At 50.6% G+C, this 144,179-nt stretch overlaps 1 protein-coding gene and 1 non-coding gene across 6 annotated transcripts; both read right to left on the bottom strand.

Annotated features, from left to right (window-relative positions):
• Positions 1 to 24,184: 24,184 nt before the first annotated feature.
• On the bottom strand, positions 24,185 to 133,992 carry UBE3C (ubiquitin protein ligase E3C). Of its 5 annotated transcripts, none has more exons than XM_055421646.2 (23): positions 133,622 to 133,992; positions 109,987 to 110,040; positions 106,508 to 106,582; positions 105,451 to 105,597; positions 100,852 to 100,967; positions 96,028 to 96,185; positions 92,947 to 93,100; positions 92,307 to 92,527; positions 91,667 to 91,824; positions 87,471 to 87,658; positions 79,276 to 79,362; positions 74,915 to 75,072; positions 74,552 to 74,778; positions 63,793 to 63,897; positions 62,632 to 62,719; positions 62,090 to 62,187; positions 61,110 to 61,242; positions 52,607 to 52,854; positions 41,851 to 42,067; positions 35,402 to 35,586; positions 35,240 to 35,306; positions 30,505 to 30,635; positions 24,185 to 25,489 (listed from the first exon to the last, which is right to left on the bottom strand). In XM_055421646.2, exons 1-23 carry the CDS (start codon positions 133,685 to 133,687, stop codon positions 25,319 to 25,321), a joined length of 3,252 nt encoding a protein of 1,083 aa, XP_055277621.2. In that variant the 5' UTR covers positions 133,688 to 133,992; the 3' UTR covers positions 24,185 to 25,318. The 5 variants fall into 5 exon arrangements, with proteins under 5 accessions (XP_055277621.2, XP_055277622.2, XP_055277625.2 ...); XM_055421647.2 differs by having other exon boundaries at positions 62,090 to 62,184; XM_055421650.2 differs by lacking the exon at positions 41,851 to 42,067 and having other exon boundaries at positions 35,402 to 35,590.
• On the bottom strand, positions 90,893 to 90,996 carry LOC129552878 (U6 spliceosomal RNA). Its single transcript, XR_008685359.1, has one exon. It is a non-coding gene; the product is annotated as a U6 spliceosomal RNA (small nuclear RNA).
• Positions 133,993 to 144,179: the final 10,187 nt, after the last annotated feature.

The following is a 144,179-nucleotide window of genomic DNA, read 5'->3' as shown; positions in this document are numbered from 1 at the left end:
GACAGCCTGACCTGCCTCTTGAGAAACCTGTATGCAGGTCAGGAAGCAACAGTTAGAACTGGACATGGAACAACAGACTGGTTCCAGATAGGAAAAGGAGTACGTCACGTTTGTATATTGTCACCCTGCTTATTTAACTTATATGCAGAGTATATCATGAGGAACGCTGGGCTGGAAGAAGCACAAGCTGGAATCAAGATTGCCGGGAGAAATATCAATAACCTCAGATATGCAGATGACACCACCCTTATGGAAGAAAGTGAAGAGGAACTAAAGAGGCTCTTGATGAAAGTGAAAGAGGAGAGTGAAAAGGTTGGCTTGAAGCTCAACATTCAGAAAACTAAGATTATGGCATCAGGTCCCATCACTTCATGGGAAATAGATGGAAAAACAGTGGAAACAGTGGCTGACTTTATTTTTCTGGCTCCAAAATCACTGCAGATGCTGATTGCAGCCATGAAATTAAAAGACGCTTACTCCTTGGAAGGAAAGTTATGATCAACATAGACAGCGTATTAAAAAGCAGAGACATTACTTTGCCAACAAAGGTCCGTCTAGTCAAGGCTATGGTTTTTCCAGTGGTCATGTATAGATGTGAGAGTTGGACTATAAAGAAAGCTGAGCGCTGAAGAATTGATGCTTTTGAACTGTGGTGCTGGAGAAGACTCTTGAGAGTCCCTTGGACTGCAAGGAGATCCAACCAGTCCATCCGAAAGGAGACAAGTCCTGGGTGTTCATTGAAAGGACTGATGTTGAAGCTGAAACGCCAATACTTTGGCCACCAGATGCAAAGAGCTGACTCATTTGAAAAGATCCTGATGCTGGGAAAGATTGAGGGCAGGAGGAGAAGGGGACGACAGAGGATGAGATGGTTGGATGGCATCACTGACTCGATGGACGTGGGTTTGGGTGGACTCTGGGAGTTGGTGATGGACAGGGAGGCCTGGCGTGCTGCGATTCATGGGGTCGCAAAGAGTCGGACACAACTGAGCGCCTGATCTGATCTGAATCCGGGTTTTACTCGACACAGCAGCACCGAAGTGTTAGAATCAGCAGCCCTGCAGTGTGCACTCGCTGCCCAGCCAGGATCAGAGAAGATGAACATGACCTTTGCCCCCAGCTCTGCTAAGAGGACACCGTCGTGCAGGTCAGGTATGTGCTGATGCTGTCGGAGCAGCAAAAATGGGATCAGCCCCGACGTTCATGGCTGGAGCAGAAACCCCCACCTTCGTGTGGTGCAGCCGTGTCCTGGCCTGGTGCAGAAGGTCGTCCATTTTTCATAATGAACGTGCATTTCTGTATTATAGGAAATAAATTAAAATCCAGAAATACAAACCGAATCAGGACTTCCCCGGGGGCCCAGGGGTTAGGGCTCCATGCTTCCACAGAGGTGGCGGGGAACTGAGACCCCGCAAGCTGTGCGTGCAGTGCGGCCAGAAAAAAAAAAGAAAAGAAAAGAAATCAAAGTCAACACGAGAAGACAAAACCCATCAAGCAGGCGAGTCAGGAAACCACTCAGGACATTCACAAGAGCACCAGGCGCCCATGTGGTCAGCGGAGCGGCCCTCCGGGTACCAGGCTTCTGAAAATCCAACCTTGTCATCCCCGTCTCTGGGTGAGCACACCCCAAGCAAACAGAAGTGTGTGGTCTGTCCGCCGTTAGGCTTGAGTTTGTTTGGTTTCCAGAACAGCAGTTCTCTCTCCAGGCTGCGGGGGAGGCTAGTATCCCCGGTGGGGGAGGGGTGGGGGGGCAGGGAAGTTGGGGGTTGGGTAACGGGGATTGGGCTCCCCCGCCCTCTAACCCCCTCCATCCCCGCCCCCCACCAGGGGACCAGCCAGCCCGGCCTCCTCAGATGCAGCCCCATCGGCGCCCACTAAGCTGCTTTCTCCACTTCCCCTTTCCTGGCCGAAAGGGGATCTCCCCAAAGGTCTCCGCACTTTTCCTCAGAGGCCAAGACCGAGCGCTTCCACTGCGGCTCACTGCGTCCCCAAGGCTCACGTGCTGGAGTCCCGACCCCCAGTCCCTCAGGGGACCGTGTCTGGAGACAGGCCTTCACAGGGGGGCCGCTCTGTGTCAGTCGCCGAGTCAAGTCTGGCTCTCTGCACCCCTGTGCGCCTCTGTGCCGGCCAGGCTCCTCTGCCTGTGGGACCCTCCAGCAAGAACACTGGAGGGGGCTGCCACTCCCTCCTCCAGGGGACCTTCCCGACCCGGGGACTGAACCTGTGTCTCCCGCCCTGCAGGCAGGGTCTTTCCTGCGGAGCCCCCAGGGAAGCTCCCCTCAGGTCTTGGGTGACCCTACCCGGCATGGCCGGTGTCCCTTCACAGACAAATTTGAACACAGGCCCAGGGAGGGTGAGGAGGCCGGAGGGAGGAGAGGGCCACATACAGGAGAGGGCGGCCCTTCAAGCCTCGGCTGGAAGCAGCCCTGCTGACGCTGGGACCTGGGCTTTGGGGACAACCGCCCTCCGTGGTGCCGGCGGCCCGGCGCGGGAGGCGCCCCCGGCAGCCCTGTGCCGCCAGCGAAGGGGACAGAGGCCCGCGGCCCGCGGCCCACGGTCCGCCGCGCTCCCCCGGCCGTGCTCCCCCCGGCCCCTCCAGCAGTGAATCACTCACCAGCTGGACTTCTCACTGTTGGCCCTGAGGTTTGGCTCACGCCTCAAGACATCTCCCAGAGCCGGCTTTGTCTCAGATGCACATCCTGGTTCCCGGCTCCCTTTCTAGGATGTGGGCACGGCCCTCCTCAGCTGGTTCCAGCCTCCTCCCGGCGCGGCATCCTCTGTTGGTCCGCGGTCTCAGTGACCACCCTTGTTCCCACGGCAGTGACAGTGTCCTGCCCCCACAAGCAGGAGGCGGGGGTCCACCCCAGGGTGTCCATGAAGGGGGTCCACCCAGTGTCCCAGGAAGGGGATCTAATCCAGAGTGTCCGGGCAGGGCCAGACAGCAGCTCAGACTCCCGGGCCCACATGTGGTCTCCATTCTGTCTGTCCTTTGCTTTGCTACAATCTTTTACGTTGTCATTGCTGTTCAGTCGCTCAGTCGTGTCCGACTCTTTGCGACCCCGTGGACTGCAGCGCGCCAGGCTCCCCTGTCGTTCAGGACCTCCCGGAGTTTGCAACCCTTTATAAAAAGAAAATAGAAAAGCTGCCGCTGGCTCCAGGGCCGTGTGAAATCTGTCTGACTGCATTTGGTTCCGGGGCTGTAGCCACTGTCCCCACGGGAGGCAGGGCCATGGGGTCTCAGTTTCCGAAGGACCCTCAGGGATGACGCTGAGCAAACACAGAGGGGCACCCAGTGGAGGCAGCCTGAGCGACAGGGAGCAGCTGAGGAGTCGGGGTCCCCCACCCGACATCCATCCTAGCGCGGGGAGCCAGGCAGGAGGCAGCCGTTCTCCACAGGTGGCGGTCGGGGGCGCACGGGAGGGCTGTGTGAAGAATGAGTGACATTCTAGCTGTTCCGCCGAGACTCTACCAGGGGGAGCCCTGCGTGGTTTCCCCCTTCCCACTCAGTTTGCTCAGTCCTGTTCTAAGCAGCTCCCGATTCACCCCCAGCAGCCCCAGCCTTTGACAGGGCCAGGGGTCCACCCACACGTCGGCCAAAGCGGAGTAAAGCAGAGAAAGCAGAGGACAGCAGGGCCAATACACGCAGCAGGGCCCGCTGGCACGGCGCCTGTATTTGTAACAGCCCATCATTGGGTGATTTCCTATTTCTCTAAGAAATAAATACTGATGCTCTCGGTTAGGGTTAGGGTTACAAAACCAAGCTGTCCTGGAGTTTGTTTGAGAGAAAGGGCGAAATGTTCACCGGGAAACCTGTACATGGAGGCTCACGGCACCTTGACTCATCAGAAACAAACACGGTGAACTGGAGCAGCCCAGCCCTTGAGCAGGTCACTGGCACACGAGCCCCGGGCACCGCCCAGCAGTAAAAGGAAACAGACCATGATCCCACAGCACCCGGCTGACTGTGGGGAGGTGGGCGCAGAGCCCACAGCTGTGGACCAGCCGCCCACACCATCCACGGCTCCCAAGCCCTTGGAATTTCCTGAGGGATGGGATAATGTCTGTCTCTTGTCCTCAATTCTGGACAACGCACCGGGCTAGGAAACTTTTGGATGCCACCCAGGGGTGGGGGTTGGTTCCCGGGAGAAGCTGCTCTGTGATTAGAGGGTTGGGACTTTCCACCCCGCCCCCGCCACCTGAGCTAAGAGCGGGTGAGGGCGAATCCATCACAGAGGCTGAGGAGCCAGTCAGTCATCCTGGGAGGCAAGGCTCCATAAAACCCAGAAGTCCCGGGCAGGGGCAGGGGCAGGTGGGTTGGCGAGCAAGGGGGCAGGCAGCGTGTGTCTCGGGAGCAGGAAAGCCTGTGCCTGCCCCGTCAGGGGGTCTTCACCTGACTGCATCCTTCATAGTAAGCTGGGAACCCAGGACGTTAAGCAAGTTTTCCTCAGCTCTGTGAGCCGACCGAGCAGATGAATTGAATCCAAGGAGGGCATCTTGGGGACCCTCTGATTTATAGCCAGTTGGACAACCACCATGGAGGTTCCTTAAAAAAAATAAACAGAGCTAAAAATGATCCAGCAATCCCACTCCTGGGCATATATCCAGAGAAAACCATGATTCAAAAAGGTACACGTACCCCAGTGTTCATGGCAGCACTGTTTACAGTAACTAGGATGTGGAAGCCGCCAAGATGTCCATCAACAGAGGGCTGGATAAGGATATGTGGTTCGTGTATCCAGTGGAATATGACTCAGCCATTAAAAGAATGAACTGATACCATTTGCAGCAACATGGATAGACCCAGAGTCTGTCAGCATGGCTGAAGTAAGTTAGACAAAGAAGGAGAAACAGCAGATCACACCCTCACGTGTGGAACCTAAAGAAAGCGACACAAGTGAGCTTGACTTCCCAGATGGTGCCAGGGGTAAAGAACTCACCTGCCAATGCCGGAGACAAAAGACACTTGGGTTGTATCCCTGGGTCGGGAAGATCCCCTGGAGAGGGGCATGGCACCCCACTCCAGGATTCTTGTCTAGGAAATCTGATAGACAGAGGAGCATGGTGGGCTACAGTCCATGGGGTCGAAAAGGGCCAGACACGATTGAAGCATGCGTGCACACGCTCACAAATGAACTTACTTACAAAAGAGAAACTGACTCACAGACTTAGAGAACTACGTTACGGTTGCTGGGGGGAAGGATGGGGAGATGGGATGGTTAGGGAGTTTGGGATGAACAGGTGCACACTGCTGTATTTAAAACAGATAACCAACAAGGACCTACTGTATCGCACAGGAAACTGCTCAGTGCTATGTGGCAGCTGATTTATCTCATATGCAGAGGACAGCATGAGGAACGCTGGGCTGGAAGAGGCACAGGCTGGAATCAAAATGGCCAGGACAGATACAAATAACGTCAGATACTCAGATGACACCACCCTTATGGCAGAAAGTGAAGAAGAACTAAAGAGCCTCTTGATGAAAGTGAAAGAGGAGAGTGAAAAGGTTGGCTTCAAGCTCAACATTCAGAAAACAAAGATCATGGCATCTGGTCCCATCACTTCATGGCAAATAGATGGGGAAACAGTGGCTGACTATTTTTCTGGGCTCCAAAATCACTGCAGATTGTGATTGCAGCCACGAAATGAAAAGACGCTTACTCCTTGGAAGGAAAGTTATGACCAACCTAGACAGCATATTAAAAAACAGAGACATTACTTTCCCAACAAAGGTCCGTCTATTCAAGGCTATGGTTTTTCCAGTGGTCATGTATGGATGTGAGAGTTGGACTATAAAGAAAGCTGATCGCCGAAGCACTGATGCTTTTCGACTGGTGTTAGAGAAGACTCTTGAGAGTCCCTTGGACTGCAAGGAGATCCAACCAGTCCATCCTAAAGGAGATCAGTCCTGGGTGTTCATTGGAAGGACTGATGCTGAAGCTGAAACTCCAGTACTTTGGCCACCTCATGCGAAGAACTGACTCATTTGAAAAGACCCTGATGCTGGGAAAGACTGAAAGCAGGAGGAGAAGGGGACGACAGAGGATGAGATGGCTGGATGGCATCACCGACTGGATGGACATGAGTTTGAGCAAACTCCAGGAGTTGGTGATGGGCAGGAAGGCCTGGCGTGCTGCAGTCCATGGGGTCGCAAAGAGTCGTACATGACTTAGCAGCTAAACAACAATAACATCAACAAATGGGGAAGCCACACACACACACACACACACACACAGACACACACAGACACAGACACACACACACACCACACACAGACACACACACACACAGACTGGAATGGGTCCGGGAACCTAAGGGAAGGAAGAGGTGGCCCCTGCCCTCCTTTGGCTTCTGGATGGCTGGCGATCCTTGCAGGCTCCGCGTCTCCCTGTGGCTCTAAATCCCCCTCCTTACAAGGCCACTCTGTTCCAGTACGACCTCACCTTGATCACGCCTGCCAGGATTCACAAGTCCGGGGCCATCAACACGTCTTTCTGGAGGCACAGTTCAATTCCCCAGAACTCGGAGGCTGCACCTCCCAGGTCGGGGCCCTTCCTGGTGGGCCGCCACCCCAGGCATCGCGCACACAGCAGACCCGGACATCGATGGAAAGCATGGCTGCTAGAAAAGTGAGACAAACACACACGCGCAGCTCTGACTAACAGACTAAAACCCGTGGCAAATGCTCCTGAATTTCCTCCTAGCGATAAATAAGCAATTTATAATTGCTGCTGCTGGAGGGGCCCCGGTCAGGTTTTGGAGTCAAAGGTGGTCCCCACGCTCAGAAAATGGAAGAGCCACACCTGTTGCGTTCAACATCAAAGATAAACACTGTTAAAACACTTACTGTTCGACCCAATACATTTGAAGATCTTTTATTTTTGCAGAGGTGGGGGGTGTCTTCTTTTGAGGGGGGTCTTAGTTCCCTGACCAGGGATGGAGCCTGGGCCCCAGCAGTGGAAGCATGGAATCCTAACCACTGGAGCGCCAGGGAAGTCCTGGAAGTTTCCAGATCTAATGGGCTCTGTGAAGCGCTTCACAGATGGGCCGCATCCCATCTGGTGAAGAGAAGGTTCTGCAGGAGGCCGCACAAAGTGGATCGTTTTCTTAGGCAGAAGGAAGGCAGAGCAAGGAATCTTGAGAGAGAGAAAGGCAGGACCGTTTTCCTCGGGGATGGAGTGGCCTCAGGACAGATGACCCTGCTGGGCCGCCGGGATTACAGGCTGGTGGACGCAGGGACTTCCCTGGGGAGGCCGAGCCTCTGGTGAAGTCAGGTGCCCTGGGCCTGAGCGCAGGTGACAGCTCGGGGCCTGGTTTTCGCTGTGAGCAGACGCTCCCCTGTAATGGCCTTAGCAGGATGACAGTGTTTCGCTGTAGGTCCCAGGGTCCCGAGACGTGACCAAGGGCAGACCCCACATGGCCTTGCTCAGCAGGAGGTGACTCAAGGGGTCAACAGGAAACAAACCCAGGTCATGAAGGAGTCTCTCCCTCCCTGGGTGCTGGCCCAGGAGAAGGACCTCTGGCCCAGGGAAAACAGCCCTAGGGCGTTCTCAGCAGTCTGAACCCCCACAGGGTTTTTGCTACCAGAGCTTCCTTTTCAGCTTTGCTTTCTGCTCTTACAGAAATTTCCTCTGCAATCTCTGGGGAATTCCCACTTTGCCAACAGCGGGGATGGAGCAATAGTGCCCTTAGGTAGGGACTTCCCTGACGGTCCCGTGTTTAAGACTCCACACTCCCAGTACTGGGGGCGCAGGTGGAACCCTAGTCAGGGAGCTAAGAGGCCACATGCAGCCAGAACGAAACAACACTGCCCTCAGAGTGGGTGTCGATGGCTCCCCGCCTCGGGTGACTAGGCAGCTCTATCAGTGGGAACTGCAAGGTGACTGCAGATCCTCTTGTGCTGTCTTGTGCCGAGTGCTTCCACTCGGGTGGAAGGGGCGAGAGAAAGGCAGGCCTGGGGGCAGGGGAGTGGGGCAGGGGGTCACAAGTGTGGGCCCACCTACTGCACACCTGTGCTGCCTGTGAACGCAGAGCGGCGCCCACCTCGCACACCCGGCTCTGGTCAGGGAGGAGCCCATCAAGGACGCTGGGACGCGCCCTTCTGGGATCAAGGGAGTTAAAGGGAGTGAACACCCTTGCAGGCCCTGGGGCCATCGACTGCTTTAAACGGGGGATTTAATGATCTCTCGTGGGGCGGGTGGGCCCGGCTCTCCTCTGAGGGCTTAGCGGGCCGGATGTCACGCTGGGACAGGTCCCAGGGCCTCCCTGTGTGACGTGGACTCTCCCACCCGAGGGGACGGGTCAGCTGGGCCCTGCGTGGGGCTGGGGCTGGGTCAGCACAGCTCAGCACCCAATGCCCAAGTCCACTCTGCCAGTGGGCCCTGCTCACCCCTGGGCTCCCCCAAGGTCGAGGTCCAGCCAGGGTCAGGGGGCGCCGCCCAGCGCCCTCTCCCGGCCTCGCCCCTCCCCAGGTCTGCGGCCATCCTCCCTGCCCCTGGTCCGTCTCCCGCTCCCTGGCCAGGTCCTCACTGCTCGGAGTCCTGCTTGCCAGCACTGCTACAGGCTCCCACGAAGCCAGGACCCCCGAAGCCGAGTTCCTCTGCCACACTCGTAAGTGGCCTCCCACCCTGTGCCCTTCAGGGCTACGGAGCATCAGGGTAAAGCACGCCCTGAAACCAAGCAGGACCCTCTGGGGCCCTCCTGAGTGCAGAAGCCCCTCAGGTCCTGTTTGTCCTGTTTCTTGTTTGTGGAGAAAGGCTTTGGGCTCCGAGGCCCTCCCTGGGTTCCAGAGAGGGGACTCATGCAGTGACTAATCAGGGACGTGAGGGAATGGAACGGGGACAAAGGAAAGACAGTCAAGCAAGGAAAGTCAGGACGGTTCAGCACGGAGTCCCAGCTCCTCCTCAGGGGAGCTGCGTGCCAGCCTGAGGCGCGCCTCTGTGAGGCTTCGGAAACAGGCGAAGGGCTGCGCCCACCGCTGACCGCACGCACGGCCCCGGAAGGTCGATGACCAGGTCCTCGAGCACCAACTTGTCCCCTCACCCCAGCCAGGCAGAAGGAAGTGCGTGGGCTGCAACCCTCTCCCCAAACATCGCCTTCAAAACCCCTCCCCGAGGGCCTTCTGGGAGTCTGGGTCTTTTGAATTCCCCTCTCCTCCGGGGGCCCTGCAACAAACACTGCAGCTTTCCGTACTGCAACCCGGGGTCAGGGGTGGGCTCTGCGGCTCGTCAGGTGAATGGACTCGGGCTCTGTCCAGTACAGCTGGGCTGGGACCGGGGGCCTCCTTCATGGCACTTTTCAGGGCTCTGACTGAAACCCTGCTTGTGGAACGTGGACTCAGGGTCTGCACGTGAGGTCAGGGGCTTCGTCTGCCCCGTACCCTGCAGCCGGTGCGGGGCTGCCCGCACCCAGACGCCCAAGAGGAGGCCTATTAACGGACAGGTGATGAATGAGCCTGCGACGTGAGGATGGAGGCCGGGGGAGGGGAGGGCTGATGGAGTCACGCAGCAGCGGAAACAGTTTTTAGGCTGGTGATCGGGTGGGATAGGGCTTCCCTCGTGGCTCAGACGGTAAAGAATCTGCCTGCCATTCAGGAGACCCGGGTTCGATCGCTGGGTTGGGAAGATCCCCTGGAGAAGGGCATGGCAACCCACTCCAGTATTCTGGCCTGGAGAGTCCCACGGACAGAGAGGCCCGGCAGGCTGTAGTCCATGGGGTCACAAAGAGTCAGACATGACCGAGCGACTTAACAGTTACAGTTTTGGGTGGGATTCTTTCGTTGGGATCTGTGACTCAGCTTTGCTTCTCTGACGTTTCTGCCTTTTGCACCGAAATACCTGCAGACCTGGAGAGGTGACCCTAACAGAGGGGCCTGGACCGACATCCCTCAGGAAATGGACTCCTGTCACTTCTGCGTCCGGGGCGGTGGGGATGAAGGTCCTGCCCGGGAAGGGCTTGCGCACTCTCAGAACCCAGGCAGCAGTGTGCTCACCTGGCCCAGCTCCACCGCGGATCAGAACCTTTCCAGAAGGTTCCAGTGGGCGCTCGGGTGGAGGTCATGGCCAACTGTGCCCAGGTGCTCCTGGGGGCACGTGGCCCGAGACAGGCGCAGGGAAGGCCAGGCCAGGCAAGATAGGCACCCCTTCCTGCCTTCCTTCGGGTTCACTTGCTGATGGCGGGCACGGCCACGCCGTGGGCACGGGTTGACCCTCCCACCCGCGGGGACCTGGGTCACCGTCTGACGCAGACCCAGGGCTTTCTGGGGCTTGCCCTGGGGTTGGCCACCGGGAAGCCCCACCCTGCTGTCCGCACCCAGGGCTGAGCCTGCAGATCCCGGCCTCGCCCAGTGCTCACCGGGGCCGGAGCTGCAGCCGGGCCTCCGATGCTCTGACCACAGGCCTCCCAGCCCCTCCTGCCCGCAGCCTGGTGCCCCTCGGCCAAGGCCCAGCCCCCTGCAGAGCTGGCGTGGGGGTCTGGGCTCTGGTGCCACAGCGAGGGGCAGCTGCCCAGCTCACAGGCGTGTAAGCGCCCCCTGCCCCGCGGATGGCTCTCCAGCCCTGCTGCGGCCAGTGGCGCCACAGGCACACAGAAACACTGGCACACACGTGCACACCCCCATTCCTGCGCACGCATGCTGCCTGCACACACACGCTCCCTCACGCTCACAGTGGGCCACGGTGAGCTCCCATCGCCCTTCATTGAAGGTCTGGGGACAAAGAAGAGGTTTGCCGTGTAACAGCGGGGACCTTAACCTTTGCCCTTAGGTGTGTCTTTGGTTTGAAAGTGAAAGTGGAAGTGTCAGTCGCTCACTCGTGTCCGACTCTGCGACCCCACGGACTGTGGCCCACCAGGCCCCTCCATCCCTGGGATTCTCCAGGCAAGAACACTGGAGTGGGTAGCCATGCCCTCCTCCAGGGGAGCTTCCCGACCCAGGGACTGAACCCAGGTCTCCTGCATTGCAGGCTGATTCTTTACCAGCTGAGCCACCAGGGAAGCCCTTTTTATTTACTTAGCCACATGGAACATGACTTGTTAGCTCCCTGACCAGGGACTAAACCTGCGCCCACTACCTTGGCAGTGTGGTGTCTTAACCTCTGGACTACCTGGGGATGCTTTAAGTCCCTTTAAAACCAATGTTTTAAATCGCGATGTGAACACTGGCCCACAGTAAATACTCAAACAGCACCAATGAGTCCTCCACCCTGAGGCAGTCACTGTCTGTCCCTTCTCTATGGGCCATGCCAACCTCAGACGCCTGCCCACGGAGCCTCCTGGGAGGCCAGCTGGGAGGGGTAGACCTGCTCCAGCAGGCTCCCCGAGTGCTGCTTCCTGCCCCCAGCCCTGCACCTGTCTCCGCTCTTCTCTTCTCTTGTCTGCTGATCTTTTACCTTCACTTTCGGATTTCTTTTCTTTTCTGGACTGTAGTAAAGATACTCACAACATAAAGTTTACCACTGTCACCAGTTTTCAGTGTGCAGGTCAGGGTCACACTGTTTATTTGTACTGGGGCTTAGTTGTGTCATGTGGAATGTAGCTCCCTGACCAGGGATCGAACCCTGGGTACCTGCCCAGGGGGCATGGAGTCTTAGCCACTGGACCCCCAGGGAAGTCCGTGGGTCACGTGGCTGTGCAACCACCATCGCTGCAGAATTTCCGGAACTGTCTGCATCAAACACAACACCCCTGCCCCCGCACCCCCATCCCCGGTCCAGCCTTCTGTCTCTGTCTCTAGAAATCTGACGACCCCAGGACCCCGTAAAAGTGGAGCCAGAAAAAATTTTTCTCCGCTGCTGGCTTCTCTCACTGAGCGTTTGTCCCGAGGGTTCACCTTGAGGCAGAGTCAGGATTCCCTCCCCCGCTGAGGCTGAACCCTGGAAATCTGTTTAGACAGTCCCCCTGGGGCTCTCTCCACCCAGGACAGGCCCTGCCGGCTCCCCTTCTCCTCCAGCCCAGCACTCGGGGCAGAGGCCTCCCCCGGATGCTGCAGAGCTCACACTGCTGGGCTCCAAGCAGGTGCGAGGTGACCGCGACGGACGACACAAAAGGTGACCGTCACTCAGCCACTCTGAGTGCCTGGCAGTGGCACCCACGCGCCTCTCGCAGCCTCGTCCCAGAGCAGACGGACGGGTGGACAGACAGATGGGTGGACTGACAGATGGATGGACGGATGGACAGACGGACGGACTGACAGACGCATGGAAAAACAGTCTGACGGGTGGACGGACGCACAGACGGACGCATGGACATAGGGATGCAGGGTCCTCAGGGCTAAGGCCCTGGTGCCGCGCCCCCAATGCCCACTGGGAGGCCGTAGGTCGGGCCTGGCCTTTCCCGCGCACCTCCTGGGCCGTTCCTCACGCAGGGGCGCCCAAGGCGCTGCTGACCCTATCCTCCGGACGCCTTCCAGGCTGCAGGCGTCCCAGGTGACCGACTGCCCTGGATGCTCGCCCTGGATCTGGGAATATTTGCATTTCCTCCGGGAGCCTTGGAGGCCTCAGGTGGGTGAGGGCTGTGGGCAGGGAGCCCGGTCAAGCCACGGTGGACTCGGAGGCCGGTTCTGCGGGGTGCACGCCCCGAACCTCCCAAGTGTGCCCGGGTGTGCGCCCGCCCGCCTTCTGCCCTGACTCCGGGCCGCCTGAGGCCCCGCCCGGCCCCGCTCCCGCCCCTCGGGCCAGCACCGCCCTCAGCCCCTTCTCGCACGGCCGGCCCGCCCCGCCCTGCCCTCCCGCCACGACCCCTCCCCAGACCCCGCCCACCACCCTCCCCTCCCCAGAAACCGCCCACCACCCAGACCCCGCCCCTCCCAAGACCCTGCCCACCACCCTCCCCCGCCCCTCCCCGATCCCGCCCCGCCCCTCCTCCAGACCCCACCCACCAACCTCCCCAGACCCCGCCCCACGCCCCCAGACCCCGCCCACCACCCGCAGACCCCGCCCCTCCCTCCCCGTCCCCAGCCCACCGTCCTCCCCGACCCCGCCCACCACCCTCCCCCGCCTCTCCCCCAGACCCCGCCCCACCCCAGACCCCGCCCACAACTCTCCCCAGACTCGCCCCGCCCCTCCCCCAGACCCCGCCACGCGCCCCAAGACCCCGCCCACAACTCTCCCCAGACCCCGCCCCGCCGCCGCGGCTGCCGTCGGGGCGCCGACTCAGCCTCAGGGAGAAAGAGCGGCCCTTCAGGGCCGGGGCAGGTCCGGGAGCGGCTGGAGCGGCCCTCCCCCAGCGAGCGGGGCGGGAGGGGCCTGGCAGGAGGCCCCGGGTCCCCAGAGAAAGGCCTGCGTGTGAGGAGCCTCAGGCAGGACGAGCGGGCCGCGCAGGATGCCTTCCCGCGCCCTGCGGCTGGGACGGGCCTGCTTCCTCGGGTGGCATCCGGGGCCGACCCGGGACCGCGTCCTCTCGGGGTCCCCGTGCGGCCGGGGGGCGGCCGGCGCTGACCGCTCCGTGGGCCGGGCTCCCGGCCGTCCCCTCCAGGCGGTGGCCCAGCAAAAATCTACAGTTCTCCTCAGTGAACCGCTTAGCCCCGAGGTGAGTCGGGGGGCGGGCTCCGGCCTGCGGTTTCCGTCTTCTGAGGAGGGACGCGGGTGCTGGGGCAGCCCCAGCCTTGGTGACAGATAGGGACTCGCTGGGGGCAAAGCTCAGACGAGACCTCGGGCCCCACCGCCGGCCCCAGCGCCTGCCCTGCTCACCCGGGTGAGCTCTGTCCTCTCCTACAATGGGCGTGTGGGGGAGGAGGCCGCGAACAAGAAGCCCTTTCTCCGCCTCAGGGAAATGAACTCCCTCTGACGCTGGGTCTCATTGCACGCTTATTTCCTCTTTGTCAGCCCTGCCTGAGCCCCTGCCTGTCTCAGTTGGTGACCCCACTTGGGGAGACAGGGATGGACGGGGAGGCCTGGCGGGCTGCAGTCCACGGGGTTGCCAAGAGTCGGACACGACTGAGTGACTGAACAACAGCAGCCGGGGGACCCCACGCCAGAGCCGGCCAGGGCCAGACACAGGACACCGGGCCCCAGCCCCGGCTCTCTCAGGGACCGTGGGTGACAGGCTCTGCTGCTTCTGGTCTGGCCGGTGGTCTTGAGGCCTCTATGACTGGACACCCTGATGGATAAATGTGTGTGCGTGCTGTGATGTGTGTCTGTAAAACCTCTGCCTCGTGAGGCCCCATCAAGCTTGGAACAGGTCGGCCTCCCTTGCTGTCAACTTTGGAAGTTAAGTGTTGTCCCCAAATTAAGACCTAACATGCTGGACACTCCTGGTCCAGTGGTTGAGAATCTGCCTTCCAGGCAGGGACTCAGGTTTGATCCTTGACCTGGGAACTAGATCCCACATGCAGAGGGGCTCTGGAGCCCTGGTGTCTCAACAAGAGAGAAAAAAAAGACTTAAGGTGCTAAGGATAAGGCCTTACAAATGGCTGAGAAAAGAAGAAAAGCAAAAGGCAAGGGAGAAAGGGAAAAATATACCCAACTGAATGCAGAGTTCGAGAATAAAAAGGAGAGGTAAGAAAGCCTTCCTCAGTGATCAGTGCAAAGAAATAGAGGAAAACAATAAAATGGGAAAGACTAGAGATCTCTTCAAGAAAATTGGAGATACCATGCATGTTTGGGTACAATAAAGGACAGAAATGGCAAGGACTAACAGAAGCAGAAGAGATTAAGAAGAGGTGGCAAGAATACACAGAAAAACTACAAAAGAGGTCTTAATGACCCGGATAACCATGATGGTGTGATCACTCACCTAGAGCCAGACATCCTGGACTGCGAAGTCAAGTGGGACTTAGGAAGCATTACTAAGAACAAAGGTAGTGGAGGTGATGGAATTCCATATGAGCTGTTTCAAATCCTAAAAGATGATGCTGTTAAAGTGCTGCACTCAATACAGCAGCAGATTAGGAAAATTCAGCAGTGGCCACAGGACTGGGAAAGGGCAGCTTTCATTCCAATACCAAAGAAGCACAAGGCCAAAGAATGTTCAAATTATCACACAATTGCACTTATTTCACATGCTAGCTAATGTAAAGTAATGCTCAAATCCTTCAACCTAGGCTTTAACAGTACATGAACTGAGAACTTCCAGATCTACAAGCTGGATTTAGAAAAGGTAGAGGAACCAGAGGTCAAATTCCCAACATCTGTTGGATCATAGAAAAAACAAGAGAATTCCAGAAAAAAATTACTTCTGCTTCATTGACTACACTAAAGCTTTTGACTGTGTGGATCACAACAAACTGTGAAAAATTTTTAAAGAGATGGGAATACCAGACCACCTTACTTGCCTCCTAAGAAATCTGTATGTAGGTCAAGAAGCAACAGAACTTCCATGGTTCAAAACCAGGAAAAGAGTATGTCAAAGCTGTTTATTGTCACCCTGCTTATTTATATGTAGAACACATCATGTGAAATGCTGGGCTGAATCACAAGCTGGCATCAAGATTTCTGGCAGAAATATCAACAACCTCAGATGTGCAAATGATACTACTCTAATGGCAAAAAGTGAAGAGGAGCTAAGTGAAAGTCACTGCAGACGGTGACTGCAGCCATGAAATTAAGACTCTTGCTCCTTGGAATAAAAGCTATGACCAACCTAGACAGCATAATAAAAAGCAGAGATGTCACTTTGCTGACAAAGGTCCATATAGTCAAAGTGAAAGTCACTGCAGACGGTGACTGCAGCCATGAAATTAAGACTCTTGCTCCTTGGAATAAAAGCTATGACCAACCTAGACAGCATAATAAAAAGCAGAGATGTCACTTTGCTGACAAAGGTCCATATAGTCAAAGCTACGGTTTTTCTAGGAGTCATGAACAGATGTGAGAGTTGGACCATAAAGAAAGCTGAGCGCCAAAGAATTGATGCTTTTGAACTGTGGTGTTGGAGAAGACTCTTGAGAGTCCCTTGGACTGCAAGGAGATTCAACCAGTCCATTCTAAAGGAGATCAACCCTGAATATTCATTGGAAAGACTCATGCTGAAGCTGAAGCTCCAATACTTTGGCCACCTGATGCCAAGAGCTGACTCAGTGGAAAAGACCCTGATGCTGGGAAAGATTGAAGGCAGGAGGAGAAGGGGATGACAGAGGATGAGATGGTTGGATGTCATCACCGACTCAATGGACATGAGTTTGAGCGAGCTCTGGGAGATGGTGATGGACAGGGAGGCCTGGCGTGCTGCAACCGATGGGGTCTTAAAGAGTCGGACACGAATGAGAGACTGAGTAACAATGAAAAGCCAAATTTCTTTTCTTAAAGTGGGTCTATATATGAAATATTAATAACGCCTGCATTTTTATATTTTTTAACAAAATTAAGTCTAAATAGAACCTCTCTTTTCTCCGTGTGCCAAATAGATGTCTCAATGCCCACTTGTTTGATTACTCCTGAGAGAAGAACTGTTAGCCCCTGGCCAGGAGGGACCTAAAGGCCAGTCTAGAGTCCTTTGCAGCCCCTGCCCCTCCCCCTGCGGCCCCCGGGCTGTGCCCAAGCTGCTCCGCCCACAGGGTGCTGTCCTCGGAGACCTGCTCACCGACCTGCACTGGCCAGCCAGTGGCCAAGCCTGACTGAGTCCTGTTTCCCCGCAGGACTTCCTTCCAGTTCTCAGGAAATTCATATATATTTTTGAATCCCAAGAGAAATCGGTAAGACGGGAAAACAAATGATCATTCTCCTGGAAGAATTAGAGCTTACTAATCAACACAGAGATGCTGCCAGCTGGGGAAGCCCCTGGAGTCACGTCAGAGCTGGGAAAGGGGACGGCGGTGTGGGCAGGTTCTGGAACCGGGCTGCATCATGTGGGAGAGGTCCACGCAACCTCCCTGTGAGCCACTGGCAGGGTGGAAGATGCCCGCGGGCCCGTGAGTCATTCCTGCCCACAAACTCCAGTGCAGTCAGCACACAGGCCCAGCGCTCCGTTCAAACCCTGAGGGATGTGCTGAGGCGCAGCGTCCTCCCGCGGGGGTGGGGAGGGCCCGGGTCTTCTTTACGTTGTCCCGGACTTAACGTTCCTCCTTAAACAGAACTCTCTAAACATCCCCGGTGATGAAGAGGGTCTGAGAAATGTTGCAAGTATTTTAAGAACAATAAAGGGAGTCTACCACGTTGTGGCCAGAGCTGTTTTAAATCATAGAGAATGGTGCATTTATTATCATATCTTTTTAAAATGCTTTCAGTGCTGGGGACCAGGGTTCAATCCCTGGTTCGGGAACTCAGATTCCACAAGCCACCTAGGGCAGCCAAAACAGCAAATACATAAAGGAAGCAGAAAAGCCACCAAACTTTTTTTGGGGGGGAGCAGGCACTGAGTGGCATGTGGGATCTTAGTCCTCTGACCAGGGATGAACACCGAGCCCCCTCCCTTTGAAGCCCGGAGTCTTAATTAACCACTGGACCACCGGGAAGTCCCAGGCCCTCAAACTTTCAGCACAACCTGTCATAGGAAAATGATTCAGTCATTTTAAGCAATCAACATTAGAGACGTGGAAATTCTCAGGTGTTCTGACTTCCCGCCCTGGACTCTCGGGGATGAAGACCTGTCAGGAATTCGGGACACTGGACGCCCCGCCCAGGTCCTTTCCCTCTGGTCATCGCTCCCCGCCCTCTGCAGCTGTATCAGGCCCTTGTTCATCTGACAATGCTTCGAGAACTCTGACCACACCCGGGGCGAGGCCCTGGGACGCAGAGTGACTGGTCGAGGGCCCTGCCCGCCAGGAGGTCATCAGGGAGACAGGGGCGGCCGTGAACAGGTGGCTCGAACTCCAGGCCCAGAGGGGGCAGGCAGCCAACAGTCTGGGAACAATGGCCCCCACCCGCCGCGCCGGGCGGGGCTCCGATGCCTGCCTGTATGCCCAGCAGACCTGCAGCCACACAATTAGAGACAACGCCATTAGGTCATGGAGTCTGGGGCCCCACCCAGCCGGGCAGCCCTGATTCACGTGGGGCGCGGCCACTGGGAGCCCGAGGGGCACGCTCGGGGAGCGGACCTCCCAGGGTGGCCGCTGTGGGGGCACCCACGCAGGGGGCCGCGACCCCGCGCCCTGAGCGGAAGGCCCGAATGCGGCTCCCCCTGCCCTGGGGCCTGCTCTTCCCTTCGCCCAGTCTCCCTGGAACACGTTTACCCCCCAGATTGCAAGGGCAGCGACCCTGAGCAGGCTTGCTCCCAGTGGACCAGAGCAGACTGGCCCCGCACCCCTCAGGAGGGCCAGGAAAACCGCTCGTGGATGGACGGTGGGTGCTGCCCACAGCGGTCTCCAGTGTTCACGCGGGGTGTATGCAAGTGTGAATTCATGTCACCGAGTCGGGAAGCCTGGGGTGACATTCGAGGAGCGCTCACAGGCTGGGCATCAGGATGCTGGTCAGGGCGGGATGAGGGTCACTCTGGGTGAGTGGCCCCAGACGTCACGGCCACCCCAGAGCAGGCACAGAGTGCTCTGGGGTGGGAAAGGTGCCCAGCCACCCCAAGGCGTCTCAGAGGGCGGTGTTCAGCTCCCACTGGGGTCCCCGGGACAGCGGGGTGCACCACGGCTGGTGGCCCTCATGCTACTGAGGGGTGACGAGCAGCTGACCCTCCCCCTGGGACCACCCCACCCCGGGACCACCCCCATCCTTGCGCGCTGTGTCCACCTGGCTTCTTGCCGGTACACTCTCTGGCCCTTTGCCCCCAGGGCTGGGCTGGGCAGAAGGCAGAGTCCACCTGACCCGAATGCTCTATCCTGACCCCCAACCTTGGGCTCAGGCTGTTCCAACGTTTGGACCTGGATCCAGCTACCCTCTGCCCTCTGCCCCGGCAGGCCCACCTCCTTCCCCCAGGCCTCGGCGTGACGGGAGGAGATGCCTGGTGACCTGGAGGAGCCATCAGTGGAGCTGGTCACCCTGGCTGCACCTCTGCCCACTGTCTGCCCGTGCTGACCTGTGGCCCCACTGTGCTCCCTGGGCAGGCTGCCAGAGCACGCTCGGGAGTCCTGGGAGGGCGGAATTCCACCTGTGCTGCGGGCCACTGTCCACTGTCGGCCCGAGACTCCTTCCCGCTGGACGTCAGCTTGCAGGCCTGGGGATGGCTGTGACCTCCCTGGGGGGCCATGACCTCTGGGGGCGGCTGTGACCTCCCTGGGGGGCCGTGACCTCTCTGAGGTAGCCATGACGTCTCTGGGGGGTCGTGACCTCCCTGGGGGGCTATGACCTCTGGGAGCATCTGTGACTTCCCTGGGGGGCCGTGACCTCTGGGGGCGGCTGTGACCTCTCTGGGGACTGTGACCTCTCTGGGGGGAAATGACCTCTGGAGGTAGCTGTGACCTCTCTGGGGGGTCGTGACCTCCCTGGGGGGCCGTGACCTCCCTGGGGGGCCGTGACCTCTGGAGATAGCTGTGACCTCCCTGGGGGGCCGTGACCTCTGGGGGCGGCTGTGTCCTCCCCATGTGGCTGGTGCCTGGGGACTCGGCACCCAGGTGCCCCCTGCTGCCCGCTCGCCCGTGGTCAGTGTCCTGGTAGCTGACCCTGGAAGGCGGTGCCGGGCACTGCATGGCCTGGAAGCCCCTGCAGAGGGTGAGAAGCCACGTTCTTCCCCAGCCTGTGGGCCGCCTGCGCCTCCATGTGGGGTGGGCGTCTGTACAGGCGGCAGCACCGCGCGTGGCCTACGCTCCTGCCGACGGTGTGAACAATTGAAGCTGTGTCTTCAGTTACTTGAGACTGAACGTGCTCTGCAAGCTCCGCAGCCCAGCCTGGCGCCCCCAGCTCATGGAAACTGAGCGTGGATGCTGCCGGGGAGGCTGTGGGCTGGCGATGAGAGCAGAGACCTGAGATCAGGTGTGCGGGAGCCACGGACTCGCTCGGCTGCCCACTCCTCACAGGGGCCTGGGCCGGGGGCGGGCGGGGCACAGCCATCGGGCCTCCCACCCGCCTCGAGCCAGGGTCTCCCTGCCCCCAGCGGCTGTGACACCCAGGATGTGCCCAGAGGGTGGCTGATGTCCCCTGGGGGCACACAGAGCCGCAGGTGTAGTGGAGAGACAGGCGAGGGGGCAGCAGGCTGTGACACAAGCCGCCCAGTGCCCAAGACGGCGGAGACCCTGTGGCTCGCGGGGGTCTGGGAGGCCCCTTCGGCAGGGCCTTGAAGGAGCGCTGCCTCCAGGCGCCACCCCCGGGGGCAGCCGGGCTGGAAACGTGTTCTTCGAGCCCCTCAGCACTGAGGAGGCCAGGTCACCAGGCTGGCACAGGTGTTGCCCGAGTGACATGGGCACCCTCTCGCGACCAGGGTCGGCAGCCGTGCTGACCTCGGTGTCCCTGCCCAACACGTCACCAAACGGCTCCGCGCCCCAGGGAGACCCTGGACGGCCAGTGGCCGCTCTCCCTGCCGGGCCTTGCCCCTGCCCCGCAGACGTGTGGCACACTCAGTACAGCTGACCCCAGACGCCCCTGCCCCCCGGCGGTCTCTGCACAGTCGCCTCCTGGCCCTCGGGTTTCACGCTTCAGCCTAACAGACCTCGGGGAAGCTTCCTGACCCGAGAGGGGCCCGGGTCTCCTGCCCCCTCCGCACCCGCCCCGCGGTCCTGCAGGGGACCCGCCCGCCACGATGACGGCGGGATGCAGATGCCCCAGGAGTCCAGGAGCGGCTCGGGAAGAAGGCCCCAGCTGAGACGGCGGCTGCCCAGGCCGCCCGGAGCCCCAGACGGGCGACAAGGCCTTCCGGGCCGGCGTGCCCTGCAGTCGCGAACGGCACTTGTCCTTCCAGCTGCTCAGCTGGCGTCAGACCTAAGCGAGTCCTGCGCGTCCACCTCTGTGCCAGGCGCGCGCAGAGCGGGGTTCAGGCGGGTGGGGTCGGCCGTTCTCTTTGTATTTTTATAAAATTACAGAATCAACGGACTCTTCGTACCGCGTGCATGTGCAACTCGGATCGAACAAAAGCAGCAGCTCAAATCGCCACGGACGACGAGGGAGGGCCCGTGACCCGGAAAACACGCCCAGCAGAGGGAGGGGCTGAGAAAAGCCTTAAACCCGAAAACCAGCGGCAGGCAGAGCAGGCGCGGACGCCACAGTACACAGGGCAGGGCTTCCCTGGGGCCAGGGCGGACACTCCGCACTCCCGCTGCGGGGCGCGGGGTTCCACCCCCGGGTGGGGAGCGAAGACCCCACGCGCTCAGGGCTGCCTGCGGTGGGCTGGGCGGCCCCGAGGGCATCGCGGCCCGAGTGTGGCGAAGTGGCGGCCGGGGGCAGGGGCGCGTCCACAGGACAGGGAGGCGTGGTGCGGGAGGCCAGACGCTGCCCGGGTCTGTCCCCCGGTCTGTCCCGTAAGTCCTGCGTGCTTCCGCGCTGGGCTGAGGCCCCTCCCCTCAGGAGCCTTCCCCGTGTGTGCGCGTGTGTGCGCGCGTGTGCGTGCGCGTGTGCGTCTGTGTGCGCGCGCGCGGGTGCAGGGCGCACATCCACAGGTCTGGTCTGGCTGTGCTGTGTGCAGCCCCAGCGCCCCCTGCCGGCCGCACGGTGAGAGGGCTCAGCGGGTGTGCGGTCCCAGGGAGAGGGCCGAGGGGTGGAGAGGCAGCCGGCAGGCCTCTGTCCGCCAGGCACCACAGCAGCAGTGCCGCCTGCGCGTCCTGGGTGCCCGGCATCACCCCCAAAGCGCGGCACGTGTGTGGGGCTTCTACCCTGGCACTCAGCTGCCCCAGCTCTGGCCCAGCCCTGCCCACACCGTGGGCTCCGCTCTCCAGGGGCACACAGGTGCAATGTAGAGACACGTCTGTGCACGCGTGCCAGGTCGCTCAGCCGTGTCCGACTCTGTGACCCCATGGACTGTAGCCCCCCGGATTCTCCAGACAAGAAGACTGGAGTGTGCAGCCATCTCCTCCTCCAGGGGATCTTCCCGACCCAGGGATCAAACACATCTCTCGTCTCCTGCACTAGGAGGTGGGTTCTTTACCACCGGTGCCACTTGGGAAGCCCATAGGATGCCCCCCAAACCCTGGGCACTGGGCCTCGGTGAGCTTCCCCAGGCAGCATGCCCAAGCCGCAGAGCCCCTGGCAGGTACCCTGAAAGGACCCCATCCTGCCGCACGCCGCCCCCCACCCCTGGCCCTAACCTGCACCCTTCCCACGATGGCCCAGCCCCATGAGGGTTTGGGGGGTCAGGCCTGGGGGGCCCTGGGTGGTGGGTGGGCACGGGGGAGGGGCCCACAAGGTCTGTCAGGAAGTGGGGCCTCAGACACTCAGGTCGGGACAGGCCAGCCTCTTCTCCAGGTGACTTCACAACGAAGGATTTTCCATCTGACCCATGGAAGGTAATGAAGCACCAACGTCTCAGCACACTCGTTTCACGGGTGCCAGCACCTGTGTCCCCGCCTCCTGCCCCTCGCCTTGCCTGCCTGCCTGCACAGTGCCCAGGGCTGGGGCCCAGCTACCCGCCGTCCCAAGGGCGCTGGTGGGGCACAGAGGCCAGCCCCACACGCTCCCAGAGGTGGGGTCACCCGGGGAAACAAGGTGCTGGAGGCTGGCTTTTCCGGTCGTCGCCGCAGAGGAAAAGGGATGGTGGTGCCTAAGGGCGACAACATTACAGTCAAGGTACAAACGTCAAAATGTGACGTCTCTACCTGTGAAAGCAAACTGCTTAAGGCCCTCATCAAACCTGTGTAACCCTCCTGTGACGACAAAGCCCAGGGCCCCCCGCTTTCCCACACAGACCCTTCCAGAGTCACAGAGGCCTAAAGGGAAGCAGCAGTCAGCAGAGGAGCCGTCTTGCTCACGGACACACAAGATAAACCGATGAAGCCCAGATGCTCACGGACACAGTTCACACTGTGGCGGCTCAACGCTGAGATGCAGCGTGTGGCCCCAGGGAGGAAGGAGCTGGGCGGGGCCGCTCCCTGTGGGGTGGATGCCGCCTCTGAATTGCTCCCTGCAAGACAGGCTGAGCGAACTCAATCTTCACCTTTCACCCTTTTTTCTTGGTAAAAGCGCAAATCCTTGTTGAATTTCTTTGGGTTACCAAAAACAGGTGCTGAAGTGGATCTTAGTCGGGGGAAACTGGTATTTAATTGTCCCCGTTTCACAGATAGGTAAGCTGAGGTGCAAAGTACTCAGGCCTAAGAACACACCGAGTTTTCTGGAAGCAGAGGCCTCCGGGCGGTCCGCGGCTCTCCGGGGTGCCAGGGCTCCTGGCCGGCCCCACCTCCTTCCTCTCTGCCCTCTCCCGACTGCCCACCTGCGCCCTGCGCCCGAGGTCACCGGCCTTGGTCGTCCGCTCTGGCCACCACCGCAACACCGGGAAGGAGCCTTTGGAAGCCCAGAGTGGGCTCAGCGACTCACCCTGTTTGGGGAGTGGATGTTAACTCCTCCCCGGACAAACTCCAGGGATGTCTGCTGTTCTGTGTGGCACATGAGGCTGTGTGATCCGGGACACCCTTCACTTCGCTACTGAAAGCCTTTCAGACCTGAAGCAGAGGACCTTGGGATAGCTAACTAAGACACCAGTGGAATACTAGTGTGGCTCTAGTTCCAAGCCTTCAGCTTATTTTTCTGCATTACAGTCTGCCTCAGCAGTTCTCCCTGGCACGAGCATGGACACACCAGCACGAGGCAGGAAGCCAGGACGGACCAGGAAATGGCAGACGGGATGATGGAGAAGGGCGAACCTTACTTGAGCGCTTCTTCTCAGTAATGTAACGCTAAGCCCTCGGGGACCCAGCAAGGTGGCAGCTGTCCCTGGCGAGCCTGGCTCTCCCCAGGGCCTAAGCTGGAGGGGCTGATGCAGGTCAGCCTTCTCAAAGCCTCACCTGGGCATTTCAGATGCCAGGCGTCACTGTCTGGTGTATCAGATTCTGAACCATAGCCTGTTATTACCCTGTCTCAACTGATGACATTTTAACAACATGATAAACTGATGTTTAGAAGCTGTGGCTTTACTATGGCACAACGGAACCAATCACAATAATTTGGGGTATGACTCCAACACAAAATTGGGAAAAAATTTAATGCAAATATTTAGCCGTTGGAACATACAAATAAATAAATAAGCTCAGAACAGCCGAGAAAGAAAATCCAAGTAAGAGTAACTGCCCATTTCTCTTCAGGCCCAGATATTCCATTTCTGAAATACTGATAATATACAAATCAATTAATAAGTAAAGAAGATATAGAACATCCAACATAAAACGACCTAAAATAAAAAAATAAAACCAAGGACAAACCCTAATTATTTTATTTCTGTATATCAAGACTACAAATAGCATTTAAACACTTAATTTATTCTCCAAATTAAGAAATTATACATTTTGTTTTGATAATGGTCATTGTCTTAAAAGTGTCATTCGGCTCCCCCACATTTAAAAGGATATTGCTAATTGTGGCCCGTCCCCCACGCCAGCCCAGAGCTCCAGTGACAGCGAACACCGGCCAGCACCTGCGTCCTCCGGCGACGCTCTCAGACGCTCCTCTCGCCAGGTCCTGATAAAGTGCCGAATCCCGAGAGGGAATCCCGAGAGGACCGCCCCGCCGGGCGCCCGCCCCCCGCGCGGCAGCACACGGAAGCGAGGGGGCGGGGCCCGGGCCGCAGTGCAAAGGCGCAGCGCACTTTGGTTCAAGTGACTCGGGAGGGGCTGCGGGCCTCCTCCCCGAGCATCGCTCACGCGGGTCGCACACGCGCAGGGGCAGGACGGAGCTCCCCCCCCACCCCGAAGGCTCTCCAGGCACGAGGTGGAGACAGAAAGGAAGAGAGTGAAGGACCCGCCTCACACACACCCACACACAGGAATGTCCAAACCATCACGATGCAGGTCAGCGGCAGACTGGAAACAAGCATGCTAGTCCCGTTCTGGGGAGATGGCTTAAAAAACACAAATAAAATATTACCATTGTTAGCTATTTTCCAACCTAACCACTTTGGGAAAAGGCAGCAGGAAAAAAAAAAGCCTTTAGTTTTAACAATGAGGCTTGTAAACAATTCAACCACACGAGAAGCAGTGGCCCATGTCTCCCCAGACGCCCGTGTCTCTGCAGATGGGAGCCGGGTCGGAGCAGCGCCCCCCCAGGCGCCGGGTCGCCAGCTTGTGGGGCTTCTCCGCAGCAGAGCCAAAGCTTCATCTTTGGTTAATTTCACTGAGTTGCCACCAGTCTTAAAACTGTGCTCTTCTTGGCAAAATTACTATGTTAGCCACGTGGCATGTAACATTTGTTATTTAAAGTTATTTGAAAAGCAACGTCCATCTAAATACGTGAGCACAACTTAATAAATCACTTAAAAATGCAGGAAGGGGTGGCGGGGAGGGACCCGGGAGAGCTGGGAGTCCAGCGCGAGCGCCCTGCTGGCGGGGGCGCACGGAGCTCCGCCCTCTCCGCAGAGCGTGGGCCGCTGCCACCGCTCAGCTCAGCTCGAAGCCCGCGGCGCACTCGATGGCGTACAGTAGCTTGCTCCGCAGCAGCGCCTCGTCCTGGAACTCGGGGAGCTTCAGCAGGTTCATGCAGGTGCTGGCTGTGGGCAGCCGCTCCAGGTCGGAGCCCCCGTTGTGGATGCAGAACGCGGGGTACAGCTCCTGCAAGACAGCGGGCGCACGGCGTGGTCACCAAGCGCGGCCTGCAGGGAGCCTTTCAGACTCGCGCAGGAAGTGGCGCTGCTCTCGCCTGCCACCCCCCCACCCCGTGGGGACACCTGCTGTTTCACTGCCCTCAAACTTGGCTGCAACTTTCTACCCGATAGTGTGTATGGGCTTCAGGCATAAAGAGGGGCAGAGAACAGCGTGAACAGACGGGACACAGAGTCCCTCTGGTGAAAAGGCCTCTGAAGCTCTTATTTTCTGGCCCTTTGAAAATTAGTTTAAAATTTTAAAAGGTGCAGGGTAGAGCTGAATGTATAAATAAACCTCTTGCTGAAACATGGGAAGGGCAGAGGTGCCGCTTCTCCAGGTGAACTGCAAAGGGGCCCCGGAGCAGGGCGCGGTGGCGGTCTGGGTCAGGGAGAAAAGGCGGCCCCACTGGACACAGGACGCTGGCGGCGCGCTCACAGAGGGCAGCATTTCGGGGTCTGAGAAGCCCAGGGACCTTCCCGGTGGGCCAGTGGTTAAGGCATAAGCTCCCAGCGAAGGGGATGGGAGTTCAATCTCTGGTTGGGGAACCACGATCCCACTCGCCATGTGGCGTGGCCAAAAAAAAAAAGGCGGGAGAAATCCTAAATGGTCTTCAGAAATGTCCCCTAAATCACTGGCACTGCTGCTCTAAAATCACTGCAGTGTTACATAACTATCACGTGAGAATTACATACAACTTATTGTAGGATCCTAGAATTTACCAGAGCAAGCAAGTGAACTATTAATAATAGGAGCCAAGATTAATCACTAGTAAAGAGAGATCCAAATATACGATCAAAACTGACCACGTTTCACCTGGACTCTGGCACCTACACGTTGAATGCAGCACACACTTTTTACCATGTGGGCAAAACTGAACGTGAGCACAGCCCACACACTGCTCCGCTCCATCTCTGCGGGCTTCTCCACTGGGAAACAGAAACCTCATCTCAGCCATCTCTGTGGCAGGCGACGTGCTAAACCACTGTCTTTCCCTAATTACCATTCATGTGCCACTTTAAATGCTGCTTAAGAGGTTTCAATAGAAACCAAAAGAGGAGCAGAAAGAACACTTGTTACATTTATCACCCAGCACTCTGAAGATGCTGAGGGACACAATTTTCTCAAATGCTTGAATGTATTAAAAACACCACATTTGTGAAACAGGAGGATCGCTGTACACACAGTCAGTGCTCAATGGAAAGTCTGAAATACATTTTGCAGATATATGCCACATTTTGGAGAAGGAAATGGCAACCCACTCCAGTATTCTTGCCTGGAGAATCCCAGGGACGGGGGAGCCTGGTGGGCTTCCATCTGTGGGGTCACACAGAGTCAGACATGACTGAAGTGACTTAGCAGCAGCAGCAGCATGCCACATTTTACTGTTTCTTTCATAATGCTAATTCAATTTCCTACTTGGAGTCTCAAAACTTAAAAAAATGAAGTTCTTTGTTGAAATCTGAGTCAAGGGCACCATTCTGTGCATAATTAAGCAGAGTACAACGGGAATTTGCATTAATTCAGAGTGAGAAAAATCATCAATTTATTATGAGGCCTGATGGCAACTGAACAATTTTCTACAGCACTTTAATGATTTCTGTGTCTGTAACAGTCACATTCATTAAGCATATTAAGCTTTAATTAGCTTCAGCAGAAGCTCCTCTTCTCGGCAAACTGGCCACGAGCAGAGGCCTAACTTCCAGATTACGTGCAGCCACCCTGGCTGCCGAGAGCGCTTCAGCCAAGAGCTGCTCTCTGCTTTCAAGTCTGAGTCTGCCACCCCGCCAGCAGGCACCCTGAGCGAACTGGGGAGCACACACATCACAGTGGTTTCCCCAAATCTGGAGTCTAAGGATGACGTCAAAAGCACCAGAAAATGCTTAATTAACCTCACATTTAATATGATTTCAATCACTGAAAAAAAACCCTGAAATAGGATGACTATTTCATGGCTTCCAAAAGATTATTTCTCACGGTACAACGATAACTCAGTTATGATCATACAGGACCATCAACAGGCGACCAAAGAATTTTAACTGCAATTCTACTCAGGACTTGAAACGCTAATACAAGTCCCTCAGCTTTCCCACCCCCAAACCTGTGACATGCCAACTGGCTCCTCCACCGGCCAGAGCATCCAGACTCCTCAAGCCAGACTCCCCATTTCTACCCAAGTGAATGCCTTCCACTCAACTCTCTGATGGAGCAGGTCCTCCAAACTTCCCTTCTTGAAACCACACACTCAGTTTTCTTCCAGGTTTAGTGTGGTTTTTGAAACTGGAAGACACTATAAGCTTTGTCTCTCATTATAAATGTTACTAACAAAATTTCCTAATCATAATGAAATCTTAACATATAAGGATTTAACTCCTGTGACTGTTTATATCACTAGACAATAAAAACTTATTATTGGTGGAAAGCCTTTTGTATTAACTCCATTTATATGAGCCACTGGGCACGTTTCATCTGCATTCTTCCTGCTCTTTAAATGTTCCTACACAGCAGGATTTCCAGACTTCACTACAAGCCTAAGACGAACCAAAAAGCAGAGATGTGCTTCTTTCAGACTGCTGCCCGATTTTTACATCTGGTTTTGCAGATCAGGGCTTAAACCCATCAAGTCCATCCATCCATTTCTTTTGGGAAGAGGAGGGCTTATATCCCAAGCCAGAAGCATCACTAAGTCTCCCTGCAATTCTACATGAGACTTCAAATGCTAATACAGGTCCCCCAGCTTTCCCATCCCCCAAACCTGTGACCCCTGTCTGGTGCCTGGCTTGTACACAGTTCTGCTCCAACTCAGGCTGCGTGTTTTCCTTCCAGTACCTGCGCGTGCTCTTTGCGCGTTCACTGCCCTGACACTCAGCCCGCTCTCATTTCTGTGCCTTCTGCTTTGTGACTGTCGACATTAACCGTGTGTTCTATTATCTGGTAAACACAGGTGGTTCTGGCTGTCCTGTTCTGCAGGCTTTATTTTCTCCCTCTGAGAATTTGGAAGACAGAGAAGGGATTTCAGTTCTGCTGGTATCACTGAGCAATATTACTCACTAATTGCTTCCACTCATATCTTTATTATGCACTGCCCCCCCACCTCCTGTGAAAACAGAGCCGCTGCACCTCTGCCTCAGCCGGCACCCAGGCCTCTGCTTCACCGTTGCAGTTCTTTATCTTACTTGGCTTCGGTGGGTCTGAAGTCCTGGCAGCACGGGAGCCTCTGCTGCGGCGCACGGGCTCAGCTGCCTTCCGGCACGTGGCGTCTCAGTGCTCCAGCCAGGGAGCGAGCCCTCGGCCCCTGCAAGGACGACTCTCAACCACTGGACGGCCAGGGGCGCTCCCACGGCTTTAGTTCTGGGACACTTTTTGGGACACTGGATTAAGCTATTAATGTCAATTAAAAATTTTTTTTAAGTGTAACATACTATTTACTCCTTTAAATGTAGTTTAAATTCAACTTCAGAATGCTGCCATTTCTCCCCCAAAGTTCTGCATTCCCCCCCTTTAAAGGCATTTTGCGTGAAAGGAGCCACACGGTCTCCTGTGCCCCACTCCCTTCACTGACCACAACGTTCTCAATGTTCACACACAGGGCGTCTGCATCGGCACCCCGTTCCGTTTAATTTCTGAGTGTGCCCCACGCCTGGACAGACCACACTCTCTTTCTCCAAGGCCGGCTGTGGGCTGCTGCAGTTCTGTGAGCGCTGTGTGAACACGTGAGGGTGTCTGTCTTGAGTACACGTGTCCTGAGGGTGGAACTGCTCCACTGCACTGAGGGACATTCTCAGATAACGTGACTGGACCACTGAAGACAGCACAGACTGGAGGGAACCGGCCACTAAACACAATGTGCGGCCTCAGAGTGGACTCCAGACCAGGGAGCACGAGGTCCATGGAGGACCCCGTGGGGCTGGAGCCACTGCAGGTGCCCTTGACGCCTGAGGGCAGGTGGAAACAGGCGGCTGGCCCCCTCACTGAGCCGACTCGGGGGGGTCTGGGTGAGCCCTGACCAGTTCTCAGGTGATGCTGAAGCTGATGGTCTCAGGATCATACTTGTGAACCAGGGATTAGATAATCTCAATCTCACTGCACACTCCTTATCTTTGACAGTTTAATTGTGGTTATTAAGAGAGGTTGGTGTTGCAAGAAAAATGTGTGAGAAACATGGTATTTTCAACTTACTTCCAAATGATTCCAAAAGGAAGCACATGAATACGCAATGACAAACCAAATGTCACACAATGTCAACAACTGGTCCCTGAGGGCTGATAAGTTCTCTGTTCAATTGTTACAACTTTTGTATATATTGTGAGTGATTTCAAAGTGAAATAACTGACACATACTCATCAACGAAAGGTTACTGGAAGGCGAACGTCAATCTGTGAGCTTCACAAGCACACCCAATGTACATGCTCCCCTAACTCAGCAATACTTCATGTTATAAGAACCACTGTCTGTCTCTATTAGACCTAGCTTCATTTCTTTTACTGTAAGGAAAACTTCCAAAGCTGTCCCATGACCAGTTTCAACTGATAAAATATTCAGCCAATTTGTGAGATCACCATGAACTACCAGAAACGACACAGTAAGGCCGAGTATCGTGAAATGAGGCCACAGAGAAGCCCTAGAAAAGATCACTCCCGGCGACAGGCACACACTCTGCAGCTGGGAGGGAGGCCAGCCTGAGCGGCGCAGACCCCAGGACGGGTGACGGATGCCGGTGTCAGCCCGCCCCGCTGCAGCGTCTGCTCATGCCTAAGCCTCGTCACAGCGACACCCCAGCAATGGTCAGGACTGTGAACACGGGAAAAAACCCAAACAAAACCGGGTCCAGGTACACTGACAACAGCCAATCCTTCAGTGAAAAGTGACAGCCTGGGCGCTGTGACCGCTGCAGTAAACACTGTTCTCTGAACAAGCCATGTGCGCACTGGCTCACTTGGCCCTCACTGCTCACCCCCCGCACTGCTGGGCCCCGAGCCTTGTACCTTAAATCCCAAGAGGGGGGGCCGGGAACAGCTGGTCACAAACTTGAGCAGTTTGCGCTTCTCCTCGTCCGTGAAGCCCTCCACGACCCTCCAGAAGACCTTGATCACGGGGTGCTCAGCAGAGTAGCCTCCTAGGACAAAGAGGAAGACATCTTCAGGAAAAACAAGGTGAGTGCAGAATTGGGGTTCTCCCAAAGGCACTGGAGTGGCTCCTCTCCGTCTTGCAGGCCAGGGAGGGGCAGCGGCTTGTGGCTCAAAGCCGACCCTATCCTGGGGGATGGTGGGCGAGGATGCAGGGGACAGAAGGATAAAGCGCCGGAGGCCAGACTGAGGGACAAACAAGACGGACTCTGGCAGTAAAACGTGCTGCCAAGGGTCTGAGCCTCCAGAGCTCTGCGAGGAGCTGAGCTTTGGCTTCGGCTGGGGAGCAACCCCTACATAACACAGGACTCGCATGACAGCCACACACCTAGAAACGGCAGACACACGGGGATTTTTAAGAGCGAGTTATTTCACCAACACATCTTAGTATGTCAATTTATCACCCATCCTTCTGACAACAAGGTACAGACCACGGATAACAACCAACCCCAGCACTCGATTGGACCAATGCTCTGAAGAGTAATATCTGCTACTTACAACTTTTAATCTAGTTAAGTGCTTCCTAAAACTAAAATAATTGCTATATATTGTTCCTTCACTGTTAATATACTACAGAAATATCATCAATAAAGTATCTTAAGTGTATTAATTGGCACCAAAATGAATATGGTAATATTTTAAACCTATTTACTGGAATAGGAACAGTTAAGATCGTTAAAGGTAAATGCTATCAGTGCAGACAGGATAATGCAAACAGGCCAAGACCACTTCTGGGCAAGGAAAGGCTGGACTGATGGGGAGGACAATGTGACCTTAGGTATTATCTCCCTGGACACAAACATCAGAGGTCCAATTTAGAGAAATACAAATGAGTAATTACCGAAAGGGGAGATGCAAGCACACGTTTCCATACATATCCGTCTCCAAAGCCTTCTCCCAAGTGACCCTGGAGGAAAGGTGGGGTAACAGCACTCAGCAGAGCGGAGGGCTCTGGGCAGGTGAGTCTGGATGGATGTTTCAGTTGTGGTAAAAGACACATCATAACACCTGCCATTTAAGCCACTGTCAGGCGCGTGACCCCACGCTCACTGCCGTGCAGCCGCCACTGTCCTTTCCAGCCCAACACGCCCATCATCCCAGGCAGATACGCCTGCGACCATGAAGCAGGACTGCCTGTGCTCTTCCCAGCCTCTGGTGACTCTAGTCCAGTGTCCAGGAACCTGCCCCTTCTAGGTATCTCATGTAAGGTGAGTCCGACAATATACATCCTCTGTGTCTGTCATTATTTCACTGATCACCACGCTTTCAAGAGCTCATCCACACTGAAGCGTGTACTTGAACGTCATTCCTTTAAGACTTAATGACAGTCCCACGTTACGTCTAAGGCACACTTCCTTATCATCATCTCAGTGGCTACTGGGGTTATTTCCAGTTTCTGGCTCTTGAACGATGTCTCGTGAACACAGGTGATTTGGCCCCTGCCTCCATCCCCTTGGGTACAGGACCTAGGAGCAGAGTTGCTGGTTACAGAGTGACTCCACACTGAGCTTTCTGGGAACCGCCACTTTGCACAGCTGCCACTTCGCGCTCCCACCAGCAATGAGTGAGGGCTCCAGCTTCGCCACACACTCACCAGCACTCGGCCTCTGTGTGCGCCTCCCCTAGGGCGCTGGTCTTCACTCCCTCGTGGTTAGTGACGCTGAACATCTGGAGCGCACTGGCCTTCGGTCGGATCTTCTTGGCAAAGGTCTACTCAAGTCCTTTGCCCGCTGTTGAACCAGCCTGTCTGCCTATTGAGCTGTAAGGGCTATTAACGCATTCTGGGTTCCAGACCTTCACCAGATACATCATTTCCAAGTGCTTTCTCCCATTCTGAAGGCTGTCTTTTCACTTTCTTAGTAATGCTCTCTGATGCATAAATCTAATTTTGATGAAGTTCCATTTACTTACCTTTCCCTTTTCTGGTCGTGCTTTCGGTGTCATATCTAAGAACTTACTGCCAAATCCAAGGTCATGAGGAGTTATCCCTGTATTCTCCTAAGACTTTTATGGTTTTAGGTACTAAGGTTCTTGAGCCATTTTGAGATAATTTTTGTATATGGTGTGACTTGTGGGTACAGCTTCATTCTTATGCAAAAATCTAGTTGTTCTACAATTTTTATATAACCTGTAAACTTGTCCAAAGAAGTTCTACATTTTACATTGCTACCAGTCAAGAGGGTTCACATTTCTTCACATATTAGCACTGAGTATTGCTGTCTTTCTGATAAGTCATTCCAGTGGGTATGTAGTAGCATCGCACTACAATTCAATTTGCATTTCTTTAATGATTAATAGTGTTCATGTGCTTATTTGCTTACCAGATATTTGTATATATCTTAAGGGAAACACTTTTTTGTTTTTTTTCCCATGTTTTAAAAACTGACTGCTTATCTTGTGTTCCAGAAGTTCTTGATACAACATAATGTGTACAAAAGAACAGAAACCATTATTAGATACATTACTTGAAAATATTTTCTCTTAACCTGTGGCTTGTTTTTTCACTTTTTTGATGGTATTCTTTGAAGCACAAAGTCTTTAATTTTGAGGATGTCCAAATTTCTATCCATTTCTTTTTTCTAGACCACGCTTTTGGTGTACAACTAAACACTCTGCCTAGTCCAAAAGTCATGAAAACTTTCTCCTCTGTTCTTTCAGAAGTTTTACGGTTCTGGCTTTTCACTATGGGCCTCTGACCCTGCTGAGCTCGCGTCTGCGCACTGTGTGAGGTCAAGATCTAAGCACTTCCTTTCCAAGTGCACACCATTCCAGCACCACTGAACTGCTTAAAGTCACTGGCTGTAAACCTAAGGATTTGTTTCTGCTTCCCCATTACTTCCCACCAACCAGTATGCCTACCCTTGTGACAATTCCATGATGTCCTTTTTCTAAAAATACTTTTATATATTTTTGTTTGCGCTGGGTCTTTGCTGCTGCACATAGGCTTTCCCTTATCCCAGCAATCTTGATTCCAGCTTGTGCTTCATCCAGCCCAGCATTTCACATGATGTACTCTGCATATAAGCTAAATAAGCAGGGTGACAATATATAGCCTTGATGTACTCCTTTCCTGATTTGGAACCCATCTGTTTTTCCATGTCCAAATCTAACTGTTGCTTCCTGACCTGCATAGTTTCCTCAGGAGGCAGGCAAGGTGGTCTGGCATTGCCATCTCTTTAAGAATTTTCCACAGTGTGTTGTGATCCACACAGTCAAAGGCTTTGGTGTAGTGACTTAAGCAGAAATAGATGCTTTTCTGGAACTCTCTCGCTTTTTCTATGATCCAACGGATGTTGGCAATTTGATCTCTTCTTTTCTAAATCCAGCTTGAACATCTGGAAGTTCATGGTTCACGTACTGTTGAAGCTTGGCTGGGAGAATTTTGAGCATTACTTTGCTAGTGTGTGAGATGAGTGCAGTTGTGCGGTAGTTTGAACCTTCTTTGGAAGCCCCTACAGTAAGTTTTAAATCAGTGTCAGTTCTTCAACTTTGTTCCTACAAAATGTTTTGACTATTTTATGTCCTTAACGTTTTCACATAAATTTAAAAATCAGTCTGTTGACTTTTACCAAAAAAACCCTGAAAATACTAGAATAACAGACTATGATTAAGGAATAGACACCAAAATAACAGTAGTTGTTTGAAGCAGATTTTTTTTTCTTTTTCACGGCCCTCAAATCTGTAACGTGCAGTTAACGGGCCGACCCTGGTGGTCCCATGCTTCAGACTGCAGGCGACCTTCTCCGTGTTCGCCTCTGGCCAGCGAGGGCTGCTCTCCTCTGTGCTGCATGGGCTCCCACTTCTGGGGCTTCTCTTGTTGTGACGCAGGGACTTCGCAGCTGGGGAGCAAGGGCTAAGCTGCTCCACAGCACGTGGGACCTTCCCAGCTCAGGGACTGAACCCATGTCCCCTGCAATGGCAGGCAGATTCTTATCCACCTCACCACCAGTGAAGTCAAACTTTTGTTAGTGGTCTCTTTTTTTTGAGGGGGGAAGCGGGGTTTAGCACTGTTTTTCAAAGCAGAAGACTGGACACAACCCAATGGCCCTAAGTAGAGGCGTAAGAGGGCTTCGCAGGTGGCACTAGTGGTAAAGAACCTGCCTGCCAATGCAGGAGACGTTAAGAAAATGCGGTTCTATCCCTGGGTCAAGCAGCTCTCCTAGAGGAGGAAATGGCAGCCTACTCCACTGTTCCTGCCTGGAGAATCCCAAGGACAGAGGCGTCTTGTGGAGCCCACGCTGTCACAAAGAGATAAGACTGAGCACAGCACGCGGTGGCTGAAGAGGATGAGCTCTGAAGAGAAAGAGCGGGGTGCGGAACAGCACTCACAGACCAGGAAACAAGAAGGGAGTCTGCGCGTGCGCGCGCACAGGCAAAGACGCCAAGCACAGCGGCTGCTCAGAGCGGCACAGGCCGCGGAGGAGTGGACAGCGGACGAGACAGGGACAGGAGTGGCCTTCACTGTGACCTCATGCTGCCTGGGAGTTAAACCATGTGAACAGACTGTCCACATAAAGAAGCACATTAGAATTACCTTGGAAATGTGACCATGGATAACACATTCAGCAATAATAAACAAGTAGTGATAACATACCTGAATAGTTTGTAAAGGATTTTAGATCCTCCAGACTTATGGGAACTTGTGCACCAGAAATCAATACCTAAAAAAAAAGTTCACGTTATAAAACTTGAGGTGGACTTTAAGAAAGACTTTCATGTCAGGAAACAACTGTGTCCCCAAACACAAGAAGCGGACCTGGATCTCCTGCTGGTCGAACATCCGCAGCCACTCCAGGCTCACCACGTTGGCCAGGCCCTGCCGGAACGCCAGGCAGTGTGGGCGGATCTGCCGGTTCAGCCGGTAGTCAGCCACCAGGTGGATGTACGCAATGCGATTGGCACTGGTCACCGGGATGTCCTTCCCACCAGATTTCAGTTCAACTACCTGTGGATTTAAAACAAGAGTTGGAAACGTCTCCGAGTATGGCCACAGGGCAAAACAAGAGCAAGAAACGCTGATTTCAAGGGAATTTGACTGTGTTGCTCCGCACATGAACATTTTCGTGAAAAGTATGTAAGCAGCACACGTGGCCTCACAGACAGGGAGAGTCCTTTGACGAGGATCTCCAGAGCTTGGCACCGACTCTGTGTCTCAGCTCACTAACCACCCCTGCCTTCTGCAAAGTCCCGAGGGCCGCTGTTACAATGCAATCACGGCATCTCGTTACAAAAGAAATTAGAGGTCACAAACGGCAAAGATATGAACCAAACGATCAGCAAAGGTCAGAAGGGCTTCATTGTGGAGAAAAGGCAATGTAAGGAATTAATGCTGTAGAGATGGGGACTCGTGTGTGCACAAGCAGCATATACCCCCTCTGGATTTCTATGACTACTGTTCAGTCCAGTCGCTCAGTCGTGTCCAACTCTTTGCGACCCCCTGAACCACAGCACAACAGGTCTCCCTGTCCATCACCAACTCCCGGAGTTCACCCAAACTCATGGCCTTTAAGAGTCGGTGATACCATCCAACCATCTCATCCTGTCACCCCCTTCTCCTGCCCTCAATCTTTCCCAGCATCAGGGTCTTTTCAACTAAGTCAGCTCTTCAAATGAGGTGGCTGTACAGCACTGCAGATATGACACAGAGGGCAGAGGTCATCGTCAGGCGCAACTGGTTAGTCCATTTCTGATGCACCTGCAGGCATCTGACAGAACTTCTGCATCGCTGCACAGGGACACACATTCTCGGGTCGAGTGCAGGGTCAGGACCCCGCGGGCCGTCCCTGGGGTACAGTGGGGAGGAGGAGCCGGACTCGGGCGCCCTGCCCCCATTTCAGTACGTGCCACCGAGGAGTCCCTCGGCCCCCAAAGCCCGCTGTCATCAATAAGGTGGTGACATGTACCTTGCCCATCTTGGGGCTGGGACTACGTGAACTCACACAAGTAAAGCTGCCTGACGAAACTCCACAGACGACTACAGACACGGCCACCTGACTTACAACAGTAGACCTGTAGAACCCTGGTCTGCCGGTGCTCACTCTCGGGGACAGGGACGAGGCAGTCTCCACCAAGCATAAAGAAACACAGGCACACCTGAAACCCTGAACACTGCCACAGCGCAGACGGGGCATGGGAGCCGCTGCTAGCAGTGCTACCGAGCGGGGCTCAGACGCCTGGCAAGCGGGGGGCGCCTGGGGTGAGAGCGAGGAGCGCTCAACACCTGCCCGCACCACGGTTTCCTTCTCCGCCTGGGGCCTAGGAGCAGCGCAAACACGACCACCCCTCTTTTAAAAAAATCATCGCTTTACAGAAAAGGTGCTTTAGAACCTGCTGAAAGCTCTACCTAAATGCTCCTGTGGGAACGTTACACAGCCATGAGTGGTCAAAGCCGCCCGCTGGGTCTGACGACACTTCACCGCTCCAGATTCGGGCTCAGAGGTCTGACAAGCCGCCGAGTGGGGTGGGGGGCCGCCTCCGACAGCCCGCTGTCACCCGAGCCGCGACCCTGGCTGCTCTGGGTCACAGCTGAGACAGCCTGGATCACAGGCAGGCAGGTACTAAAGGGGGTGGTGTCCGTGGTCTGGAACACAGACGCCCCACCAGCCCCGTTACCAACAGCATTTCCGGCAACTTTAAAGTGGTGGCTCTGTGGTTCAAGCGTGCCTCTCATGCCACACCAGAAAGGCATCACGTTACAGCTATCCTCGGGAGGTGGTTCTCAGGAGGACCCGCAGCCTGGGATGCCTGCACACCGCTTCCTCCAAGACGCGCAGGCGCAGTCACGCACGCGCAGGGAACATCGCGTACGCACCGTCGCCGTCACGCACACGTCCTCACGCACGCGCCGTCGGCGTCGCCGTCACGCTTGCCCCACCCTCCCGGCAGCCCATCCCCTGCTGGAGGAGTTCCGGTCAACGACTCGCCCAAGGGCACAGAGCAAAGCAGTAAAACCCTGGCTTTAACCAAGGTCTCATGACTCAAGCTCGATGCTTTTCTACAGATGATTATTTATGGATCCATCTTAAACCCTGAGCATTCTCCTCAAAGGAGATATGTGTATAAATCAGTGATCTGAAATATCATGTTCGTTTTTAAGTAGGCGAACAAGCAGCCATATTGATTAAAGAAAAAAAATTTGAGAGCAATATCATTATTCTAAAAGGGAAGATTCATTAACATAAGCTGCTAACATAATGAAGTATTTGCATACTACCAATCTTTAAATCACATTTTATAAACCTAAACCTCTATCAGAGAACTAGATTTTTATATATGTTTCTACAGAAATCCATATGATCTCTCCCCAAATTAGGTACTTTACCAGTGACTCTAATTTTTCCAATTAGACTCTTTAGTATAATTATTCTTATGCATTATCATCTATAATCTCTACTCAGTGGGAATTTCTATGAATAATTGGAACATCTTCACACTTTCACTTTTAACAGATTACAGTATTATCAGTGGCACTTTAATGGAACACTTACATATGCGCCATTCCACCATTCCCATCTATTTCAGAAGGGAAATGGGAAACACCCCATTAGCAAAGGCCTCAGACAGGTTCTTACACAGCCCAGGGCCCAGAGCTTTCATTTCGTGCCCAAGACACCACTAGGTGGGGCCGGGGGGCAGCAACACTGCGCACTGACATTTCCTTCTGACCATGATCAGCCCTGTCTTCAACACCTTTCCCTCTGCAGTGCTGAGGAAGCATTACTTCCTTGTCACTGGTTAGGATTCAGTCCCACCTATTTCTAAAACAGAGAGCTTTACAGACTAAGAGAGATAGAAAACTCAAAAACCACAAAGACAGTCATTTAAAAAATACCAAGAAGGTTTAGACAGAAGGATGTATGACTCCTTGTGTACACTTTCTGCTTCGCTTTTTAGAAGACATCATGATGATGCATAAGCTACAGAACACTTCTGAGTCTAGAGAGTTAGAAATAAAAGGACACGAACCCTCTCCCGTTCTTCGAGGGACTCCTGGTGCCGCACCCAGCACTGTGCAGTGTGTGTGACCCTCAGTGAGATGCCACTGCATACCTGCTGCGAGGGCTGCAGTGTAAGGAACAGAGGGAAAGGGAGCAGGAAACAACAGTGCAGCAGAGCACGTGGAAAAGTCAGACCCTTCCTATGACCCGACGATTCCACTGTAAGGCACACACCTGAAATACCTGAGAACAGGGCCACCTAAGATATTTACCCAGCAATGGTCATGTCCATCAACAGCTGGATAAACAAACGTAATGAGTCCAACAACGGCAGATTCATCAGCTTGAGAAGGAGCTCTGACACCTGCTGTGCATCACGGTGACCCCGGAGGGCACTGTGCTCAGTGAGGTCAGCCAGTCACTGAGGGACAAGCGCTGCCTGCCTCCACTCACGGGGGGGCCTGAGGCCGTCAGCCCTAGAGGCAGACAGCAGAGAGGTGGGGGCCAGCAGCTGGTGGAGGGCAGTTTAGTATCAGAATGTCCCACCCAGCGTACTCCTTCTCCGACTCAAATAAAATCTTAGTTCCAGACACTGATCTACAGAATGTAATTCGAAAGATGAACATTACAGTTCAACTCCTCTCATCAGAACTTTCACTGCCTAACCAAATCATAGTTTCTCTGAATTCTGGAGCTGCCTGACCCAGAGATACCGGCTGACAGAACCAGAACCCCCGCTTCTGCTGACAGCAGACCCAGATGCTTTCTCATCTTTCCCTTTCCTGAAAGTGAAAGTGTCAGCCACTCAGTCATGTCTGACTCTTTGGGGCCCCACAGACTGTAGCCCACCAGCCTCCTCTGTCTGTGGGATTCTCCAGGCAAGTATACTGGAGTGGCTTGCCATTTCATTCTCCAGGGGATCTTCCCGACCTAGGGACTGAACCCGGGTCTCCCGCACTGCAGATGGATTCTTTTCCATCTGAGTCCCAGGGAAGCCCTATCCTAGTAGCTCTGAACAGGTGTAGGTCCAGCGTTCCTGAAGCCTGAGGCCTCGAAAGGTTCTCCACAGCATCTCTACCTACTCTCCTCCGTGACTGCTCAACTTCAGCCTCGTCCAAATGTGTTCACTGACCTGGTGACCCCTTATCATCCATAACGGGGCTCCTTCAGGCAGCCCTCTAGGAGCACTCCTTCTGAGCTTCTATTGTGCTAAACAGCACACATCTCACAACACAGACCGTATCTACCTCTTGTGAGAATGAGTGTGTTCTTACAGTTAAAATACACCTCCTCTGCCAAGCTCAAGACCAGTGCAGTCACCAGTATCTCCTGAGTGACGAAGGAAGAAAGAGCAGCGTGGAGGTAAGCAGGGAAGGAGAGAAAAACATCCAAATGGGCCCAGTGTACGTGTTTGCCAAAATCAACGGTCAGCACTGCGCTGGGGGTCAGGCACCGTGGGGGTGAACTTATGTTCCGTGCCGCCTGGACTGAACACTAGGACCTACTTAATATGCAGTTACTTTTAGGCTGGCAAAGCTGGTAACTTTTGAAAGCCTGGACTAGAAATCAAGTAATAACAAAAAGAGAAGCAATTATGAAGTCTAAAGCTAACACTATTTTCACAGTTAAAATCCAACCATGAGTTGCAAAAAAGACTATCAGTCTAATCAATCTGTGTAAGGACAACAGGAAAGACGCACTTTCCCTGCAAAGGAGACGCATTTGTCGGGAGCCAAGTGTGAATGAGAAAAACAGCTGGTTACTTTAGAAGAGCTAGAATTCTTCTAATCTGACTGAAAATATATTACAAGTATAAACATACTAAGATAATTCTGGAATTCCAAACAGACACCAAGTCACAGCTACTCTTAAACATTTGATTTTTATTCTGTCATTTCTCCTAGTATGTTATTGTATAGTTAAATTCATCACAATCCATTCTCATTAGAATGTTAACTGAAACTATAATATAGTTATGTTTTATGTACAAAGTTTGCTTCAGCTCTTGCCAAATAAAGTGTTAATATTAAATGGAAGAATGGAGAAAACATTTCTGAAAATGAGAATACTGGTGATGGAGTATAACCCAGGAAAAGAGAAACTGATACTGAGAAAATGCGAAATGGAATTATTTTGATCAGGGAGAAAAAAGCATGTTTTATACTACAGTTAGTCAAATTTGCTCTGTAGTCTTAAATTTGAAGTGAATAACACTTCTTCTCCAGAGTCACTCGTTTATCTTCCTTATTCTCTCCAGAATTAACTGCATACTGCACAGGGAAGCAAGAGGCACTTATCTGATTTGCCTGTATGCACTTTGAGAAGTTCTGCAAATCGCAGGAACAGGAGGGAACACCACGACAAGCCCCTGTCCCGCCCCCACCTTCTGCAAGCGTCTCCACATGGCCAGCCCAGGCCCCCTGTGCCTCTACCCACTGCCCCTGCTCTCATGGGCCTAGAATAGTTCAGTATGTATGCAGCACATGAGTGTACATGGCAGTATTATTCATAAGAGCCAAACAAGTGGAAATAACTCAAACGTCCAACAACTGGGAAAGGAAACGTTGTCTATCCATACACCATTTCTGGACGTCACTAGGCCGAAAAAGGGAGGGGAGTGCCAGCACTTGTAACTCCCAGTAAGCGAAGTGCCACAGGCCACATGCCCTGAGACTCCAGGCGTGAAAACTGTGCAGAGGGTAGGGAGGAGCAGGGGCAGGTGTGACCCGCTCACAGGCACACGGTCTCCTCTGTGTGGCCAAAGTGTCCTAAAATTTGGATGTTGGGGCTGGCTGCACTAACCCTCGTTGCACACGGTACAGGGTGGAATTTATGGTACATGGCTTATACCTCAGTAAGGCAGCTATTCCAAAACTGAGTTTGAATCTCTAGTATGTTTTTTTTAGGATAAAAACAGTGAGAGCACCCAGATGGACAGGTTCAGCAGCCAAGAGCCACTCTGCAGGGCGAGGAACCGAGAAGCACCTCCAAGCCCGAGGCTCCAGAAACGAGGCAGAAAGGCAGGGTGCCTCCCAGCCGCACGCAGGAGGGGTAGCTGAGGCGGCACTCGGCCCGCTCGCTGAGCTCTGGCTCTGCTCTGCGGTTCTCTAACTGAAATGTGCACAAGCTCCCAGAGCATGAAGCCCGCGTGTGCACGCAGAAGGGGACGCCCAGGTGTGCCGGCTCCTCCTGCCTGCGCCTCTCCGAGGACGTCGTGTCAGCGTGCGCGCGCAGCAGGACACGAGCGCGTGCGCAGCCCCGGCCCCACTTGCCTGCGCCTCTCCGAGGTCATTGTTCACCACAGTGAAGTTCAGCCCCAGCTCCTCCACGTCCCCCTCGTAGCTCTTGAGGAAAAGCAGGTTCCTGTACACCTCGGGGTCTAAGGACGCCAGGTGGTGGATGTCCACATCCGCGCTGGTCCCCAGCAGCTTGGACAGGAAGAAACCGGCAAAGGGCAGCTCCACCAGCATGTTCTCATAGAGAGCCTTTGAACGAGAGCAGGGACCGCTGGTTAGCATTTCACAGGGCCGCCTCTCATCCTTCCTACAAGAGACCGTATGTTCAGCCTGGTCTCCACCCCTGAGACAGCCGACTCCTCCCCCTACGTGGCCGAGGATGGCAAGTTTCGCCACGTGCCAGCCCGCAGTGCAGGCGTTCTCACACACGCACCATGCAGAGAGCCCGACGCCAGACGGCAGAGGGCTCGAGGGCTCACGTATGGTGGGTGGGGTTCTTCAAGGGCCACCTCTTCATGCGACAAGACCCTGCCAAGTTTTTTCTATGAAGTGCTCTGCAGGTGGATCAGTCTCCCAGGGCTGCTGTAATAAGTGTGCCGACCAGTGGCTTCAAACAACACAGTCTGGAAAGGTCTGAACCCAGGTGTCAGCAGGCCAGGCTCTCTGGGAAGGTCCTGCCAGCTGCAGGGCTGCTGGCCCCCCGGCCTCTGTGGGGCTGCTCCCTCGATCTGCTCTGTCCCTCACCCTGCCCTTCTGTCTTTGAGGCAGACACCAGTCACTGGATCCTGGGACCCATTCCACTGAGGATGACCTCCGCTGAAATTGCTTACATATGCAAAGACGTCTTTCCAAGTAAGGTCACACTCACAGGGACAGGGCTTCCCTGGTGGGTCAGCAGTCTTTAAAGAATCTGCCTGCAATGCAGGAGACCTGGGTTCAATCCCTTGGCTGGGAAGATCCCCGGGAGAAGGCAACAGCTGCCCACGACAGTACCCCTCCCAGGAGAAGTCCACGGACAGAGAAGCCAGGCGGGCTACGGTCCAGGGGGTCACAGAGAGTGACTGAGCGACGGTCACTTTCTCTCACAAGTACAGGGTATCAGGATCTGAGTGAGTCTTCCTGGGGGTCACAATTCCACCCACAGTGGCAGGCAGGCCAGAGCGCCGCGGTGACCAGCCCTCCCCTCCGGATGGAGCACCGTGAGCGCAGGCGTGGGCATCACGTGCCAACGTCGGGTGTCCTGTAATTTTCGGCGTCAAGGAAGACGACTATTGTTTAGATTTTTTCCCAACCATCAAATGGGGAGAAAGCAGCATTCTTAGCTCAGCCAGCCGCTCTTCCCGCAGAGAGGTCGCCGCCTGGCCACACCGACACCCACCAAATGCTAACACAGGGTTCATGAGATGGACGTGTGTGACGTCACTTCCGCCCTGCCCACCTCCCTACATGGGATGGCAGGCTTGTGCCAAGGCCCACCTGGGAGGGGCCCTTCCGTGCGGACGCGGCCAGCACTGCTGCACCCTGGACACCATCTCACACGTGGGGCAGTCTACAATCATGACCCTTACACGCACCAACCTTACACCTTCGCGTGAGGCTCAGATACCCTCTGAGACCCACAGATTAACTTTCACTCACTGATGTGACTAGAGAAGACTACAAAATAGCCATGGAACGTCTCCCAGAAGAGAAAGTCCTCCCAGAGGCGAACATCCAGAGGGCACTGCGTGGGCTCCGGGACACCACCTCCCCAAGGGCGGTCACCGCACTTGGGATTCAGGCTCGCCCTCTGCCCTCCAGCTATGTCCCCGCACTTCTCTTTCTGATTTGAAGACTGACGATTACTCAGTTCTGAAGAGAAGGCAAGAAAGGCTTTCTTAGTGAGAGAACGAGTAATAAAGCGGTAACTGGCACTTGGGCCCTCTCCTGACGATGTAAAGAAGGGCTGTTTCGAGAAGCCAGGCTTTGCCTCAAGTTAAGGACGGCCAACACTATTAACCTGGCCCACTTAAGAACCCCATCACTTCTAACGAATGATGCCGTCAAAGCTAAGGAGCATTCTGCAGAGGCGACAAGACTGATCCCAGGTGTCGAGAAAAGCCTCATTTGTACGGTGGTCTGTGAGTAAACTCAGAGAGTAAATCATTGGGTGTTGAGTATGGAAGGTCATTGTTTGCCATTCCTGCATTAGTAACAATAAACTTGTGAGGTCCACTCAATCCATCAGAGCTACCTGAATTTTAAACAGAAACTCCACTGTGACTCATAAAATGTAAATGCACAGGTATAATTTTTTACACGAGGCAGGTTTAAACCTTTAGAGCATTTAATATACAAGCACTAATAAATGATAGCACTAAAAACTGTGACTGCATCAGCTAAATGGATTATAAATTAAATTTCCATAATGTATGCAACTGAGATACAGATGTAAGCATAAATCAAGGTATTTCCTAAACACAGGTTAATTATACAACTTCAAAAACTGCCAATTTTTTATGCAAAATAATCCACTTAGCATTTTTCACGTTGGCCTCAATCCCCAGTCTGCTGCACGCTTGTTCCTAGAAGCGTATCAATAACGCCTGTCATGAAAACACAGCAATAGGTATATGGAGAAAACCTGTAACGTATTTTTCAACTGTCTGTCTTTTATGAGTGTTTATAGCTAGAAATTGTGCCAAAATGATCTGAAATAAAAAGGATTAATTACAGTAGAAGCCTTTTAATATAAGTGAGTGCAGTCGCCATGCAATTAATGCAAACCGGGGCCCTGCCTGGACGGGTGGTGTGAGCCGCATCTCAGGCTGGATCTGTTTGCTGCCAAATAACTTCAGTAATTTACTACATTAAGAATCAATAAAAAAAATAATGCTTTTCAAATGCATCTCTATCAATCTTCAGGTAGTTCTAAAGTGAACATTTATAACTTAATCTAAAAATTATATCAGAGATGTCCTGTTTTAAGGCCACTCTAATTGAACAAGGAGATAATGATTTTAATTATTTCAGACCATGCTAACCTTGGAGTCTACAGAATTAAAGGTATGTAAAATAAGGATGTGAGCTGACACTAATCTGCTGTGTAATTAGCAGCTGCGTCTCAGAAGTAACGGCGAGCTGCAGGCGTGCTCTCTGACTGGGCTCCTGCGGACTCAGGGTGCGGCTCCTGCGGGCGGGGGCGCTCCTGGCCGTGTGCGAGTGCACCGATGGTGCCCAGTCACAGAGCACAGCGTGAGTGCCCACTGCGTGCAGGGCCTCCATCAGCAGGATGGAGTTCTGCATTCACAGGCTGGTTTGCAGAAACCACTGACTCTCTTCCGAGACATTTCAGGTTGTCAGAATTACTCACATGGAGATTCGCCTCAAGTCCTAACTGCTTCCTCCTTGAGCTCTGCCCACATGGCTGCCTGACCCTCAGTGGGCTGTGCATGCTGTGTGTCGGCTCTGACCTGCCCCTCACCATCTAGGGGGACGAGGCGTCCCACCAGCCCTGGAAGCAAAGGAGAGACTTACTCGATCACTGCAACCGGTAATCTGCACCGAGGGTTTGACAGCTTTCTTTCTGAAAACAGCCTGTTCCCTTCTGAAAACCTCTGAGGATGCCGGGTGGGTGGGAGGTGAGACGTCACGCCTCCAAGCCGGTTCTCCCCACTGGGCATCGGGAAACCCAGCCGGGCACACAGCCCCTGCCCAGCAAGGGCCCACTCCCGGCCGCTCCCCCAGCTCAGGCTCCTCCAAGGCTGCTCTGCCCACCAGCTGATAGAAGTCACATCCCATTTCTACCCACGATAAGTCAGTACTGGTATATTCAGAGCTGTGCGGCCATCACCCTCCAAATGAGTTTTAAACATTTCACCCCCCCCAGCAGAAACCTTGAGCCCTGGGCTGTCACTCCCTCACTCCTGCACCCCCAGCCCAGAACTCCTGGAAGCCTTTTCTGTAGCCACACGAACTTCTGGGTGAGGCACCCAGCCCCGGGGCAGCTCTGACAGTGCCCTGCCTGAGTTCCTGCCGCCCGTGGCCATCTACACCAGCAGAGGCCAGGAGGCCTGCTACCCTCGTCTCTCTGACCTCCAGGGGTGGCACCAGGAGTCCCTGCCTGGTCTGTCTCACTCACAGAGGAGCTCATCAGCCCCCAGCCACCTCCCAGAGAAGTTACCCCGATGTGAGGAACAAGAGCAGCAATACACATCTTCACCTGGCTCGCTTTTCACAATGACTATTCATTTATCTTTAAAATGTATTTATTTGGCTGGATCTTCACGGTGGCACATGGGGTCTCTAGTTCCCTGACCAGGGATCGATCCCAGGCCCCCTGCACTGGGAACAAGGAGTCTTAACACACTGGACCACCAGGGAAGTCCAAAAAGTGACTATTTAAATGTGTAGAGGGACTTAAATGGGCTTATTTTATTTTTTAGACAATTACTGTGCTTACTGCACAAATAAAGGCCAAGGAAAGACACACAGTACACTTTAAGCAGCACCAGCAAAAGTCTGTGTTCCTAATATTCCCGGTGAGAATCTAACATGGCTTAGAAAAAGAGAAACATGACCCATGTTAAACTAGTGTGTGGGAGGGCTTAAACATGTGAGAAGGGAGTCCACGCACAGAAGCCACTGAGCCTGTGCTCTGGAGCCAGGATACGGAAGCCCTGGAGCCTGTGTCTACAGCCAGAGAAGCCCCCACAGGAAGAAGCCCGCACACCGCAACCGGAGAGCAGCCCTGCTCGTCGCAACCGGAAAAGTCCCTGCAGTCCAGCACAGCCAAAAAAAAATTGTTTTAAATAAAGAAAAACATTTTAAAATGTGACAAGGGATATCTCAATGGAAAGCAAGATCTACTTATGCAGGGGCAGAAAGAATTCTGGTGAGTATCTCAGAATAGCTAAAACTTCAATAATACTTTTAGGTATGTAAATCAACTGAATTCTGGCATACACTTGCCATTTTTACTGTACAATAAGACCATTTTAACTTCATGTTTAATTTTGAAGAAACAAACTTACATAGAAAACTATGACCTTAACGAGGAAGAAGAAGAATCTCCAGATTTGGGAACGTATTGCTTTTAATGGAAAAGAATATAAATTGTGATTAGAATGCTATAAAAGCAGTACAATTCTCCAAAGGGATAAGGGTCAAATAAGTAATCACTTATAAATTATAAGTTTTACGTATTTGTTAATTATGATCTTTGATTTTTCTGTTTCTCAAAAAAGTTGAAGGTCAACAAGAAGAAACGCAAGGTGAATCATCCCTGTGGTTAATTAACTGGGAGATTCAGAGAAAGCCTGCTTCCGAAATCCGCTGACCTCTAAATAAAAAGAGTCTTAACATTAGAGAGTCTCAACATGCAAGTCTTGATTGGAAGACTTGTGCTTAACACAGAATGATCAACTATTTGCTGAATGAAGTGTTTTAAAAAACCTAAGGGAAAGATACATTAAGTTCAGAGCTCAACCAGATGGAGCAGCTCAACTATGCTGACCCTGAATGAGTTGGAGAGTTCGAAACAAGATGTTATAAAACAGAAGCTTTGTCATTTAAGGACCAAAGTAACTTAAAATCCTAGTATTCACCTCAGTCGACAGTTTCAAAGCCTCAGCAAATTCAGTGAGCATTCTGTAAAAGGATTCTAATGAATACAAAAATAAATTTTCCCAGCTCTCAAAAATCTCAGGATAACCTGTTAACTGCCAATACTACACTCTGATTCATTAAGTGTAGACCGAATTCCACTCAAATATAAAATTATAAAGTATGCTGAAGTTTTACCATCTGTTAATTAAACCTTTGAAATATATGACCAAGATATTATCAAACAACCTGATTTATAGGCATTCTGTTCCAATTAAATCAATATTCCAAAGCAAGGAAAAAAAAATTTCCAAGTAGAATTCAAATATGATAAAAGATTTCCTCCAATAAATATTCTGAACTTAATTGGCTTAAATGGACATAGGTGCTTCTATTTGTTTAAAAAAAAGTTCAAGATGACATTACCACATCCTTGAACTGTTTATTTATTCCCTGTCCAGAGTCTGATTTACAGGCGATAAAATGCAATCACAACCCACAGCAGAGCAGGAATCATGTGCTAATGGAACTTTTAGCGAGAAGTGACCAGTGACATGAGGTAATCCTTCCTGTGCAGGAGTGCTCCTGAGGACCTCACTGCACTTCATCACAGTAAACAATCACTAACGTATGCATTACAGAAAGTTTAAATACATTATGACCCAATAAATATCATAATCAATCGACAGACAGTTTTCTTCTCTTAAACATTCAGTGTTCAGACACCACACTATCAGCGCTATACTGCTATACTCACTCAGATCGCGACAATTCTTAACATGCTGGTGCAAAGTTTAACCATTTATAGTCAGATATGCTTTCGAAACTAGTTGCTCCCTTAGGAGTTCCCTTGCAGACAATTACACAAGTAAAATCTTTACAATGAGGAACTAAATCAAGTACCGTTCTCAGACAACTATAGTCGCTTTTGTCTAAACTTTATTATTTCAAAATCTTTATTAAGACGGAATTTACACACACTTCAATTTTAGGACCTGGAATCTGGTTTACAGAGCTGATACCTTCCGGAACGGAGGAGTAAGAGGGTCTGCTCCCCTCTGGATCTGCAGCTTCACAGCAGATGTGTCCTCAGGGCGGCTCCCACGCAAGCAGCGTCACTATGCACACACACACGTGCACACGCACTGTCACTATACAGACACACACACACGTCAGCAGCATCACTATACAGACACACACACACGTCAGCAGTGTCACTATACACACACACACGTCAGCAGCGTCACTATACAGACACACACACGCCAGCAGTGTCACTACACACACACACACACGTCAGCAGCGTCACTATACAGACACACACACACGCGCAGTGTCACTATACACACACACACGTCAGCAGTGTCACTATACAGACACACACACGCGCGCAGTGTCACTATACAGACACACACGTCAGCAGTGTCACTATACAGACACACACACACGCGTAGTGTCACTATACAGACACACACACACACGTCAGCAGTGTCACTATACACACACACACACGCGCGCAGTGTCACTATACAGACACACACACACACACGCGCGCAGTGTCACTATACAGACACACACACACGCGCGCGCGCAGTGTCACTATACAGACACACACACACACACACGCGCAGTGTCACTATACAGACACACACACACACGTCAGCAGTGTCACTATATATACACACACACACGTCAGCAGCGTCACTATACAGACACACACACACGTGCAGTGTTACTATACACACACACACGCGCACGCAGTGTCACTATACAGACACACACACGTCAGCAGTGTCACTATACAGACACACACACACACGCACAACCACAACAGGTCACGCTGGCAGAAGGCTGGACACAGAGAGGAATGGAACAGAGGAGAAACCAACCCTCACATGTGTGGCCAACTAATTCTCAGCAAGAGTGCCAGGACGGTCAGACATCCACACACAACAGAACATACAAACACACCGTCCACACAAAACCTTGTACATGAATGTTCACAGCAGAATCACTCATAAGAGCCAAACCTGGACCTCCATGAAATAATGAACTGATAAACTGTGGTATTTACTCACACGGCGACACACTATTCAGACAAGAAAGGAATGAAGTATGCATGATATGCTACCCCGTGGAGGAACCCTGGCAACGTTACGCCAAGGCAAAGAAGTCAGTCACGAATGGCCACGTGTTCACATGGAAGGTCTGGAACAGGCAAACTGCAGAGACGGAAAGTAGGCTAGCGGTGGCACAGGACTTGCCGGACTGGGGCAGAGAGGGAATAACTGTTAATGAACATGACTTCCTGTTTCACTGTCTCCTCCTGAGATCTCAGCGGTGATGGCTGCACAACTCAGGGCACATACTAGCCACCTGTGCCCTTAAAGAGGCAGGGTTCCACGGGATGAGAATCGCACTGCAAAAACAGGCACTTCAAATAAGTCACAACAGCACTGTCTGCTCTGCAGGCCCCCATGTTTAATTAGGGTGCTTTTCTAACGGGCCACTCCGTCCACGGAGCTCCAGGGGGAGGACGGAGGTCTGCTGAAGACAACATGGACCACACGGAACAGACCACAAATGCACTCCATAAAGGAATTCGATGATAAGGTTGAAATTTACTACAGTTTTGACTTTTATAGAAAATCACTTCGCAACACTAGTTCCTAAAGTACTTAAGGATGACAAAGCTACTGGGTTGCCACCCTTGGACATGGAGCCTTGCGCACGGCTCCCGTCCAGTCTGTCCCCCAGGCAGTGTGTCCTGCCAACAGGAGAACCGTGTCCTCCCTGCGCCCACCTCCCTGACCCCACAGCTGCCTTGCACGCACTGCTCAGCCTGCTCCAGGCTACGCTCTCCTCCCGATGGAGACCCCTCCTCTGTGGACCTCCCCGCTGTGCTCAGTCAGGACGCCCCAGTGTGCCCCGCCGTGCTGCTGGAACGGCCCCACGGGGCAGAGCCCGGCCCAGCCCAGGGCAGCTCACCGCATGTCCCCGGAGGGCGCAGCACTTGCTCATCAGCTCTCTGCAGCAACTCCCAGGATCCCAAACCAGCCCCCGTCTGGTTTTGCATCCGCGGCCACTTCACCAAAGACGGCCACGCAACCTGGGAACACCAACCCACCCATCCACCGTCCTCCTCCAGAACCTCTCTCGTTCCCTGGGGGCCAGGCCTGCTGAGAGGCCGACACGATCCACCTGTAACTCTCCCACCCCCTCCCCCGTAAGCACCCGAAGAACTCATTTCTATCATGCTGCCCCCTAAAAACATCACCCAGAACAACCCTGAGGCCCACAACTGAGGGACGGTTACATAACGCGGTTGTCACAGGACCGAGGACCACTTGGCAGTAACAGGAACACAGGACTGACACCTCACAGCCTGAACGGCCCTTGAAAATGGGCTGAGGGCTAGCAGCCAATCACAGAGGCAACGCTCCAGAGGATACGTGCAGAAGAGCACCGACAGGAGACGAGTGGCACGCTGACTGAGGGCAGAAAAGCGGCAGGACGTCGGCCGCGGCGGCCCCGCTTCTTTTCTGGGGGAGAGGAGTTAATGTGGGTGAGGAACACGTCCTGAACTCGCGGCGGTGACCGTGCCACTCTGTGAGCACTGAGGCCGCTCCTCTGTGCTGTTTAATTGGGGTGAGCTACATGACTGGCAAATTCTCTCTCAGTAAAACCAGGACAGGAAAACAAACACACATCTAGGACACAAACACGTGCTCAGGAGTCCAGTGCCGCCACCTGTCCTCACGCGTCTCCAGGGGCCCGGGCGCCAGCGCTGCGGCTGGGCTGCTCCCGCCTCTGGGGGCCGCTGTCCTCACGCTTACACAGGCCCCTAAAACCAGCACACCTGCCACCTCAGCACAGCTGAGAACAGAGGCTGCACGGCCAGGGCACGGGGAGCCAGCTTCCCACCACGGAGGCCCCGGCCTCTGTGTCCAGGCTGCAGGCTGCCCCCACTGCACGGCTGACAGACCGCTGAGGGAAAGGGCCCAAGAGCACAGACCCCAGCTCTGCCCACCTGCTCCCACCACGGGGAAAGCAGCCGGTTCCGCCACATCGTAGGCGAGTCTTGTTCGTTTCTTAAACAATGGAACGGGTAGACTGGGTCGGGGCTGTGGTCTGCTGCCCCGAGTTTCCGAGTTGCCTCCGGTCAGTCCTTCGACCTTCGGAAGATGAGCCGATTCCTGAGCCTGTGGTACAATCCAGTCGTGTCTCTAACAATGCGGTGGATGGCCATTAAACACCAGGCGTTCCTCTCCACCATCTCAAACAGGGGAGATGAAAGAACCAGAGAGAAACTGCGCACCTGTGCGCTACGCCTGGCACATCCACAGGCCACAGATTGAGAAGTCAATCTGTGAGGGGTATAGGCTGCCCGGACTGCGGCACCCTGTTACAGCAGCCTGGACAGACTGAGGCCAGGGCTGGTCTAGTTCAGAGGTAATGACTGTCCAGCTCCTGACTTCAATGGGAACGTGTGCTTTCAAAGCGGCATCGCGAAACAGGCGGTCTCCACTGGGTTATGTAATTAAATTTTCCTTTCACCCACAACAAAGGGTTAGCCGCGTTTGCCAAGACGGTGCACAGCGTCAGGCGTCACGTTCTGGTCACTGCAGCGTCAGTGCAGCCTCCTCAAGGGGCCGGATGTCAAAAGAGATGGCACGCAGCAAAAATGCCCAGCGTGCGCTGAGTAACTGTGGCCCTCTGCCTCACAGCACCTTGAACACTTCACAGACCCTTAAAAGAACAGGAGCGACTGTGAAAAGACAAAATATCGACACCGCCTATGCAAGCAGGTGTTGGAGTTTCAGCTTGAGGCCTGGTGTGCTGTGGTTCATGGGGTCGCACAGAGTCGGACACAACTGAGCGACTGGACTGAACTGATGCAAGCAGGCAGCAACTGTAAACCTGTGTAAACAGAATTTTACAACCGTGTTCTCTGTTTCCTACACATGAAAATTTTTTTTTAAAATTTTTCGCCGCTGCCACTGTAGCTGCCCGGGTTAACCTCCTCCAGTCCCCTCCCCTTTCTCCTACACCAATAATTTTTAATCTATGTATGCACATAATGTAGTTACAAAGAAAACACTACTCAGGGGTTCGTCAAAATTACGTAAGCAACTCTGAATAAAGATCCTCAAGGAAGCAGGCAGCACCCACAGGAGACCCACGGTCACGGTGAGTTTACGTTACCTTTCCGAGCATCCTGCCCAGGAAGTAGTAATGTCTGGCAAAGGCATCGCCCACAAGCATCTGAGCAGCTGGGTTGGGGTACAGAAGCCCTTCGTTAGTGGTCTTAAAAAACCCCTGGTTGGGGTTGAAGCCTGACTTCAGCAGCTCGTTCAGAAACTCTCTGAAAATGCCACCACCATCGATGCCGGCCTCGTCCAGGCCGTGCGCATTCAGCAAGTGCACACGGATCCGCTGTTTCACGTCAGGCTCTGTTAGCACAGGGGGTGGGGAGAGGAGAAACATCTGTTTAAACAAGCTGGTATCACAGGAAGTTAGGGAAGGCGAGCAAGAATATTAAAACTATTTTAACACAAGGCTTAAAAAACCAACGTTAAGAGGAGACAATGAGCTAGGCTGACCAGGGCTTCCCTGGGACGCCTCCACTCTGATCAAGAATGGAGTGGGCAGGGCAGGAGGCGGGTGTTCAGGAGAAAACGTGCGCCCCCGACGCTGAAACGAGCTCAGACACGGCGGGGAGCGGGCAGAGCGAGGACCCAAGGATGACACGGGCACAGAGAGTCACCAGGGAGGGCAGAGTCCGAGACCGAGAGGCCACTGATTTACCGCCACACAGGCGTTCCGAGAGAAGTGAGAGACAGGAGTCAGAACGCCAGGGCCACATCATCATTTAAAACAGCATTTGGCTAAAAAATGGGGGAAATTTTTGGTTATACAATGTGCCACAAGATTAGATTTTTTAAAAAACACAGAAGCTGCAGTCTGCCTGACACGTGAGGCACACCCGCACACAGTCCCCGTAAGGACAGCTCCAAGCAGCAGAAGCACCAGGCCCCCGGCTCCCTGGCAACGAATGCAGCAGTTTCCAGGAAGGGCTTCAGGACACAGGCCGTGAAAGACAGCTGCGCAAGTCAGAGAGGCCCCGCCGGCTCAGTCCCCGAGCAGGCGGTCTGACCGCTAACGGAGGCGTCCTGCATAGTTTCCCGCTGGCGTCCTTCGGGCACCCGGCACAGAAGGGGTGGGCGCGGAAGCCAGGCTGCAGGTCTGCTCCGTGGCCGCCTCTCAGACCATGTGCAGTCGCTCACACGTGTCCCACCCAAAGCATCTCAAGGCACCAGGGGACCTCCAGGAAATAGCCTGGAAAGGGGTTTCGCCAGCGCAGGTTCCACTGAACCCCAACACCGCAATGTGCAAGTGTCAGTGTTAAGGTCCCAGGAACTGGGGTGTGAGCCTGTGCCCCCTGACCACGCCTGCACGGAGGGCCACCCACCCCACCAGGCAGGACAAACACTGCGCCTGGCAAGCACACAGCAACACCACGCCTGCACCCAGCCAGGGGCAGCGTCCTCTTGTGCTCCGTAAAGGAGCAGCCACCTCTGACTCCCACCCCAGGCAGGAACCCATGCCAGGAACCACACACACACACTAACCACTTCCAACGCTCCAACAATCTCCGGGTGAGAACAGCCCATTCCCTTGTGATGAAACCAAGGACACGGACGGTGAATTACTTATCCAAGGACATGGAGCAAACAGTGTAAGGGCAGGGCTGTAATTTAACACACACTATTTAAAATCTAACTACACTTAAATGAAGAATGTTTCAGTGATGACTGAATTCCACAGACATGCTATTTGCACCTATTTTGATCAATTACCAAACACACTCATTCTCAGAGAGAATTCTAAGCAGGTAACTATGGATGCAACACAACCTTTACATCTGTCCTCTCAATACTCAGCTTTAAGGATGAACTATTCATCATATACAATATTTCTCACACTGAATGTCAGCAGTTAGCAGCATTATATTTTGAAAGTTCTAAGCGTAAATAAACGTTTTTTAACTGGGAAACACTCAACCAAGGCTCAAATCTTGGCACTGACATTCCAGGCAGGGGAGGAGGGGTCTATCTCAGAGACTTCACAGAAGCCACCTCTCAGTTGTGGCTAGAACTGAAGGTCTATGGCTCCCTGAAGCTCATTTCTGTAAACAACAAGACACAACAACACAGTATTTTTAGTATCAAATCTGGTCTTCCTGCCACTTGATTCAAAATACAAATTAAAAGCACCCACTTATGCAGTTAAGACTGGGGGGCCCTAAGTAAATTGACCCTTGAACAATTCAGGAGTCGGGGTCCACACAGCTGAGAATCCACATGTAACTTCTGCCTCTCTTACTGATAACACAAACGGTCAACTAGCACGTTTCATATGGTATGCAAGTTACATACTGTACTCTTACGATGAAGTAAGCGAGAAAAAGGAAACAAGTTATTACAAAGGTCAACCACATGAGAGAACGCACTCACGGGGCTGCGCTGAGTTACTGCCAGCTCAAGTGCACGTCATCTGCGGTCCAGAAGCACCACCGCTGTCAGCACCTGCGACATCGGCTGACATGGTGCACGAGGCTGAAGGCGCCGGGCGCATCACCAACACCTGACAGCAAACAACGGGAAGCGTGGACGAGCGCAGGTTGCTCAGTTGTGTCCGACTCTCTGCGACCCTACGGGCTGTCACGCCCTCGGCTCCTCGTCCACGGGACTCTCCAGCCAAGGGCTGGAGTGGGCTGCCCTCCTCCAGGGGATCGGCCCGACCCAGGCATCAGATCCTGGGTAAAAAACCACTGCAAGCAGACAGATTCTTCATCATCTGAGCCACCAGGGAACAGCAAATTCTAGGAGAGAATGAGGGACAGGGAAGCCTGGCGTGCTGCAGTCCACGGAGTCACCAAGAGTCAGACAGGACTGAGCGACTGAACAACGACGTGGAAAAGAAATGCCTGTTTGTTTAGGGGCATGACGACTCAGGCACTGAGGATGAAGCGCCAGGAACACGCTGTACAGTGGTCTAGCCTGCACACTGCGGAACGAATGCCAAGGAATGTTTACAGAGTACACAGTTACAGTCCTGCTCATCATGCAGGGCTGGCACCGCTGTTCCATGTTTTCAAAACCCCTTACCTGTGAGGATAAGGTGATTAGCAGCTTCCTCAATAATGAGAGAGCGCTAGGCAGAGTGTTTGGTAATATGGCTCTTTGAAGACCAAGTCATAAGAAAGCTGCTGCTGCTGCTAAGTCGCTTCAGTCGTGTCCGACTCTGTGTGACCCCACAGACGGCAGCTCACCAGGCTCCCCCGTCCCTGCGATTCTCCAGGCAAGAACACTGGAGTGGGTTGCCATTGCCTTCTCCAATGCGTGAAAGTGAAAAGCAAAAGTGAAGTCGCTCAGTCGTGTCCGACTCTTCGCGACCCCATGGACTGCAGCCTACCAGGCTCCTCCATCCATGGATTTTCCAGGCAAGAGTACTGGAGTGGGGTGCCATTGCCTTCTCTGGGGAGAAAGCTAACACGGCATTAATTCTACGGTCAGCATCACTCACTCTGTGCTTCTGAAAGCACAGGCTGTCCACTCTGGTGGACAGACAACGGGTTTTCACAGGAAGACGCTCACACACAGAGCCGCTAACGTGGTACTGGGCGGCGTGACAATTCTTTACCATGAAGTGGAAGTTCCCGGCTTCAGGCTCATCAGGCAGAGGCAGGTGGTGGAGGGGGCAGGAGGGGCAGGCCCATCTGGCCTGACTTGACAGAGACACATCGCAGCTTCTGCCCCGACGTTCTCGCTCTTCTCTGAACCCGTCTGCACAGCCTGAGCCCGCTCCCACTGCTCGCTGATGCCGCGGCGCCCGTATCCCAGAAGACCCAGTGTGTGACACGAGCCAGAAGCCGTCCTCCGGGGGCAGAACGCCCTGCCTGGGGGTCTGCTGTGCGTCTCCCGGCTCCGCCGCCTCTCTAGCGTCTCTTCCTCACCGTCAGGCCTGGGTTGGAGGCAGTCGTCGCCTGGTAGCTCCCCTCACGTGGCGTCCTCTGGCTGCCTGGGGCCTGCTCCGAGGCCCCCCACGCCTGTCACCACCCCGCTCCCTCTCATGCCTTCCCTGACTGGCTCAGCCGGAAGTCCTGTGAAGTCACATGACGCATCCAGATGCCTCCCCAGCAGGAATGTGTCGCCCCAGCTTGGGAGCGTTCTCAGCTCTCTCTCCAGCAAGGATGGCCTCTTCAAGGGTGTGATCCTCCCAAGCTCACATGATGCTCTCTGCCGGGTTCTCTGACATGCTGCTGACGAGCCTTTCCTTGGAGAACCATGTGTACAGAGCCTGGAAGGTTCCCGTGGCCCCGACCGAGAGGTTCCATCAGAGACGGGCTCTGTGAGCCAGCAGACCCTCCTGCACTTTCATGGGGTCTGGCGGCCACGGGCACCGCCTGAGGTCAGAACTCCCAGGAAGGCCATTGTGAACCACCAGGTGCTTCCTGACGGCAAGGACTAGGCATTGACAGAACAATCCAGAAAAGGGGCTCTCGGGTCCTGGCCCTCCCACCACCCCACCAGAGGGTGGACAGCTGGGGGTGAGCAGCTTCACAGGCAAAGGCAGTCCTGACCACAAGCCCGAGCGCAGGCGCGCACAGGACCCGCTTCAGCACTGGTGCTTGTCCGCCTTCCTTCTCAGTGGCTGTCCGCTGCGGCGGTCTTTCCCAGAACAGGCACTGTGGTCTGGCTGGAGCCCTGTTCAGGCAGTTGTCCCTTCTCAGTGACTGTCCCGATGGCGCAGGGAGCGCTCTGCTGCCCATGGGGGCCAGGCGCTGCTTCTCCTGTCCTCACGGCACCTTTAAAGCCAGACTGCTTTCTACACTCATCAAGCCATCCTTCCCTGGTGTTCAGCTTCTTCGTTTCAGCTCTGTCACCTTCCTTTTCCTGCAGGCTGTCATATAAGGTATGAAATAGCATAACATGCCATTTTGAACAAACTGGAAACAAATTTTAGGGTTTTTGTCACAATTTTAAGGTTCTCTTGAAAATGCTTGACAATTTTTAAAGCAACATGGTTACTACATTTTTTTTTCTTTATGACTAATAAGAGCGAGTAAATTTTAAGGTATGTAATATAAATGTTGCAGAAGGAAATGGCAACCCAAGTATTCTTGCCTGGAGAATCCCATGGACAGAGGAACCTGGCAGGCTACAGTCCACGGGATCCAAGAGTTGGGCACAACTTAGCAACTAAACCAAGATAAATGTAAAGCTTTAACAAAACATATGGATATACTTTAAGCTTGAAAATTTTTCAGAAAAAGTAAACTAACTGAAAACATATCTGAATTTTGTATAAGTAAAATATGTAAACTTAAAACATTATGAAAATAATACATCACAATTGCTTGGTAATTCTTAATTACATCAATGTCACGGGAATTAAACAGAATTAGTAAACACGTTACTATACACGTGGGCCTCACTTTTTCGCGTCGAGTGTCTGTAGAAAGGCCTTTCTCATGGCGATCCTGAGCACACTCTCAACAGGAGATGAGATGGGGGCGTCACAGCACGTGCACAGTTCTGTGCCTCTGTGCAGCGGCCGCCACACCTTCACGAACCTCCTCTCCTGCGTCTCCCTCTCCTTCACAGTGGCCCGCACGCTGCATTCCCTGTCTTGCAGCAGTGGTGCCCGCAGCTGCGGATACAGACCAGGCAGCTGCACATCTCCCAGGAGCGTCCTGCCTCTTCCCTGCGCCCCGGGAGCACGCCCAGCGCCACGAGCAGCACTCTGTGGGGCTCACGGGGCTGCACTGGCCACGATGGAAAACACAGGGAGGCACAAGCGGGCACTCTCCACTGGGCCCCGTGTGCTGCGGGGGTGTGATTAGGCGGAGGTGAGGGGCTCAGCTTATGATCACAATGAGCTCCGGGCAGCAGCAACCAGAGGTGGCCCTGAAACCGTCAGGGTGGACTGCGAGCAGACAGGTGGTTCCCATGGCTCCAATTCCCCACCACACCTGCACGCTTGTTTCCATTCCTCCCAGCTGCAGGGGGCACCACACACGTCCTCTGAGTGTTTCCGTAAGTTTTGATACATTTTAACTTATAATAGATTTGTGCATATTTTTGGCAACAAATGATAAAACAGACTAGCATCTACATATATTTCATGCATTCATGACAAATTTTTCTTAATTTTTTCAGTATTCTAAGCTTAGCAGTTTATCTGCCAGTGTTTTGAAATTGTCACAAATCTCCAAAAAGTTTGCCAATGTATTTCTTGGAAAAAAAAAAAAAAAATCTGCCTAAGTGGACCTGCACAGTTCAAACCTGCATTGTTCAAGGGTCAACCAGACTTTGATTTTATCCTGTTATCATTTTTTCTTCAGAAAAACAAAGTAACAAATCTTGCCTATTAAACAAAACAAAACCAACTCGCAGGAGCAGGAGCCCCCTCTCAGGAACGGGGCCCAGCACAGCTCCAGCCGCCTTGTCCCACACAGGGGACCACACGCAGCGCGCCGTGACAGGAGGCGCCAGTGCCACCGCCCTCTCAGAGCCACGGGACTCCGAGGGCAGGCATGCTCCCTGCCCACAGTCCACAAGGAGAAACGCATGCGCCACCCTGCTCGCCGAGCTCCCGACTGCGAGACAGACCACACAGCTGCTCTGAGCTCCATGTCAGCTCGCCTGTCAATGGAGGCGAAACCCACAACTCAGAAGACTGTTCTGAGACGGTATGAGATACGAGAGCCCATAAGGAATGGCCAGTATTTGTTTCCGTGACTAGATGAAATATGGAAAAATCATATGAATTGATTATATGTAAATGACTAGGCAACAAAGCACTTCAAACCAATTTTCCATAAGTAAATTAAACATACTGAGATGATATTTAATTTTACAATCTGCATAGCAAAATATCAAATAATTTTAATATATGGTCTAAAACTTCTTCTTAATAAGGTCAGAGTTACACTTTAAAGATTTAAAGCGTCATAATACAGATATTATGTGATTTTTCCAAATTCCTTAAACTCACTGAGACTGTCGGCATGCACAACCACGGAGCTCGAGTGTGGCCGAAGTCTGAGAGACCCTCAAGCTGACGGCTTCATTAGGAATCTGGGGCTGGTGTCACTGAGCAGCAACGGCGTGCTCTCCATGAAGCAGTTTTCCAGTTAGTTGAAAACTGCTGCTAAGCACATGTTCTCATTTTGGCTGAAGAACTCAGAAACTCGAGCCCTGCTGGATGCCCAGGCTCACCAAGCGCAGAAGCGGTCTGCCATGAATTGCCATGCCCTCCCCCATGACCCTCACGCGGCGCTGGGCTCCTGGCTCTCAAGTCCTGCCTCTCGTCCTGCATCTCAGGAAGCCTCCAGCATCAAGCACAGCTCAGCTCCTCCCTGAACACTCTGCCAATCGTGGCCAATTTAATACTCTGTTACAGCTCATTTTTCTTGTTTTCAAACACAAGTTCAGCAAGCACCTACTGAGTGCTAGCTGCAGGGACCCTGGCTTAGACCACGAGGCGCTCGGTGAAGCAGGAGACACAGACAGAGGACTGCCAAGGCCGTGACACGCAACACACAAACTGCGACTCATCCGTAAGGGGCTGCAGGTCCCAGAGGAGGGGGAGCTTCTGCTTCTTCCCCAAATATGTCTGACTAGGAATCAGAGTATCTGATTTTTGCCTCGCTATTCAAAAAGCTTTGCAAACATGGCGTCCCAGGTGAGAGTAGCCTGCACAGTGGAGTACTCAGCCTGTGGTCAGACTGGAGCTCAAAGTCTGCCTCAGTGTGCAGTACTTGACATCAGAGGGCTACTGCACAGATTATGTAACAAAACTAAGTTATGAGAAAAACAAACATTCTGCACATGAACTCGAGCGCCTTCCTCTACTGCTCCCACAAAGTGACGGAAAGAGCGCTTCATCTGAGAAGAGAGCAAGGATTCAAAACGAGAGGCTCTGCTCTTCTGGAAGAAAACTAAATTGCTGCCCTGGGAGAACAGGCAATTGCTATCCCACCTCTGACAAGCTCCCAGCACCGGTGCTGCTGTAACACTGACTTCATGTGACAGCACAGCATGGACACCAAACTCTGAAGTTAAATGAGCAAAGCAGTAACGCTGAGACTGTGAACACTGAGCCCCAAGGTTAACGCAGGACAGAAGGGGCCACCCGCCACCAGTGCGCCAAGCTAACGCCGCCACGTGATGCCCTTTTCTCTAACACAAGTGTCACTGAAGCACACTCACCTTTTTATCAAGAAATTTGGACTGCGATGGTGTTTAGTATATTTAACTTGGCTTACATTTTATGGTATTTACATAGACTGTTATAAACAAAATACAGTCTGTATATGGCTCGCCACCATTTTTATAAGTAAAGCTTGTCAACTAAATTTTAAAGACAGATATTTGGGGGCAGGAAGAGTTTCTTATCTTAAAAAACCAAAAGCAAAAACAGTATCTGGAAGGCTTCTGTAGCAATAAGTATTTGCCAATCTTTGAACTATTATTTGATAATAGACATACATTCCCCCAAATCTGATGGACTACACTTGTTTTACACAGTCATCACAGAATAAGACGATCAACACTAATTTTTGCAATGATCACCCTTTCCTATAACCCCCCCAACCTCCCCCTGCCATATGAACACATACAGAGAGAATGATATATACCATTTTCTGGGGAAAGTTTGTCATAAGCATCTTCATAAATGTAATTTCTTCTTATTGTGACATTAATTCCATCCAGAAATGGACCATCTCCTTGAACTTCTTGCTTATCTGCATAAATCAATCTCTGAAAGATCTAACAGGAGAAATTACAAGGTTACTTGAGAAGAACAGACATTCTGTTATAAACACAAGCAACCAAAAGAAAAAACTGCTAAATAAACCTTACCTTCTTTATCTGCATAAATTCTGAGACAAGTTTTAAAGGCCAAGATACCAAATGTTGATGTTACGCCTTATCAATAAATGCGCAGTATTTATGTGATATTGCTCCTTTCCCCACTTCACAACAAGCTTTTAAAATCCCATGCTATGGCACATTTCGGTACTTCCTCCAGAGAATTCTATACAACTCCAGGTGGAGCAGGAAGAAGAGCAGCTGTGAGAAGCGGTGCATTGGTGCTGGATCAGCAGGGTGATCCCCACAGTGAGAACACCCCAGTAGTTGGTTTTACGCTAAAAGTACAGTAGAGGGCGCTCAGGAGTTATGTAACGCCCTGTGTGTATGAGTGTTCAAGTGTGTGTGAGGTTTCTTTTTTGTTCACTTTTTACCGGAGCATAGTTGATTTACAATGTTATGTTAATGTGTGTGTTTTAATGAAGAAATGTCAATAGTGTTAAATGCTCACCCCGTGAGAAGAGCGGGCAGGCCTAAAAACACCCTCTTGAAGCTGTTTTGTAAGTAGTGAAATGCAGCAGTTTTCAGAAATTTGCTACGTAAGTTGGTGAATACAAACAAACATCTTACAAGAGGTACTTGGTTGGGTTACACTTTTATAAACAATGGTCAACTATTACGATCTAGTGAGAAAACGTATTATTCAATCACAGGCACTAGCCAGCTTTAGAAAATTTCCCAATGGTGTTACTTTTTAACATGGAACCGGCTGAGTCAATCTGCAAAGAACCAACTGGAAGCATACCTTCACCCGCTCCTCAAACGGGACCACAAAGGGCAGCTGGGTCAGGATGGCAAGCTGCCTCTCCTCAGACACGGACAGCGGCGGGGACTCCAGACCTACTGCAACCAGAGAACGCTCTGTGAGCCCGCCCGTGCCCTCTAGACTCGGGGATGGACAGGGACAGTGGTGGGGACTCCAGACCTACTGCATCCAGAGAACGCCCTGTGAGTCCGCCCGTGCCCTCCAGACTCGGGGCTGAACACGGGCAGCGGTGGGGACTCCAGACCTACTGCACCCAGAGAACGCCCTGTGAGCCCGCCCGTGCCCTCCAGACTAGGGGCTGCGCTCTGTCAGGCTGCACTCACAGACACCCTGGCACAGGGGATGCCAGGGGCGGGGTGGGGCTGGTTACCCAGGCACAAGGAATTTTCCAGCGATGAGACTCCTGACCTGGCGTACCGAGGTCAGAAACCACAGGCCAGAAGCCCGCAGAGCACACGCGACAGCACACACCCCACACTTGGAAAGCTCGGAGTAGGGGCACGCGGGCGCAGGGCACTCACCGTCCAGCGTGGACCGCAGGGGCCCGATCCTCCCCATCCGCCGGAACCGCCATGCATTCCTGGACGCCGGGACGTAGAGCTGGGTGACCTGCGGGGCCACAGCCTGCTCAGCGCCTGCCCCTGGCTTCAGGCCCGCCTGCTGCTTCCCAGGAGACCTTCTCATACTCTCCTCTACATGGGCTACCCTTTTACATTTTCACACTGCAGTTATTTTTCCTAAATACACTCCAGGGAAATCTCTACTTGCTCTCATCAACAACATGTAATATCTGGACATAGTAAATCACCCACACAATGATTGCTTTACAAAGAAACCAGATCACCCTTAAAAACTAGCAATTTATTACCATTACCAAATATTCACGTTCTCATGATTAAAACAAGTTGTGTGAATGAGTAGCCAAATAAGGCTGGTAAGTGCTAACCCACTGTCTCTCAGGTCCCCTCATCCGAGCCCTATCAGAAACGCCCATGGGCCCGAGGCCCTCACCGCTACAGGACCGGCCGCAGCTCCTCAGCCTGAGCCGTGGGCAGGTCTGGGCGCCACAAGCTTAATGCAAAGATGCAGCATGCGTGCGGACAAAGCAATGCTTCTGAAACACTCCTGACATTTCTTCCCTTCAACATCTCTGTAGTCAAGCTTCTTCTATACCCAGTCACTCTCTGGCCCCAGCCCCAAGATTCTGAGATGAATTCAGTCATGTGTTTTCCTGACAAACACAAATGAAAACACCCCGAGTCCTTGGTCATGTCATTTTCATTATTTCAGAACAGGCTACACGACTGAATTTACATCTAGATCTCAGGAATACTCACATCCGTCTCTGTCCCTTTAGAAAGTCATAAATAAGTTCCATCTCTTTTAAGTATTAATACTAAAACTATATTGATACAATAAAAGCAGAAGTTTTCAACTTCCCCCAAAACACCACTGCACGTCAACACCGGGCGTGGCTTAAAGCACATCAGGACTGACAACGAATGCAGGACGCACGTGAGCCAGCAAGACTGTTACGCATTCTATCACGGGGTCAGGAGTCAGCAACAAGTTTATTATTAATTACATGATAAATAACCTTAAAAGATTTATTCTTCTCAGAAAAGATACAAGCTGAAAAAATAAGTTTAATGAAAAATATGTAAAAGATCTTCCAGGATTACCTTATCTGCTTTGATATCCTCTTGCTCTGACAGCCAGTGATTGGGGGGGCAGAAGTTCCTCCGCGTGTCCCTGGACTTCAGCATCTTCACCAGGTTGGTGATCACCTGAGGGGGGAGCAGGACCAGGTCACGCAGGCAGCCCAGGGACGCCTGCACACCACGGAGGCAGCGGTGCGCACGGCTCCCCTCAGTGCCCGGGTCGGGGGCCCCCTGAGGGGCTGCTGCTGCTGCTAAGTCACGTCAGTCGTGTCCGACTCTGTGTGTCGCCATAGATGGCAGCCCACCCGGCTCCCCTGTCCCTGGGATTCTCCAGGCAAGAACACTGGAGTGGGGTGCCACTGCCTTCCCCCTGAGGGGCTGTTCGACCAGCAGCAAACCCGCTCACGGAAGGGCGTCTCCCTCTGTGACCACAGGAGGAAGCTTATGCACAAAGCGGCCAGCCACGCACCAGCAGAGAGAGAGCGACGCAAGAGCTACAAGGGAGGCAGTAATTTCCAAAACACAACGTGGAGATGTGTAAGCTCACCTGAGCTGTAATAAAAGACACCTCCAGGGACAGCAGTTCTCCTAAGGTTAAAACACATTAATTTTTCAGAAAAACACTCTATTTGAGGGTGCCGGTGGGGAGGGGGCAGTGTCCTAGACGCACCCTGGACATCTTCCAGAGACATTTTCAGTATCTCCCAGGCGGAAGCCTCTGGAGTCTGTCTCCGTCCCCCTGAGTTCTACACAACCCCTGCCGACCCTCCTTCAGCAAGCCTTCCTGCACGCTCTGGTTCCCCAACATCACCCGCTATCCCAGCCCAGGCCCTCACTGCTGTCCCCTCAGGGAACATCAGTTCAGTTCAGTTCAGTCGCTCAGTCGGGTCCGACTCTCCGCGACCCCGTGAATCACGGGGCCCTGCTGTGAGCCCCCCGAAGCAGGACACGACCACCTACCTAGAAGAGCAGCCGGCACCCACTGACTGACGGTGGTGACTCCCGCAATGCGCACTTAAAGACATCTAACAGTACTGTCGGGCTTCAAAACTCAGGACGTTACACACTAAACAGACATGTGTTTCATAGTTAACAAAGATAAACCAACACAGAACTGGGAGACCAAAGCGTCTTTACGAGACCAAGGCCTTTGCAAGCAGGAGTGCATCCTGCAACCACTATGGATTTAGTGACTCTGACCATGTTTTCTGACAGTCAGCCAGGCTTCTGTACACACTGCTTCCAATCCAGTAAAATACAATTGGAACAAAGCATTAGGAAATGCCATTCTGTGTCCAACCAAAGCAGGAGAGAAGGGGTCCCTGGTTGCTATCTCAGGCCTCCACGACACAGGCTCCAGCTGGATCATATAACCAGGAAAGAGAGAAAGTAACACCTGAGCAGCTTGGCCACCTGGACAAAACAATAGCAGTAAAAACCGCTTAAGACCCAGAACACAGCCTTCACACTGGTGGGCAGATGCGGCCGATTTTCCTGTGACGTCCACTGCACGGCGTCTCAAGGCCCACTGTGATGCTACAGCAACACCCTTGTGGAATCAGTAAGAAACCGGCAGAAGGAAGCAGCCAGAGCTTGTGACCCTCCACCCGCGGCCACGGCACCTGCTCGGGGGTGAGGCCACACACAAGCAGTGCTTCATGACACCTGATTTTAAGCGCAGTCGAAGCGGACTGAGAGTCCGCTTCTACCTGGCTAACTGCTGGTCACAAGCAAAGCATGGCCGCTGACAGAACACACCCGACTCCTGGGCGTCTCTCAGCTTTGCTCCTCAGGAGAAAGGGTAACATCGTGGTGCGTTGCGCGCTGCGTGCTCTCTTGGTTCGGGACAAGCTCAGCAGGGCTCACACGGAGTGCACCAGCAGGTGCTCTGCCAACAGTGGGGACGGGAGCAGGACCCCTGGGCACGAGGAACGTGACAGCGCATCTCTCCTTTCAGGCACCCACACGGGCCTTTTAAGTAAATTCAGGTTTAGCAGCTGCTGTGCTGAAATTCACCCACCACCCACAACTGTCGACAAAAGCCGTGCCTGCTGACAGTTAATGTGTTTATTTAAAGGCACCCGTTCACCTGTGGCTCCCACACATCGCCCCCACGCCCCGAGTCCTGCGACTTCCGCACGGCAGAGCTAAGGAGACGGCGCTCTGCAGAGCGGCCAGCTGCTCATGCCCACGGCTGCCTGACCCCAGGAGACAAGCTGTCCTCCACCTCCCGGTGTTAAACACCAGCCCACCTCTCCTGCTGAGGACGTTTCTGTTCCAGAGGTGGCAAACATGATCCAACTCTTCAGAGGTGCCATAATTTACTTTAAATTACTGTGAAACTGAATATACACTTTCAATATAGGCATTCCCTTCCATACTTTCATATTCTAAAGATGGAAAAGAAGTAACATAAAATGTCCTATCCTGCTATCACTATATCCTCTTTCAAAAATAAAGGAAAGAAGGCTTGCCTGGAGGCTCAGTGGTCAAGAATCCACCGGCCAGTGCAGGAGACATGGGTTTGATCCCTCATACAGGAAGATCCCACGTGCTACGGAGCAGCTAACTCTGGGAGCCACAGCCCCGGAGCCCGAGAGCCCGAGCTGCACTGGAGAAGCCGCCGCGCCGCACGAGAAGCGTGTCGCGGCCACTGGAGGGCAGCCCCTCTCCCATGGCTAGAGGACAGTCCCGCAGCAACGAAGACCAGCACAGCCCGAAGAAAATACATACATAAACCCTTTTAAAAACTAAAGGAAAGAGAAAGGTGGGCGTGGGGGAGGGGAGGAAGGAGGAAAGGACGAGGTACAGGGTGAGCTGGGCCTGAGTGCCAGCGAGGAAGGGGTGGCTGCAGAAGCCACTGGGGAAAAGTGCATCTGAAAGGGGACAGGAAGCAAGACTTGAAGATGCCAGGGAGAACACAGCACAGCTAGTAAAGCTGACTCTCAGATAAACATCAAATAAAATTCTTAGTATAACTATCTTCTAAATATTGCTTTATTCAAAGGGTATGTCAAATACAGGGTTTTAAAAAGTATAAATGTACCCCAAATATCACACAGGATATACCTGTATCTAAACTGCATTTGCTGTTTATCTGAAATCCAAATTAAACTGGTGACACATATTTTTATGTGTTATATTTGGCAATATGAGCCCTGGACTAATTCCCAAAATGCTTTAGATATGTCATATCTCCTAAGAACATTTTTGTCCTTTGTTTAAACTATTTTTTCTAACTTGTAGAGAAAAATACAAATTTTAAGAACCCATGGAAATTTAACTGGATCCAGAGGGTCAATACCAAAATCAGATTGATTATAGTCTTCACGAACGAAAATGGAGAAGCTCTATACAGTCAGCAAAAACAAGACCTGGAGCTGACTGTGGCTCAGATCATCAGCTCCTTATGGCAAAATTCAGACTTAAACCAAAAAAGTAGGGAAAACCACTAGATCATTCCGGTATGACCTAAATTCAATCCCCTATGATTATACAGAGGAGGTGACAAATAGATTCAAGGGACTAGATCTGGTAGACAGAGTGCCTGAAGAACTATGGATGGAGGTTTGTACCACTGTACAGGAAGCAGTGACCAAAACCAGCCCTGAGAAAAACAAACGCAAGAAGGCAAAGTGGCTGTCTGAGGAGGCTTCACAAACGGCTGAGAAAAGGGCAGTGAAAGGCAAAAGGGAAAGGGAAAGATACAGCCATCTGAACGCAGGGCTCCAGACAGCGAGGGGAGATAGGAAAGCCTTACGTTAACAGTGCAAAGAAACAGAGAAAAACAACAGAATGGGAAAGACTAGCGATCTCGTCAAGAAAATCAGAGATACCAAGGGAACATTTCATGCAAAGATGGGCACAATAAAGGACAGAAATGGTATGGACCTAACAGAAGCAGAAGATACTAAGAAGAGGTGGCAAGAATACACAGAAGAACTATGCAAAAAAGATCTTACTGACCCCTGGATAATAACCATGATGGTGTGATCATTCATCTAGAACCAGACATCCTGGAGTGCGAAGTCAAGTGGGCCTTAGGAAGCATCACTATGAACAAAGCTAGTGGAGGTGATGGAACTCCAGCTGAGCTATTTCAAATTCTAAAAGATGATGCTCTGAAAGTGCTGCACTCAATATGCCAGCAAATTTGGAAAACACTGCAGTGGCCACAGGACAGGAAAAGGTCAGTTTTCATTCCAATTCCAAAGAAAGGCAATGCCAAAGAATGTTCAAGTTCAGTTCAGTCGCTCAGTTGTGTCCGACTCGGCAACCCCATGAATCACACACAGCACGCCAGGCCTCCCTGTCCATCACCAACTCCCAGAGCTCACTCAAACTCATGTCCATCGAGTCGGTGATGCCATCCAGCCATCTCATTCTCTTGTCGTCCCCTTCTCCTCCTGCCCCCAATCTTTCCCAGCATCAGAGTCTTTTCCAGTGAGTCAACTCTTCGCATGAGGTGGCCAAAGTATTGGAGTTTCAGCTTTAGCATCAGCTCTTCCAATGAACACCCAGGACTGATCTCCTTTAGAATGGACTGGTTGGATCTCCATGCAGTCCAAGGGACTCTCAAGAGTCTTCTCCAACACCACAGTTCAAAAGCATCAATTCTTCGGTGCTCAGCTTTCTTCACAGTCCAACTCTCACATCCATAAACTATTGCGCAACTGCACTCATTTCACATGACAGCAAAGTGTTAGTCACTCAGTACTGTCTGACTCTTTGCTACCCCATGGACTGCAGCCTGCTAGGCTCTTCTGTCCATGGAACTCTCCAGGCAAGAATACTGGAGTGGGTTACCATTCCCTTCTCCAGGGGATCCTTCCAACCCAGGGACTAAATTCAGGTCTCCTGCATTGCAGGCAGATTCTTTACTGCTGAGCCACCAAGGAAGCCCATATGCTAGCAAAGTAACGCTCAAAATCCTTCAAACTAGGCCTCAACAGTACATGAACCGAGAGCTTCCAGATGTACAAGCTGGATTTTAAAAAGGCAGAGGAACTAGAGATCAAATTGCCAACATCAGCTGGATCAGAGAATCCAGAAAAACATCTATGTTTGCTTCACTGAGTACGCTAAAGCCTCTGACTCTGTGGATCACAACTGTAGAATATTCTTAAGAGATGGGAATACCAGACCACCTGATCTGCCTCCTAAGAAACCTGTATGCAGGTCAAGAAGAAACAGAACTGAACATGGAACAATGGACTTGTTCAAAATTGGGAAAGGAGTACATCAAGGCTGTATATTGTCACTCTGCTTATTTAACTTATATGCAGAGTACATCATGTGAAATACTGGGCTGGATGAAGCACAAGCTGGAATCAAGACTGCCGGGAAAGATAACAACTTCAGATATGCAGATGATACCACTCTAATGACAAAATGCGAAGAGCAACTAAAGAGCCTCTTGATGAAGGAGAAAGAGGAGAGTGGAAAAGTTGGCTTAAAACATTCAAAAATGAAGATCATGGCATCAGGCCCCATCACTTCATGGCAAATAGATGGGGGGAAAAGTGGAAACAGTGATACATTTTATTTTCCTGGGCTCCAAAATCACTGTGGATGGTGACTGCAGCCAAGAAGTTAAAAGATGCTTGCTCCTAGGAAGAAAAGCTATGACCAACCTAGACAGTGGATTAAAAAGCAGAGACATTACTTTGCCAACAAAGCCATACAGTCAAAGCTATGATTTTTCTAGTAGTCATGTATGGATGTGAGAGTTGGACCATAAAGAAGGCTGAGGGCTGAAGAACTGATGCTTTTGAACTGTGGTGTTGCAGAAGACTCCTGAGAGTCCCTTGGACTGCAAGGAGATCCAACCAGTCCATCCTAGAGGAAATCAGTCCTGAATATTCATTGGAAGGACTGATGCTAAAGCTGAACCTCCAATACTTTGGCCACCTGATGCAAACAGCCAACTCACTGGAAAAGACCCTGATGCTGGGAAAGATTGAGGGCAGGAAGAGAAGGGGCAACAGAGGATGAGATGGTTGGATGGCATCACCAACTCAATGGACACGAGTTTGAGCAAACTCCAGGAGATGGTGATGGACAGGGAAGCCTGGCATGCTGCAGTCCATGGGGTCACAAAGAGTCAGATACAACTCAAATTCTGTGATTTCAAAACACCTTTAAATATGTTCCCTTTCTGTACATTCATTTTTAGTACCACAAGCTGCTACATATATTTAGTACCGAAAAACCAAAGCTCACAGAAGTAACCATTAATAAACCACATGAAGTGACGAAAGAGTGTCAAAGGCAATGAAAACTGGAGCAACAATTTTAAACTGGATCAACAGACACCCAGTGTTGAGATCAAAAAGACAGTTTTCCTCTCAGTTAATTTTATCAAACTTCCTGGCGCAGATATGCCTACTACAGAAGACAGTACAGCCACTGAAAGACTGGCAGGGTTTTAGATGTAAACAGGCCTTCAGTCACGGGGGGTGCAAGTCTGCACACTGAGATGAGAGGTCACTAACGCCTGCCCCATGGGGACGGACTGCACCCGGGCCTGGAGCCTCCAGCTGACGAACACCCGCAAAAGGCTCCACCAGAAGGCAACTCTAACCCCAGACAAGAGCTGTCAACTGATCCTGAGGAGACCCTGAGACAGCGAGGCCTGAGAACCAGTGTGTCAAGAAACACGAGCAAAGACAACAAACCAGTGAGCCCCAGGACGACTCAGATGCACCAGGTCAACAGTCTCCGGAGATTTTCAGTCACAAACGTGTCCCTTCGTGACCATGCCATGCGTTTTACTCGGCTCCCAGATTGTGCTCTTCCCCGCTGGAGCTAAACCTTAAATAAATACATACTTGAGAACAAACAAGATTACTAAGCAAACATTCAGAAATGCACTAAACTGTTCGGTGTGTCTGATTATATGCCACTGAAATTAATAATAAAGGGATTCCCTGGTGGTCTGGTGGCCAGGACTCCGTGCTGTCATTGCTGAGGGCCCCGGGTTCACGCCCCCATAAGGGAGCTGGGATCCAGGCAGCCACACAGCTGAAAAGCAAACAGTGACACCTACGAGCAGGTGTCCCTTAAACCCAATGTTAAAAGACCAAGCAGACAACTGGTTAGAAACACACAGATGTCTCATAAAAGTCACACCTGACAACTGTCCAAGCTCAAGGTTTTAAATTAACATGCACTGTTTCACAAGATTACTGTATGTTTGAAAGTCCACTGGCTATCAAGATCGCAAGAAAATCTTGACCTTAGGGAAACAGTCTTAAGCATTACATATTTTACATCAAAAAAGAAATTTACACACATAAATAATATATCTGATGAGGACTTAAAGCTATGAATGTTCAACTATGACATTCCTGAGTGGAGACCATTGATATTTAGCTTTATTAGTGCAACCAAAGAAAAGCATATATACTCCAAAACTGGAAAGGTACCTGTAATAATCTTTTGATCTTAAATGTAGTAGGCAAAATCAAATATCTTAGGTAGTTACCTTAAAACTTTAAAGCAAAGCATAGGACAAGGCACATAATTTACGGGTACCTAACTGTGGTAAACGTGTGATGCTGATTTCCTAATGAAGACTATGTAACAACAAAACGCGAGAAACGCCAGTGAAGCGCCAGCTCTGAGACGACTCTCCGCAGGCAGTCCTAAGCTCCGAGGGCTTCAGCAGCTGCGTGTCTGCCCCGCGTGCTCTCAGCTCTGCTGCCGAGTCTCTCTCCTCACGTAGTGATGCTCAAACAACAGGGACTGTCCGATTTCACCTATGGTTCCCCAGCACAGCACAGAGCCAGGGTTCCTGGGATAAACACTGTGGGCATTTAAAATAATTGACAGTAATGACACCCCAGCCTATAAGAGTCATTAAGGATCTGATATGGATTCCTGCTGTCAACAGCTAATCTAGTTTTATAGAGCCTTTAGTTATTAGTATTCTCCAACATGTTTAAAACACTACAAAATTACTTCTAAAGGTATCCACTTTATTGAGGAGGTAAACCAAAGCCAAAAAAAACTTTCAAAGACAGAGAAAGACAGGGCAGGCAGCTCAGCCACTTTAGAGGAAGCCTGGATCTGCCTCACTGGTCAACACTGACGGTTCACGGCAGCACAGTCCAATCACAGCTAGGGCACTGCTGTGGGTTTCTGTTTTTACTTTTAAGAGTCTCTCTGACACTGAAAAATCCACATCAACCACCAGGGAGGAGAAAGCCCCTGCTCCCCGAGTCCCTCTGCGCACAGATGAGTGCAGCGAGCAAGCAGGTTCCCGCACACCTTCCCCCCTTGGGGTAACTCCAGCACAGCCTGGCAGCTGCTCACAAAGGCACATCAAACAGGAGTTCCTGTCGCCTCCCAGGGTTAACGCAGTTACAGCTGTAAATGACACTCGGAGAGGAGCTGATAAATTTGATAAATGTACAAACTGTTTTAGCAGTGTCCGTGCGGGGCTCAGAACTGACCTCAGTTCCTACAGTGACAAAGAAGGATGACTCCATCTACTTAGAAGTCTGTTCTGTGACCAGCCCCCAGAGCCCCTCTCGGAAACCGGTCTGGGAGGACCATCAGGAGCTAAAAAATGAAAATGGCTGGTGGCTGGAGGAGCCAGGTCTCCTCACGCGCAGCTCTGTCAAAATCAGCAGAATGCAGGCAATTACTGCAAAATGCTACTGTTTTCTTTGGTGGATTCTATTCCTTGAATTCTTTATCTCAAATGTGACACTGACACGTACACAAACGCTAAACTTTCATCTTCAGGCCTCCCGGGGGCGGAGGAGAGGAGCAGCACAGTCCCCATGCTGGCTCGGCCAGCCCCGGACCGTGTGTCCCCGTCTGTAAACGGCGACACCTGCAGCGCCTTCCTCTCAGAACGGCCGCTCGCGTGAACTGGTCCCTGTGAGGTCCTCAGAACACTGTCTGAGACAGCAGCCACTGAAAGTTAAATTCTACTTCATATTAAAGACAATTTTTTTACAAGAAAACTGTATCAGCGGAATCTGTTCAAAGACCAGGCCTTGATTTTTTTCCTTTGTTTGGGGGGTGGGGGTGGGCTGAGCTCAACAGCAGGCAGAACAGCAACAACAAAACCTTTACAAAGAAGAGGAATCTTATTCAGAAACCTGTCTTCACACCCATCCGATCTAAATTCAGAGCTTTATAACTCAATGTGAAACCGGAAGACAACCCTGTTTCAGAAAAGGTGAATGCTCACACTAACTTTAAAAACAAACAAAAACCCTGCAATCCTTAATAAATTAGTAGGGAATCATTTTGAGGCCTAAGAACAAATTCACTACAAAATTTTCACTTAATGCTTACGCAAAACAAAGCAGGACTGGGGAAAAACATCTTAATACAGCATAATTAAATTCGGAAGGTTCTGTGTGCTAAAGATAAGGCCTGTATATGAAAATTACAAAACTGTGAATAGGTGCTATAAAATAATGAAATTATCTGATACTGTACACAAAACCTGATAGCATGTATAGCGGCAAGTTTTACTCACAAAGATCCCAGAGTTTAATTAGATCCTTAAAAGAAAAACATATGCTACCATTAACAGCCACATCCAGGAAAAGCTTACACAAGAATTACAAGTTTTAAATGGGTGACATAGCTTATTTTTAACTTAGAAAAGATGCAAAAGTGTTAGTCTTTAAGCAAGGACATGTTATGTGACCTTAAGAGTTTCCTTAGGAATATAGAGACAGGTGATTAAAATGGACTCTGCAAATGTATACTGCACCAACCTGCACACATTACAAACTCAGTGGCGCACAGTGCTGTATGCAGTGCGGCCAGAGCTTCATCAGGTACTCTCACTGCTACTAATGCTCGTGCTAAGAAGGGAAATGTGCTGTAAAACCAGGCAGAACGGGCCGCACAGAGCCCATCGTGGGCTCGCAGCATGAATAAGCAGTCCTTAATTAGCCCATCAGGTTAAGTGCACGCATTAATGGGCCTTTCCTAAAGTCTAGCTTGACATCTTCCTCCAAACATGGCCAAGAAGAAAGTTCCATTAGCAATATTAATACAAGCTTAGTTGATCATTTTCATTCAATTAACTTCTTTCAATTAAATAGATAGCTTGACAAAAGCAGTGATAAAAGACCTGAAGGGACAGCTGATGACTCCAACTGAACATTAGTGTGCGAGAGGTCGCTGGTACTAAACGGACTGTAAATCTAGCATTCAATTTGGAAAATGCATTTCTTCTGCTCTCACTCCTTTAATGAGCGATTTTAGCTGACGAGATGTGTTTGCTGCAGAAATTTCATGGGAAGTCAAGCACCCTTTTCCTTTTCTTTTTTTCTACCCCAGTAGCTGTATTCTCTCAGGGGTGGTGGTTTCTTGCCAACATTTTAGCCACAGTAACTCATGACTTCTCTTTCTGCACGGTTAAAAATGAGGGTATTTAAAAATAATTTATATTCAACTTGCATTAAGTTAATGATCTTATTCCACCTTTGTTAATCAATTTCTTAAGATTAAATAAATAAAACACGTAAGAGATCTTTTAGTGAAAAATTAAAAAAATTTTAATTATACATCACCTTGTCATTGAAAGTACTTGGGGCAAGTTATAAAAGATATATTTAACAATGTAAGAACAAGGCTTTAAAAGGAGGCAAATATAAAATGAAAGTCTTTTCTTACAAGTTTTGCAAATTAACAATCAAGCCAGAAACAAACCTGTATCTCTAGTCTTCTAAAATGAGTCATCAAAAAAAAAAAAACCTGTATGTCATTTGACCTCAGTAAACAAAAATATTCATAGACTCATTACCTTAAATAACTGAATCCATCGTTTCTGCTCCATCTGTATACACTGCTGCATCTCAGAACTGGTAGTCACCCCAATACTTTGGAAGGCGGTGATATACTCTCCTCGAACTTCTGGCTTTGTCTCGGGATATGCCAGCTTGATGATGCCCAGGCACGCGTCACGAAGGCATCGAGACAGCACTACCAGTTCCTCTAAAGTAAAAGGCATCATCGACGACTGTCTTTGACCTGCAATGAAAAACACCACCCAATTTTCTATCGCACTTGGGCCCCCCCATTTCTTACTCAAAGACTTGAAAGGCTTAAAACTTCTCTACTCATCTATGAAAACGCACACGGCACGAGGTCAGCTCAGAATTCTCACCTTCTATGGGGTCTCCGAAGAATTCGTTATCATGTATGGAAATCAGTGAGTGACTGAACAAGGAGCTAAACAGGTAAAAGAGCGGGATGATTCTACTAGAATCTTCAAAGGACATAGGTGAGCCCCTTGATATCACCTGAAGCAATGGTACCACAGACCTTCAATTGGGAGAAAGGAGAGAAAAACCCAATGGCTGAGTTTGGGAACAAATTAAGACATGACATCAGACAAATATAATCAAGGAAAATAACATTCACATTAGCAATTCAAAGACCTAGAGGGAAGGCAAAGTCACTCTAACAACACAGGTTAATAATAACGTAAATTAAAGAATGGGCCACCAGGCTACCAGTGTCTATTAACGTTCCTGCTGCGATTCTCCACAGGATAAAGCTAGTTGTGTGAGAGTGATTTGAGGCCCCAAGGGGACCTGACAGTCAGTCAGGGTCTGCAGCAGCACTGCTCAGGACACACACTCTGCTTCTGATGCTGAACCCCGTCCCCGTGGCCCTCTACAAAGGCAGACGGTTCTGGTCTCGGGAAAGGTTTGTCCAGGCACTTAGGCTGAGGAACACTGGAGGCAGTTCACTACTGAACCCAGAGATGCAGTTGCAGACCATCACCACTTCAGTCTTGGGCCGTGCCTCCACTCAAAAGACCCGCAGCTGTGCTCCCTGGTAGGAGACCCGTGGGCCCAGGGCAGCTCTAGGTGGGCTGGCCCCCTTCCCTTCCAAGAGCTGGGGCCCTCATCCTACACCCCCACCCAACACTAGCTAATACAGCCTCCCCGGTCTCCAGCGCACACCCATCCAGCCCCGGGCCGGCAGCCTGAGGGCCAGTCGGCTCTCACCCGCCCCATCCCTCCTCCCCTCCATCCTCAGTCCCACGGGCTCTCCAGGGGCTGGCCCGCCGCCTGCGCTGCCACCTTCCCCAGGGTGGCAGGGCTGGCGCTGAGGCCGCCGGAGGTGCTGCTCTCGCTGTGAGTGCGGAGAAGCTACCTGGGCGCCAGGTCTCCAGCAGCCCCGCTCAGGGGCCAGCAGGCCAGCTCCAGAGCTCACACAGGGGCCCGGCTGGGTGGAAACACAGCCCAGACACACAGCGGGACACAGCACAGAGCAGCCCGCCCAGGGAAGCCATCTGCCCACAACAGAAGTGCAGCGAGAGCACACACACAGAGGGACAAGCTCGACCGTCCCATCACCTCCCTCAGCACCCACAGGGGACAAGAGGAAAAGGCTGTGCGCCCAGAGCAAGGCCAAGCCCAGTCCTGCGCCATCTGCACAGGGGAAGAAAAAAGGTGGAACGCCGTTAGTTCTGCTGGGTGAGTAAGGCTAACGGTTTGTATCTTCTGCTCCCTCGCCACGAACTGCAGGAGCACAGAAACCGCCAATGCTGACAGACAATACCGACGGGAGCACGGGCAGGCCGGGCTGCCCAGCGCCACACGGGAGAGCATCCCCTGAATCTGAACGCGTGCTCCTGCTGACAACACCTGCACTTGAAATCATGCTCATCGCCAGCCACGCATGTGTGCGCCAGGGTGCACCAAACTCTTAAAATGCTTCCCGAAAACAAGATGGGGGCAAGTATTCAACGGCAGTCCACTTGTTCCCTTTAACTCCCATGAGGTCGGTTCATTTGAACAACAGAAAGGCGACTGGCAAGAAGGGTCAGCTATGTGCGTGTGGTCTTAACCAGCCAGGATGGACATGAATATTGTCTCCAGACTCTCTGCTGACCATTCTTTCTGCCATTAACACCGACTCAAATATTTCTCTGAAAACAGGTCCATCTCAAAGACTTGCTGCTGTTCAGTCGCTCAGTCGTGTCCAACTCTTTTCAACCCCATGGACTGCAGCACGCCAGGCTTCCCTGTCCTTCATTATCTCCTGGAGTTTGGCAAACTCATGTCCATTGAGTTGGGGATGCCATCCAACCATCTTATCCTCTGTTGTCCCCTTCTGCTCCTGCCCTCAAATGTTCCCAGCAGCAGGGTCTATTAGATTTAGTCAGCTCTTCGCATCAGGTGGCTAAAGAATTGTAGCTTCAGCTTTAGCATCAGTTCTTCCAATGAATATTCAGGGTTGACTTCTAAGATTAACTGGTTTGATCTCCTTGTGCAAATAAAAAGTCTGTAATTTACTACAATGAAAGGAAAAGACACTGACCTGTGACTGGGAGAGCTGGATGGACCAGCAGCATCAACGAGGCGTCAGACAAGCCCTCCCTCTGCACACACCCCCAGAACTAGGGCCTCCACAGGGGAAACTCTGTGGCAACTGCCCTCGCCCCCAGAACTGACGGAGCCTCTCGTCCTCTCCAGGAGCGTTCAGAGAATGCGCTCCTGTCTTGAAAAGCTTTAAGAGGACTACTGCAGTACTGCTCTCCGTTGCAGTCCATGTGAAAAGACACAGGAGGTGTAGGCAAACACAGTCCCCGCTGAGCTAAAGACAAGGATGCAGCAGGCCAGCCTTGCCGCACAGGCCCGCGACAGACCAGGTCCTGCACCCCAATCGCTGAGGAGCTGGCGTGTCCCGAGACCAAGGGAGGTGGGGACTGGGGGTCCATGCCTGGACACGCTCCCGATCAGCCTCGTGCTTGCCACAGCTCAGGAGTCCCAGCTGTGTGAGCCCTGCTGCCAAACTACTTTCAAAATACCCTTCATGCTGTTTTCAGGGGGATCAGGCACTTCACCTGCATTTATTCTGATAATAAACATGATGAGACAGACACTAGGAAGGTGTTAAAATACACTGCAAGTTTCTTGTGGGACTTCAATAAATCATTCAAGTAACAAGAAACACATTCTGAAATGGCCTTTCTAAGAAGTAATGAGTTTTTAAAAATGGGGGTAACTTCACTGACTTATAACGCTAATAACTTAATACAATCAACACCGCCCTGACGGCAACACTTGCACACACCGTGGCCCCCATGGGAGACCAACGCCAGGAACAAACAGGCCGTTGGCAGGCAGGGCTGGGATGGGACGTCTATTGCTGAGTGAAGGCACCTGCAGGGCGATAATAACCTCCTTCCCCAGGGACCCCCAGGCTCTCTGCCTAAACAAACCTGTCGCTCACCAACGCCAAGGTGGGCACAGCCACCAGAAGCTGAAATACACACACACAACCAGAAACCTCTCGCTTTAATTTGAAAATGAAAGGATACAGAAGATACGTTCCGGACCGGAAACCGCTTCTCCCATGTCTCCACTGCTGCTGCTGCTGCTGCGAGGTACAGGGCCTCGCCGCTCTGATTCCGTCAGCAGCAGCGCGGTCACTCACAAAGACGCACTAAAATTGCACGAAAGCACCTCAGCCTGCGCTGTGTGCGCCTGCCGGCCCCTCTCGGAGGCTTCCTGGCACAGAGCCGGCGGGGCCACCCACAGGCGCTCTTCCGCCCTCCACCCCAACGAGCTCCAACCCAGGGAGCACGGTGCGGGTGGTGGCCACAGAGCAAGGAGGACAGCGGGTGGCACAGAGCGCAGCTCCGGGTGCCCCAGGCTCCAGCGCGGCTTCCTGTCTCGGCTCCCCCCTCCAGAGGCTGCCCTGTGGCGGGGGGAGGCAGGGGGAGGCGGGCTGGCAGCTGCAGGCGGGGCCTCCGGCAGTGACCACCAGAGGCAAGTGCGTGCGGGAAGCCGAGGCTCCAAACCGAGCTCACACTTCCGCTCACACTACCGCACAGAGGACAGAGCCCTCACAGAGAAATTCAGCACGGCAACGGCCTCCGTCTGCTTACCGTGAAGGGTTTCTGAGCACCGAATGAATTCTTGACATATTACACACATTCAATAAATATGTACTTTAAAGATTCTATCCTGCAAGTTACACAAGGCTTCATATAAAAAATCAAATTATTTCAACAAAGAGGTTTAGAAACCAATTTTTACAATATTTTGTATGTTTTAATGGTGGTAGATTTGCTTCAAGTCTGTTTCTTCACTATGAAAAGCACAGAAAAGACATATGGGGCAAAGAAAGGTCACGTTTCCTGTTTCCAAAGAATGACTAGGATTCTGTGTGTGTGGCCACACTGTGCGGCATCAGGATCTTAGTTCCCTGACCAGGGATCCCACCTGCGCCACCTACAGTGGAAGCTCAGAGTCTTGACCACCAGACCTCAGGGAAGCCCTGACTATGATTTTTAAATCAAATTTACCCTCAGATAAAGCCATACACTTAATAATACACACAGATTAGGCATTAATTTTTTGTCTTGTGAAACTGAGACACCTAGATTTTTTTCCCAGTGAAATGAGCTTGGTGCAAGTGGTTTAAAAATACCCCCTACAGTGCTTTTTATTTGGTGGCCACTCGTCACACCCTTCAGCTCAATGCGTCGGTCTGTGTAGCACCTACCCTGTGATCATCCGCGTGGTCACAGAAGATATGAGAAACCAGAGATGTCTCAGAAACCTGGCGTTGAAGGCTAAACTGTAGAGAAGCCTAGAAAGGAAAGGGGAGATAAGTAAGAGCGAGCAAGTCGTCATTCAATGTATTTCTTCAAAAGGAGAAAAGTGACAGACGGAAGACAATGCACCACTGAGAAAATACCTGAACTGACACCCGCCGCGACGGGCTGCCAGGGAAGCACAGCTGAGGAGCCCTGAGCAGCCCGACCGCGGGGCCCGTCCTCACAGCTACAGCACTGAGCTGTGCCTACGAGACCGACCCCAGAGAGCGCCGGGCGTGCCTGTCAAACACACCCTGACCCCAGAGCGGGCCGGGCACGCCCGTCAAGCGAACACCCATGTGTCCTGCCCCTCAGGACGTACCACAGCACAGCAATGTGTTATAGCGCTGCCCATCACTAATATTACTAAGACACAGTAACACCTACCAACTGACTGCAATGCCCTACCTTTAACACACACACACAAAAATGTGTAAGCGTGTTTTTTAATGCTAACATGTCAAAATTAAATTTAAATCTAAAAATATATTTTAAAGGCTTTAAAAACCCCTCCTGTATAAAATCAGAAGACTAAGGAGCTTTGTGGGTACCTAAGTTTAATTTTAAATTAGTTTTACTTACTATACTGCATTTTTGTAATAGGACTTAATTTCTAGTCACATTTTTAGATGGGCAGGACTCAGAAATTAAATTTCAAACTTAAGAGACTGATCACACTAAGAAAAGGCTTCGGACAGTAGGGAAACATGGTTTTAAGAAAGGGATGTGATTCGCCTTTAGAACCATCTCAGAAGAACCATGAAGTCGAAGAGCAAAGACAAAGCTGGCTCAGTAAGCAGAGCTAAAGAGGACACAGCCTTCATGGTGAAGTCAGAGAACGCACGAGAAGTGAGCCTGGAAGCAAGACGTAAGGACAAGAAGAGCGTAGAGCAGAATTCTGTCCTCTGAAAACCTGTGCGCCATCTAGTCTCACACACTGTGAGGTGACGCTGACTCTAACACGGAGTCACTGCATTCTCAGCGTGGAGGAGGCCTCTGAGATGGTGCTGCACCCAAGCTGTCAAGCGAGCTCGTGACGGGGCGAGCAGCACCCCAAAGGCTCCTGAGGAGATAGCAGAGGCTGCCCTATCTCCTCAACAGTGAGGCCACCAGCCCTGGGGTCTCCTCAGGCCAGCCATTGACATAACGGGATGATCTCAATCAAAGCACCATGTAATACGCACCCGCAGTTCTCTACTGAGCTAGTTACCAGTTGCTGTAAATATTGTTCTGAGTATAATAAAAAGCATTCTAACAGACCAAACTTTGCCAAAAGTGTATTACTTTAAATGCCCGTAGTGGAAGAGAACTGAACAGGGTTTAGATTAATAAATCACTCTTCAAGTCTCAAGCTGGTTATTTTCCTGCATCCAACCAAAAACATCAGATATATTCCTCAGCACTAGCATTTTCTAAGTATACAAGAGGGGCTATAGAGCACCGGTTTTTAAAAATCCAATCCTGTCTCAGCGTGGTGCATTCTGAGATGTCCAAATGACATTAAAAGCATAATCACTGAGCTTCCAGTGGATAAGAATCCACCCGCCAACCCAGGGGACGTGGGTTCAACCCCTGGTCCGGGAAGATCCCACAACAAAGCCCGAGGGCCACAAGTGCTGAGCCTGCAGGCCTGGAGCCCGTGCTCTGGCACGAGAGAAGCCGCCACAGTGAGAAGCGGGGCGCACAATGAGGACGCACAGAGGAAGCCCTCGCAGCAGCAGAGGCCCAGCGCCGCCAGAAACAAGCACACCTAAAAAGACAGTCACCGAAAAACTGCTGAAAGCATGAGGACTATGTGAAACGCACCCTGAGTCGTGAGTCTCAGGCAGAGAGATCATCAGCCCAGCCACTCTTCAAGTGTCACGTGGCCCAGAGCAACGTTTTCATCAGAGTGAGGGGACCCTACCACACCCAGGCTAAGGTCTCTTCCAGCTCAAAAGTACGAAGAGTCTGCAAAAGTGAGCTGCACCTGTCCTGAGTACACACTTACAAATGCTGCCGGCACCACACTAATTCATTTGGTTGAGAAATCAGAAAATAAGAATGACTGGGATAATGAGAAACGGTAAGAAGACAACAGATCAACTAAACAGACCATGGAAAACAATAAAACAAAGCTATGAAAACCACGAACTTTCAACATAAAACAACTCAAGAAGGCTCTGCTTGCCTTGTCTTTAATCAAGAAACTGAGGTCTCTGTGAAAGAATAACTCCACTGAAACAAAAACTCCAGTATAACTCCACTGATACAATGTCCTAACTTGGTGTTAATATAAATCCTGACACTTAGCTCTTCAGAGACCGGAGGAATGACTGCTCTAAGGAGGCACATTCTCTATTCTCTTTTCTCAACAGCAGCAACATGAGACAAGGTCTGCTGCAGCATTTCACCCATCTTCCCCGAAGTAATCAGAGTTAGTATCTTGGAGTAAATCACCCGGACACACTGGAGAGAAGTAAACAAAAGTGGGTTCTCCCAGCACACCCTCCTCTAACACAGCCTTTCACCCAAGGTTGTAACTAACATCTTTCCACATGAACACACACATGCATTTCAAAAGTTATACTTCAAGTCAACATTCTGAAACAGTTTCTAAATTAATCACTCAATAGGCAATAAAAACACAAATTATTAAACCTTTTCTATAAGTTAATGTTATTTGGGACTTGACTGCTCAAAGGCGAGGGTCTGCTTTACATACACTGCCCGTTAAGCTTTATTTAGGTGAGACAACCGGAGAAGGCACTGGCGACCCACTCCAGTGCTCCTGCCTGGAGACTCCCAGGGACGGGGTAGCCCAGTGGGCTGCCGTCCATGGGGTCACACAGAGTCGGACACGACTGAGCAGCTTCATTTTCACCTTTCACTTTCATGCATTAGAGAAGGAAATGGCAACCCACTCCAGTGCTCCTGCCTGCAGACTCCCAGGGACGGGGGAGCCTGGTGGGCTGCCATCCATGGGGTCACAGAATCGGACACGACTGACGCGACTTAGCAGCAGCAGCAGCACCCGAGACAATGCGATGAGTTAATTAGTAAAGGACAACATTTCCAACCCGGGTCATAAATTCATAGCGGTCTGTCTGCAAGGACGATTTAAGTTACTGAAAAGCACACAGAGGAAGACTCCTGCTCACACACAGGCAGTAAAGGTCACAACAGCAAGGCGTCCTCAAAGGCCTGCGCTGTGTGTACAGGCGTCACGGGAAGGAGAGACATGACAGGTCGGCCACCTGAGGACCAGTCACTCCTGCAGCCACAGGCGCAAACGTCACCTTTGTGTCTCCTGCTCAAAGGATCACTTTTTTGGCAAAGTCAATACGGAAATACATATATGAATTTCATCTGTGAGATAATGCAAGATAAAAAATAAACTCCAATTTCCTTAATGATACTAAAAGTTTTAAGATGAATTTCAGTTTGAGGCAACCTGCTAAAACATCTTTCCTTCACAGACAAACTGGGAACTAAGGACAGAAGATCAGCTTTGACATACACCTGTGCTCCGTTATGTCCCAGAACCAAAACCACAACAGTTTAGGCAGACAGCTCCCTTTCCCTGACAACGAGTCTCCTTTCCAGCTTCCGTTCAAGATGAACAGACTGAAGACGTGTACCTTCCCTCGTACTGCACCACTGCTGCCTTACATAACTTCTTGGATAATCCCTTCCCTTGCTTTTCTTACAAGAAAACGTAAAAAAAATAACAAAAACAAAAAAACAACTTTTAAACAGGCTTTGTGTATGCTTTTCCAAGTTTACTTGTATTTCCTAGAAGTGTCAGTCAAAAATGTTTAGAAAATTATAAGATGTTTCAAAACTGACTATAAATTATATTCCTAAATTTGACTAAAGCAGGCAATGGCAAGCCACTCCAGTACTCTTGCCTAGAAAATCCCATGGATGGAGGAGCCTGGCAGGCTGCAGTCCGTGGGGTCGCTAAGGGTCGGACACAACTGAGCGACTTCACTTTCACTTTTCACTTTCACACATTGGAGAAGGAAATGGCAACCCACTCCAGTGTTCTTGCCTGGAGAATCCCAGGGACGGGGGAGCCTGGTGGGCTTCCATCTATGGGGTTACACAGAGTCGGACACGACTGAAGTGACTTAGCAGCAGGAGCAGGCCTAGTTTACTAATTTGGTATCTCCAACAACAACTGCTGCCAATTCATTTATAATCTAAATATAAGTTCAAGATAGACAATAAAATCATTGTGTACTAAAATGTTAAAAAGCTCACAAATTTCATGTGATCTTTGTAACAATACAAATTATAACAATAATCAAACAGCTCCTTAAATGCATCCTTTATATTGAAAATATCATCGATAATACAAGTAAAAATGAACTCATAGCCCCCCGCCCAGATTGTTTTCTCTGTAGGTACATTCTTGGTATTGGTTGTAAAATCCTATAAAAATTTGTTTACGAAAACATGAACAGTGTAGACCACTTCTGGAACATACATGAAACACAAATCTGTATTCCTCTCCTCTGAAGTCATTTGCATAATCATTCTATCTCAAATTATTAAAACTATGACTCAAAATCGAGAGCTAAGGAGTCTCCACAACCACACGAGTAGCGTCAGAGAAGACACGAAGAGACCGGCCGCCTGACCAGTGATGCAAGACACGCTGAGGCTGGCTCCTTCCCATTTCTGGTAGAAGAACTAAGCACAGGATGTAATAAAACGAATTCTAACGGCTTATGATTGATTTATGAACAAGAAAACTAGAGGACAATGGTCACAGCAAACTTTCTGATCCTTAAAGTGTCAGTCGCTCAGTCGTGTCCGACTCTTCACGGCCTATCTCACCAGACTCCTCCGTCCATGGGATTCTCCAGGCCAGAATACTGGAGTGAGTTGCCGTTTCCTTCTCCAGGGGATCTTCCCGACCCAGGGATCGAACCCAGGTCTCCCAAACTGCAGGCAGATTCTTTACCATCTGAGTTACCAGGGAGGCCATGATCCTTAAAACATTATCTTTAAAATGCCATTTCAAAGTCTTTGGATGTTAATGAGACAAAACAGTCCCCAAGAATACGCTGTTCTGCCCAGCTTAAGTATAAACCCAAACTCCTTAAAATCAGCTCTCTGAAAGGGAGACCCTACGGTAAAATCAAAGTGCCGCTGGGAGCTGCAGTCACAGGCGAAATCTCAGGTCAGAAACCAGGAGGGTTTCTCAGCGGTGACGGCCTCTGCAGGCTCTGGTGGCCACGGCAGCTGGGGGACAGGGAGGCGGTGGCCGGTCTGTGGACGGATACCAGCGCAGGCCACGGGGGGAGGCACGAGGAAAGCAACACCGGGAAGGAGCGCAGCCAGGCCGGGGCAGGGACAGCCTCCGCAGTGAGAGATGGAGCTGGAGAGGCAAGCAACGCTGGCCTAGCAAAGGAAACACCGCACCACAGTCAGCAAGGAAGGGACGTTTTCCCAAACAAAAGGGTTCACCGGGAGATGTTTAAGCAAGACAGCGAAATACTGAGGGTTGTGTTCTGACGATTCCGTCTGGTAACACGTGACAGGGAGCTGGCCGCACTCACACACCACGGGGACCGAACGCACACAGGCAATCACGGAGTCAGGCGGGAACCGCAGCCCAGGGGCCTGGGCAGCACTGCCCGCTCGGCTGTCTGTGCTGGGGGCTGCCCGCGCCACACGACCAGAGAGCGCCTGCACCGCAGCTGCTGTGCTTGGGGAAGCGGAGCGGCCATGCTTCACTGGAGGCTGCCCTCGGAACGCTTGGGGAAGAGCCTGAGCTCCACCTCAGGCACCATGCAAGGAGAGGACGGTCCCAGCGAAGGGGCTGAAGTCTGGGGCTCGGGGAAGTGCGGGAAGCCGCCGGCACGGACGAGACCGCGAGAACCCACCACGCGGGAAGGAAGGAAGGGGCTGAACACGACGGGAGGGCGGAGGTTAAGACACTGAGACAGAGGCCACAAAGGACCCGCGGAAGGCGGTGAGCAGGAGGAGCCGGGAGGAGGCGGACTCAGGCGCGCCCTGCGTCTCTCAGGCAACATGCGGCCCAGCCCCCACGACAGGGACGCGGCCGAGGGACAGACCGGGCTCAGGGCCTGCCACCGCGCGGGGTGCCAGGGAGATGGGTGGCAGCGAGTGGGCCCGGGTGCACCCTGGACACCCCCAGCAGCACGAACCCACCAGTAAAACACCAGCCCCCTGCCCGCGAAGCCAGAGGAGAGTCGACCAGGGGCAAAGCTGAGCGCCTGCCAGCCGTGGTCCTCAGTGGCTGCAAAGTATCCACCTGCAAGGCTCAGTTCTCAAGACACTGGGAGACAGCCGGCCTTCTCCCGCCCCGTGAATGCCTGCTGCTGCTGCTGCTAAGTCACTTCAGTTGTGTCCGACTCTTAGCGACGCCATGGACTGCAGCCTACCAGGTCCTCCATCCATGGGATTTTCCAGGCAAGAGTACTGGAGTGGGTTGCCACTGCCTTCTCCGGGTGAATTCCTACTCACATTCAAAGTTAGTGAATATGTTTTCCAAAAGAACAATTTTTAAATTCAAAAATTTATTCAGATTTTCAAGTTCAATGGTAAGATCTTCAGACTTTCATAAAAGGAGATTGAGATTCATTAACTACCTAATCTTTAAAAATTAAAATAATTCACATAGTTCAAAACCCTGTTAAAAAGTATAGAGTTCGAAGTCCACTCTCTCTGCCTCCCTCGACCTGCACCCCGCTGGGCCCTCACAAAACCGGACATGTGATTAATCACGTATATGAATTTCTTGTGAATGCTTCCAGGTTTCTTTATGCAAATACACATTCTACCTTTTCCCACCTTTAAGACACAAAACATTATTACTCATTGTTCTGAAACTTCTTTTTTTCACTTAAAAACGTATCTTAGAAACCTTCCCATATCAATGTAGAAAGGGCCTCCAAATTCCTTCAGAGTTCCTGACGATCAACGTTAAACAGAAGCTAAAGCCACAAATCCCAGCCCTGGAGATGAGAGGGACTATTACGAGCCTGGGAGGGGTTGAGAGTGAGTTATCAGCCTAGACGCTGCTAATCATCTTTTAAACACATTCATAAAAAGCAGAAAGCAGTTAACATCTACAGCAGCGAAAATAAGCCTATTTGCTCTTTTACGAGCTATGAAAAACACTCTAAATACTCAGAACCTAATATATTTAAACCATAAATAGAATTCCTAGAGTACTTTCTTAGAGGAAACAGGTGCTGTACTCATAAAATCCAGGCTACGTATAAAGCTCCTCTCCCATTAAACACCTTTTGGAAGCGGTTCCCTAGTAAACCTCAGGCCAGGGCAGTGATACATCAAGTCCAGTCATTACTGCCCAGAGCAATGGACTTTGAGCTCCAATAAAACCAGCGGCCTGCTTGGGCTGCAGGTCCTCAGATCTCACATCCTGCTCTGATGCAATTAGCCCACAGTGAGCTAATCAACTCATCCAGCACCACGACGCCTCACTTCCTCAGACAGTAATAAACACCAGCGAGCCAAGATAGCACCTAATTAGCTGGCTGCATGACTGTTTACAAGGCAGCTGCGGCCGAGTGTTCCCTGCACACAGTTCATGTCAAAGAATGCTTTCCCAGCCAAAGAAACAGCTCTTCTCATGTTATGGGACAGCTCTTCACAAGCAGGGGGGCTCTGCCGGGCTACTGGGGACACACGCCCCTACACGCGCGCAACGGGAGGACCTCAGCTCCCGGTGGACCCGCCACGTCCGCGCCCACTCTCAGGTACTGCCCTAAGCACGCGTCTGCTGAAGTCCAGGAAACTGCTCAGCTATCACTCAAAGCACAGGTAAAGGGGAGCTGAAAGTTATCATCACATCCACCGGCCACATTTAAACTTCCAGGTTTTGTCCCTCAAACATTCACTTCACTGCTTTGAAAAACAAAAGGATTCCTCAGGTACCAAAGGACACCGTCATGGGCAATCTGACAGAACGAGCCATGACACAGCCTGCAGAGAAAAGCCCCCGCTGGCTCCCTCACACGGGCACCGGGCAGGCCTGAGCCCCCCCACCAGGGAAGGAAGCCCGAGGCCGTGCTGTCAGCTCAGGCTGGGGTGCCCGCGCGGCAGGGGGCACAGCACTCGCCTGGCCCGGGGCACCATGACGCGGTGCTGCACCATGAGTGTGTGGCAGATGGCCGCCATCAGCGTGAAGGCCTCCTCACTGGCCGAGTCCCTCCACACCAGGCTCAGCAGGGTGTTGGTCTGCTGCTTCGTGTCCAGCTTCTTCAGACACTCCTCGGCGATGTATAGCACGGACAGCCGCCCGTCCTCCTGAAAGGCAGAGGGACCGCTCGGTCAGCCACGTCCTGTCAGAGCTCAGCTCGACTCTGCAGAGAGGCATTATCTAAAAGTTGTCCACATCATGACAAACGACGTCAGCATCCCTGCTAAGTCATGCACCGAAGGGCCCCCACGACCCTGAAGACCGAAGGCACCGCCTGTGCCTGCGGACCAGGGCCACGGGCACGCAGCTGCTGGGGGACTGACGGAGCTTTTGTCCTCACACTGAGAGCAAGGCTCACTCCGTAATGTTCAGACTGCGCTAGACTAAGCACACCTGTGTGAAAACGATTATCATCTGGCAAAATCTCCATTTTATTTACTTGAGATATCACAGTTTAAGCAAATATTTAAAAACTTTAAAAGAAATCAAAATACATACATAAACCTGTTATTTTGAATCTTAACTTATCTAGAATATCTGATACACTGACTGAAATCTGAGCTAAGACTCTGACGTTTACCTATCTGGTACATTAATGAAAGACATACTTTTCTCATACGTGCACGCACGTATATACATATTGAGTAAATAAAACATGACTATGTATGCAGTTTCGGGCACTGCTGACTGCGCTGTTTGGAAACCTGGATGAATCTAACTTGCGTGAGCTGTAACAATCGACCAAATAAAACACTGCTTGAGAGCTGTGGCTCATACGTATGTATGCATACATAGGTATGCAGTCTCAGGCGCTGCTGACTGTACTGTTTGGAGACCTGGATGAATCTAACTTGCGTGAGCTGTGACAATCGACCAAATAAAACACTGCTTGAGAGCTGTGGCTCATACGTATGTATGCATACATACATAGTATGTATACTAGGTATGCAGTCTCGGGCGCTGCTGACTGTACTGTTTGGAGACCTGGATGAATCTAACTTGCGTGAGCTGTAACAATCGACCAAATAAAACACGGCTTGAGAGCTGTGGCTCATACGTATGTATGCATACATACATAGTATGTATACTAGGTATGCAGTCTCGGGCGCTGCTGACTGCGCTGTTTGGAAACCTGGATGAATCTAACTTGCGTGAGCTGTGACAATCAACCAAACAAAACACGGCTTGAGAGCTGTGGCTCATACGCACGTATCTTCACCTTGTTGTTGCTGTTCAGTCCCTCAATTACGTCTGACTCTTCGCAACCCCGTGGACTGCAGCAGGTCAGGCTTCCCTGTCTCTCGCTGTCTCCCACAGCCCGCTCAAACTCCTGTCCGTTCAGTCGGTGATGCCATCCAACCGTCTCATCCTGTCGTCCCCTTCTCCTTTGGCCTTTGAGCTTTCCCAGCATCAGAGTCTTTTCCAATGAGTCGGCTCTTCCAAAGTATTGGAGCTTCAGCTTCAGCATCAGTCCTTTCAATGGATATTCAGGACTGATCTCCTTTAGGAATAACCGGTTTGATCTCCTTGCAGTCCAAGGGACTCTCAAGAGTCTTCTCCAGCACCACAGTTCAAAAGCATCAGTTCTTTAGCACTCAGCCTTCTTTATGGTCTAACTCTCACATCTGTATATGACCACTTGAAAACCCAGTAGCTCTGACTAGCAGACCCTTGTAAGCAAACTGGTGTCTCTGCTCTTCAATATGCTGTCTATGTCTGTCACAGCTTTTCTTCCAAGGAGCAACCGTCTTAATTTCGTGGCTGCAGTCACCGTCTGCAGTGATGTCGGAGTCCGAGAAAATAAATTCTGTCAGTGTTTCCCCATCTGTTTGCCGTGAGGTGATGGGATCGGGTGCCATGACCTTCATTTTCTGAATGTTGAGTTTTAAGCTGGCTTTCTCACGCTCCTCTTTCGCCACGAGGCACAGGCTACGCTGCGCAGTGGCACACAGTGGAGACGGTGCGGGGGTGGCTCCAGCTTGCCACAACAAAGCAAACACTGAGATAAAGTGAGTCGTATGAACGTCCTGGTTCACCAGTGCAGTGAAAACTGTGTTCATTCTCTATTGTAGCCTATTAAGTGCATAATGTGATGGCAGTGTCTAATAAAACAATGCACCTCCCTTAATTTAAAAATGTTTTACTGCTAAAAATGCTCACCATCATTGACAACACAGAACTGCCAAAAACCGTTAACGTATAAAAAACAGAGTAGCTGAAAAGTGTAATAAAATGAGATATGCCTACACAGATGATATTCAAATGTCACAGAGTCTCTAGAAGGTAAGTATGAACAAACTGTCTTCTGAAAACAGAAGTTTTATCTACTTTTCATTTATCAGATCCTACTTCGACCATACAATTCACACTTTTTTGCATCCGAGTTGTGATAAAATGTGGCAAGAGTTCCAGCACCCACCAAAACCCTCTGCTTTGCCCTTTGTAATGAGCCCTGCCTTGGCCACACTAGCTGTCCCCCATCCTCCTGCTGGGCTGGCGTCCTCTCTGCTAAGGGAGCCTCTGAGCCCTTCCACTCCACGCCCGGATCCCACTACCCGCAGTGAATTCTCAAGTGTATTTTCCTGGGACTAGACTTGGCACCAACCAAAGAAACATGTTCTAAACAAAAAAACAAACAAAAAACAAAAACCTTAGACCTAGTACAGCCACACCGCAAGGCATTGCAATCGTGTAATTAAGAGAAAAAGACATCAGTGGCAGATGATACCACTTAGGTAAGACAAACAGTGTGTGTGTGACACAAAGCGTTTTATTCCTTGAAAACACACAGGAAACACTGCTAGGTCAGAACAGGGAGAAGGGGAACCTGGAGATAAGATGTGACAATGTGCATAAAATGAATTTTAAAGTAAACCATAATGTTTATCATGTACAAAATCTGTGAAAATAGACAAAAGACGTTCTTCAGCGTTCAAGAGACAGTTAAGAGGAAACTTGACCTTGCTTTTCTTTTAGGGGTTGGGGAGGAGGAGGAGGAAAGGACCTGACTGGGGCTTCTCTGTGGAGTGATGAAGACGTTCTAGACTCAGTGGCAACAGATGCCTAGTTATGTTCACACACTGAAAAGTCACTGAACAGTGTATCACTTTAAATGGGCTCATTCTGGGGCTTTCCTGGTGGTCCAATGGTTAGGACTCTGTACTTCCACTGCAGAAGGCACAGATTCAATTCCTGGGCGGGGAACTAAGATCCCACAAGATCCACAGGCCATGAGGCAGAAAAAAAAAAACCAAACAGATAGATTAGAATTTATTTAAAAAAATAAAAAGAGTGAATTTTATGGCAAAATGTATGTCAATCAAGCTGTTATTTTTTTTTTTTTAAATATGGAACGCTTCACGAATTTGCGTGTCATCCTTGCGCAGGGGCCATGCTAATCTCTGTATCGTTCCAATTTTAGTATATGTGCTGCCGAAGCGAGCACAAGCTGTTATTTTTTTAAAAAATAAAAATAAAAAGAGCAGAATAGTGCCTGGCAAACACACTAAGTGTTCCTCCTGTGACAGGAGCTTAAGCTTCTAACCCAACAGCTTCACTTGACAAGTGGCGTCCTGTTAAACTGATATACAGAGCAGCCCTACTTTGCACTGAAAGACCAAGCATAAAACTGCATGTCTCTATGTTGGAAAAGACCCTGATTCTGGGAAAGACTGAAGGCAAAGGGAGAAGGGGGTGACAGAGGATGAAGTGGTTAGATAGCATCGCCGCCTCAATGGAGGTGAATCTGAGCAAACTCCGGGAGATGGTGAAAGACAGGGAAGCCTGGCCTGCTGCAGTCCATGGGGTCGCAGAGTCGGACAAGACTGAGCGACTGAACAACTAAACTGACACACACTGTGATCCTACTTTACACTGAAAAACCAAACGCACGTCTGCGTGTGCCCACACATCTGTGTGTGGGTGTAAGGAAGAGGCATGGAGAGCAGAGGGTGGTGCAGGCGAGCCCCCCCCCCCCCGTGCCTGAATGCTCTGCGCCAGTGCCTGGCGCGCTCCTTGTCTCACTGGAGCAGGACGCACGCACAGCTGAGGGGACTGCTGACGCCAGAGGACCGTGCCGAACGCGGGGCAGGCCAGACACACGGCCGGGAGCTCACCGGAGCGCTCGTCTGCCTGTCGGCCTCCTCCCCCTCCTCTTCGTCGGAGTCGCTGGCCGAGTCCTGGCAGCTGGCGCTGGCGGGCGGGCCGGGTAACTGGGAGAGGAAGGCCTGGAGCACGCGCAGGTACGCCAGCAGCCCCGCCTCGGAGAGTGCACCTTGGTGAGACAGTCAGCCACAGCCGTTAGTCGGGGCGGGGGTGAGGTGAGAAACTGGAAGACGCAGGGGATCGCTCGTGCTGAACTCCGAGGACACACGTCCATCACATTTCTAATATTTCATACGCAGATGTGTCCACTCAAATATATTAGCGTAATATACCAAAACGCTGCAACAGGCAACCCAGCAGTTCAGCATAAATGGGGAAAACAGTCCTGCACTCACAGAAATCAGCCCATTCAACTCTAAGATTCTTTTTAATCTGTATGGCCCTGTTAAATCAGACTTTTTATCCTGCCTGGACACTATGCCCGGGGATACTGGCCAGGCCATGGCCTTAAGCAAACACACTCTTCCGAGGAGCTCCTCCCCAGAGGCCGTGCTGACAAGGGGACACCCGGCTGTGCACCCGCCCCGCCCCGCTCCTATCCACTCATGCCGCCTCTGCGTGAGCTCAACAGGACAACCCTGCATTTCATACCCAAATAATTGTCACCAACAGTTAAAACGAAGTAAAAGAGCCATGGCGCTCCCCCACTGGTGGTGGAGCGTCTGCCCTCGAGGGACAGCAGTGCAGTCAGGAAGGGCTCGTAGGGGAAGACAGTCCGTGAGTCCGCCAGGGCAGGGATGACGAAGTGGAAGATCTGCTCCGTGAAGGGCACCGCCAGGACCTCCTTTGTGAAGGCTGTAAAAACCTGTTGCCTAATGAAGAAAAATGGAAGCTCGTAATAAAATCAAAACATGCTGTTCACAAAATCACTGATTAAAATCATTGTTCACAAAATAAGCTTTTCATCAATGTTAGGTTTCCCAGATTAACTAGAGCACCCTGAACTTAATGCTGTATCATTCCTAGTTAAAAAAAAACAAAAAAAACTTTGCTATGTTTGTCTATCTTCTGATAGCTACCAGAAAGCAAGAAAATAACCAGGACATCAGAATTATAAATTTATGGTGGGTGCAGGCCAGATAGAAAAAGTACATTTTTCTTTAAACTGAGTCACACTAATAAAGCAAAACTGACTTTCAAGTCTATATTAAAGATAGCATCCTGTGTCAAAGTTATTGTTAGATACAGATCTTGGGAAATTACAAAATCAATAAATTGATTTCATTCTCACCTTGCACCTTCTGGACAGGAGTTGTAAGTAAAGTGCAATGGTTTTAAAACATTCTCTAGCAAAATTTTTGCTATAGGAACTCGAGATAAATCAGAATATTCAATACTTGATGGAAGCTTGCTGTTGATTAACAAATAGAGAGATCTATAATACCCTAAAAGAAAAGAGAAACATATTTATACGTTGCATCAATTTGTATTAACATATCAGTACCCCCTATCCCCCTCCTTTTTTTTTTACAACAAGAGGAAAAAACTTGGCAATTTTTAACGGTTCTTTATAATCTTCACAGGTCCAAATTCAAGTTAGTTTCATGTTTTTATCAAGTAAACCTTTTGGTTCCCAACTAGTTTGAAGTGATGTGTGAAGTCCACAAATCCACTGCTCAGCACCAACAACAATCAACTACATCCAATCACCTATACAACCTCTCATCTGGGACTAGCCCAAGATACAATTACTTCAGCACATCATCAAAGAACTTTATTTTCTTAAATTAATAGCAATTTATTAATACCACAAATACCTATCAGTTATCAAGTGTCCAACTGTCTTATAAAGTTTTTTAAACTAGTTTGCCTGTATCAGGAGCCAAGTAAAAAGCCTACAGTGGGACTCTCAAAAGCTGTCTCCTAGGCATCCTTCAAGTAACCACGCCGCTGTGTGGCCATAGAGACCATCACGCTGACCCAGGACTGCAGGCCCTGAGCAGACTCCGTCTACCGCGCTGTGCTCCTGGCTATCACCCCGTGCCCGGGCTCTGGCCAGCGGGCTCGCTTGACTGCCTTCTGACCAGACTAGATGTCCGGGTCCCGCCTGCTCATCTCCCAGCCATTCCTTCCAGGACCCGTTTGGCCGCTGACCTGCTCCATGACTGTCCCAACCCTAACCTTGCAGACACTGCTTAATTAGCAATACTCGACAGGTCAGGGAAAGCTCTTCTGCTATAAAGCTGAAAATACAGGGCCCTCCCTGGTGGTCCAGCGGTTAAAGACCCACCTGCCAATGCAGGAGACACAGGTTTGATCCCTGGCCCGCACAGACCCCACATGCCAGGGGGCAACTAAGCCCATGAGCCACAACTATCAAGCCTGTGCTCTGGAACCCAGGAGCCGTAGCCAAAGAAGCCACCGCAATGAGAGGCCCAAGGACCCCAGTAACTAGAGAGAAGCCCTCATTTTCTGCAACCAGAGAAAGCCGCTCAGCAGTGAAAACCTACCACGGTAAAAATATACTTAAAATTGTTTTTTAAAACACCTGAAAAAAAATTCATCATAAAAATTTTAAACATATCAAGGAGAATTCTGAAGTATCACATTATTATACCAACATGACGTCTGTGTGTGCTGAGCAGACTGACAGCATGGACAGCACATTAAGGAACAGTTCAGCTGCAGCTCTTAACAGCTTCCGGTTAAGTGAACTTGGTGTACGATGACACAAACTTATGAATAAACAAGATGCTAAAGTGTTATAGACCAGTAACGTCAAGAAGCAATTTATCAAAAAGGTGAAACAGAGCTATGCCACAGAAGATGCTGGAAGCAGCACTTTCTGGGTAAGATTCCGAAGTGCTGCCTAGTTCAAGACACATTCAAAAATAATGCATATTCCTTAGTTATCTTCTTCACACTTATAGAAAGCAAAAGTAAAAACTTTTTATGAAATGCTTAGCCCTAATATCAATATATACAATAATACACCAAGATAGCAGACTTTAAAATTTGTTCTTTAAAGATCAAATTCTGTAATTTTCAACTTACTTTTAATTAACTCAGAAATTTCCCTAATTTTTCAACAAACTAAGCAGGATTTCTTTTTTTTTTTTTTCAACCAGCCAATCAGTAAGGCTGGATGTGTAAGAATTTAATTTCTACAATTTTCATCTTGAGGATTAAATTAGCTAGATTTAACCTAGAGTAGTCCATCAAGTGGAGAAGGCAATGGCAAGCCACTCCAGTACTCTTGCCTAGAAAATCCCATGGATGGTTGAGCCTGGTAGGCTGCAGTCCGTGGGGTCGCTAAGGGTCGGACACGACTGAGCGACTTCACTTTCACCTTTCACTTTCACACACTGGAGAAGGAAATGGCAACCCACTCCAGTGTTCTTGCCTGGAGAATCCCAGAGACGGGGGAGCCTGGTGGGCTTCCATCTATGGGGTCACACAGAGTCGGACACGACTGAAGTGACTTAGCAGCAGCAGCAGTCCATCAAGAAAACAAAAGCAAAATTATGTTTTTATCAGTAACTGTTGCTCCCTGGCTTGTCTTTTGATAGCTCCTTTTACGACCATTAACACACCCATTTTAACGTTAACGCTCCTGGAGTCCAGGAGCCCTGCAGTGGAGACACCCCACCTGTGAGAACAAAGTCAGAGGTCTGCTGCTGCTGCTGACCGCGTGGTGTGGCCATGGGACCTCAGCTCCCCAGCGAGGGGCTGAACCAGGGTCCCTGGCACTGAGAACGCGTCCTAACCACGAGGCCACCAGGGACTCCCTGGAATAAACTCTTGAGAAAATTTATTTTATGGTACTCAACTGTCAGAGAAATCTTAAGAACCGTGTGCACGTACTCGTCTTTCTGCCAGCGTCACTAACGCGTCCTCAGAGGACTTTCAGATCGAGGTTATTACACCTGACAGTGGAGTCACTTGAAGACGGGCGTCACCGACTTAATAAGAAACTTCAAACTGAGCATCTTCCTCTCCTCTCCTGAACCACTTGATTCCTGGGACAGGCTCTTTTCAGGTGGGTTGGCATGTCACTGTGCTGGAGGCTGACTGCGCCCAGCACCCGGGCCGCCGAGTTTAGCCATGGCAGCCCAACCCAGCCCGGCCCAGCACGGCGGGCTCAGGTATCTGCACCTTGGATGACCTAGTTTCCTTCACTTTCAAGCAACAGGGAAAAGTTAGAGATTAGATGCACTTCCAAATTCTGAGGAGAGGAGAGGAGAGATGCTAGAATCTGTAACCCACAAAGGTCCCATCCCAGCCACAGACTCGCGGTTCCCGCCCTGAAAAGTGCCCTGGCCACTGCCGACTGCTCACAACAGCACCACCCTCAGTCCTGACACCAACTCACCATTCTGAATCATGTAGAGCAAAATTTGTTCAATGACGGACACCACGTAGCTAGCATCTTGTAAAACAGGCAAGTAAGTGTCCTCAGAGGAGAACACCTCCAGCATCCTCATGGGAAGTGCAACATTCAGACTGTCATCGTTACAGCTCTGCAGCAACCTGTAAAAGTGGAAAAGGTGTCCCAGAGGCAGCAGACAGCAAGTGTCACCAAGAGTCCCCAACGCTCTCCTCACTCGAGCACGAGAAGTGCTCAGGCCCTTCTGCCCTAGGCCTACAACATCCCTGAAAACAGACGGGCCTTAGGAAGCAGCCAAGCACCGTGTAATTCGCACTGTGAGTCCTCATTACAAGCCACACAGAATGCTGAAGCTGAAGCTCCAATACTTTGGCCCCCTGATGCAAAGAGCTGATTCACTGGAAACGACTCTGATGCTGGGGAAGACTGAGGAGAGGGGGACAAGCAAGGATGAGGTGGCTGGATGGCGTCACCGACGTGATGGACATGGTTGCTGAGCAAGCTCTGAAAGCCGGTGAAGGACAGGGAAGCCTGGTGCTGCAGTGCATGGGGCTGCCAAACGTGCCAAACGACTGAGCAGCTGAGCGCCGACAGCAAATCCTGACGCCACACTGACACAGACGCTGAGCGCGCCTCCACTCTGCCTCCCGGCCCTCGAGAAAGTGCTCCCTCCACTCTTGCCCGGCCTGCGTCACCACAGACGTGTCCGCGCTCCCTGCTGTCCCTCAGCAGGATTCATGGAACGAGCACATCAATGTCCAGAGCCTCCTCAGCGACTTCCTGAGACTCAGCCGGCACACGGTAGCAAAGAGGTCCCTTACTGCCAGGACCACTCCACAGCGTGCAAACACCACGTTGCGGTTATCCAGTCGCATGCGGATGGGGCCTGGGTGGTCTCCAGCCTTCTCTTGTTATAAACAAAGCTGCCTGGACATTCACAGCAGCCGTGTGGACCTGCCTCGCTGCTCCTGGGTGAGCTCCTGGGCGAGGAACCACAGGTCACGTGGCAGCGGGACACCACAAGGAACCATCACGTGAGAGGCAGGGCTGAGAGTCCCAACTGTTCTGGCCCCAGCACACACGGTCCTGACACTTTAAAGGTGCAGCTGTTCCAGCAGCCGGACCAGCGTGCTTTCCTGTGGGCTGACACGGGGTTTCCGTGAGCACCTTTTCAGGTGCTCCCTGGTCATCTGCAAGTCTCCTTTGCTGTGGGCTGTTTCTTGAGAAAATGAGTAACCCATCCTGGCTGCACCCCAGGCCCTCCAGCCGCACTGCCTCTGCTCATCTCAGGCCGGGCTCCCCAGGCCCTTTTCCCTGCCCCGGGATCCTCGCTAAGCAAGCTGTCAGCTTCCCCATGCCACTCTCCAGACGCCACCACCTCTCCCGTCCAGGCCCGTGTCTGTGCCCATGCAGAGCTCTTCTCCCTTCTCAATTCCTCGCATGGCCAAGCCAACGAGGCCCCTGTGCCCACCCTCCGTCACAGCGCTCATCCGGGGACCAATGGCCTCACTGCAGGGAAACATCACCAGGCTGTGGAGTGGGGGAGGATGGGAAAGCCTGGCAGCTGGCTCAGCTAAGCCACCGGGCTCCGTCCACCCCCGCCCTCCACAGGCCTGCCCCCAACTCTGCAGACAGGCGTGAGCCTGCAGAAAAGTGACAGCAATGCAAATGCTCCCCACACGGAGCCACACAAAGTATTCCTGTTCCTGGCAATGCAAAGGGCTCTGTCAGACAGGGAATACAAATTCCCTGAGGCAGGTTCATCTGAATCAGCTAGAACATCTTACTGGCTCCCTCCTTGAGTAACCAGTTAAGTGAAGTCACTGACACGTGCTCACATGCGAGTCCTGACTTAACACTGTGGAGCATGACCAACCTGACGATCCACTCTGAGTGCACCCCCAGGCTGGGCGTGGCCTCTCCTGCTGCACCCCGGGCTCCACCTCCTCGTGCAGCACGGACCAGCCTCTGGTTCTCTGTCTACACCTTCTTGCTCTAGACAGTTGACCTGAATTCCCACAGTGACTAAAAGCGAAGGCGGCACATGCCCCTTCTCTGGTAACTTGCCTACGCACCTAAAATTCAGCGCCCGGCACATGGCAGGTAACATAAAACAACTGAAGCTTCTAACAGATTACTGTTTTAATTTTACTTTGTTAAAATTTCTTTCCTCATCTAAAAGAACCAGCTTCCTCAGAGAAAACAACCCCAGTCTCAGGCTTGCAGGGGCAGTATTAAGTGAGCCCAAAGTACTGTGGCCCCAGAAGACACGGAGGCTTGAAAGACGGGGTGGGGGCTTCTGAGACGAGCTCCCTCCATCAAGCACTGAAAGACAACATGAGGCTGAGTGAGCCAAAGGGAAAGAAGGCCGGGCCTTCTGCACGAACAAGCCAGCGGACCAGCACTGAGGGAAGGGCACCGTGGGGAAAGCAGCGCCGGGCGAGCCACGGACACAGCAGCAGCATCGAGCAGACCGTCAGAGGTGAACACCCCGGGCGGGAGGCGGCCCCTGAGGCCAGAGGAGAATGTGGGCCTGCACAGCAGGGAGAGCAGTCCTCCCGGCACGCGGCCTCGCTGAGCACAGACACGCCGGGGACGCGTCTGCGGTGTGAGGTGTGGGGCTCTCACACGCCCCGCTCCGAAGTAGGCTGGTTCAGTTCAGTTCAGTCGCTCAGTCATGTCCAACTCACAGCAGGGAGAGCAGTCCTCCCGGCACGCGGCCTCGCTGAGCACAGACACGCCGGGGACGCGTCTGTGGTGTGAGGTGTGGCGCTCTCACACGCCCCGCTCCGAAGCAGGCTGGTTATATACGTTTAAACTGAATCGAGTGTGGCCATGCCAGCAACTCTCACAGGGCGCCACTAGGCAGTGTCTGGAGACCTGCAGGGTCAAGTGGCTGCAGGCCGGGATCCTGGTAAACACCGCACAACACACACGGGGCCACGCCCACCACAGAGGCTGCATCAGCCCCAAACGGCGGCAACGGGACAAGGGGAGAAAAGCATTCCTCCAGACCTGACAGCCCTCTGAGAGGAAAGAGGAGACGAAGGAAGCAAACAGACGCAGGGTCACCAAACAGACAGAGAAGACAGAGCTTCTGAGACGACGGAGGGGACCTGAACAGGGAGCAGATCCCACGACTCCGGAGGATTTCCGTCTGTTCCTAGAGGAGAACACAGCACCACGCTTCCCAGAGTGTGCTCTCCCAGGACAGGTACAGGGCAGGGGCGAAGCGCCGTGCTGTCGGCAGCACCCCTGCACACGTGTTAGAAAAATAGCGTACTGTGTGTGTGCAGATGGAGAGAAAGGAAATGCAGCAAATGGAACTTGACTCCAGGAGCAGGATACAAGGTGTTCTTGCCACTTTTCTTGTGTCAGAAATTTTCCAAGACAGAAAGTTGGGGAAAACAAGCAGAAATTGCATTTGGATCTATCATCTATTAAAATTACTTGCTGGATGAATACCTTCAAAAGCACATTAAGTGCCACGAACTACAACCCCCAGGTCAAGAGAGCCCCAGACTGTGCTGCTCTAGGGGAGGGCATGCCTGACACCCGAGGGCTTGTGAGGACAAGCCGTGTGTGTAACAGAGGCCACGGCGCCCAGGCCCCACTGTGCCATGCAGGCGTCTACAGAGAAGGTCCACGGACCCCTGCTCCAGAGAATCACCGCACACGGTATGTTTTTCAAAGGACGTTTTCCGAGAAATAAAAGGGGTTTGGAAAAAAAAAAAGATTTCCTGGGACTCTCGATCATCCCCATTCTCTCTCTGAGGGTTTTCCACTTTGCCTCCAGTGCAGCTCAGGATCTGGAAAAGTCAGCTAACAGGCCTGATTCTGACAAGAACCCTAAATAAACCTTACTACACGCAGCTTCCAGAAAATTAGCTGAAAGTGTATTAAAGGCTCAGAATCATTTGAAAGTTGGCTACAGTGTAGACATCATCAAATTTTAGAAAAACGGTGAAGACAGTAACTTGCTTTTTCATTCAAGTGCTACTGTTTCCATCACCTCAGTGTGCTCTGCACTGAGTCCAAGACACAGGTGAGGATAGTCTGATGAAAGGTCTGACCCTTCACCTGCGGGCAGCGACCCTGGGGCCTGAGATCAGTGATCACTGGCACAGAGACGGGCCTTTCAGCTGGCCTGTCCACTTGCCAAGCAACCAGATGCCTGACGTCCCACAGGGCGATTTCAGGCCACACCTGGAAGAAAACATCCCCCGGAAGGTATGCTTCAGTTCAGTTCAGTCGCTCAGTCGTGTCCGACTCTCTCCGACCCCATGAATCACAGCACGCCAGGCCTCCCTGTCCATCACCAACTCCCGGAGTTCACTCAAACTCATGTCCACAGAGTCGGTGATGCCATCCAGCCATCTCATTCTCTGTCATCCCCTTCTCATCCCGCCCCCAATTCTTCCCAGCATCAGACTCTTTTCCAGTGAGTCAACTCGACGCATGAGGTGGCCAAAGTATTGGAGTTTCAGCTTCAGCATCAGTCCTTCCAATGAACATCCAGGATTGATCTCCTTTAGAATGGACTGGTTGGATCTCCTTGCAGTCCAAGGGACTCTAAAGAGTCTTCTCCAGCACCACAGTTCAAAAGCATCAATTCTTCGGCAACTACATTTTAATTTCTAAAGGGAGGATCACAGGAGTAAAAACTAATACACATAACATTTCGGTCTCAAAAAATACAAAAAATGCCAACGATAAAGGGAAAACCACTAAGACACTGAAACACAAACAGCATTCTTCTAGACAACAGGATAACCACGTCACCAGAGCTGGGGATGACAACGGGTTTACCTGCAACAGAGGCTCATCAACCTCTTTATTTGAAACAAGCATGTGAGTCTCTCAGATCCTTCCAACTGCTGGACAAACAGAGCGCTGTGTTTAATCAGGTTCTGATACATCCATATCTGAAAGAGCAACACACACAACGCATTAGTCCGTAAAAAGCCAACTGCTTTCTAATTATGTAATAAACCAAACTTCCTTAACTGGTGGACACAATCAAAATAACCACAACGTGGTTAAGAAATCAATCTTCTAAGTCAAGGTTTTAGTGAGGATACACACATCCTGACTTTCCCATCCTTAAAAAGCACATCGGCATGAAGTAAATTACTAAATACTAAAAGTACTTGAAAACTCACATAAACGTGAAACAAAAACAGTTCACTGGCAAAATTTAGCAGTCCACAAAAAACACTGTGACTCACAGCTTTAACCCCAGATCACAAAGGACCGCGGCGCCTTCCCACCCACCTTCTCTGCTTCCAGCACCGTTCCTGTGACGCTCCCCTCCCCAGCCCCATGACTTGCTGGTGGAAAAGGCGATCTTGCAGCCCCAGCACCCCCGAGAAAGGCCAGGTGTGTAACGCGTCGGGCAAGAGGCATGTCTCAGCGAGATGGAGGGTCCCAGCACACTGTTTACACAGACCATCGCTCTGTGACGGAAGCGTCACAGCTTTACTCATCACTTATACTGCAGAACGCTTGCGGGGAGAAAAGGTCAGAGCTGCGGGGGGATGGCCTGAACCCCCACCGTCCTGGACACGATCAGCAATGGGGCCACAGGCTCAGCAAACGTGGACTCAGACTTCCATCCAGCTCCACCCAGGAGCCTATCTAGTGTGGCCGCCGCTGCCATGAGTGACTGCAAACACCACACCTCACAAGGAGCCTCCTGGGCTCACCTTCTCTAGACAGGCTTGTTGCTGCCTGTTCATCCGTCAACAGAGATGGTTACAGGGAAGGGCCTCTCGCGTGTGCCCGTCATGCCCAGCCTCTCCTCTGACAGTGACACTCACTGGACAGGAGATGTCATCAGAGTCTGAGCACTAGTGTTCTGCCTGGGAAATCCCCAGTGGGTCCAAAGTCGGTGGAAAGGCACTCTGAGACCCCGCCCACACAAAAGCTCATCTCGGGGCATTTGGAGCTGCCTGTCCACATGTCCTCAGGAGCCAGCGTGACAAAACTGTTTTCTGCACTATCTGACGTGCAGTACATTCTAAAAGTCACACTACCCATTCAGTTCAGTTTGGTTCACGCAGTCGTGTCCGACTCTCTGTGACCCCACGGACAGCAGCACACCAGGTCTCCCTGTCCATCACCAACTCCTGCAGCTTGCTCAAACTCATGTCCATCGAGTTGGTGATGCCATCCAACCATCTCATCCTGTCGTCCCGGTCTCCTCCCGCCTTCAGTCTTTCCCAGCATCAGGGCCTTTTCAAATGAGTCAGCTCTTCACATCAGGGGCCAAAGGACTGGTGCTTCAGCATCAGTCCTTCCAATGAACACTCAGGACTGATCTCCTTAGGATGCACTGGTTGGATCTCCTTGCAGTCCAAGGGACTCTCAAGAGTCTTCTCCAACACCACAGTTCAAAAGCATCAATTCTTTGGCACTCAGCTTTCTTAATGGTCCAACTCTTGCATCCATACATGACTACTGGATAGGTGGACCTTTGTTGGCAAAGTAATGTCCCTCCTTTTCATATGCTGTCTAGGTTGGTCATAGCTTTTCTTCCAAGGAACAAGCGTCTTTTAATTTCATGGCTGCAGTCACCATCTGCAGTGATTTTAGAGCCAAAGAAAATAAAGTCTCTCACCGTTTCCATTGTTTCCCCACCTATTTGCCTGCCATGAAGTGATGGGACCAGATGCCATAATCTTAGTTTTCTGAATGCTGAGTTTTAAGCTGGCTTTTTCACTCTCCTCTTTCACTTTCATCAAGAGGCTCTTTAGTTCTTCACTTTCTGCCACAAGGGTGGTGTCATCTACATATCTGAGGTTACTGATATTCCTCCCGGCAATCTTGATTCCAGCTTGCGCTTCATCTAGCCCAGCATTTCGCATGATGTACTCTGCATATAAGTTAAATAAGCAGGGTGACAATATACAACCTTGACAAACTCCTTTCCCAATTTGGAACCAGTCTGTTGGTCCATGTCTGGTTCTAACTGTTGCTTCCTGACCTGCATCCAGGTTTCTCAGGAGGCAGGTCAGGTGGTCGGGTGTTCCCGCCTCTTCACCCATTAACAAACAACAGTGGAAAGTGTAGTGAACACTGTAATAGTCTAACGGGCCGCTGCAGGAACTGTTTAAGAACAGGGCTGCAAACGCACTCACCAGGTAATTATGGCTCAACCACATGAAGAAACCCTCAAAGCACTGTCTTTAACACTTCTTGGACTGCATTTGTTTTTTTTTAAATTAAGGCACAAGTGATGTTCCTGGAGAAGGAAGTGGCAACTCGCTCCAGTATCCTTGCCTGCAACATCCCACAGAAAGAGGAGCCTGGAGGGCTACAGTCCATGGGGTCAGACATGACCGAGCATACACGCACGCATAACTGATCGACAGTACTATATAAGTTTCATGGGTGCAATATAATAACACATTTAAAGGTTATATTGCACTTATAGTTATTATAAAATACTGGCTTTATTCCCTGTGCTGTATAATATCTCTGGAGTGGACTGGACTTTGATACTGTTTTTAAATTTCTCAACAAATGCACCAACATCATCATTCCCAAAGTTCTAAGTACATTAAATATCAGCTTTGCTTCACTTTTTTTTTCTGCTTAACTCTTTTGCTGTTGAGTTTTTCTTTTTTTTACTAAATTCAGATATACAAACTTTCCTTCTTATGGATCCTTTCTCAGGAAGTCAACTGAAGGTGTACATCAATAAAACGAGGGAGTAAACCAAGCAGGCAAAAAGGAATGCAATCAGGAGAGGGTCTGAAACTGAAGAGAAACAAAGCAAGGATTTTCCCAGGATAACTGCACCACTGCCAACAGTGCAGCAAGCTCCCGAGGTGCAGCAGGACGGCTTGGGGGGGAGCATCAGTGGCCTGACTCAGCAGAAGGTGGAAGAGGACCTGACCTTTAACAGATGCAAAGCTGAGGAAATAACAGTGACATGGTACTTAACTCCAGAATAATTCAGGAAAACTACACAAAAGAAAACACCGTTTTAGCAGACAGCATATTTAGTCACAATAATAAAAAATAAGTCAAGGGAGCAGGTGAGGAAGGGAGAGCCACAGGTGCTGTTTTGTACGAAGCACCTTAAATAAATAAACTCCCAACAGTGGTGTCACGCCTGCTCTAAGACAGCAATCAGGGAAACTGAAGATGGGGCAGGAGACCTATCCTCCACATATTATCTGACTGGTTTATTGCTCTTGCATTTTTGTTTGCAAACTGAATAAACCATCTGGTTCGTTTTTGTCGTGTGAACCAGGTTTGAGGAGATGGCTAATTCTAAGTCCACGAAGTGCCATGGGGCTGGGCTGCTGCACACTTAAGAAACCATGCGGCATTGCTGAGTGAACCTCGGGGCGACCAGGGGCCGCTCTCCAAAGGCAAGGGCGCGCTGGAGAGACACTCGACCGTCCGGACCCTCTCGCCCCACAGACCCGGCGGCTGTGCTTCACAGCTGACCTTCAGTTCGTGAGCGCGGGAAGGAGGGACAGTCAGCTCCCACAGAGCGCCAAGGCCCTGCTGCTGAGGGCCTTATTCCTCTCCTCATTGACCTCAGACAGAGCCAAGAAAAGGCACGTCTAAGCAGCCACCTTCACCGCCCTAGAGATCTACGGAACGCCCCTCCCACGGCCCACCCGGCTCAGAACAGGAAGCAGCGTGGGTGTTAGAACCAGAGCCCACCCCGGCAGTGAGGCATCCTCCAGCTCCTGCACTTGAGTTTAACACAAGGGTGCTGTCGGTCAACGGCTGGACCACAGAAGGCTTACTTTTCACTGTAGACTCATCCTTTAAATTGAAATTTTTATTACAAATAAAGATTTCTAAGAATAAATACATATTTAACCTAATGATTACACACAAGTCTCTACTATTTCCTGGGAAACTGGACGCAGTGACAAGTTCTACTTCTTAAAAAGACTGATCAGTCACGGATGTCCCCCATTAACACACACCACTCCTCATCACTGGTAACGCCACAAGCCTGTAAAATGTTTTAAGTCATACAATTGTGTTTTGGATGTTTCAGAGCGAGACCCTAGGGTCAGAGCCTCGCCCTGAAGCACTCCCGGGTTAAGGCTGTGACACTGAGGACGGCACCCCAGAGATGAAGCCAGGCTCCGTGCTGAACCAGGTGCGGACCGCACACTCTGGATCACGGTGCGCCGTGCACGCGTAACACAGCTTCCCAGTTTCTTACATTTGAAATTTCCATAATTTACAAAAGAAATGCAAAAGCATACCGAAAATCTGTATTAAGAGGGAAAACACATGATCACAAAGACAACCCATTGCTGCTGACCGCGGAGGTTCACAAGGAGAGCCATGCCGGAGGGGTTGCCTGACCACAGTGAACCAAATGCTGGAAAGCACGCACACAGCGTTAGTGAAAACGGAGTCAACACTCACCAAACGTTTTGAGTCTTCACTCTGTCTATAAAAAAACAGAAGCTGCCTCACCAGGAGGGTAAGGTTGGGACCGCTGGCAAGGGGAAAAGTGCCACCGGACTGGGACAGGCTGGCACAGCGGTCGAACGCACTCCTCTGGATGGAACACTGAAAACAGACAGAGACACAGCACAGCGTCAGCGCTCCTGCGGCCGGAGGCCTCCACGGTCAGGGTCTGCTACAGACCCTCTACAGGGGTCACCACCACCCCGGAGGCCTCCCGGGTCAGCGGGGAGCGCAGACCCGGCGCTGGGACTGCCTCACGTGGAGGCTGCGGCTGGCGAAGCCGGGATATAACTGCTACAGACCCTCTACAGGGGTCACCACCACCCCGGAGGCCTCCAGGGTCAGCGGGGAGCGCATACCCGGCGCTGGGACTGCCTCACGTGGAGGCTGCGGCTGGCGAAGCCGGGATGTAACTGCTACAGACCCTCTACAGGGGTCACCACCACCCCGGAGGCCTCCACGGTCAGCGGGGAGCGCACACCCAGCGCTGGGACTGCCTCACGTGGAGGCTGCGGCTGGTGAAGCCGGGATGTAACTGCAACAGACCCTCTACAGGGGTCACCACCACCCTGGAGGCCTCCAGGGTCAGAGGGGAGCGCAGACCCAGCGCTGGGACTGCCTCACCTGGAGGCTGCGGCTGGTGAAGCCGGGATGTAACTGCTACAGACCCTCTACAGGGGTCACCACCACCCCCATCTACTGTGACCTGTAGCCGCGGTTTGGCCTAGGTTTGTATTTCACAATTCAAAAACCACCAAAATACTCATCTAAAATAGTAAAATTAATTATTAGGGAAAATACTATTATCCATATTAACTTTCTTTTTCTTTTATTTTTTTAGTGAAGGATAATTGTTTTACAGAATTGTTGTTTTCTGCACATTAACTTTCATTAAACAAGTGCACACAAAAATGTACATAAAATGAATTCCACCTCTGACAATCCAATGCTATATTCAAAATAAGCTTTCTCATGCCTTTCTAATTCCTTCTCAGTTTAAAAGCAAACTTACTTGCTGTTTTCTGTCTCTATAACCTCGAATAAATGACTGGATAATTATTGCATTTTTCAATCTTCGCCTTTCTTCCTGGATAACATAGGGAGGAAGAAGAATTGGTCAGAATCGGTGAAAATGACATAGTTAAGACTACACACCACAAAATCCACTCTTTGAAACACACTATTCACCAATTTCTGATATAGTCAAAGTTGTGCAGTCACGCCCACTGTCTACTTTCAGAACATCTTCATCACTCGGCCCCATAAAACCCCTGATCCGCTGGCCATCGGCCATCTCTGTCCCACCTCACCCCCCCACCCGGCCCTGGCAATCACTAATCAACCTGCTATCTCCACGGAACTCTATTCTGGACGTTACACACAAGGGCGCCTCTGCGCCTGAGTGCTCACTCGGCACCGTGTCCTTCAGCCTCACCGACGGTGTGTCCTGTGTGACTCCCTCACCCCTCTCTACGGCCGCTTTGCTGTCTGTCTCCTTCGTTTATTCACTTACTGGCTGGTGGACACGTGGGCTCTCTCCTCTCTGGGCTATTACGAATACCGCTGCCGTGGACACTCACATACCGACTTTTGTGGGGACACAGGTTTTCATTTCTCTTGGGTGTAAACCCGGGCACAGAATTACTATTTGAAGAACTGCTGGACTGTTTTACAAAACAGCTAACCATTTTACAATACTGCCAGCACAGTCAGACTTTTTAAAAAAAGCTTTTAACTGGGATGACCCCGAGGGATGGGACAAGGAGGGATGTGGGAGGGGGGTTCAGGATGGGGAACACATGTACACCCACGGCTAATTCATGTCATGTATGGCAAAAACCACTACAATATTGTAATTAGCCTCCAATAAAAATTTAAAAAAATAAAAGCAGCTTTTAAGTATTAAAAAAAAATACAGAAAACAAACACAAGCATTTATTTTAAAGGTCACTCTATTTCCAAGCAGAAAACTCCAGTTATTACCAAGTTGAGGCTATCTTTAAAACTCTCAGTGATCGAGCAAAAACAATATTCATCACTGTTGTAGTCCCTGCAGCTGCCACTGTCTGAGGGCCCACCATGTGCCCGCCCTAAGAGACAGTCCACAGGCGTTCAGACAGTAACCTGACAGGTGAGCACCCCTCCTGCTTTAAAGACAGAGACTGAACTCTCCATAAAGGTAAGGGTGCCAAAGATATGAGTCAGAAAGCAAACCCAGGTGCGACCTGTGCTGGGCTCTGTCTCAGCACGCGACGTCATTTCACAGCCTCTCTGAACGCCACCTACAGGCGCCACGGCACACACACACTCACACAACCACACCGTCAGGTCACAGAAGTGCACTTTCTGAGCTTGAGATGGTTATGAGGGAACCCCTGAGCTTGAACCAGGTTTGGACATCTATTCATAACTATGATTCTAAGGGTACCTGAAGATAAAACTCATAAATCATCCCAGGCATTTTCAACACATTCATTTTTGTTCATTCATTGTTAACTAGGGAGGAAGTCTCAGTAACACTCCAGTTCTCTGGCAAGTGTACCGGAAACAGATCAACCCTCACAAGGCCTGAAAGCCAGCCTGAAATCAGCTCATCCCTCCCGCAGTTAAAGGGGGTTTATTGTCCCGCTCCCTACTGCCTGCCAGAAACAAATGCGATGCTCTCCAAAAAGAAGAGGTCACATTCTAGAACCTGAACGCATCATTCTGTTTAGAACACACGATGCCCAGTATTCAACCAAAATAACCAGGCAAAAGACAAGAATTTAAAATCAAGAGAACAAACAACACAAACAAACCCACAGGAATTCCAAACACTGGAGTTTAAACATTATCTTTAAAAACCTACAATTATGTTCAAGAAATTAAAATGCAAGAGAACTGGTAAATAAAAGATCAAAGAAAATTCTAGAATTGAAATAAAAACTGGAATTCAGAACTCAGTGGACGTATTTAATAATCGGACACCACTAAAAGAGATAACTTGTAAATCAGAAGTTAGACGAGAAGAGACTAGCCAAATCAAAGCATAGATGTTCAAAAGGACAAACCGACAGAAGAGAGGAGACACACGGGACATAACTTGATGGTCGGATCCATCTGCAATGGGAGTCAAGAGGAGGCGGAGGAGAGGGCAGGGGGCTGCCTGAGCACACTACAGAAAGAGGAGACAAGGCAACCAGTGCGCGGGCTTCCCTGGTGGCCCAGCCGGTGAAGAGCCCACCTGCACGCAGGAGGGCCGGGCTGGAACCCTGGGTCACGGGGACCCTCTGGAGGAGGGAGCGGCTACCCACTACGGATCGTTCTCTTGTTTTTCAGTGTACTTTTCTTGTTTGGGCAGTGACTCTCAAGTGCGGGCAGTTTCACCACCAAGGAAACATTGGGTGATGTCTGGAGACATCTGCGCTTGTCTCAGGGCGGGGAGAGAGGGTCGTGGCATCTGCTGGAGAGGCCCTGTGTGTGTGCATGTGACATAACATGTACTTGTCTGTCTGTTAAACTTCAGAAACCGTTCTTGATCTGTTGGTTTTATGGTGCGTCATCTACTCTGGAACCAAGGTAGAGGCCAAGGGATGGGCTCACCCTGCAGTGTGTGCGCAGGCACCCGACAAGGCACCGCCTGCCCAGGACCTCCGTCAGCAGCTCAGAGGCCGGGAGATCCTGCCCCAGCATCCTGGCACCTGCAGCTCCCTAGCCCAGAAGGCTTTTGTTCCAGCTTCCCACAGCATTCCTGCTCCATCCTCCAGGAATTCACTCAGCTCTGACGAGCTCAGAGACGCCTTCCCTCAACACCGACAGCAGGCCCTCCAGGTCCCCGCTGCAGGACCCTGACTCACACCTGCGGCCCATGCCCAGCAGGAACACTGTCTTGTTTTACTCCCTGCCCACACACCCAGGCGGCAGAACGCTGCCTGGAACACAACGAGCTCTCAATATGTGCGTTAAAGGAATGGATGACTTATTAAGAAACAAAACAAGAACCTACCCAGAAAAGCAGGCCGTAAGACACCACAACTGTTGCTCAGTCAACGGCAGAGTCATTTTAAGAAATGATCGCCAAAGACGAAATGAAAATAGACTGAACAAAAGGGGTCCCTAGCCCCTTTCATGTATTCAGCTTCTTCACAAACGCACAAGTAGTGCAGACCACCCGCCTCCCCAGGGAGTCTTCTCCTACCGGGTAAAACACGAACGTTATACTCTAAGACTTTCTACACCTTCTGGAAGCCACACCACACTAACTATGTGAACTGAAAGCCTCTGTTCTCCCCCCATTCACCCCATCGTTTCTACATTCTGCTAGCCCCTCTACAGTAGATGAGGCACCGTAAAATCAACAAATCCAGAACGGTTTCAGCAGTTTAACATGCGTACAAATACGCGCTGTGTCACAGACACACACAGATGCCTATGTATGCAAAGCAGCAGAGCAGGGCTGCGCTGCGTGCTGTGGGGACTGCTCGCCGACAGTGACTGCTGCAGACCGCTTACCTCTCTCCTTCTTCTTTCCTCCTGAGTGCGATGTAAAAGAGAGGCCTTTTCTTCCTAAAAGACAAAGGGTGTGATTTCGAATTCTAAAATGCTCTCATACAAAAATTACAGAATGCTCTGACCCAAAAGAATTCTAGAGATCATCCAATCTAACTGTCTAACAGCAAGAAATCCCAGGCACAGGGGTTAAATGGCCCACCCCCCACCTCCAGGTCACATATCAAGTTAATGTTATAACGTTAGTAGTTTTCTAAGAATAGAATCTGATTTCTTTACACACACACACACACGTTAGTTCAAGTAAATCTGGGGAGGTCTGAGTAAGATCAGCACACTGTCAGCACCCTGCCTGTGAGCTCACACCACGGCTCTGCAAGAGCACCCCAGGGAAAAGGCCAGGCCAACACAAGACCTCCCTGTGGTGTTTCTAACAGCTCTGCATGTGAGTGTACAATTATGTAAATAAAAATGTCAATGAAAAACTCAACTTTTCATTGTTACCAGAGTTTTAAAAAAATTTTTTCCTCATAAGTAAAACTGCATTCTGACCAAAATTAGCTGATAAGCAGAATGAACTGAAATAACAAACGGGAAAGTTAGTTTCAAATAAAAACACTTACAGACAATCCCTCCCACAGAACAGTTTCAGTCCATACTGCAAGGGTATTTTATTTTTGTGAATTTAATCCAAAATAAAATTAAAGGTCCAAGATCTTAACATATAAATCATTAGAAAAATTTATAAACTTAAATTTGTTAACACATACAGCTCATCAGAATAGTGTCAGTAAGCAAGCAATGAGCTAAATTAAAATCAACTTTGATATGTGAAGGAATACACAATGTGTAGAACAAAAGTTTCTCACTGACAAAATTTACAGCCAAAGAAATAAATCCTCCAGATATTTTCCACTGTAGAAAATTTCATTTCTTGGATTCAAATAAAAAAAACCTTTAAAGCTACCACACGTCAAAGGTCAGAAAAATATTTTATTTTTAACTGATTAATTAAAAAGAGGAGGAGGAAGGAAAAACCTAAAGCAAAAAGTACAAAGTTACAATGCTCAGAATTATGCAAAGGTTCTAGATAAAAATATAACCAGAATTCTAGCTATTCTCTTTATTTATGAATAGGAGTGGTAAGTATACATCTGTAATTTCTTCTTCTCCCTTTGTCCAGATTTAATGTATATTCATTACTTGAGTACAACTAAAGAGCCAAGATTTCTTAAACTGCTGTTACAACTACGAGAAAATATACTTAAAGCCATGTTTCACCTTTTACAAAAGCTACATGTCAGCAAAACAGTCACCCAATTGACTTCACGGGTAAGCTGCAGCATCACTAACCTAAATGCCCCAGGGGTGAGGGTTCGAGGGCTGGGCCTGTCTCTTACCACCAGTTCACTACCATTGGCTTCAAGTCCGGCACGTGCAGGGATTTAATAAATCCTTACAAAATGAATGAACGAATATTTCTTTAAGTAAAGCAAAGACATCTAAAGGGAGGAGTAACCGTTAACAGCTGAAAAGCACTTCTGGGCACCTGCAGCACTGCACGGAGGCTGCAGTATCCTGAAAGTCGCAACAGGTACTAGTCATCAAAAAGCGTACCTGGGTGCTGAGTGAACGCTAGCATTTCTTGAGATTCCGTTAGATCTGAAGCACAGGATACGAGAGGGTGATGAACCCCCAGAGGCAGATCCAGAGCGAACATCCTTCCCTCCGAAGACCTGCACATGAAACCCGCTGGACACAGGACACCACAGGATAACGGGAAGGGCACTTCCTCGAGCCTGTGTCAAGAGCTACGAAGTGAAATGAGACTCGCTCAGGCGTGCCTGACCCTTTGGGATCTCGTGGACTGCAGATGGCCAGGCTTCTCTGTCCCTGGAGTTCTCCAGGCAAGAATGCTGGAGTGGGTTGGCATTTCCTTCTCCAAGAACTACAAAGATTCCCACTTAAAACAGCTCATTTCAAACACTGTAAAATAAGCACAGCCAGCAAACCCACAGTCCTGGACACACACAAAGACCCTGACGTGTGATCTCAACCATAAAATTGTAGTTTAAAAAATGTGAGGCCTTTCAAAGAGCACCCACACTCCCTAAATGCTTTACAGAGGAGAGAACGGTCTGCCAAGCCACACGGGTCACGTCAGCCACACGGGACGCACCAGCCACCACCACCATCAAGCCCTCTGCCTGCGCACACGCCCCACACGCAGAAGAGAGCCGCGGGCGTCCCACACCCTGGGCCTGGGTGGCCCAGGTGTCCCTCAGAACCCCCAACGAGCATTAAGAATTGCTATTTCCCCTGTTTACGGACAACAAAAGTGAGGCTCAGAGGGGCAGAGCCAAGAGCTGGACTCGGGAAGGGTCTGCAGTCTCAGTCGTTCAGCCGTGGACTATTTACTCTGAAAAAGAACATTAAGTATGATCATATTATTTTAATTTTGAGAAGATTTTAAAAATCTTTTGTAACACATATGTAATTTGGAAGATCTATCAGAAAGGAGCCGGCGGATGAGGAGGCCACAGGAAAAAACTAAGGTCGCCAAAACTGGGCCTGAGTTCAGAAGAGACGGGGTGGGAGGGCTCGAGAAAGGTCTGGAGAAGGGAAACAGGCAGTGGGAGGCCGGGAGGAAGGCTGCCCTGAGCGCAGTCAGCTCACACAGAGAGAAGCGGAACACAGCAGGGAGGCAACGTCCAGGAAGCAGGCCCACCGCCAGACTGCACGCCTCAGCGGGAACCAAGCTCACAGTGGAACAGGAGCTGCCGCCTGCCGGCTCAGACACCCGCTGCATTCAGAGGATGTTCAAATGAGGCAAGAGAGAGGAATCCGCTCACTCAACAGATAACTCGCCGAGTCCCATGTCACGTGAGGCAGTGGCTACTTTAAAGTAATACAGGAGCGCAGTTTGCTGGACGCAGAAGTGGCCTGTCCACTGCAACCCACTGTGGCCGGACTCGCTTCTGGACACCAGCGATAAAGACAGCAGAGGCGGGCTCCCCCGGGGCACACGTCTCAACACACATGGGCTCCCCCGACAGCTCAGAGACCACACACGAGAAAAGGCGGACTCCAGAGGAGCCTTGGAAGGATGTGCTCCGGAGGGTAACGGGATGGACCACGTCACAGCAGAGGCGGTGTGGTCACACAGTGGCTGCTCTTCCCTCCCACGTCCCCTGACCATCTCTGCGGGCCGCCTCCCGCACGGCGAGTCCCTCGAGCCTCTGTCGCCCTGCCCTCCTCCCAACTGGCCTTCCCCCTTGACGCCAGGGCGCACACCTCGCAAGCACGCCCTCGCCTCAGGGGAGGCTCAGTTTAAACACCACCTCTCCCAGGAAGAGCAGACCAGCACCTCCCCTGCTCCGCCACACCACCAACGGGGAGCTCCCGCAAGCCGAGACCGCGGGCACACACGACACTCACGGATGTGTACACGCAGACTACGACCATCTCTGTAGTCAGAGCCCCGAGGCCACACGGGCGTCACCCACAGAGACGTGGCCGCCAGATGCCGAGGACGCTCACTCTTAAGCAGGTGAAGCCAACAGGGCCAACAGGGGAGTGGCCTTTCCAGAGAAGGGCAGAAAATAAGAAAACAAGATGAGTCCCATCACCGGAAAAGGCAGTAAGCAATGATCACAGTGTGTCAAGGGGCTTCCCTGGTGGCTCAGGTGGTAAAGAATCCGCTTGCAATGCAGGAGACCTGGGTTCAATCCCTGGGTTGGGAACATCCCCTGGAGAAGGGAATGGCTACCCACTCCAGCATTCTGGCCTGGAGAATTCCATGGACTGTATAGTCCATGGGGTCGCAAAGAATCGGACACGACCAAGCGATTTTCACTTTCACAGTACGTCAGGCCCAGTGGTCTGGCAGGGAAAAATAAAGGCTCAAGCCGGACCCAAACTCACAATTCTGAGTGCCTGCACGTGGCCTGGAACAGTAAATAACCATCAGCTTCTGAAAGCGAAACCTCACCACACTGCTAAGAGAGTAAACCAGTAAGCCTGCTACCAGGCACAGGTGGGTCAGGGTCCAGGACCCACACCAGCGACGTGGGCCTCAGCTGAAGAAGCAGCCCACCCCGGACACAAGCTCTGAGGGTGCGCCTGCCCACCACACCTGAACAGACAGCAGCCTAGCTCAACTGCTCCACTGGGTGTTGAACAAACACGATTACGCTTTTAAATGTCCTCTCACGTCCTACCGGAAGCATCAGACTTCACACCGCGGGACAAACACTGCGCTGCAACAAGAGGCAGGACAAGGGGCAGGAGCAGACAAGGCAGCTGTCACGGGCCTCCAGGGAGACAGGAATACACACGGAGATTCCGCCTTCGAGAAAGCAAAGTGTATCAGTAAACAGTGGTGCCACAGCTGAGAAGCCTAAATGAATGACATTATATCCCTCAGTCTTCACATCGGGACAGACTCCTGGCGGACCTGAGATCTGTGCACATGCAGAGCAGCATACACGGCGTGAGGAAGACGCGAGGGCTGTTTCCAAACGTCAGTGTGAAGGAGACTTTCTAAGAAAGAGACACCACTCCACACGTTAAATCCACGTTACTGTTTGTCAGTAACTCATTTAAGAATTATAAGTCTGATCCCATAAAAATTAAAACTTTATACACAGAAAAATACTATATCCAAGGTTTAAAAAGGTGACAGTGGGAATATTTGTAACACTGCAAAACCAGCTATTTGTAAAAGCTCTCAAAAATAACTTTAAAATATCAACAATCAAATAGAAAAATTAGGAAATAAAAACATATTTTAAACATAACTTCATTTTTACTCATTTTTAGGGGAAAAAAGCAATAAAAATGCAATGACAGGTGTTACACTAACTGGCAAATTTAACCCTCAGATAACGGCTGACATGAAGATGGGCAGCAGCTACTTTCACGCACTGATTTGAGCTCCTCAGACGGCAGTTTGGAAATAACTATAAAAATTCAGTGTATACGGACTTTGATCAACCCTCCTAGAAATTTAACCTGCAAACATTACTGGCACATATATAAGTATACGCAGCCAATGCTGCTTAAATTAGCAAAAAAAGTCGAAAACAACCTAAATGGCCGTTAAACTACATGACAGCTAGATAACTTCAGAACACTCATCACGGGGAGGATTACAGAGAACTGCTTTAACATGCAGGACATCTGTCTGTGCTGACCTGAACTGCCTCCAGACACAGTGCTGGGCGGGGCGGGGGTGCAGCGGTGGGCTCAGCGCGCTCCAGCTGCGTTCAAACAGAAAGAGCACACGCCTCTGTGACTCACGCACAGAACACAGCTCTGCAAGGCCACTGAGCAGGATCAGACTGGGGGGTGAGCAGCAGGGCTCAAAGGCCAGGAGACGCTGCTTTTATTTGAATCTTTATCTTCTCCTGTTTGAATTATTATCCAAGTACAACAAATATCCGTCACTCTTTTAGACTAAGACGCTAACGAAGCTGCTCCACAACATAAGTTTTTAAATACAGCTCAACAAAGCCAAGAATAAGTTCACAACATGTGTGACCGGGGGGAAGACAGCAGTAAGGTGCCAGCCAGAAGCACATTCAGACTTTGATTTTAACAGGTTGCTGGTTTCAATTAAATGCACTTGAAAGTACCTTTTCCCTTTCAGCATCTACAGGCCTAGACAAGTTAGGGATTCCCGGCAGCAGTTACACTCTAGATTTATAAACAGTGCGGAACGGGGCTTTGGGAATGACTAACCCTCTTGCCCTACCGCAGACGTGCTGCTCTCAATGCCATGCTCTCACCCCCCCAGCGGGGACACTAACCCTATTCATCAGTAAGGAAACATCAGTAAACCACAGCAGACTTCTCCATTTGACCTTTGGCCTTCAGGTAAATTATCTTCTCTGAAGATTAAATATGGCCAAACTTCACAAATACCATTAATAAAGATGTTTTTTCAAGGGGAAAAAATGCTTTCTTCATGCAAATGAATTTAGTCGTAACAAAATGAACTTTTTAAAAAAAACTCACATAGAGTTTAAAGTAGATTTCGTTAACCATCAGAATTTTAAAAACATTCAGTCAAAAATGTGACTATAGGTTAATAACGTGGCAATTTCCATAAAGACAAACACTCAATCTGACTGCTAACCACTTAAAAAGAACTTCAGCATGTTTATTAACACCTTGGTTTTGAAAAATACCGTGAGGTTTTCTGTTTTTCTATATGGGCCATTTTCCACTAGCAGTTCACTCCTCACCAGGATAAACAGAGCACTCAAGTCTCACATCGGTCTCAAGTGAAGCGCGAACAATACTAACACTTTCACATAAGCTGAAGGACATCCAAGTAAAAGACTCGAGTTAATTAAAATGAGAAGTTTTGTGAATAATGTACGACCTATGATCTCTGGATTTTCCCTTCTTTTACAGACGTATAAAAAAGAATCTTTATGAAAGACACAATGGCGACCAACTTCACACGCAGGCAAACAACTGGGGGCTTCCCTGGGGGCACAGACACTCAAGAATTTCTGCCTGCAGTGCAGGAGACTGGGTGAAAGATCCCCTGGAGAAGAAGATGGCAACCCACTCCGGCATCCTTGCCTGCAGAATTCCATGGACAGAGGAGCCTGGCGGGTCACACAGAGTCGGGCACGACTGAGCAACTAACACTTTCACATCCTAAAACTGGAACAAAATAGAGTGACAGATTATGAAACTCATATTCATAAAACAATGTAATGAGTCCCAACTCAAAATCTATGTAGGAAAAATGCATTTATGCTGATTTAAAAGTAAAATTTATGCTCATTTAAAGTACCACAATAAATCCCCAAAGACCTTCGGCTCTTATGCCAGAATTGTGCGGTGATTATGGCAGCTATGCTAGTGAAACCCTAGAAACACCTGCACATGCACGCCCACCAACAGAAAAGGGGCCGTGGAGTATCACGCATCCACCAAGAGGGGCTGCGAGCCAAGGGCTGGGGTGGGCTCGCCACTGAAGACAACAGCAGCTCGCGTGGTGATTTAAAGTGTCAGGGGTCTTTTGCTGTCTCGTATACAGGGAGAAAAAAAAAAAAATAAAGTGTCAGGGGGACGTGCTTATCTATATTTACTCTAGTTTCGGAAACCCTGAGGAAGCTGGGAATAGTGGGGAAGTTTGGGATCTTAGTGAGAGGAAGGCTTCATTATATATGCCCTTCAGAATAATCCGTTTAAAACGTTTTCCAATTTAAACAAACTTTTCTTGACGGACACTGACCGGAGCCGAGAGATGGAAACGTTACCAGACTTGAGGACGACGGGTGATAATCCAAACGTCTCATCGTCGAGACCTGTGACTTCCTCACTACACAGCCTGAGAGACGGAAGCCCAGAAAAGGTAAGCGACTGTGTTGCAGACAGCTGGTTACGGAGACAAGCATTCTGTCAAGTCCCCATCATACGTCTTACAATTTCACCTTTCACAGTAAAGACGTGCTATGAGCTGTGCTGCCTGCTAACCCACAGGGTTACTCACAGTCCTTCTAAAGTTAAAGGGAACATTTCCTACAACTGCCGTAAGAAAATCAACTCAGAAAGACACAGGCCTGCTAAAGCCACCCTTCCAGTGCCTGCAAGACAGAGTCCTCACCTTGCCGAACGGTGAAAGGAAAGCTTACGCAAAGCTAGACACAACACAAGCCATGTAGGCTACACAACGTCCAGACCAGGGCTCACACACGTGAGCTTCGTGCCTTTCGCTAAATGGCCTGAGTCTCTGAGCCCTGATTTCTGCCTCTGCGGGCTGCCAGCGTCTGCATCCCAGAGCGGGGGTCAGGAAGAAGCAAGAGCACACAGCAAGCAGGCAGACAAACCCCGAGAGACACAGGCCGGCTTACGGCCACAAATGAGCAGAAACAGAAACCCCCCGGAGAGGAAGCGTGCTCGGAGGCTGAGGCTGCCTGCCGCGGTCCTCTGTGAGCAGCGCACGCAGCTGCGTAGGCAGCAGGACTGCTCAGCCCAGGGGACACACCAAAGTTGACGTGCACACGGTGACTGAGTGACTCACTTCTTTCTGCAGTCTCTCCTAAAAATAATTACAAACCACTGGCTATAAAGATGGTGTTCACAATAGGAGAACAATAATCTACAAGCCAAAAAGTAAAGCATGAACAGAAACACTTCATACACAGCTCACACAGAGAACATGCACGGTAATTTTTTTTATAGGACTCTCTTTTTTAATTAAAAAAAAAAACCCAAACTCTTAATTTCTGTTCGGCTGTGTGGGCCCTTTGTTGCCGCACGGGCTCTTCTCTAGCTGCGCTGTGCGGGCGTCGGCGGCTGTGGCTCCCAGGCCAAGGGCAGAGGCCCAGGCGTCGGGGCACGTGGGCTCAGTTGCTCTGCAGCAGGTAGTCTCAGAAAACAGACTGAACAACAGGGCCCTGGCTCCAGGGGTAAACGAACGCCTCATGGTCAGCCCACAGCGGGGTGTCAGCTGCAGCACACAGAGCCACAAAACCAGCATCAAAGGCCCCACTTCTCCAAGGAGCTCTGCTCTGCTACCGCCTCTGGGTCAGAACCGCTGTTTGCACTTGCACACACACCGACCCGCATGCTGGCTGCCACGCCCGGCGCCCTGGCGAGCCTCTCTCTGTTGATCCTCTGAATGCTGGCGTCCCTTGGAGTTTTGTCCTGAGCCCACGTGTCTTTTCAGCAGAACACTTTCTAGCGCATCGTGCAATTTCAGCTACCTACTGATGGACTAACAGAGCGGACTTCCCAGGCTCCCCCTGAAGCGGCTCCTGCCGACTGCACATCCCCAAGCATTTCACAATGAGCATGTCCTAGGGGCTCCTCAGCACCTTCAATCACGTCCACTCCTGTCGCCCCCAACTGACACCTGATATGCCTGCTGCTGGTCCCCGCAGATCTCATCAACTCTAGCTCCTCACCAGCACTCGAGCCCTTCCTCCGGGGCCGGCCACCTGCCTCAGGCCCCCACTATTCTGCGTGACTACAGCAGCCTCTCACCTGGGGTCCGGCCCTGTACCGCCCCCAAGGGACAAGCTCCTCACCAGCCCCCTTTGTGAGCTGGCCTGACTGCCGTCCCCCCAGCCTCATCTCCAACCAGCCGCACAGTCTGTAAGTGACGGCCACTTACCATGGTTGGACAACTCTGCCCACGGCTTCTCACTGGTGGCAAGAATGTTCAATCAGAAACCTGGCAAAAATCCAGCCCAGGACCCAGAGCCGAAGGTACCAACACGGGGCTGGAGGGCAGGTCGCAGGCAGGTACTGGAGGAGGAGGAGAGCTGGCTTCCGCCCTGCGTCCCGGCACCAGACTGCCCAAGGCAGAAGTACACTTCAGTCCTCTCCTACTGTACCTCTCCCCCTGGCCTGCCCTGTGATCACCAAGCTGACAATCCAAACCCCTTCATTCCCAAATCACCTACTCCCCTGTGTATTCCCTGCTGTGCTCCAAGGGTGGCTGGATTAAGAAGGTAAATGATCTAAGTGAATTCAAACTGCTGCAAATAAATGACAGCCCTTCCTGCTTCTAAGGCTTTTTTGAGGAAGATGGCTAACTCCTAACAATTCAGGTAAGACTCTGCAGGTACGCCTGTTTTCGAACAGTATAAGGTAACAGCTCAGTCAGAAACCCTTGCCTGGGGGAAGGGAATTTTAAGTCAGTTCCCTAGTTCGCCAGTTTGCTCCACTGTTCCTAGCTCGCCAGTTTCTTTCCTTGTTACATCTCCACACTGGTGGGCTCACCTAAAGCTTGGACTGAACCATCAAACAGGACAGAAGAGAATGCCTGACGTTCAGGATGCCCCCAACAGGCACTGCCACGTCCTCCCTGCTCTCCTGCGTCACTAGCTCTGGGGAAGGCAGCTGCCGTGTCAAGAGGACGCTCAAGCAGCCCTGAAGTGATGTCCAAGGGGCAGGGAACGACACCTCCCACCAAGACCCAGCTCTAACCTCCAGGCACAGACATGAGCCAGCCCCGGAACGCAGCCCCCCAGCGCCAGACAATGGTTTCCTGGTTTCCAATGTCTAGGCCTCCAAGAGACTGCCGCACCAGCCCTCAACATTTGGCCCCACAGAGAGCAAAACTGTACTGCTTTAAGCCACTCGGATGCAGAAATAGACAACTAGACCTTTATTTACTGGAAATTAAGAGACTGGCAAAGCAAGCGACCATGACTGTTCAGATGAACATGATTTAAATGGAATATCATTTTGCAATCTAGTTTCCATTAAAAATGACATTCTAACACATACGATGAACAGACATCAATAAATTATAAGTATTAAAAATACAGATCATGACCACTTTAAACAGCTGTATAGTACCCCACTGTACAGTTACATCACCATTTGTTTAACAAATCTTCTATTGTTAAAACATTTAGGCTGTTTTGAATTTTTCAATAACACAAGCAGTGCCACAACCATCATCTTTTCTTTCCCAGGCACCTGTTAAATCAGTTTATTAGAATAAATTTCTAAAAACAGAACTGCCGGATTTAGAAGGGTCGCACCTGTTTGTGACTCTGGGTACTTGCTGTTAAACTGTCCCCCAGATAGACTGTGCCAATTCATGCTGCCACCCCCACCTCCACAGGTATTTCCATCTTTAGCGTGGTCAGCACTGAAGGTGATGGACTCTGGGGACACTGGAGAGAAGAGCCTGCTCCTGCCTTCATGCTCACAGATGGCGGAGGAGACGGAAAGCGTGACGAGCTCGTGGCCGGAGAACATGCCATGGGCAAAGAATAACACACTGAACTTCCAAACCCCTAGGTGCGCACGTTTTTGAAGGTTCAGGAAAGAGGGAGAGTCACAGAGGAAAACTCCACCGCTTGTGCGATAACCTCTTCCGAGGGCTCTTCTACAGTCCTATGAGATGACTTGTTTATTACCTTAGTTAAGAGACCTAGTTGGCAACTAACTCTGTAACTCTAGAAAATCAGGGCACACAAGTGTGCAAGTCAGACAGGACAAGGGAAGGCAAGCGAGGCAGGCGCCGGACACGCTGAAGGAGGCGCTCACTCTCAGGACCAAGCACCCCCTGGAGTCCACCTTAGGCCCTGCACCTGTGCACCCCAGTCAGCGCCTCCTTGAGTGCTGTGACCTAAGTCTGCTGCTCACTTCACCCTTTGAAGTCCAAAGACAATTCAACAAAGTCTCAGCTCTTCCATTCTACTTAGTTTCCCTGAGAACTAGACCAAGAACTTCTGGCTTTATCTGCGACAGGAAACTCAGATTTCTGGTCTCATACGTGAAGGCTGAAGATAATCGTATTCAAGAGGGCAGACCGGGGCCACTGTGAAAAACGGTATGGCAATAATACCAGTCCTGACAGTAAACTTTAAAATCTGATCTCAGAAAACAGTCTGCTTCCCTCGATGTCAGGCCTGTAAGAGACAGCGGATGCTGCACCACAACGTACAGGGTACAGCACAACAACACACGTAGTGAGTGTCCACTTCACAGAGTGAAACAGCACATTTTCTTAAGCTAAAATATTTAAGGTAAGACCTTCAATTATACAACAGAGGGCAGCTGGATAAAGCTAACCAGTCAGGAATTTCCACACTTAGGAAAAGGCAAAGTTAAAATTCCAGCGGTGGGCCTCGGGGAGCTCGAGAGGAAAACCTGCTCTGTGAACCAGCGGCACCCGAACCCAAACCAGAACAAGCTATCACAGGAGGCGACACCAACAGACAGGCCTTCCCTGAACACAGGCGCAAGAGCCCCCACATAAAGCACTACAAACCGAATGCTGCTGCTGCTGCTGCTAAGTCACTTCAGTCGTGTCCGACTCTGTGTGACCCCATAGACGGAAGCCCACTGGGCTCCCCCTTCCCTGGGATTCTCCAGGCAAGAACACTGAATGTATAAAAAGAATTATACATCACAACCAAATGGGACTTACGCTAGGTATGCAGGGCTGGTTCAGCATTTATTAGGTTGGTGAAAAGTAATTGCAGTTTTGGGCCATAAATTTTAAATTGTTATAACTAGGCTCAAACACATCTTTATTAATCAAAACAGGAACCATTGCAATCAACACATTTTTGCCAAAAAGAAATAACTTTATTTCGGTAGCAAAAAAATCCATGCGTGGGGATTCAGCGAACTCTTGGAAGGCATTTTCTGCCTCCTGCTGGTTGTGGAAGCGTTTTCGCTGCACAAAGTTGTTGAGATGTTTGAAGACGCGGTAGTAGGTTGGCGAGAGGTCCCGTGAATATGGAAGGTGAGGCAAAACTTTGCAGCCCAATTCGTTCAACGTCTGAAGTGCTGGTTGTGCGACGGGCGGTCAGCCATTGCTGGGGAGAAGAATCGGTCCCTTTCTGTTGCCCAGTGCCGGCTGCGGTTTTCAGTGCATTTCATCCACTTGCTGAGCATACTTCTCAGATGCGATGGTTTCGCCAGGATTCAGACTCCAGCAAATCCATTACAGGTGCAGTCAATCAGACAGGCAGCAGACCAACAAACAGTGAACATGACTTTTTTTTGGTGCATGTTTGGCTTTGGGAAGTGTTTTGGAGCTTCTTCTCCAACTACTGAGCTGGTCATCACTAGTTAATCATATAAAATCAACTTTTCATGGCAAGTCAAAATCCAATCAAGAAATGGTTACTTGTTGTTACACAGAATAAGAGAAGATGATATTTCAAAACAACAATTCTTTTGATTTGCAGTCAGCTCATGAGGGGCTTCCCTGGTGGCTCAGACAGTAAAGAATCAGCCTGCAATGCAAGAGACCTGGGTTCTATCTCTGGGTTGGAAAGATCCCCTGGAGGAGGGCATGGCTACCCACTCCAGTATTATTGCCTGGAGAATCCCATGGACAGAGGAGCCTGGTGGGACTGCAGTTCATGGGGTCGCCAAGAGTCAGATACGACTGAATGACTAAGCACACATACAGCTCGTGAGGCGCATACTTATCGAGCTTTTCAACTTCGGGGATCCTCTCAACTGGTCACTGTCAACTTCTGATGACCAGCCACTGCGCTCCTGATCTTCAAAGCTCTGGGCATCTTCAATTTCTTTTGCAGAACTTCTAAAACCACCACTGCACTGTACATTTGTTAGCAGTTCCTGAGCCAAATGCATGGTTGATGTTGTGAGTTGTCTCTGCAGCTTTATGAAGCATTTTGAACTCTAAAAGAAAATCGCTCAAATTTGCTTTTTGTCTAACATCAGTTCCCTAGTCTAAAATAAATATAAAACTGCAAGTAATGAGTTGTTAGTGAAAAAACATAAGACTTAAATGATGCAAAACACAGACACATTAATTAAACAATGCATTCCAATACCAAATGGCAAAGTTCAACAATGCAAAACTGCAATTACTTTTGCACCAACCTAATAAACACCTGGTATGACTTAGCATGACTTAGTCATGACTTAGCAGCAGCAGCAGCATCCACTGTAGCAACAAACTAAAGAGCAAGCATGTAATTGTATCAGGGCTCCGCTCCTCAGTCACAGCCAACTCTGCGACCCGGTGGCTGGCAGCCCGCCAGGCTCTGTCCATGGTGCTTCCTGAGCAAGAACACTGGAGTGGGCTGCCATTTCCGACTGCAGAGGGCCTTCCTGACGCAGGGACCGAACCCACGTCTTGTGTCTCCTGCACTGACAGGCAGGTTCTTTCCCACCAGCATCTCCTGGGATCGTTCGATTGACAGATTCAACACAATCCCAATTGAAACCCCAGTAAGTACATACAACACAGAGAACACAGCTGATATTGTATAGTAACCATGGTAGGGGTGGTTTAGTTGCTAAGTCATATCTGACTCTCAAGACCCCATGGACTACAGCCTGCCAGGCTCCTCTGTCCATGGGATTCTCCAGGCAAGAATACTGGAGTGGGCTGCCATTTCCTTCTCCAATAACAACCATAAATGGAGCATAACCTTTAACAACTGTTAATTACTACACACTGCAATTTATGTAATATTGTACATTAACTATACTTAAAAAAACCTGATGCAACAAATACACTTAAAACACAATGTTTTTTTTTTTTTAAAGAAAAAAAAAGCACACTAAATTATTTTGTGATTATCCACAAAGTGACTTGAAGGTGCTATGAAAGGGCAGAAGACCCAAAAGAGCAAACACGACTGTGAAGAGACGTGAACAAAGTCAGAGGGCTGGCACTGCCCAACTCTGAGACAGACTACGAAGCTCCCGAAATCAAAACAACATGGCACTGGCAAGAACAGAGCAAATCAAACCAAAAACCCAAAACAGACAGACAGACCCATGGACCAGAACACCAAGCCCAAAAACAGACGCACAACTGAGCCAACTGATCTCTGATGAAAGCAAAAGCAATCCAATGGAGAAAGAACAGCTTTTCAACAAATGTGTTGACGCGGGATATTCACAAGCCAAAACAGAAAAAAAAAAAAAAAAAAATCTAGACACAGACCTTAACACAGTTCACAAAAATTAACCCAAAATGAATCATAGACGAAAAGGTAAAATACAAAATTATAAATCTACTAGAAGTTAACACGGGTGAAAAGCGCCAGGTGACATTCTGTTTGGCGTGACTTTTTTTTTTTAAAAGAATTTTATTTATTTTTTGGCTATGCTGGCTGTTTGCTGCTTCACAAGCTTTTCTCTAGTTTCAGAAGTGTGGGCTACTCTCTAGCTGCCCTGCATGGGTCAATCACTGCAGTGGCTTCTCCTGTCGTGAACATGGACTCTAGGGTGCTCAGGCTTCAGCAGCTGAAGCATGAAGGCTCAGCAGTTGTGGCTCCCGGGCTTAGTTGCGCTGAGGCGTACTAAGGGATTGAACCCATGTCTCCTGCATCGGCAGGCAGATTCTTGAGCTCAGATACCACTGAGCCACCAGGGAAGCCCAGGCATGACTTTTTAGATGCAACATGAGACAATTTATGCAAGAAAAAACTAATAAAACTGGACTTCACTACAATTAAAAACTTCTGCAAAAGACAGTATTAAGAAAACGAGAAAACAAGTTAAAAACTGGGGCAAGATACATGCAAAAAACATATCTGAAAGAGGAGTTTACATATACAAAATACGTAAAAGCACATTAAAAATGTATGTAAGGATCTCTTAAAACTTAACAGTAAGAAAACAACCTGATTAAAATATAGAATAATGACCTGAACAGACACCCCAACAAAGCAGACAGATGGCAAATAAGCACCTACGAAAAGATGCTCCATGTCACACATCATCAGGGAAACACAAACAGTGAGACACCACCACACACCCGCCAGAAAGGCCACATGTGAACACGGACAACGACAAATGCTGACAAGGATGTGGAGGACCAGGAGCGCTCACTGCTGGTGGAAATGCGGAACGGCACAGCCACTTCTGAAGGAGTGGCAACCCACTCCAGTATTCTTGCCGGGAGAATCCATGGGCAGAGGAGCCTGGCGGGCTACAGTCCATGGTTTTGCAGAGTCAGACATGCCTGAAGTGACTTGGCACAAACGCACGGCCACTTTGGAAGACAGTTTTTCAGTCAATTACAAAACTGAACGTAGTCTTATCAGACAATCCAGCAATCCCACTTCTTGATATCCACCCAAAGGGGCTGAACACCATATCCACGCAGGGCCTGCACGTGGATGTTGATGGTGGCTTTATTCACAACTGAAGCAACCAAGATGTGCTTCCGAAGGTGAAGGGATGAATGATCTGTGGTCCATCCAGACAACGGAATACTATTCAGCAGCTGGGCAGGGGGAAAGCTATCAGGTCACAAAAGGGACTTCCCTGGTGGCCCAGTGGCTAAGCCTCCGCCTTCAATGCAGGTGCAAGGGTTTGATCCCTGGTTGGGGGACTAAGGTCCCACAGGATATGGGGTGCATCCAGAAAAAAAAATTAGACCACAAAAGACATGGAACAACCTTAGAAGAAAATTCCTAAATTCAAGAAGCCAGTTTCAAAAGATCAAAACCCACAGAATGTACACCTAGAGTGAACTCTGCCAGACCACCTGACCTGCCTCTTAAGAAACCTGTATGCAGGTCAGGAAGCAACAGTTAGAACTGGACATGGAACAACAGACTGGTTCCAAATAGGAAAAGGAGTACGTCAAGGTTGTATATTGTCACCTTGCTTATTTAACTTATGTGCAGGGTACATCATGAGGAACGCTGGGCTGGAAGAAGCACAGGCTGGAATCAAGATTGCCGGGAGAAATTTCAATAACCTCAGATATGGAGATGACACCACCCTTATGGCAGAAAGTGAAGAGGAACTCAAAAGCCTCTTGATGAAAGTGAAAGAGGAGAGTGAAAACGTTGGCTTGAAGCTCAACATTCAGAAAACAAAGATCATGGCATCTGGTCCCATCACTTCATGGGAAATAGATGGGGAAACAGTGTCAGACTTTATATTTTGGGGCTCCAAAATCACTGCAGATGTTGATTGCAGCCAGGAAATTAAAAGATGCTTACTACTTGGAAGGAAAGTTATGACCAACCTAGACAGCATATTGAAGAGCAGAGACATTACTTTGCCAACCAAGGTCCGTCTAGTCAAAGCTATGGTTTTTCCCGTGGTCATGTATGGATGTGAGAGTTGGACTGTGAAGAAAGCTGATCGCCGAAGAATTGATGCTTTTGAACTGTGGTGCTGGAGAAGACTCTTGAGAGTCCCTTGGACTGCAAGGAGATCCAACCAGTCCATTCTAAAGGAGATCAATCCTGGGTGTTCACTGGAAGGACTGATGCTAAAGCTGAAACTCCAATACTTTGGCCACCTCATCCAACGAGCTGATTCACTGGAAAAGAGTCTGATGCTAGGAGGGACTGGGGGTGGGAGGAGATGGGGATGACAGAGAATGAGATGGCTGAATGGCATCACCGACTCGATGGACATGAGTTTGAGTGAACTCCGGGAGTTGGTGATGGACAGGGAGGCCTGGCATGCTGTGATTCATGGGGTCGCAAAGAGTCGGACACGTCTGAGCAACTGAACTGAATGTATCAATACGAATCCAGCAACTGTAGCAAATGCACCACATAACAGAAAGATGGAAAGGAGACAGGAAAGAAGCGCTGCAGAGAGGGAGTGTGTGAGAACTCCCTGTATTTCCCCAGCAGTTTTTTCTGCAAGTGTACAACTGCTCTAACAGTTTGTTAATAGAAAATAAGGTTTAAAAAAAATTAACCTATCAAAGAAGAACCTTAAATGCATGCTGCTAAGTGAAAGAAGCCAACTGAAAAGACTACACACTGTATGATTCCAACTACATGACATTCCAGAAGAGCAAAACTATGGTGACAGTAACAAGATCACTGGAGGCCAGAGATTGGTGGTGGTGGTGGGTGCGGCAACAGGGAACACACAGAGGATATTAAGGGCAACAAACCACGCTCTATGACACTGCAACGGAGGATACAAGTCATTACACACACGTCAGAACCCACTTAATGCAACACAGAGAATGCATTATAATGTATTGACATTGGTTTATCAATGCAACAAATGAGCCACACTAGGGCAAGATGTAGTGAACTTTCAGATGTACAAGCTGGATTTAGAAAAGGTAAAGGAACCAGATATCAAATTGCCAAAATCCGTTGGATCATATAGAAAGCAAGGGCATTCCAGAACATCTATGTCTGCTTCAGTGACTAAACTAAGGCCTTTGACTGTGTGGATCACAACAAATTGTGGAAAATTCTTAAAGAGATGGGAATACCAGACCACGTGACCTGCCTCCTGAGAAATCTGTATGCAGGTCAAGAAGCCACAGTGAGAACCAGAAACAGAACAGACAGGTCCAAAATTGGGAAAGGAGTTTGTCAAGGCTGCAATATTGTTAGCCTGCTTATTTAACTTCTATGCAGAGGACATCATGTGAAATCCTGAGCTGTATGAATCACAAGCAGAAACTGAGATTGCCAGGAGAAACATCAACAACCTCGGATATGCAGAAGATACCACTCTAATGGCAGAAAATGAAGAGGAACTAAAGAGCCTCTTTTATCAAGAAGGTAAAAGAGGAGAGTGAAAAGCTTGGCCTGAAACTCAACATTCAGAAAACCAAGATCACGGCATCAGGTCCCATCACTTCACGGCAAATAAAAGGGGAAACAGTGGCAGAGTTCATTTTCCCAGGCTTCAGAATCACTGCAGGCAGGTAGTGCAGCCGTTGAGATTAAACGACACTCACTCCTGGCAAGAAAAGCTATGACAAACCTGCTGCTGCTGCTGCTAAGTTGCTTCAGTTGTGTCCAACTCTGTGCGACCCCACAGACGACAGCCCAGCAGGCTCCCCTGTCCCTGGGATTCTCCAGGCAAGAACACTGGAGTGGGTTGCCATTTCCTTCTCCAATGCATGAAAGTGAAAGGCGAAAGTGAAGTCACTCAGTCGTGTCCAACTCTTAGCGACCCCATGGACTGCAGCCCACCAGGCTCCTCTGTCCATGGGATTTTCCAGGCAAGAGTACTGGAGTGGGGTGCCATTGCCTTCTCCGATGACAAACCTTGACAGTATATTAAAAAGCAGAGACATCACTTTGCTGACAAAGATCCATCTAGCCAAAGCCATGGTTTTTCCATTAGTCATGTACAGATGTGAGAATTGGACCATGAAGACTGAGCGCTGAAGAACTGATGCTTTTGAACTGTGGTGTTGGAGAAGACTCAAGAGTTCCCTGGACTTCAAGGAGATACAACCAGTCCATCTTAAAGCAAATCAACCCTGAATATTCACTGGGAGGACTGATAGTGAAGCTGAAGCTCCAATACTCAGGCCATCTGAAGGCAAGACCCAACTCATTGGAAAAGAGCCTGATGCTGGGAAAGACTTGACGGCGGGAGGAGAAGGGAAAGACAGAGGATGAGATGGTTGGATGGCATCACCGACTCAGTGGACATGAGTCTTAGCAAACTCTGGGAGATGATGAAGGACAGGGAAGCCTGGCGTGCCGCAGCCCATGGGGTCGCAAAGAGTTGGACACGACTGAGCAACCAAAAAACAACAAGGCAAGATGCTAACAGCAGCAGATTTCTAACCTGTAATCAAATGACCCCTAAGATATTCTTCTGTGCACCACTGAGAAAAGAAAAAACACTGCCAACACACTGTCATGTTACCAAGATGCACTCTGACTTCAGAAACACTAAGTGGAAACCGTACTGACTCAGCGTCAGAGGAATCCAGTATACACTGACACACGCACACCCTCCCACCCACCTGGAACACTTGCTTCCCACCCCCGCTTCAATACCAAGCCCACCAACTCTGTCCTTTCCTGAGTCAGCTCCAAGGGGAATCCAGAATGTGGCACCTACTCCCTCTATGGTTATTTAAGGGTTAACTACGTAAGTCTTATCTCTCCAACAAGATCACAAGGAGGGCATGAACTTTTCCTTAAAGTGTTTCAGATCGTTCAAAGAACCTTCACAAATAAATATATTAAATTCATTTAATTTGAAGAAAAAATTTATATTCACTCAAAAAATGGCAACTATTCCGTTTCCACTAAGAAAGAAAAGAAAGGACTTAAGTTGCAGAGAAAGAGAATTAAAGAAAATAAGCAAATGTGGGTGCTCAAATATCAATAGTTGTTAGGAAACAAAATCAAAACAACTATGAAACTACCCACCTACCAGAACAACAAAAGAATTTTCCAATTAAAAGAACTGACAATACTAAGTGCTGGCAAGAAGTGGAGCCCCTGAAACCCTCAGACACTGCAGGTCTGCCTCCGAGGGGACGGTGCAGAGTGCACTAGAGCTAAACGCAAGTGCAATGCGTAGCCAGCACGTGAGAACAGGTGTCCGCCCAGAGACTCATACAGCAAACACGAGTCAGCTGTGCTGCGTTCAGACAGTGCATCAAAATGAGACAACGGGCTCCACCTCCAAGACAGAGCGCTGAGCCACAAGAAGCCAGCTCCAACCAGAGGGGAGTCCAAGCCCAGGAAGCTCAACAGGCAGAACTACTCTGTGGGAAATAAACGCTGGAGCAGGAGCTATCTCTGGGTTGTTGTTCAGTCACCACTAAGTCATTTCAACTCTTTTCAACCCCGTGGACTGCAGCACGCCAGGCTTTCCTGTTTTTCACTGTCTTCCTGAGTTTGCTCAAACTCATGTCCATCAAGTCGGTGATGCCATCCAACCACCTCATCCTCTGTCATCCCCTTCTCCTCCTGCCCTCAATCTTCGCCAGCATCAGGGTCTTTTCCAGTGAGTCGGCTCTTGGCACCAGGTGGCCAAAGTACTGGAGTTTCAGTTTCAGCATCAGTCCTCCCAGTCAACGTTCATGGTTGATCTCCTTCAGGGTTGACTGGTTGGATCTCCTTGCAGTCCAAGGGACTCTCAAGAGTCTTCTCCAACACCACAGTTCAAAAGCATCAATTCTTCAGCGCTCAGCCTTCTTTACAGTCCAATTCTCTCATCTGTACATGACCACTGGAAAAACCATAGCTTTGGCTAGATGGACATTTATCAGCAAAGTGAAGGTTCTGCTTTTTAACATGCTGTCTAGGTTTGTCATAGCTTTTCTTCCAAGGAGCAAGTGTCTTTTAATTTCATGGCTGAACTGACCATCCATAGTGATTTTGGAGCCTAGAAAATAACATCTGTCACTGTTTCCACTTTTTCCCCTTGTATTTGCCATGAAATGATGGGACCAGATGCCATGATCTTAGTCTTTTGAATGTTGAGTTTCAAGCCAGCTTTTTCATTCTCCTCTTCTACCTCTTGATAAAAGAGGCTCTTTAGTTACTCTTTCTGTCGTTAGAGTGGTGTCATTTGCATGTCTGAGGCTGTTGATGTTTCTCCTGGTAATCTTGATTCCAACTTGTAACTCATTTAGTCTGACATTTCACATGATGTACTCTGCATACAAGTTAAATAAGGAGGGTGACAATATACAGCCTTGACCAACGCCTTTCTCAATTTTTGAAGCAGTTCATTGTTCCATGTCTGGTTCTCACTGCTGCTTCTTGACCTGCATACTGCTTTCTCAGGAAGCAGGTAAGAAGGTCTGGTATTCCTATCTCTTTAAGAATTTTCCAGTTCGTTGTGATCCATACAGTCAAAGGCTTTAGCTTAGTCAGTGAAGCAGTAGATATTTTTCTGGAATTCGCTTGCTTTTTATATGATGAAACGGATGCTGGCAATTTGATCTCTGGTTCTTTTGCCTTTTCCAAATCCAACTTGTACATCTGGAATTTCCTGGTTCACATACTGTTGTGCCCATCCTTGAATGAAACATTCCCTATCTCTGGATAGGAGGGCTCAGAATGAAAGGGTGCAGAAAGGGAGCCTCTGGAACGCTGGGCACGTGATCTGATGGGAATGGTGGGCCCCAAGGTGTGTTCACATGTAAAAATCCTTCCAGCAGAACCTACAGTTAATTCCCCGCCCAGATCCCATCACCCAACCCCCTGAGAGGAACTGCTGCCTCTCAGGAGAGCTGCACTCTCACCTACGCCGGGGCGGCCTGCAGGCAATGACTAAGTGATACAAGAAGGGGCAGGTCTGTGATGCCAGCCACGCTCCAAAGCTGCCAGCGGGATTGGCTAAAGCTGGACTGCAACCCTGGTCCCCTGACATCTCCTCTTCCTTCAACTCCACTCGTACAAGGATTTCCACCTCAGGTTTCTAGCAGACGTGGCCTAAGATACAGAGACTTGATGTTTGTGCCTTGACTGTATGTTAAGTCTAAACCTCAATGAAAAGGGAGACAAAAAGAGAAAGAAAAAACAAAAACAAAAACTGTTTCACACAGTTGAAAAGCCAGATACACAATCTCCTCTTGAGATTCTGATCGATGATCGCTATTTCCCTCAGAGACGAGACATGTTACCTGACGAGAGAACAGGACCAGCACCCGAGCAGGACCTGCGGGGCACTTGTCGGTACTGAGGTCACAAGGTCGACCAGAACTGGAGGGACAAAGATTCTCAGGTGGTGACCTACAGCCAGGCCACACGGCCGTGCAGTCACCCAATGACTCTATCCCACCTGAAAACCAACTCTGGCCCACAGGGTCTTCAAGCCCCCTTCCAAGGGCAGAAATCCTTTGATCTCACCTGGGATTTTCATGAATAGCCAAGCCCGAATATGGCCCATACCAGCCCTGCCACACTTCAACAGGTACCCTGTTCTGCAGCCATCTACATCCAACCAATCACCATCTTGCAAAACCCAAAGCCTGAAAACTATCAACACACTTCTCACCCAACTCTCTGCTGGGATCCCATCCTCCACCCTCAGACACGATCACATACACAGCCCCATGTGTGCTCAGTCTTGTCTGACTCTTTTACGACTCCACGGATTGTTGCCCACCAGGCTTCCTCTGTCTGTGGAATTTTCTAGGCAAGAATACTGGAGTGTGTAGCCATTCCCTTTTCCAGGGGATCTTCTTGACCCGGGGACTGAACCCAAGTCTCTCGTATCTTCTGCATTAGCAGGCGGATTCTTTACCACTATGCCACCTGGGAAGCCCACATATGCTCACAGTACAATTTAAAATGGATATCCTTACACTGAGCAATCACTTTTAGAGTCACAAGTCAACCCAGTCGCTAAATGTAACAAACAAAACACTACTATATAAGAAAAAATACACGAAGCATTTCAAGACCATTTTAGAAAACTATTTAGTAAACAGCTAATTATACTCACTTGAACTTTCCAAACACTCTAAGTAGGTGATGAAACTAAAACAGGCAGAAAAGAGATTCAGTGAAGTGGTGGAAAGCAAGCAAATGAAACAACACTGACGCAGAACTACTTAACAGCAATTCCAGTCAATCAGCAGATGCCAGTCATCAGACAGGACAGCAGAGTAACTAGTCTGTCCACTCTTACTCTCAACTGTTATCCCAAGAATAATTGTCAGTCCTAAAAGAATCAACCCTGGATGCTCACTGGAAGGACCAATGCTGAAGCTGAACCTCACAATACTTTGGCCACCTGATGCGAAGAGCTGACTCATTAGAAGAGATCCTGATGCTGGGAAAGATTGGAAGGCAGGAGGAGAAGGGGACGACAGAGGATGTGAAGGTCGGATGGCATCACCGACTCAAATGGAGATGAATCTGAGCAAACTCGGGGAGACAGTGAAGGACAGGGAAGCCTGGCGTGTGGCAATCCATCGGGTCACAAAGGGTTGGACAAGACTAACAACAACAAAAACAACTATCATAACAGAAAAAAGTTCTAGAGTCTCTCCAGAAATGTTTCCAAAGGGCTCAGTTCAGTCGCTCAGTCGTGTCCGACTCTTTGCGACCCCATGAATCACAGGTTGCTAGAGAATAATTTTCATGCTCTTGGATTCAAACACACGGCCAAAGACGAGGAGTACGCCTCAATTTCAGAGACTGTCGTCAAGAACGAATACATCCTGCTCACCTCCTACAACAGAGAACTCCATAAAAGCAGTCACCGCAAGGTGTCAAGGCTGACAAAGTATCCAAAGCTCACTTCGGAGAGAAACACTGTGTCCCTGGCCCCAAGGTTTTCACCGTCTGAATGAGAAGGGCCGTCCACCCGCGGCATCCTCGCAGCTCCCGGGCGATCCCGGCGCACACGGCCCCGGCCCCCACCAGCCCTCCTCCCGGACCCGGGGTGACCTGGGGGCGACCCCGCCGCCCGCCCCCGCCCGCTCGCAGGCCGCTCTTACCTTCCGGCTCGCGCCGCCCAGGGACACCTTGGGCCTGGTTTTGAAGTCCCCCTCAAAACTGAACATCTTTACAGCCTAGCCCATCTGGGGGGCCCGACCCAGAGAGCGCGGGCGGCGGGCGGGCGCCGGGGAGCCCCGGCGGGGACGAGGCCGCGCCGGGCAGGGACCCCGCGCCCGCCGGCGTGCTGCCCGCTCGGCCTGCCCTGGGCGGGGGTTGGCGACACAGGGGGCGGCCCTCGGCCACTGCCGCTCCCCTCATCCACGCCTCGCCGCCACTGCGGCCGAGCCCGAGCGCCAGGGGGCCGCGGACCCCTCACTCGCACCCGGAGCCGCCGCTGCGAGGAAAGATGGCCGCCGCCGCCGCCGTGCGCCGCCCCGTCGGCGTGCGCGCGCCCGGCACGGACGCCGCCGCGCCGCTCCCGGCGCCCGGCTCGCGTGCGCGCGCCCGTGTCGACGGCGCAGCGGAGCGTGGGAAGAAACCTCGGGGCCCGGCGCGGTGGCGGGAGGGGTGAGGGGCGGGGCCGGGCGAGGTGGTGGGATGGGGCGATGGGCGGGGCGGGGCGGGGCCAGGAGATGGGCGGGGCGGGGCGCGTCTCTGCGGCGCAGGTGCGGGGGCAGGGAGCGCCCCCAGCAGGTGCCGCCGGGCAGAGGGCGCTGTCCGAGGGGTGCTGAAGCGTCCCGCGTGCACAGTGCTCCGGGGCCGGCTGCGTGGGCGCCTGCGTCCCGAAGCTGGACTCGGATCCCGTGTGAGCACTTTTCTGGAAAGCCGGCTCCAGGCTTTCTGTAAGATACCAGGCTTGACTGAAACGAGAGGAGAAAGATCAGCTTTATTACTGAACGCCCTTAGACAGTGCACTACTAAACGTTGTGACCTAGTTATGTGCGAACTTCGTACACACATGTACACTTATATATCATGCACACAGAAGCACGGCGCACATGAACCGCATAAAAGTATCTCATGTACACACATACTCTTACATAAATGTCAAAAGCGGGCCGATACATACACAAGTGTATATCATATGCACATATATAAATATGTACATTCAAACGTATAATATATGCATAGAAATAGATATCGCATACTCACATATATATCAGATACATATATGCATATATACATTTCAAAATCGTAAAATCTAATACTTCCATTTTTGTGCGAGATGCACTGTTTTCTTTTACTCTGTTCTTTTTTTAATACTACCCGCAAACCACTAAGTACATTTCACAACCCTCTAATGGGTTTCAATCTTAGTTTGAAAAATTCTGCCATGTACACAGACAGATGCACACACACACACACACAAATATATATAATGAGAATTAGGTCACAATAGGATCAAAAAACTTTGAAAGTCAATGATAGTGTGGCTTCCCAGTTAATATATAAGCTACTCTGATATGTCAAGAAATCCTTGATTCATCAAATATGTCCAAATTGTATCAATTTTTAAATTGTACAGATTTTATAAATAAATCGTCACTTTTTTTTGAACCTGTCGGATGACAAAGATTTAAAATATTGATAATATCCGTTCTGTGTCCTCAGTGAGTCTGCTCTGAGGTCTCAGGTTCTACCCCAAATGAACTCTTCCAAGGTCCAGGCCACAAATGAGGAGCAGGGGACCATTTAACCAGGACACAAAACTTAGTTTTCCACTTCAGCTTTGTTGGTAATTAAGGGTATTTTTCAAATTTTCTGAATTGTCTATCTTAGTTTCCTATCATTGTTCTAACAAATTACCATAAACTTAGTGGCTTAAAAAACATGAACATATTGTCTTAAGGTTCTGGAGGTCTGAAGTCTCTCTGGGCGAAAATCAAGGGGTCTACAGGGTTGCAACCCTCCTGGGGATGGGACGGGCTATAGTTTATTATCTCACCATTTCCCTGTAGTTTGGCACTTAGGCTGACTCCATTTTGTCATTGTTAAAATTATACTTCTGGAACATGCTTGCATACAGCAATGAGTTCTTTCTGCAGGAAAGACACCCTAAAGCGTTGTGGCTGGGTTGTGGGGCTGCAGGCTTACCTCTGATGGGGTCTGTTCCCTGCTGTCCCAGAGGATACACAGCCTCTCCTCCAGCTATGTCGGTGCTGGCTCGAGAGACCCTGGAGTGGGTCCAAGAGAACATCTGTTAAATTAACACCAAGGCCACTGTAGACCCGAGGCTGGAAATTCACTCCTTTTACCATCCTACGCTGTCCATGTCCAGTACAATTCCTCAGAGCTCATGCAATGAGGTTCAGTTCAGTTCAGTTCAGCTCAGTTGCTCAGTCGTGTCTGACTCTTTGCAACCCCATTAAGTGATCACAATCAGAATCTCTGATAATAAAATACCAAGATAATTCCAATGAATAAAGTGATGAAGAACTATACAGAAACTCTTGTCCTAAAGTGGAGATGGTAGTTACTGATGGGAGGAGACCTGAGGTGGAAGGAGGTGGCTGGCAATGTTGTTTCTCAATCTGCAGAGTCTTTCCAGGCTTGTCTTTAAAGGGGGATACGTTTAATATGCTTTCTATGTGTGTAACAATTTTAATGATGAATTTCTTTCAGAAAAAGAAGTTTCATTGTCTTTGTTCAGGCTGCTTTGATAGAATACCACAAACTGGGTGACTTATAAAAAATGGAAATTTATTTCCCACAGTCTCAAGGCTGGAAGTTCCAAATCAGGCCTGGCAGATTCGGTGTCAAGTGAGGACTCACTTCCTGGTTGATCGCTAGTGGCTTCCCTCTGTGTCCTCATGTTGGGGAGGGGACAAGGGAGCTCTGGGGTGGGGGGGTTGCTTTTACAAGGACCCGCATCCCGATTCAGGAGGGCTCTACACTTGTGACCTCATCACCTCTCAACACCATCACACTGGAGGTTACGACTGAACACATGAATTTAGGGTGAGGTGGACGCAGTCTGTAACATTCTTTAATAAATTAGCAGCAGTAAAATGCCCTAAACTTAAACATATGCTCCTCTTCCATTATCATATTTCAGGCAACATTCAGTTCAGTTCAGTCGCTCAGTCGTGTCCAACTCTCCGCGACCCCATGAATCACATCACGCCAGGCCTCCCTGTCCATCACCAACTCCCGGAGTACACTCAAACTCATGTCCACAGAGTCGGTGATGCCATCCAGCCATCTCATTCTCCGTCGTCCCCTTCTCCTCCCGCCCCCAACCTTTCCCAGCATCAGAGTCTTTTCCAGTGAGTCAACTCGTCGCATGAGGTGGCCAAAGTATTGCAGTTTCAGCTTTAGCATCAGTCCCTCCAATGAACATCCAGGATTGATCTCCTTTAGAATGGACTGGTTGGATCTCCTTGCAGTATAAGGGACTCTCAAGAGTCTTCTCCAACACCACAGTTCAAAAGCATCGATTCTTCGGCGATCAGCCTTCTTCACAGTCCAACTCTCACATCCATACATGACCACGGGAAAAACCATTGCCTTGACTAGACGGACCTTGGTTGGCAAAGTAATGTCTCTGCTTTTTAATATACTATCAAGGTTGGTCATAACTTTCCTTCCAAGGAGCAAGCGTCTTTTAATTTCATGGCTGCAATCAGCATCTGCAGTGATTTTGGAGCCCAAAAAAACAAAGTCTGACACTGTTTCCACTGTTTTTCCATCTATTTCCCATGAAGTGATGGGACCAGATGCCATGATCTTTGTTTTCTGAATGTTGAGCTTCAAACCAACCTTTTCACTCTCCTCTTTCACTTTCATCAAGAGGCTTTTGAGTTCCTCTTCACTTTCTGCCATAAGGGTAGTGTCATCTGCATATCTGAGGTTATTGATATTTCTCCCAGCAATCTTGATTCCAGCTTGTGCTTCTTCCAGCCCAGCGTTCCTCATGATGTACTCTGCATATAAGTTAAATAAGCAAGGTGACAATATACAACCTTGACGTACACCTTTTCCTATTTGGAACCAGTCTGTTGTTCCATGTCCAGTTCTGACTGTTGCTTCCTGACCTGCATACAGGTTTCTCAAGAGGCAACATTAGAGGACAAAAATTAAATCTCCTTGCAAGATTAAATCCAGAGGTGAACAAGTCCAAAAGAATCAAAATGTGAAAAAACGGACAGAAATAAAAGGAGAAATTGACAATTTGAGAATATTAGTTGTAGGCTTCAGACACCCACTTTGAATGCTGGACAGAACATCTAGACAAAAGATCAACAAGGAATGAAGATTCTAAAGCCACTCTTAGCAACTTGACCCCCAGACTGTGGGGCGTGCCCGCTTCCCACAGCAGAGCACCTGCTCCGCCCAGGGGTACCCCGAGCATACGCTGGGCCCTTCAGCAAAAAGACAGAACTACAAACGGTGTCCTCCGATCACAGTGGGATGAAATCAGAGATCCTAGACAGGAAAAAAACAGGAAACTCACCAATGTGGAAATTAGCTTCTAAGTAGCTCCAGCATCAAAGAAGAAATCAGAAGGGAAACCAGAAGTGAGTGCAAATCGTCATGAGAGACGTGGCCCACAGCAGGGGCTCAAGGGGATCTAAGAGGTGGGTGGAATTCTTGAAGCTCACACATCTGCTGCGTCCGGAGTCAACACCACGAGCTCTCAGTCCCTATGAGGCGTGTAATCACTGCACGATCCGGAGTGATGGGACGCTTGCTCAAATACCTGGGCAAACACTGCTTTTCACAGAGTGGCACCCACACGCTGCTGCGTTCCGCCTTGTCACACTGTGCCGTGACCAGGCTGGCTGGAGGGCCTTTCTCTCCCAGCCCATGGATCCAAGACCCAAAATCTCTCCACACCTCCCCAAGCCCTGTATCCCTGGTGCTGGAGGCCCAGCTCTGCCTGTGACATGGGCTGACGGGGGCTCCAAAGATGTTCCGAGGTGTGGCGGCCCTCTGCCTGTGGCCCCTCACTGCAGAAGGTTCCTGCTCCCCCACTTTGGATCCCGCTGAGAGTCCCGAGTTGAAGCCTGTATGGGAGTTGCCGTGGGGTCCCCAGGAACCCTTCCCTCTGTCTGTCCTCCACCCAACACACTCCACACCGTGAGCTGAAGTCCAGGCCAGCTGCTGGCCGGCCCTCCTACCAAGAGCCCTGGTGGGGTGGTTGAGATACCCTTCCAACTGGGCCCAAGTGAAGAGTCTCACGTATTAAAGGCCCAGACACATGGCTTTCACCTGTGAGCAAACCCACCATCATCAGCAGCCACCCACATGGGCCAACACTTTGTGTGGCCCCCAATGAGCATTCTCTCCCCCAAGGCAGCGAAGAGCCAGCTGATGTGCAGTGTGAGCAATGCTACCATGGCAGCCCCGGCTCAGTGTGGCACCCCAAACCCCAGGCGGCCCAGGCCCAGGCCCTGCCAGGGCCCCTCACAGGCAGGCCCCTGTCGCCAAGGCCTAGGTCATGCTCCCAGGCCTCAGAGGTGCATTACAGCCTAGTGTAGAGACCAGGGACTCCTGGAGAGAGGAGTCCAGGCCAGTGGTGGATGTGGAGGGACAGGGTGCAGGTCAAGCCAAGGCCGGCAGGAGTCATGGAGTGGGAGGCAAGTGCTGGGTAGAGAGCTCAGGAAGGCTGATTCCACACTCTCAGACTGGCATTCGTCAGCAGTGACCCTTTTTCTTTGTATCATAAAGCTCCTTTTAAAAATACATATATTTATTTATGTATTTCCAGCCACAGGACTGGAAAAGGTCAGTCTTCATTCCAATTCCAAAGAAAGACAATGCCAAAGAATGCTGAAACTACCACACAATTGCACTCATCTCACACACTAGTAAAGTCATGCTCAAAATTCTCCAAGCCAGGCTTCAGCAATATGTGAACCGTGAACTTCCAGATGTTCAAGCTGGATTTAGAAAAGGCAGAGGCACCAGAGATCAATTTGCCAACATCCGTTAGATCATCGAAAAAGCAAGAGTTCCAGAAAAACATCTACTTCTGCTTTATTGACTATGACAAAGCCTTTGACTGTGTGGATCACAATAAACTGTGGACAGTACTTCAAGAGATGGGAATACCAGACCACCTGATCTGCCTCTTGAGAAACCTGTATGCAAGTCAGGAAGCAACAGTTAGAACTGGACATGGAACAACAGACTGGTTCCAAATAGGAAAAGGAGTACGTCAAGGTTGTATATTGTCACCCTGCTTATTTAACTTACATGCAGAGTACATCACAAGAAACGCTGGGCTGGATGAAACACAAGTTGGAATCAAGATTGTCAGGAGAAATACCAACAACCTCAGATATGCAGATGACACCACCCTTATGGCAGAAACTGAAGAAGAACTAAAGAGCCTCTTGATGAAAGTGAAAGAGGAGAGTGAAAAAGTTGGCTTAAAATTCAACATTCAGAAAACTAAGATCATGGCATCTGGTCCCATCACTTCATGGCAAATAGATGGGGAAACAGTGACAGACTTTAGTTTTGGGGGCTGCAAAATCACTGCAGATGGTGACTGCAGCCATGAAATTAAAAGACACTTGCTCCTTGGAAGAAAAGTTATGACCAACCTAGATAGTATATTAAAAAGCAGAGACATTACTTTGCCAACAAAGGTCCGTCTAGTCCAAGCTCCGGTTTTTCCAGTAGTCCTGTATGGATATGAGCATTGGACTATAAAGAAAGCTGAGTGCTGGAGAACTGATGCTTTTGAACTGTGGTGTTGGAGAAGACTCTTGAGAGTCCCTTGGACTGCAAGGAGATCCAAACAGTCCATCCTAAAGGAAATCAGTCCTGAATGTTCATTGGAAGGACTAATGCTGAAGCTGAAACTCCAATACTTTGGCCACTGATGGGAAGAATTGACTCCTTAAAAAAGACCCTGATGCTGGGAAAGATTGAAGGCAGGAGAAGGGGTCGACAGAGGATGAGGTAGTTGGATGGCATCACCGACTCAATGGACATGAGTTTGAGTGAGCTCTGGGAGTTGGTGGTGGACAGGGAGGCCTGGCGTACTGCAGTCCAGGGGGTCACAAAGCGTTGGACCCGACTGAGCGACTGCACTGAGCTGACGTGTGTATCTCACGGAGCTGGGTCTCCGTCGCTGCGCAGGGGCTTCCCCCGCCCCGGCGCGCGGGCTCTCGGGCTTGGTAGTCGCAGCCCATGGTTCCGGTGGTTAGTTGCAGCACAGAGGCTCAGTTGCCCCATGGCATGTGGAATCTTCCCAGACAAGATGAATAACTCTGATTTTTTTCTTTACCAAAAACTAGACGGCGTCCAAAACAAAACAGCCCATCATTTTCAGGTGTGCTGCAGAGATGCTATGTTATTCTGGAGTGAAGCCAGGCTCACGCTGTCCATGACAGGCTAAGCAGTATTCATAGATATCCACGCTTGCTGTCAGCAGAGAAAGGAAGTTTAAGATGGGTGCTCATGGGAGATAAATACCACTTGATATCCCTTTCAGGCGGAGTCTGAAATATGACACAAGTGAACAGACTCACAGACACAGAGAACAGACTTGCGGTCGCCAGGGGGAGGGGAGGGAAGGACTGGGAGGCTGGGATTAGCAGACGTAGACTAATCCATGGCGGGTGGATAAGCAACAGGGGCCCCGTGTACAGCACAGGGAACCACGTTCGGTATCCTGTGATAAACCGTAATGGAAAAGAATATGAAAAAGAGAGTGTATGTGTGACATGTATAGCTGAATGTTTGCCATCCAGCCGAAATTAACACAACCTTGTAAATCAACTATACTTCAATAAAAAAAAATTTTAAGGGTCTTTTTTCATGGTCAAGCACTGCTGAGACACAGGTTTGAGCCCTGCCGTCTCTAACTGCATCACTTTGGGTCAGTCATTGACCCCCACCAACTTCATTTGCCACATGGACCAAATGCTCCCTGGGTTGAAAGCAAGGCGTGGTCCACGTGGCTCTTGAGGCCTGTACTTGGGTGACACAGTACACTGAATAAAGCCAAGTTGTTTCCAACTATTGTCATTAGCCTGAAACATCTGTAGCACTTCGCTAAGTTCACAGGCCAAAAAAAAAAAAATTTTAACAACAAACAATATTGAAAGAGCAAGTATTAATAAGCTGTTAACATTCTACTGATACTGTTTTTATGCATTATCATCATCATCATTTTAATCATTTAAAAAGGTTAGACAATTAAGAGTGTGCTTGGCAGTCAGTCTGCGTTCAAAGTGGGAAGCCAAATTGCAAAAGCTCCAGACAGCCTTACACAGACACGGGCTGCCAGCATCACCAAGGAGAGGGACTTTTCCCGAAGCTCAGCTCAAGTATTAAATCTCCAAGTGAGCCGGGGTTTGGAAAGCTAGCTAGACTTACCTTTCTCTTCAAAGTCACCTAAAATAATTGAGCGCAGGAGTATATCAACACAGCAGTGGAAAATGAAAGCTGCTGTTTATTGGGCATTTGCCCTCAATCAGACGTTACACGCTATGATACACAGACTGCTACTCAGTTACTGCTCACGGCAGCCCTGTGACCTAAATGTCATTCTCCACATTTGACCAGTGCAGAGATTGGACACAGGACAGGGGTTAGCAATTTGACAGCTGGTCAGCGCACAGCTGGTGCTCCAAAGCCTTTGTTGCTGTTCAGTCGCTCAGTCATGTACAATTCTTTGTGACCCCGTGGACTGCAGCACGCCAGGCTTCCCTGTCCTTCACCATCTCCCAGAGTTTGCTGAAACTTGTGTCCATCGCGTCGGTGATGCCATCCAACCACCTCATCCTCTGTCATCCCCTTCTCCTCCTGCCCTCAATCTTTCCCAGCATCAGGGTCTTTTCCAATGAGTTGGCTCTTCGCATCAGGTCACCAATGAATACTCCAGTTGATGCTGGAGCTTCAGCGTCAGCATCAGTCCTCCCAGTGAATACTCAGGGTTGAGCAGTTTGACAGCCGGTCAGTGCACAGCTGATGCTCCAAACTCTGGTGTTTCCCTTCAAACTTATCACCTTATAATCTACAGTCAGCCTGGGTTCAATTTCTAGCAACATAATTGAGGCTTTGCCTCTAAGATTTCCATAAAACTTTTTTTTGTTTACTCTGAGGGGGAAAAAAAAGTGCTGTAAAACAAGCCAGTGTTGCAAAGACAATATTGCAGAGAGAGCTCCACTTCAGTGCGTCCCGACAGTTAAACATCAGGGCCGTATGTGCTGCCAAAGAATGAAGACATTTTATTTAAAATTACACTGGCGCAAGACCATCAAAGTATCCTTAACATTTTCATTAAATTGAGATACAGATATACTTAGGGTAGTAAATCTCTTGTGATACAAAGAGCTTATTTGAGAGCCAAGCTTCTGGGCAGCGATGAGCCTGGAAGGAAACCCAGAGATGACAACCCCTTGTGCAGAGCTCTCCCCGTGAGGCCCAGCCACACGGCCCACTGTCCTCCCAGCAAGGTCCCAGGGGGCGGCCTCCAATGATGCCCTCACCCAGGTCTGCAACGGCACCGGGTGGGTGTCTGTGAGGGATGCAGAAAGCCCAGCAGTCACTCACAGACCCTAGGAGGAGGGCGCGCCGCAGCCCCGGGGGCCGCAGTGCAGGTCGGGAGGGAGGGGGTGCACGGGCCAGAGCAGCCTGTCCCAGCCTTTCTGGCACAGGCACGGTTGCATGTAAGACTGTTTTTCCTCAGACGGGGGCGAGGGTGGGCCTGGTTCTGGGATGATTCAAGAGCAGTACATTTACCATGCATTTTATTTCTATCATTTTTCCATCAGCTCCACGTCAGATCAACAGGCATTAGATCCCAGAGGTCGGAGACCCCCGGGCTAGGCCATTTACTGTGGTTTCTACAGGAAGAGACGGGTGTGGCCGCAGACACCGGACTGGCTGGTGTGGATAGTTCAGGTGAGTCTGGGGCAGAGGGGTGGCCCCTCGTTGTTGGGACTGGCTCTGAGCTGGTTTGTGTAGGTGGACAGTGGCCCAGCCTGGGAGAGCCTGATGGAGGGGTTGTTGACGGGGTGCGGGCACCATTGGCTGGTTTGCTCTCGTGAAGCACACTCACTGGTGGCCATGTGTCTGCGTTCTCCAGGAACTGGCTGGCCCTGGGGCAGGCAGTTCCTCCGGGGTCGCCAAGGCCCCCCATGGCAGAGGAGCAGGTTACAGAGGACCGACACCTCCCGTGGACAAGCAGGCCGGGCGCCGTCTTGAAAGCGGAGTCTTAGGTGAGGCTGCCTCGCCTTTTCATTCCCCACAGCTTCAGTTTTTAATTGAAGTAGACCTGATTTACAATGCCGTGTTAATTGCTGCTGTACAGCGAAGTGATTCAGTTACACACACATGTTCCTTTTACACTTATTTGGCTGCCTTGGACTTGGTGGCAGCAGGTGGGCTCTCTCATCACGGCACATGGGCTTCTCTCTAGTCGGGGTCCTCGGGTCCTGGAGCACACAGGCTCAACAGCTGTGGCCCGAGGGCTTGGTTGCTCTGCAGCATGTGGGATCTTAGTTTCCTGACCGGGATTGAACCTGCATCCCTGCATCGGCAGGCGGAGTCTTAACCACTGGACCACCAGGGACGTCCCCTCATTCTTTTCTTTCAAATATTCTTTTCCGTTAATGGTTTCTCACAGGACATTGAATAGAGTTCACTGTGCTGTAG

This window comes from Moschus berezovskii, chromosome 3, assembly GCF_049115385.1.
Source record: "Moschus berezovskii isolate FMDL1 chromosome 3, NW_MosBer_1.0, whole genome shotgun sequence".
NCBI classification, from domain to species: Eukaryota; Metazoa; Chordata; class Mammalia; order Artiodactyla; family Moschidae; genus Moschus; species Moschus berezovskii.
The sequence above is the reverse complement of the archived record's forward strand: the minus strand, read 5'-3'. Positions and strand labels throughout refer to the sequence as shown.

Coding starts and splice junctions, on each gene's coding strand:
- UBE3C (XM_055421646.2), bottom strand. CDS start 133,687: ATGTTCAGTTTTGAGGGGGACTTCAAAACCAGGCCCAAGGTGTCCCTG. Junction 61,243..62,089: donor CGTTTGAGGAGCGGGTGAAG/GTATGCTTCCAG, acceptor TTCTCCTGTTAG/ATCTTTCAGAGATTGATTTA. Junction 35,587..41,850: donor CCTCGGAGAGGCGCAGGCAA/GTGGGGCCGGGG, acceptor ATCCACAGGTAG/TTGAACTGAAATCTGGTGGG.